Raw genomic sequence first — 140,708 nt, forward strand, 5'->3', positions numbered from 1 at the left:
ACTTGAGGCGTTGATTTCCCTGGGCGGGTGGAGCGGGATCCTTCCTTAGCTGTCTGTCCCTTGGCTACTAGTATTGCTGCTGCCTGCCCTCTTAGCCACTGTGGGGGTTCTAGCACTAGCTGTCACCAAGTGTCTATGTATGGGAAGCGGTCTAGGTATCCTTTCCCAGTTACCTTGTGCCACACTTGAGAAACAAGGGACCTGTCCAGGCGTCCTTCTGACGGCCAACCCACTTCTAATGTTGGGCAATCTATTTCCCATGAAGTTTGAAGTTCCCAGGTGGTCTGATGGTTAGGAGTCGGCGCTCTCACCGCCGCGGCCCAGGTTCCATTCCCGGTCATGTGAACCAAAAAGTGGAGCAGGACGAGCCGCGGACAAAACCCCTCAGACGCCGGATTCAAGAAGGAAGAGGTTCCTTTTAATTGGCCGGGGGTGTTGGCAGACTCGCGTCTTAAGAGCCGAGAGCCCCGAAGGAATACAGACTTCCTAGGCCTTTTCTCAGGGCTTACAACTCTAAGAGTTTCCACGTGAAAGGGTCCCGATGGATTCAGAGCACATGTGCTTAGAGTGGGGGGGGGGGGGTTCATCTTTTCACCTCAGGCCGGCTCATCAGTGGCAGCGGCTGGTCTTGCCACTGACTTCAATCTTCTTGGTTTTCAACTTTTACTTCCTCCTCCTCTTCAGAGACAGGAGACAGAAAGAGAAATGCCTTCTCTCCTCAGGGCCACAGGATGATATGACTCCCAATAATACTGTGAGGAAGGTGGCAATATTACTTATCAAAATTAATAATATCAATTATTAATTGATATTAATTATCAATATTAATAACTGATCATATAATTTTTAAAATCAATACCAATAATAATGATAATTAATATTCAAGAGTCGTACTGACGATAACAATAAATTATTAATATTAACTATTAATAACGCCTGATATTAATAACTGGGACTGATCATATTCATTAGAACACAGTAATATTAGCTCCTAATAATTAATATTAATAACCTGAAAACTTTTCATTAGCAATTATTTCTTAACATTAATATTGGTAATCCATATTAACGTGACTCGTAAATGAGTAACAAGTAATACTAATATGACTCCTAATACCGCAGTGGGAGTACCCCCACCTGCAATAGTGTTCCTAATGTCCAGGGACGAAGAGAGCATGGTATTACTTTCAATATCGCAATAGGTGTACACCCACCTGCCAATATTGATCCGAATAGAATCTCCAGGGAGTGGAGGACCCCCATCGCAGGGGGGCGAGGTGCCCCCCGCGAGGCGGGGCATAAGAGCCAGCCCCTCTGCCCCCCGAACTCTTAGGACCCCCATCACAGGAGGGCGAGGCGCTCCCCGCGAGGCGGGGCATAAGAGCCAGCCCCTCTGCCCCCAGGGTTCTTAGGACCCCCATCGCAGGGGGGCGAGGGGTAAGAGTCAGCCCCTCTGCCACCCTGGCTCTTAGGACCCGCGGTGGAGTCACAGCCTGTTTACCATATTGTGACTAATATCATCTACCCCTCTGGAAATTGTCAACTATTGCACAGACGGGTGTACACCGGCTTTGTACAGAGGACGTACACCTGTCTGTATTCGAGTAATATCATCTCCTTCCTCCCTGAAGATTAAGAACAGTATCACAAGGGTGTTTCTACTCCTTGAGATATTGGGTGTCACGTCCTCCTCTCCCAGGTTGCAATTAGAATGCTAACCCTAACCCTAACCCTAATCCAACCCTACCCTAACCATAACCCTAACCCTAACCCTTAACCCCAACCCCAACCCTTAACCCTAACCCTAGCCCTAACCCTAACCCCTAACCCCAACCCCAACCTAACCCTAACCCTACCCTAACCGTAATCCTAACCCTACCCCCTAACCCTAACCCCTAACCCTAACCCCTAACCCTAACCCCTAATCCTAACCCTAACCCAACCCAAACCCTAAGCCCTAACCCTAACCCGTAACGCTAACCCCAATCCCTAACCCCTAACCCTAACCCTAACGCTAACCCAACCCTAACCCCTAACCGCAACCCCAACCCCAGCCCCAACCCTAACCCTAACCTGGGCCCTAACGACAACTCTAATCCTAACCGTAGGTTCCTTACTAAGTTTGTATGTACTTTGTTAATGTGGATTATTACGATTACTGTGTGAGGACTGCACAGCAGCATGGGGATTGCCAATCTTACGTTAATTTTTTTTATTGAGGCAGTGCATTAGCATTACAGGTGCTTGTGACATGAGTAATGTGGGTGTCATATTTTGGGTGTCATGTCTGCATTAGCAGTGCTGCATTTGTGTTTCGAAGCTGCAGCGTGGACCTGGCACTGTGGCCCCTTGCCTTCGCTTGGGAGAACTTTGGTGGGCAGGATTCAGAGGGGCTTTTGGTTTCCCATTTTGCACACTGAACCCTTCTAACTGGTCTCTGAACTTGATTATTCAGGGCTGCAAACAGGAAGGATTTTACTCACCGTCGATGCTGCCCCGAGTTGTCCCAAAGCGAGGCAGCGCCCCCAACGTCTGTTCTGAGGAGAATGGTGCTCCGCCTTTGCGGTGTCCCCCAGGTCTGTGCTGAGCAGAACGCAGCTCCGCCCTCGCGGTGCCCCTGGCCCGCACGCCCAGGTCTGTGCTGAGAAGAACGCTGCTCCGCCTTCGCAGCACCCCGGAGTCTGTGCGGAGGAGAATGCAGCTCCGCCCTCGCGATGCCCTCTGGGTCTGTGCTGCGGCGAACGCAGCTCCGTCCTCGCAAAGGCACCGCGCCCGCGCAGGCGCACGAGAGGCGCACCGCGCCCGCGCAGGCGCACGAGAGGCGCACCGCGCCCGCGCAGGCGCACGAGAGGCGCACCGCGCCCGCGCAGGCGCACGAGAGGCGCACCGCGCCCGCGCAGGCGCACGAGAGGCGCACCGCGCCCGCGCAGGCGCACGAGAGGCGCACCGCGCCCGCGCAGGCGCACGAGAGGCGCACCGCGCCCGCGCAGGCGCGGAGAGGCGCAGCGGGCCGTCGCTGCGCGGCGCAGGCGCAGAGAGGCGCGGCGGGCCCGCGCCGGCGCAGAGAGGGGCGGCGCGCCGTCGCTCCGCGGCGCAGGTGCAGAGATGCGCGGCAGCGCAGCCCCCGTGGGGAGGGGTGGCGCACGGCAGAGATGCACAGCGGCGCGTCGCCGGTGGGGCGGGTGCGGCGCAGGCGCAGGCATGCACGCCGCCGGGCCGGGGTTTGGGGGGAGCGTTGCAGGCACACAGGTGCACATTCACACGCCGCCGGGCGGGGCGGCGGGGCTGGACGCGGTGCAGGCAGAGAGACGCACGTCGCCGGGGGTGCGGCGCAGAGACGGGTGGAACCTCAGTAATCTGAAAAGCCGGGCACTACAGGACCTGCTTGCTCACGTTGCTGTGCCTCTGCGCCTCCTGCTGGCGCCTAGGGCAACTGCAGCGCCCTCTTGCTTACACTGGTGGCCAGCGCCCCCTGCTGGTGCCGGGGCATGCAGGGCCCTTTTGCTCACAGTATAGTGGCAGCACGCCGCCTGCTGGCATCTAGGGACGTTGCAGGGCCCTCTTGCTCACAGTGTAGTGGCAGCATGCTCGCCTGCTGGCAGCTGTGGACACTGCTGAGCCCTCTTGCTCCAAGTGTAGTGGCGGCTGGCTCCCCTGCTGGCAGCTGGGGTCACTGCTGGGCCCTCTTGCTTTTAGTGTAGTGCGGGCAAGCCCTCTTCTGGCACCTGCGGACACTACAAGATCCTCTTGCTCCCAGTGTTGTGGCAGCACGCCCCCTGCTGGCAACCAGGGCACTGCAGGATCCTCTTGCTCATGTTGTGGTGCCCGTGTGCCACCTGCTGGCAGCTAAGGACACTGCAGGGCCCTCTTGCTCACAGTGTAGTCGTCGTATAGCCCTGCTGGCAGCTGGGGACACTGCTGGGCCCTCTTGCTTTTAGTGTAGTGGGGGCAAGCCCTCTTCTGGCACCTGCGGACACTACAAGATCCTCTTGCTCCCAGTGTCGTGACAGCACGCCCCCTGCTGGCAACCAGGGCACTGCAGGATCCTCTTGCTCACGTTGTGGTGCCCGTGTGCCACCTGCTGGCAGCTAAGGACACTGCAGGGCCCTCTTGCTCACAGTGTAGTCGTCGTATAGCCCTGCTGGCAGCTGGGGACACTGCTAGGCCCTCTTGCTGGCAGTGTTGTGGCAGCATGCCACCTGCAGGCAGATGGGGACTATGCAGGGCCCTCTTGCTCCCGGTGTGACGGCTGGGGTCCGCTACTGGCCACCTCCTGCACCACTTAAAGTCAGAGCGCCACTTATTTTTTTTTTTTTTTTTTTTTTTTTTTTTTGAGACAGAGTCTCGCTCCGTCACCCAGACTGGAGTGCAGTGGCGCAGTCTCGGCTCACTGCAAACTCCGCCTCCCGGGTTCACGCCATTCTCCTGCCTCAGCCTCTCCGAGTAGCTGGGACTACAGGCGCCCGCCAACACGCCCGGCTAATTTTTTGTATTTTTAGTAGAGACGGGGTTTCACCATGGTCTCGATCTCCTGACCTCGTGATCCGCCTGCCTCGGCCTCCCAAAGTGCTGGGATTACAAGCGTGAGCCACCGCGCCCGGCCTCCAGAGCGCCAGTTATTAAGCCCCATCAGTTCTGTAAATTCAAACTGAAATGGAGCTATTACTGGGGAGAGCTGATGTCCCAGTTCTTGTCTAACTTGGAAGAAAGATTTTCACCAAGAGGCAGTACGAAGATCGCAGATAACTTCATTCAAAAGAAATACAGTGTAAAGAGCTTATTGTAGAAAAATAGGGAGGAGTGGACTGATCGTGCATGAAAACAGCCTAAGAGTCCTGTGCAGGGAATTTTATTTTAGACTTCTTCACATTCCTGCCTCTGTCTCAAGTCTCCGCCTGTTTTCTTTGTCTGGTTTTCCTGCTACTGCCTTAGGTCCCCGACTTGCCCCACTTAGGCATGTGGGACCTCCTCACTGTTGGTTGAGGTACATGTGTGGTGATCAATCCAAATCCACTCTGGCACCAGCCTTTTTCCCGCCATCACAGGCCGGCTGACAGCGGTCACGTTTGTACCTACTGCACCTGCCCATCTCTTTTGAATGTCCTTCTCTGCCCTCATCTGTACTTATGGTGCCAGGTTTCTCTTAAGAATGTCCCCTTTGTTGTTCTTATCAGCATGTACCTAGCAATATTCTGACATTTTTATTGCAGAACGAATGATGATTGGGGCATCTTAAGAAGAGTTCTAGGGTGTTTCTTTCTGCATAGGTACCTCTTCTCCCTCCTACCTACAATTGACAAGTGCCCATCCACTCCAGCACTAGAGATGCTACTAACGTGAATTTTTGGTGGTCCCTCCAGGAGAGCCTTCCCAGGCTTTCCCTTTTTCAGGAGCTCCCCCTCCTGTTCATATCTAGCTATCTATTCTAACGGAGCCCACTATCCTGTGTCCTTCCCAAAAATAGTGAGGGAATGATTAATTGGAAGCCATAAGAAATGACATCCGTGTAGATGAAAACTTTACAACTTACACAAATAATCACTCAAAATCATCCTTACACTAAAAATCAAAAACTATACCATTTCTAGAAGAAACTATAGAAGAAGAGCTATGTGCCTTTGGGTTTGGTAATGAATTTTAACAACTGACAGAAAAGGTTGATATACACAGAAGAAATGATAATGTGGATTTCTTAATATGCAAAGTTTATACTCTGGAAGAGACCTTGTTAAGAGAACAAAAAGAAAAGCCACATATTGAAGAAAATATTTGCAAAATACAGATCTCAGAATTTGTATTCAAAATATATAAAAATTGTTAAAACTAAACAATAAGTTAAACAGCCCAATTAAAAATGCACACAGATCTGAACAGACACCTCACCAAAGAAGATCTACAGATGCCAAGTAAACATACAAAAAGATACTCAACATAATAGAGAACTGAAAAGCGCAATGAGATAGCACAGCTGCTCTATATGTCTTAGAACTGCTAAACTCTTTAAAAAATGACAAATCGCTGGAGGACAAACAAGAACTCTTTTCATTGCTGGTGGAACACAGTGTGTAAGACCAAAATATGCCACCCCAAAATATAATGGTAGGAAACCAGAATATGCAACCCCAATATATGTCCCTTTGGCTTAAGAATTATTCCAAGCTGATTATTTTGAAAAAAAAAATTCTAACGAAGTTCTGAAAACAAAGTAGAAGTTGCACTTGTGTAAGGAAAATTTACATCTATCAAGGAAATCCCCATTTAAAAGCTACCTCTCTTGACACCAAGAAGAGAAGGATAACTAAATCACTAAAGAGTCTTATCAATGGAGAATGCACGGACTTAACTCTGTATAACAAACCTTACCCTTGTCTACTGTGCTTTTGCTGGTTGACTACTGCACCTCAAATCTTCTTTCTTTAAGTTAAAGATAGTATTTCTGCTTGAATTGAAAGTCATCTGTGGGAGATTTACTCATTTTTCTGTGAGTATCTCCCACGTATCCATAAGGTATACATGTTTTTAAACTTTTCTGTTTTTCCATTTTAATCTGTCAGTTTTTACAGAGGGTCCCATCTAAGAATTCCAAAAACATAGGAAATTTTTTTCCTCCCCATTACAAGTTGGACAGTTTTTTCTAAAGCTAAACAAGTCTCACCTTACAATCCAAAAATCACATTCCTAAGTATTTTGACAACTACTTTGATGTTATTTCCAAACAAAAGCTACCACGCAATTACTTACAGAAGCCCTATTCATAATGACCAAAGGAAAAAAAAGGAATCAGAAAGTCTTACAATAGATCACTGTGTGGGAATCCACTCAGACATCAAAAGCTGTTATAAACATTATGTAAATGAAAACATTTGAGATACCGAAGATAAAGGAAGAAATCTTACCAGAACTTACTTTATCCAATTAAAGCAGAGCTCCCAGAAAAATACAACTGCCATTAACCCCATCCAAGGAGTTTCTTGCAAATTCAGCTGCCATGGAGACAGCACACTCTTTCCCATTAGCACTGACCAATGAAAATGAAATCCTAAGCTCCCAACTGACTGAACAGACCCACTCTTGGCTGAGGGGACCCCAGAGTAACTTTCAAAACTGAGTTCTCAGCTTTGCTAGGATGGGATGACGGGGGTCAGTTACACATCATTATACCCCCCCTTTGCTAACCATGATGAGGCTTTCTTCCCTAAGGATTTAGCAGAAACCAGCCCTTTCAAAGGCTCCACCACTGATGTCAGCCTCTCCTTTCTTGCCTGATAAGAGACCACCCATGACGGAGAGATTCTGGCCAGTGTACAGAGGATGCACAGAGCGAGTTTTCATGTCCTCTGCTTCACCTTTTAATGTCAGACAGCTGAAAACTCCACCCTGGGATCATGCTAACACTGCCATTTTTTGTACATGGGACCCATGAAGAAGCAAGAAACTCAATTGCGCATGCATGCATTTCTCCTTCCATAAATATTCATGACTCCTCCTAGAGCTTATTAAATAAATGTATTTGGCCATTCCACTCAGCATAAATTACTATTTCCTTTACCTCCTCCTTGAAGCATCTGTTTCTGGCTTCTGGCTGGAGGCTATGCTTCCCAGCCTGCCAGAAGGACAACCCTGCAGGCTGCAACCCTTTATAGGAAATACATCTCTCACTGGGTGCAGTGGCTCATGCCTGTAATCCCAGCACTTTGGGAGGCCGAGGCAGGTGGATCACCTGAGGTCAGGAGTTTCAGACCAGCCTGTCCAACATGATGAAACCCTGTCTCTACTAAAAATACAAAAAATTATCCTAAATTGACTAATTTAAAATTGACTAAATTCTCCATTCTCAAACCTCTGCTGACTATGCGTTCCACCAATATGGAATTACTTCTACTTCCTTCCCTGTTTGGATGACTTTACTAAGAATTATTTCAAACTTTAGTGGCTCCTTTGAGAAAATTTTTATCTTCAAAATTGCCTCCTTTTAGACCTTTCCTTTCCCAACTGAGTCTCTCAACTCCCTATAATCACTGAAATTTTAGGCACCCTGCTCCATGCCTTGGAGGCTCTCAATGTGCTGAAGAATCTGCAAAAGCAAACACCTGGGGCTGAAAAATAAAATAGAAAAAAAAATTATTTCTCACCCTCCATAAGATTATACGTCAAAACAAAAAAAAAAAACCTTAATCTCCAAAAATGCTGGTGAGAGAAAAGCTTTAGCCCTCATATGAAGAAGAAAAAAACTTGTTCCGTTTTCCAGATACAGAGTTATAATACAAATATAAAATGGGGCAAAGACAAAAACCAATTCTTCTATATAAACTAGTGAATTTTGTAGTTATTGTAATCACATTAGTCAGGGTTCTCCAGAAAGGCAGAATCAATAGGATATATGTAGATAGACAGATGAGAGAAGATTCATTAGGGGAATTCGTTCACATAATTATGGAGGCTGAGAAGTTCCACAATAGCCTGTCTCCGAGTTGGAGAACCAGGAAAGCTGGTAGCATGGCTCACTCCAGACACAAAAGACTCAGAATCAGGGAAGCCAGTGGTGTAACTCTGATTCTGAGGCCAAAGGTCTGAGACCCTGAAGTTCTGATGTCGAGGGCAGGAGAAGAAAGATGTTTCCATTTCAGAAGGAGATAATTCACCTTTCCTTTTCCTTGTTGTTCTATCTGGGCTCTCAACCAATTGGATGATGCCTGTATTCATCCATTTTTATACAGCTATGAAGAAATACCTGAGTCTGAGCAATCGATAAAGAACAAAGAGGTTTAATGGGCTGACAGTTCCACATGGCTGCAGGGGCCTCACAATCACGGCAGAAGGGGAAGCAAAGCCGTCCTTCTTCACATGGCAGCAACAAGGAGAAGTGCTGAGCCAAAGGGGAAAAACCCCTTATGAAACCATCAGATCATGAGAACTCACTCACTGTCATGGGAACAGCATGGCAGTAACCACCACCGTGATTCAATCACCTCCCACTGGGTCCCTCCCACGACATGTAGGGATTATAGGAACTACAATTCAAGATGAGATCTGGGTGGGGACACAGCCAAACCATATCAGTGCCCATCCACATTGGGTCATGGTTATCTCAGTGTCTTCCAGAAACACTCTCACAGATATGCCCAGAAATTGTGTTTTACCAACTATGTGTGTCTCTTAATCCAATTAAGTAGATGTCTAAAATTAACCATCAGAATATTTATGCCCGATTCATGGCTGAAATTTCAGGATGAAAGCTATGAAATCTCTATCTGTGTTTGTATATCTATTAATGTATGTTATGTATATGTAATATTTTCTTAATTCCAGATAGCATTGCAAAATTCACTTATAAAATCCTCTAAAAGTGCTCTATTCTAACTTGGCTTGGAAAAAAATAAGCATTTATAAATAAATATTCACCAAACCCTAGAAATATAGAAAATGATCAAATGTTTTTTAAGTTAACACAATTTGGATAAAACTTAGTTAAATAAGATTAATATAATATTTTTGGTGTAATAAAACAACTATGACTTCAAAGGTATCACTATTGAATATAAAACAAACATAAATTCCTATTCTGCTTGAGTTCCAGTCAAATAAGCTAATATTCTACTTACTAGAAATATAAAATCTTAAAGCTTATAGATTTGATTCTAATTAATTTGTCATTCTTATGAAAAATGTTATTTTCTTATGGTGAAAAGATACACAAATATTTAGAGTTAGCCAGCTGGACTCAGTTTAGATGATCCCAATTTTGTTGCGACATCCAAAACATCATAATCAGGAGCCAGTCGAACATATGCCTTCTTCTCTTTATCAGGACAAATGAGGGTGGTGACCTTGGCCACATCACTGTCATAGCGCTTCTTCACAGCCTGTTTGATCTGGAGCTTCTGGCTTTAACATCCACAATGAACACAAGCGTGTTGTTTTCTTCTATCTTCTTCACCGCCGACTCAGTGGTCAGAGGAAACTTGATGATAGCATAGTGGTCAAGCTTGTTTCTCCTGGGGGTGCTCTTCTGAGGATATTTGGGCTGCCTCTGGAGTCGCAGTGTCTTGGGCCGCCTGAAGGTGAGTGACATGCGGATCTTCTTTTTTGCGTGTGGCTGTGGACACCTTTCAACACTGCCTTCGTGGCCTTTAAAGCCTTCGCTTTGGCTTCGGCTTTAGGAGGGGCAGGAGCTTCCTTCGCTTTCGGCGCCATCTTATGAAAAGCGAAAAGCATTATTTCAAAAATAATCTGTTTACAGTAAATCTGCCTAATAGTAGTTTCCAAAGTACTTTTGGTAATTTTTAACCTTAAAGTTAAGCTAAGTAAAAGATTTGCCTTAAGCCGGGCGCGGTGGCTCACGCTTGTAATCCCAGCACTTTGGGAGGCCGAGGCGGGAGGATCACGAGGTCAGGAGATCGAGACCATGGTGAAACCCCGTCTCTACTAAAAATACAAAAAAATTAGCCGGGCGTGGTGGCGGGCGCCTGTAGTCCCAGCTACTCGGAGAGGCTGAGGCAGGAGAATGGCGTGAACCCGGGAGGCGGAGGTTGCAGTGAGCCGAGATCGTGCCACTGCACTCCAGCCTAGGGGACAGAGCGAGACTCCGTCTCAAAAAAAAAAAAAAAAAAAAAAAGATTTGCCTTAAATATCTAGACATTTATAAATAAGATACAATACTAAAACGTTAATTACTGAACATAAATAATTCAAGTTTATATACTTTTGGCTTCCTATTTTTACAGAGAGACTAAAGATATTTTGGCCCATTAATAAACATCTTTTCTGCCACACTGAGAAATTGTATTATGAGGAAACACATCCCTCTAGATGTTGGGAGATGGTATATTCCTACATTTTCTAACCTACTATAGAATGCTAATATACGACAGGTTATAACTGTCTACTTCCTAGTTTTCTCTGGAAAATAAGAGATTACTAAGTATTAAAATTATAATCAATGTATGTAAATAAAACTACTAGAAATAATAGAATAACTAGAAACAACTCTATGCAAAATATGCAAGAAAAGTAGGGCATGTTTCACAAGTAAAGTAGGTTGTATATTTTATAAGGAAAATGATACATAAGATACAAATAAAAAGAGATACCTAACCTTCCCTGTGTTATATTTGTGTGGGTAAAATGTTATGTTTTCAGAAATTATATAAAATTCCTGGAAATGTGTCAATGTCCTCCTTATCGATGCTATGTGCCAGTATAGAGTAATGAGTCAGATTTCCAATTATTATTTTAAATTTTGTGCCGGGCGCACTGGCTCATGCCTGTAATCCCAGCACTTTGGGAGGCTGAGGCGGGTGGACCACAAGGTCAGGAGATCCAGACAACCCTGGCTAACCCAGTGAATCCCCGTCTCTATTAAAAATACAAACATTAGCCAGGTGTGGTGGCAGGCATCCATAGTCCCAGCTACTTGGGAGGCTGAGGAAGGAGAATGGTGCGAACCCGGGAGACGGAGCTTGCAGTGAACCAAGATCGCGCCACTGCACTCCAGCCTGGGCGACAGAGCAAGACTCTGTCTATAAATAAATAAATATATGTTGTATGCCATAGAAAAAATCAAATATCCTTGTCAGTTGTGGTATAATGAACTCTCATCAGATCTTTCATCACAGCCATTTCATGCTCTTTGTCATTTAGATATTATTTCCCCCTGATGCTTTCCTGAAAGCTCCTGCCATCAGCTACAGGTCAGAATGTTCGTCTCCAACACAAGACTCCCTCTGAGACTCACGGAAAAGACTATGACAGGTACTCTGGTTACAGGCTTCTGATGATATTGCTTAAATAACTTTAAGACCATACACTTGACTCAGTGAAGATCTCCAGAACTCTGGTTGAGAAATTGATGGGTTCATGACCCAAGATCCAACAAGACTGGAATTGATTACATGGCACTGAATGAACTGATGAAAATTGATTATAATTTTATAGCTTTTTGGAGCATTGCTGGTTCTTTAATGTTCTAGTTTCTGGATTTAAGAAATCTCTTTCTCTTAATCTAACTGTAACTTACAACAATTTAGTAGATTATACCTTTGTAAACAGAAATGAAGCATTTATCTTTTTTCTCTGCCTGATTTTTCCAGAATTTTGAAATCCTTACTGAATACTTTTATTTTCAAGATGATATAGTTGTTAGCAAAAGTCCAGTAAGAATCTATTCACCTTATAACAGGACATAATTGGAAATTTTGGTTATATTATCAAGGTTTTTACTGGAATATCATATTTAGGACGTGTACCTAAGATCAGTTATGACCAGCAATTTTAAGGAAGTAAGGTTGACTTTTATGGAGACAATGCTTTCAAAGCACTGTGAGAAATGGGAAAGTTCTTCCTCAAAGATTATAAAGTCACAGCTATCCACTATTTGTGTGTGTGTGTGTATTCCAAATCACTTGTACTAGCTTGCTCTAGCATGCCTGGACAGAACTAGACAAGCCCCAGCCCGTAGTGCATGCCATTCCTTATTTGGAGATGCTTCCTTAACTATCCCTGGGCAACTTCCTTTTCTTTCTTTGTTCTATTCCCCTTACCTAATTAAGAAAGTTTTAAACTAACAGCCAATCAGGTAAAGTGTAAAATGTGAGGTCCTATTTCAGCCAACGGAAACTGGACACAGCTCTAGGGTAGACGTATCAGGTTATAAGTAACTCTGTCTCCTTTGTTTGGTGTGCTCTTGTGGCTGGACAGCTATTGAGTAGCACCTTTTATGCAGAAAGTAAAGCTTGCCTTGCTAACAGATCATTTGTTTCCACGTTAATTCTTTTTTTTTTTTTTTGGAACACCAAAAACTTCATTCACAACAGCACTCTGAGAAAAGCCAGCCTGATACCTAGATTACAGGGTTCGCAGCCTTACAGGTTAGTAAAGAAGGTAATTTCCTGGTAGGCCCAGGAATTTAGGGATATTTTGGGGGCCTCAAGAAGAGAGGAATCCACACAAAGCTATAAGGACTGCAGCTGAAATCTGATAGTATGTTCTTAGCTTGGCTTTTAGTCTGCATAAGGCCTTTAAAAGTCAAATGTGAGATTCTGTATGAAAACTTCCAGCAAGGAAACTTGAAAGCACCTATGTGCTCATCTCCTGTTCTTGCTGCACTTACGTAAATAATCAAGCAAAATCTAACAAAACTAGACCCATTTTTAAAATAAGAACAGTCTTACTTTGATTATGATCAAAAATGATGGTTACTACAGAGAGAAATTTTATGTTTCAATGGAAAACTATAACTTGGCCGGGCATGGTGGCACACCCCTATAATTCCAGCACTTTAGGAGGCCAGGAGTTCAAGACCAGCCTGGGCAACATGGTGAAACCCCATCACTACCAAAAATACAAAAATTAGATAGGCATGATGGCATGTGCCTGTAGTCCCAGCTAATCAGGAGGCTGAGGAGGGAGGATTGCTTGCACCCAGGAGGTAGAGGTTGCAGTGAGCTGAGATTGCACCTTTGCACTCCAGCCTGGGCGACAGAGCCAGACCCTGTCTCAAAAAAATATTTTTTTAAAGGAAAACTATAGCCATTGTGGGTTATGAGATTCTAGCCTCGTTTCTTGTTTCTGGGATATTTTTACCTCTTTGTAAACTAGATCCTGCCATCTGATGAATTTTGTCCCACAATGATACTTGGGGAACAAGAAGCCAAGTATTGTCTCTCCTACTAGTGTATCTACTGTCAGTTAATTTGAAGGTCTCCAACCCTGGAACAAAGTTAGAACAGGAAGGTTTTGCTCTCCAATTGGGAAAGAGCTCCCAATGGCCAAAGCAGAAACAAATTCAGCAACAAAACACTGCAACATTGAATAATAACCAAAGCTTAAAGTAACTGTCTATGTGTCCACATTTATACAAATAAGTGCATAAGCAAATAAAGTTGAATAGAATTCTCCTTTACAAAAGAATTCCAAATAATTGATATAGACACTCAGCCATCAAGGAGGTGGAGCTAACATCCCACGCCTTAAATGGGGGCTGTGCATAGTGACTTCCTCCAGAAGAATACATACAATATGGACAAGTAACTTCACAGTAGAGAAACTGGACAAACACTAGTTCAGCCGGGTGATCACAGTTAATACCAATGGTGATAATTCACCTCGACACCATGAAGTGACAAGAATAGCACTTCACCGCTGTGATCTGCTTCCCCGAAACCCATAACCCCAGTCAACTTATCAGAAAAGCACCAGGTAAATAAAAATGGGAGACATTCTACAAAACACCCGACCAGTCCTCCTTAACACCGTCAAGGTCATTGGAAGAGGGAAAGTCTGAGAAACCGTGACAGCCAAGAAGAGCCTAAGGAGACGTGACAACGAATGTTATGTGGGATCCCAGGTGCCACCGTGGAGTAGGGAAAGATAGAACTAAGTGTAAACAGTAAAGTAGAGGTTCCTCTTCAAAGACTTTCCTCCCCATCTAATTAGGAATAAATAGTAACTTCTCTTAGATGTAAAAATTATTCAAAGACCTGTGCTAACATTCTTAAATATCTGCTGGCCGTAATAAAGAACTCAATGTACTTTATGTTCTTAGCACCCACAATTTAGCCTAAATATTTGCCCTGGCATGCTTATACTGGTCCAAGAAAGCATTAGGACATAGCCTGTTTGTCTTCCTTATTTGAAGGTGTTTTTACCTTTCACAGCATTCCACAAGTTACTTCCTCCTTCCTTTGTTGTCCTCTGCCTTTGCCTCTTTTAAAAATTTCTAAGTTGCTAACCAATCAGGACAAATACAGAATGTGAGGTCCTGTTCCAGCCAATGGAAACTGGACACAGCAGTAGGGTGGACACGTCAGGTTATAAATGATCCTGTCTCCTTTGTTCGGTGTACTCTCGTGGTAAAACTGCTGGCGAATGTACCCTTTATGCAGAAAGTGAAAAAACGGCCTTGCTGAGGAAATTAAATTTCTGTTCAAGTGCTATTTCTTTACGGCACCGAGGAACAAGCATTTCTAACATAAGGAACTCCAAATAAAATATGGGCTTCAGTTAATAATAGCATATCAACATTTGTTCATTCACTGTGACAAATGATGTGAGACATACTGACAGAAGATGTTAATAAGAAAGGAAAGGCCGGGCGCGGTGGCTCACGCTTGTAATCCCAGCACTTTGGGAGGCCGAGGCGGGCGGATCACGAGGTCAGGAGATCGAGACCATCCTGGCTAACATGGTGAAACCCCGTCTCTACTAAAAATACAAAAAAAATTAGCCGGGCGTGGTGGCGGGCGCCTGTAGTCCCAGCTACTCGGAGAGGCTGAGGCAGGAGAATGGCGTGAACCCGGGAGGCGGAGCTTGCAGTGAGCCGAGATCGCGCCACTGCACTCCAGCCTGGGCGACAGAGCGAGACTCCGTCTCAAAAAAAAAAAAAAAAAAAAAAAAAAAAAAAAAAAAATAAGAAAGGAAACTGGGTTGAAGCTACGTGGGAAATCTGTGTTTTCTTTGCCATTTCTGTATAAATCTAAAATGACTCTAAAATAAAACTTAATTTAAAAGTTGTCTTTTTTCAAACACCTGCTTAATTATTTGTACTAGTAATTTACCCTGTTAACTATTCCTGTCTTTTAGTAAGAGCATTTATGACACAAAAATTAAAGCATACAGATTAATATCTAATTCCAAATAAATGCCTCTTTACATGTTTTATGTTAAAGTAATAACATAGGTGTATAAACTTACTTAACATAATTTCTTCTGGTACTGTGGCTGTGTCTTGGGTTCACTCTCTAAAAAGGTGGTCAGTCGCCTTTTAGACAACCAGGAAAAAAATTCATTTTAGAGACTCTATTTCAATTCATGGTTGAACATTGTCAAAAGAATGTTTTAAAAAGTTCCTTAGTATCCAAGATTTAAAAAAAAAAGTTTCAATGGCAAATCGATTCATCGTGACTGGATCACTTACTCGAAAATATCCCTGTCTTTGTTTTCCATGCAGGTTTTTTAGCAATAATACAATAGAACGCAATATTGGCCACTGGGGAAAAAATATTCAAAGACAGAATGTGAATAGAATTTGTAACCATGATAATTTAATGTTTCATTGTGATATTTTCTAAAACAGAAGAGTTTAAGAATATTCAAAGTCAATTTCCTCAATGATACTTTGCAAAAAGTGATGAAACTAGAGAAACAAAAATGGCAGGATATTCTGAGTGATTTTAGATGTTGCTAGGTTTTACGGGAAAAAAAAATTTACCTGTTAGAGGATCACAAATAATTATTGGAAGCCCAAACTCTGAAATGTTTCCAAATTTAGTTGAACTTGTAAGTAATTATAATGTCAATATAGCTAGTCATAAAGTTAATGATAAAAGAGGACCCATGCCTTATTTATGTAATAAAATATACAATGAATGATTAGTGCTCCTAGGAAAATACGCTGGACTTGAAATACAATTGAGAGTGTCAGAATCTGCCGGGCGCGGTGGCTCACGCTTGTAATCCCAGCACTTTGGGAGGCCGAGGCGGGCGGATCACGAAGTCAGGAGATCGAGACCACGGTGAAACCCCGTCTCTACTAAAAATACAAAAAATTAGCCGGGCGTGGTGGCGGGCGCCTGTAGTCCCAGCTACTCGGGAGGCTGAGGCAGGAGAATGGCGGGAACCCGGGAGGCGGAGCTTGCAGTGAGCGGAGATCGCGCCACTGCACTCCAGCCTGGGAGACAGAGCGAGATTCCGTCTCAAAAAAAAAAAAAAAAAAGAGTGTCAGAATCAAAAGATATTTGATTGTGTAACAGAAGTAGCCCATCATGAACAAATGTACCATCTCACAAAGTATGCTCACGTTAAACATACTGTCAAAACAATGGAAGAAAGCTGCTTTGCCTCTGTCGAAAGAAAGGAATAATGGAGACAGTCCAGCTTAGGGAATTATTAGGTTGGAAACACACAATGCTGTCATAAGAACGTCCTGGCCAGGGATGTAACAGTGAACAACTCTGGCAGGTGTAGGAAAGGGTCGCAGCCATCATATCCCGTCCCCAGACGCTCAAACTACATCTGCATATACGTATGTGTTAGTATTTGGTACATGTTATTTCGTGTGGGGAGGTATAAACAATGCATTTAAACTTTACGTTTCTAGTTATAATATGCCTGTTGTTAAATCTTTCTATACCGTTTCAACTGCTTCAATGCTGTGAGACAAATGAGCTATTAAAACACGAAAATGAAAGCGCCGGGGACTCCGCAGCGCCGGCCGGTCCGCAGCCACCACCCTCGCCGCCCTGATGGCGCCTCTCAGCGTTGCTCCTTTCTCCGCGCCAGGATCTCTCCCCAGAAACGCGCAGATCCGGAAGCCACGCTGTGCTGCGCTGTCAGGACGCGCAGCTCCCGCCTCGCTAAAGGGACACCGTTTCACAACGAGCCACGCAGACCGTGACAGGGAAGTAAGGCCCACGGCAGCGCTCCCTCCTCAGCACTCGCGGCCGCGGACAGGACGCCTTTTCCTCCTCCTCCTCTCACCTGGTGACCGGGTGTCCCGAACCGCGGCCGCTCCCGGGCGGGTCCTGAAGAGAACGCGGCTGCGCCTTCCCGGTCGACTCCCCGGGGCGACGAGTGCGGATCCGCGGCGGTTCCCGCGCGAGCTCCAGGTTGGGCGGGAGCCGGGCGCCCCCTCGCGGCAGTCCTGGGGAATCTCTGAAAATCAGCGTTCGGGTGGTTCCAGGCCGCGATTTTGGAAATGTCAACTGAAATCAAGGCCACCATCCCGTGCCTCGATCGGAACGGAGGGAGATTTTAAAAACTAAAAAAGATGGCCCAGGCGCGGTGGCTCATGCGTGTAATGCCACCACTTTGGGAGGCCGAGGCGGGCGGATCACCTGAGGTCGGGAGTTTGAGACCAGCCTGACCAACGTGGAGAAACCCTGTCTCTACTAAAAACACAAAATTAGCCGGGCGTGGTGGCGCATGCCTGTAATCCCAGCTACTCGGGAGGCTGAGGCAGGAGAATCACTTCAACCCAGGAGGCGGAGGTTTTGGCGAGCCGCACCACTGCACTCCAGCCTGGGCAACAAGAGTGAAACTCCGTCTCAAAAAAATAAAATAAATAAAATAAAAACTAAAAAAGATGTCCAGTAGGCAAAAGTCAGTTGAGTTTCTTCATATCAGCAGTAATGGATGGAAATAATTGGAACTAGAAATATTAAAATACCATTTACAACAGCACCCCTAAAGCCGAATCCATTACGTATCAACATAACAAAAGGTGTGCAAATATGCATTCAGAAAACCATGAATCACAGTTGACAGAAACCAAAAGAGGTATAAGTAAATGCAGAGATGTTCCTTATTTAGGAGAAGTACACTCATTATTGTGAAGGTGACAATTCTTTCCAAATTGATCTATAGATTCAGCCAAATCCCAGTCAAATTCCAGGCAAAGATACTGACAAACTGTTCCTAAACCCAGAACAGATGAAATAAGACTGAAGGAGAACAAAGTTAAAGACCTCACACATCTGGATCTGAACACTCACCCTAACGCCACAGTAATGAAGAGAGTGTGGCAGTGGTGAAGGGGTTAGACACATAGATAAGTGGGACAGAACAGAGAGCCCCCAAACAGACTCAAGCCAACTGACTTGTCAAAGGGACAAAGGCAACTCAATGGAGAAAGAGAAGTCTGTTCCACAAAAGATAACAGAACAATTGGAAACCACAAGGGAAAAAATGAATGGAGACAAAAACCTTGTATTGTATCCAAAAATTCACTCAAAATAGTCCATAGACTTAAATTTTCAAGTGCAAACTTGTGAAAGTTATAGAAGAAAGCCTGGAAAAATATCTACATGGCCTTGGTTTGGGTGATGAGTTTTTAGATGCAATACCAAAAGCCAACCCACGAAAGAAAACAAAGCAATAACCGGGACTTTATTAAAATTTAAAATGGCTGCTCTGGTTAAGAGAACAAAAAAACCATTCACAGACTGATAGAAAATATTTGGGGAACAGCCAGGCAAGGTGGCTCATACCCATAATCGCAGCACTTTGGGAGGCCAAAGTGGGTGGATCATTTGAGGTCAGGAGTTCGAGACTAGCCTGGCCAACATGGTGAAACCCTGTCTCTACTAAAAATACAAAACAAAATTTAAAAAATTAGCTGGATGTGGTGGCACACGCCTGTAATCTCAGTTACTAGGGAGGCTGAGGCAGCAGAGTTGCTTGAACCCAGGAGGCAGAGGTTGCAGTGAGCTGAGATCGCACCACTGCACTCCAGCCTGGGTGATGGAGTAAGACCCTGTCTCAAGAAAAAAAAAAAAGAAAATATTTTGGAAACACATCTGAAAAAGGACTTGTCTGCAAAAATATTTTTTAAAAAAAACCTCTAAAACTCAAAAAGAATTAGATGAACAACCCAATTGAAAATATGTGAAGATCTGAAAAGACACCTCAGCGAAGAAGATGCACAGATGCCAAATAAGCATCCAAATTAATTAATTAATACTCAACAAACTTGTCATGAGGGAAAAGCAGATTAAATGAGATAGTACTGTACATCTATTAAAATGGCTAAAATCTAAAGAACAGTAGCAGTTGCAATAGGAGGTCTCATTCATTGCTGGGGGAAGGCATAAGGGTACAGTCACTTCAGCAGTTTTTTCAAAAACTAAACAAGTCTCACCATATGATCCAACAATCTCCTTCTTAGGTATTTAGACAACTGCCTTGAAAAATTATGTCCGAGTAAAAACCAGCACACACATGTATAGAAGCACTATTCATAATAGCCAAAAATTAAAGGAATCATGACATTCTTCAGTAGCTGAATGCATAACCAAACTGAAGTACGCGGTGCAATGGAATACTATTCAGCAAAAGAAAGGCATGACCAATCCACCCATGTTACCTGGATGGACCTCACAGGCACACTGCTTCATGGGAGAGCCAGGATTCAGAAGCTGTATGTCCCCACTTATATGACATACTAGAAAGGCAAAACAACAGAGATAGCAAACCGATCAGTGGTGACACAGGGTTCATGGGGGCGGGGATTTGAAGTACTCCATGTGATACTTTAATTGTGGATACCTGTCCCTGTCCACTTGTGAAAAGTCATACAATTTTAAAGCCCACAGTAAATCATAATGTATGCAAGTGGAATTACATTATGTAACATGTGAGAATATCCCTGGATGGAACACAGAATGTGACCAAGAATCTAACTGTATCACAAAAGATTAAAACAAAATCCCTGCAGGGCAAAATGTACTGACCTGAAAGGTCTCTTTAGAATTTAGTGGAATCTGGGGGCAGGGCGCGGTGGCTCACGCCTGTAACCCCAGCACTCTGGAAGGCCAAGGCGGGCGGATCACGAGGTCAGGAGATTGAGACCATCCTGGCTAACACGGTGAAACCCCGTCTCTACTAAAAATACAAAAAATTAGCCGGGCGTGGTGGCGGGCAGCTGTGGTCCCAGCTACTCAGGAGGCTGAAGCAGGAGAATGGCCTGAACCCAGGAGGTGGTACCTGCAGTGAGCCGAGATGGCGCCACTGCACTCCAGCCTGGGCGACAGAGCAAGACTCCATCTGAAAAAAAAAAAAAAAGAATTTAGTGGAATCTGTAGACTAAAGACAAAGGAGCAATGCATAAAGCATCCTCTTTATCTTATAAAGTTCTTTCCCACAGAGGTAATTCACAATTCTTGAGGGCCAGGTGCAGTAGCTCATGCCTATAATCCCAGCACTTTGGGAGGCCAAGGTGGGTGGATCACGAGGTCAAGAGATCGAGACAATCCTGACCAACATGGTGAAACCCTGCCTCTACTAAAAATATAAAAATTAGCTGAGGGCCGGGCGCGGTGGCTCACGCTTGTAATCCCAGCACTTTGGGAGGCCGAGGCGGGTGGATCACGAGGTCAGGAGATCGAGACCACAGTGAAACCCCGTCTCTACTAAAAATACAAAAAAATTAGCCGGGCATGGTGGCGGGCGCCTGTAGTCCCAGCTACTCGGAGAGGCTGAGGCAGGAGAATGGCGTGAACCCGGGAGGCGGAGCTTGCAGTGAGCCGAGATCGGGCCACTGCACTCCAGCCTGGGTGATAGAGCAAGACTCCGTCTCAAAAAAAAAAAAAAAAAAAAAAAAAAAAAAAAAATTAGCTGAGCGTGGTGGCGCATGCCTGTAATCCCAGCTACTTGGGAGGCTGAGGCAGGAGAATCACTCCAACCCGGGAGGTGGAGGTTGCGGTGAGCCGAGATTGTGCCACTGCACTCCAGCCTGGCGACAGAGCGAGACTCCATCTCAAAACAAAAACAAAACAAAAACAATTATTGAACCATTGTATCTCCATCTAGAATGGAGCAGTGACTTACGTAAGTGGCAGATGGTGGGAAGCAGGTCTCTCACTGCTGAGGTGGGAGGATACAGATTACCAAAGGGAGGCTACAATGATCCATGTGATAATAAACCAGAGGGGCAACATCAGCATCAACTCATACTTAGCCTAATCCAGACACTGACAGCTCCACATAGAAATCTCGACGATCAGGTGGTCCACACAGGCTGGGTACACACAGGTATTTCCTGGCAGGTCCGCTGTAAGACCTAAAGGCATTGAGGCCGCAGGAGCAATGAGTGCATTAAGCTCCTAAATATAGTTTTTCATGCGATTCTACAATAAAAGGAACCAGGGCTCTTTGAAGAAAGGGCTTCACTAAAACTAAGGCAGTAAAAACATAAGCCTGGATGATCCTGAAGTATCAAAAAGTCAGGAGCTGCTCAGAACACACACACACACACACACACACCCCACACACATACACACATACACACAAGCACACACACACACAGATTATGACAAAGAAAAACCAGAGCCAACAAGAAAGAGCTCCCAGTGATACAAATGGGAATGAATAAAGCAACAACATCCTGTAGTACTGAATCGTAACCAAAACTTGAAATAACTCTCCAGGTGTCCTCACTGGCATAAGTCAGTGATTACACAGGTAAACAAAAGTGGGTGAGAGAAATCTCCTATGCAGAAAAATCCCAAATAATTGTAGTGGACACTCAGCCACTAAGGAAGTGGCATTAACTCCCTACTCAAGCATGACACCGTGCCGGGTGTGCAGTGAGCAGAGATGGCGCCACTGCACTCCAGCCTGGGCGACAGAGTAAGACTCCGTCTCAAAAAAAAAAAGAGAGAAGCAGTAAGCACTGATGTAGAAACTGCAGGCAGGTTATCCAGATCCAGCTAAGACGGTTGATGAAAGTGCCTACACTAAACAACATATTTTCTTTTCTTTTTTTCTTCTTTGAGATGGAGAGTCGCTGGTGAAGAAGCTGTGAACATTGTTGAAATAACAACAAACAATTTACATTATTACATAACATGGCCGGGCGCAGTGGCTCACACCTGTAATCTCGGCATTTTGGGACGCCCAGGTGGGAGGATCGCTGGAGCCCAGGAGTTCAAAACCAACCTGGGCAACATAGGGAGACCCTGTCTCTACAGAAAAGTTTTTTAAAGATTATCTGGGTGTGGTGGCTTGCACAGGTAGTTCCAGCTACTTGAGAGCCTGAGGCAGGAGGATGGCTTGAGCCAGGGAGGTCAAGGCTGCAGTGAGCTATAATCATGCCACTGCACTCCACCATGGGCAACACAGCAAGAACCTGTCTCAAAAAAAAGAAAGAAGAAGAAGAAGAATATTACATAAACTTAGCTGATAAGCAGCAGCAAGATTTGACAGGACAGACTCCAATTTTGAAAGAAGTTCTCCTGTGTGTAAAATGCCATCAAACAGTATCTCACGCTATAGAGAAATATTTTCTGGAAGAGTCAATCACATATGGCAAACTTCAAACTCCAGTGGGGACACTGCTGATTTCACATCCATTGGAAAGACTTCTTTTTTTGTTTATTTTTTTGAGACAGAGTCTCACTGTGTCACCCAGGCTGGAGTGCAGCGGTACCCACTGCAGCTCATTGCAGCCCCAAACTCCTGGCTCAAGCGATCCTCCTGCCTCAGCCCCCCAAAGCGCTGGGTTTACAGGCATGAGCCACCACACCTAGGAAGACTTCTTGCTTTTTTTTTTTTTTTTGAGATGGAGTCTCGCTCCAGGCTGGAGTGCAGTGGCGTGATCTCGGCTCACTGCAACCTCTGTCTCCTGGGTTCTAGCGATTCTCCTGTGGGGAAAAGAAAGAGAGATCAGATTGTTACTGTGTCTGTGCAGAAAGAAGTAGACATAGGAGACTCCATTTTGTTCTGTCCTAAGAGAAATTCTTCTGCCTTGAGATGCTGTTAATCTGTAACCTTACCCCCAACCCCGTGCTCTCTGAAACATGTGCTGTGTCAAATTCAGCGTTAAATGGATTAACGGCTGTGCTAGATGTGCTTTGTTAAACAGATGCTTGAAGGTAGCATGCTCGTTAAGAGTCATCACCACTCCCTAATCTCAAGTACCCAGGGACACAAACACTGCGGAAGGCCGCAGGGACCTCTGCCTAGGAAAGCCAGGTATTGTCCAAGGTTTCTCCCCATCTGATAGTCTGAAATATGGTCTCATGGGAAGGGAAAGACCTGACCGTCCCCCAGCCCGACACCCGTAAAGGGTCTATGCTGAGGAGGATTAGTATAAGAGGAAGGAATGCCTCTTTGCAGTTGAGACAAGAGGAAGGCATCTGTCTCCTGCCTGTCCCTGGGCAATGGAATGTCTCGGTGTAAAACCCGATTGTATGTTCCATCTACTGAGATGGGGAAAACCGCCTTAGGGCTGGAGGTGGGACATGCAGGCAGCAATACTGCTCTGTAAGGCATTGAGATGTTTATGTGTATGCGTATCTAAAGCACAGCACTTGACTCTTTACCTTGTCTATGATGCAGAGACCTTTGTTCACGTGTTTATTTGCTGACCTTCTCCCCACTATCATCCTATGACCCTGACACATCCCCCGCTCCGAGAAACACCCAAGAATGATCAATAAATCCTCCATATGCTGAACGCTGGTCCCCTGGGCCCCCCTTGTTTCTTTCTCTATACTTTGTCTCTGTGTCTTTTCCAAGTCTCTCGTTCCACCTAACGAGAAACACCCACAGGTGTGGAGGGGCAACCCACCCCTTCGTTCTCCTGCCTCAGCTTCCTGAGTAGCTGGAATTACAGGCACCCACCACCATGCCCTGCTAATTTTTGCATTTTTAGTAGAGACAGGGTTTTACTATGTTGGCCAGGCTGGTCTTGAAGTCCTGACCTCAGGTGATCCACCCGCCTCGGCCTTCCAAAGTGTTCTGATTACTGGTGTGAGCCACCGCACCTGGCCAAGATCTCTTTCTGGACACTCTCCATGGACATTTGCTTTTTCACTTCAGAGATGTGGAATTTCTTGTTCCAACAGTTTCTAGTCAGTAAACCCTGTGATTATCCCAGGCATGCCATGGCCAACCCCTTCCATGAAATGCTTCTCATGAAAATAGATCTGGGATCTGGGGGCCGCTTCTCTTCCCACAGGTAACTCTTCTGGATGACCCCAGCTCCCATGATGCCTCTTGTCCTCAGAATCTGTAATTTATTGGCCTTACTGATTACAACCATATCATCCTTACAAGGCCCACAAGAGCCCGGGTGGCAGGCACTGGTGTCCTTCTCTGGGGTTAAAGGTACATCTGCATGTGTCTCCTTGTGGATCAAGGCCTCCATTTCAACTAGTAGATGTGAGACATTTGCTCCAATGGAGGACAGGGCTCCAGGTCACCTCCTCCCTGCACATGGGCACTCGGGGCTAGCCCAGCCTCCTTTCCCAGTGGGCTACTTTCCAGTCTCACTCAGAATCGCTCTGAGTGACTCTGGAAAGAAGACAGTTATGGAACCTCTCCCTGTCCAAGTCATTCTGCTGATAGATCTGCATAACTCATCTCACTGAAGCATGGACTGCCTTGGGAAGAATACCTCTGCCTCGGTAATTCAGACAAAGAATATGAGGCGCAGAGGCTGTGACCAAGCAGGTGACCCAGCCCTGTCTGCAGTAGCTGGGATTGAAGCTAAGTTCTCACATTCACAGGGTGCCATGAGGGCCTCCTGATCTCAAGATCCAAAGTGTGGCTGCATTTCCATTAACATTGACATATATATGTATGAGTATTTTGATGTGTAAAATTTTGCCAAGTGTCTCACATATTATGTTTTATCATAGTCACAGAATTCTGTCTTCCTCAATATAAACACTTGTCTTTTCAGAGTTGAAAGTTGGGGGTGCACGTGATTTTCCATAGAGCTAGCAGCTAAAAGATTCCAAATGTGTTTTTCACCATGGTTGTTTCATTGTTGGAATTCATGTTCCATTACGTGGCAATGCATCTCAGCTGCACTCCCACCTGAGCGGCAGCCAGGCTAACAATACTGCCGGGAGCATGTCTCCTCGAAGGGGAAGAAAACACCCGGCAGGACGCGACATTCTGAACTGTGAGGACTTTTCGGGGGGACCAAAGTTTCTGAAGGTGGCAGTTTGTGTCTGTCTCCATGGGGTCCAGAATTGGCCACAGAGCAGAAGGCAACAGGGAGCCACTGGATTCATGGGGTAGCTTTAACGTTTGAGCTCCGACATAAGAAGTCATGCCCTCCCTGCGTTTCAATGTCCACAAATATCATAAACCACCTGCATAACTGTCTAGGAGTTTCAACTCATCGTCCAACGTCTAGAGGAAGGTGCCTGCAAATATTTATAATAGATAGGTCGGGATGTGGACTAGGATGTTTTATCAATTAATTGATTGATTACAAAAATGTAAGTCTTTTAATCTGAAATAGGGCTGGAGAATTTAGCAACGTATTATCAATTCCACATGAGCCTTCGAAGATCAGTTGTGCCATCTGCCTCTCAGTAAGCACTGGCATGTGACGTTTCCTTACTAACATGGAGTTTAATTTCATTTAGCTACTGTTCCATCCATTCATAATTTGAAAATCATTTTGTCTTTACAAAAACCATACTACTGGCCAGGTGCAGTGGCTCATGCTTGTAATTCCAGCACTCTGGGAGGCTGACAGGGGGATTGCTTCAGACCAGGAATTCGAGACCAGCCTGGGCAACATGGCAGAACCCCAGTCTCTATCAAAAAAATACAAAAATTAGCCGGGCGCGGTGGCATACATCTGTACTTCCAGCTACTCGCGAGTCTGAGGCGGGGGGATCGCTTGAGCCTGGGAGGTCGAGGCTGCAGTGAGCAGTGATTGTACCACTGCAGTCCTGCCTGGGCGACAGAGCCAGACCCTGTCTCAAAAAAGAAGAACACCCACCCCCCTCCAAAAGCATACTATTACCTTTTCTATTAGATATCTCAACTGCTGTACATATTGCTCAAAGTTATGACAAAAATCTCTCATGTTGTGTTGTGGATTCCCTGAGGTGCAGCCTGCAGTGTGGCCCTGGACCCAGGAAACCCCTACAGGGAAGCTGCGTTGCTTGTCCACGTGGGGGGTTTCCAGCTAGACAGGTGAACACCTGCAGCGACACCCTCCCGTCCACACCCACCCTGCCTGACCCCAGGCGAGGGCCGTGGCATCACAGGTAAGTCTTTACTCAGTCATCATCTATTCATTCACTGGGCTAATTCATTCATAAATTCCATTGCTGGAACCTAAAAATTCCAAATAACCTAAGCTTCCACCTGCTGTGCATTACCCTCACCACATGCCTTGCCTGGTCTGTTAATTCTTTCCGGAGATTTCCTGTCCTTGTAGTGCCATTAAAATGTCTAAACTAGGCTGCTTGCTTATAAAACAAGTAAAAACAAACAAAACTAGGCTTAGATCCAACAAATCACAACTGTTCAAAACGAGGCTAACAAAATGCCGCACGCAGCTCGTCATGTCTCAGAAATGGGAAGTCAACAGGCGAAGGAGGAGACCTGGGAGCTGTCCAGCTTCTGAAAATACGCGGCGGGAGACTGAAGAACAAAGATTCCCTGCATTGCAGACAATGTGCCTCTTCCTGTTGTAGGAGGTGGTCAGCAGCTGAGAGCACTGGGGGCAGACAATCAGGCTTGGGGCTCAACAAGCCTCCGGGAAAACGCCCAGACCACACTCCTGAACAACCCCTGGGGACTCACAGACCCCCAAATCCCCATCACCAACGCGGTCCAGAAGGCCGCAGGCCACACTGCTGAACCACCCCTGGGGGCTCGCAGACCCCAAATCCCCATCACCAACGCGGTCCAGAAGGCCGCAGGCCACACTGCTGAACCACCCCTGGGGACTCACAGACCCCCAAATCCCCATCACCAACGCGGTCCAGAAGGCCGCAGGCCACACTGCTGAACCACCCCTGGGGGCTCGCAGACCCCAAATCCCCATCACCAACGCGGTCCAGAAGGCCGCAGGCCACACCACTGCCGTGTGAAGTCAAGGAAACACTGCCTTCTTGCATCAGGTCCTAACAACTAACGTTAAAAGTTTAAATAATGTGGCCGGGCACACTGGCTCACATCTAAAGTCCCAGCACCTTGGGAGGCCGAGGCGGGTGGATCACCTGAGGTCAGGAGTTCGAGACCAGCCTGGCCAACATGGTGAAACTCCATCTCTACTAAAAATACAAAAATTAGTTGGGTGAGGTGGCGCATGCCTGTAGTCCCAGCTACTCAGGAGGCTGAGACAGGAGAATCGCTTGAACCCAGGAGGCGGAGGTTTCAGTGAGCCGAGATCGTGCCACTGCACTCCAGCCTGGACAACAGAGCGAGACTCCTTCTCAAAAATAAATAAATAAATAAATAAATAAATAAATAAATATTGTCCCACTAAAAGTAAAGGTAATGACATTTTGAACTTAGGCCAATTTTCTCAGGCAGAGTTTTCCTTTTTTGACTTAAGATAAACTTTTTCAGGCCAGGCGCAATGGCTCATGCCTGTAATCCCAGCACTTTGGGAGGCCGAGGCGGGCGGATCACCTGAGGTCCGGAGTTCGAGACCAGCCTGACCAACATAGAGAAACCCCATCTCTACTAAAAATACAAAATTAGCTGGGTGTGGTGGCGCATGCCTGTAATCCCAGCTACTCCGGAGGCTGAGGCAGGAGCCAATGGCTTGAACCTGGGAGGCGGAGGTTGCTGTGAGGCGAGATCGTGCCATTGCACTCCAGCCTGGGCAACAAGAGCGAAACCCCATCTCAAAAAAAAAAAAACATTTTTTTCAAAGAGTAGCATAGTGATACCCACATACACAGCACATAGGCTTAACAGCCACTAATATTTTGCCATGTTTGCTTCATGTTTTTGTGTTGTGAAATATTGTTAAGTTGCAGACATCACAAAATTTCACTCCTAAATACTTCAATATGCACCTATAAGAAAAGTAACCATGAAAGTGGGTGTGGTGGTGGCGCCTGTAGTTGCAGCTACTCAGGAGGCTGAGGCGGGAGAACCACTTGAGCCTGGGAGGTCGAGGCTGCAGTGAGCAGTAACTACACCACTGCACTCCAGCCTGGGCAACAGAATGAGACCCCGTGTCTACAAAACAAAGTACATGGCCGGGCACAGTGGCTCACGCCTGTAATCTCAGCACTTTGGGAGGCCAAGGCGGGTGGATCACGAGGTCAGGAGATCGAGACCATCCTGGCAAACACGGTGAAACCCCGTCTCTACTAAAAATACAAAAAATTAGCCGGGCGTGGTGGCGGGCGCCTGTAGTCCCAGCTACTCAGGAGGCTGAGGCAGGAGAATGCCGTGAACCCGGGAGGCGGAGCTTGCGGTGAGCCGAGATCGCACCACTGCACTCCAGCCTGGGTGACAGAGCGAGACTCCGTCTCAAAAAAAAAAAAAAAAAAAAGTACGTATGATTTCCTACAAAACCACAATAACATATTGTAGCTAACAAGCTCAAAAAAATTTCTGCCTCTCATCAAATACTCAGGAGTTTTTAAAAAACCAATTAGCCTCGGAAGGTGGGAGAAATGCCGGCCAGGAGTACCGCGCCATGGGAAATGATATTTACATGGCTAAGAATCTGAGTTTCCTGTGAGAAACAACAGAAAAAATGCCCTCCTTGTACAATGAGAGAAAATACTATTTTTTCCATAAAACCATAAGGGTGTGGGCAGCATAAACCTAAAATTATGCACGAGAGCTTCCCCATTGCTCCATGTGGGTAGAGAAATGTGTCCTAACTCCCAGCGTTGTCTGCTCTCGTGGTGCTGGGAATCTGTGAGAATTCCTGAGCCCGACACACAGCGTCTCGGCTTTTCTCATCAGAGGCAGACCAGTGCATGCACAGTCCAGCTGGGCAGCACGGAAACAGCGAGAGGCCACTGGCTCCCAAACCAAAGCTGGGCCCTTCTGGCTTTGGAGGACCCTCTGGGGATGGCTGTGGTCAGCACAGCTCTTTCCTTCTCTGCTCTCACAGCTGTGGTGCCAGTGGTCTTTGTGAAGCACGGAGACTCCCCTAGTAAAGGCCAACAGCTGGACTCAGCTGCGTCATCTCTCTCACCCCGAGCTTCCTCTGCTCCTTACTCTTCACTGGCCATCCCAACACGGCCACCTGCCCCCCAGCAAACCACACGAGTCGTGTGCACTGTAGCTGCGTCCACAGACTTGCCCTCAACCCTCACTGTGGTCCTGGCTTTCAAGGCCACTGCACCTGGGAGGAGACTGAGTTGTTGGCTGGTGTCAGGGCCTCTGCGTCTTTCTCATTTGCTCCTGATCCAAGTGACTCTGTCTGCTGGGTCTGGCTGGGAGCCTCTCCCCCATCCACTGCCAGAGGCTCACATTCTGAGCCCAGATACATCCTGGTAGTCTGCGTCCTGGGATACCTGAGCTCCTTGGCCCTGGGAAGCTTCAGTGTGACTTTCTTGGCCAAGAACCTGTCTGACACCTGCATGGAGCCAAGTCCCTGACGTTCAGGGACAGTTCTGCAGTGTCTGGGTCACCTTCCTTCCCATCCGCCAAGGGCAGGTCTCCTCCATCTTGGCCCCTAGGGTGGGGCTCCCAGGCTGCATCTTGGCCCCTGCCCTCCCCACCCAGTGGTACACTACCCTCCCCGTAGGCTAAGGCCTGACACGAACACCCTGCAGGGGCCGGGGAATAAGATATTTAAGTTACCCACTGTAAAAAAACAAATTTACCCTTTACTCTCCGTTGAAAAAGTAAGCTCTGTATGTTCTGTAATCACTTCAGGGAAACCAGCCCCTGAATTACCCGTTTCAGAAGTGTGGCCCCCAGGTGCACAGGGGTTGACACGAGCAGAGGGGAGGGGTTCGGGCCAGAGGGACCAGCTTTGGGCCTAAAGGACACAGGGACTGGACGAACCTTCAGAAGGGGGCTGAAGCGTCGGCTCCAGGCTAAAATCCTGTGTGTGATCCTTCAGGCCTGACAACAGGCTCTACCCGGCGGACCTCCCAGGGATGCTGCCCTCCCCACCCGGACTCAGGCCCTGGGGGCATCCAGCCACGTGCTCACTCACACCGTGCTCTTAGCCCAAGGGCCTCTGTTCAGAAGCCTCTACTAGGAACCTGGGGCAGAGGCCTCCCCGAGGGAGGCTGGTCCTTCAACCTGCAGCAGCCTTTTGTTTAGGCCCCCCTCAGCAGTGAAATGACCCTCGTGCGTGCCGATCCACCTGACCCTTGACCCCAGCACTGTGTGGGAGAAACGCCAAGGGGTGGGCTTGGCTTCTGGCTTCTACCATCACAGCAGGTGAGTCTGCTTGACACCTGAGCTGCGCTGAGCCCAGCAGGGGAGCCCTCTGACGTGAGAAACACAGTCCCAGAGCGGCCGTAAGGAACAGAGGCACTGAGCCCGCTTGTCAAACAGACGCCCTATTTTACTAAAAACCACACATACATTTTACAAAACAGCAACTATCTGATCTCTCGGTCCCTTCCTTAACCCCATAAAACGAGGGGATACTTGGGGACCGGCGGGAACAGGTTCCCCTCCAAATGCTGAGGGCGACCCAGGCATCTCCAGACCCCTGGTCCAGTGCAGGGCAGGGGGCAGCGGAGCCAGCTCACTGCTCCCATCAGCCCAGGGTTCCCGGAGCCCGTCCAGAGCCCTCAGTGCCTAAACAGGGCCAGAGGGAGCACCTGGGTGGGCCTCAGCTGGACTCACAGCTGCTCCCTGCCTGGGCGGGTCCAGCCTCAGGAGGAGGAGTGCGGGTATCCATAGTGGTTGTGGTCAGCCTCGCTCAGGGTCAACGTCAGTGACAGGCTGGGCTTCCGTTCCAGCTCCTCCTCCTTCGGACAGTGCTGCGGGGGTCGGGCTTTGAAGAAGTCTGAGATGTAGCGGACCTGGTAGAGCGGAGGGAGGTGAGAATGGGCAAGGGGCCGGCCAGGTACCAGGGACATGGGCGGGAGCAGGAGGGGGATGAACAGGGTCCCAGGCGGGAGCAAGGGGCCTAGGTGGGCAATGAGAGGAAAAGTGCCTGGGGTAGGAAGAGAGCGCTCTTAGTGGAGGACCAGTGGGGAGCACTGAGGAGCTGACAGGCCCAGGGAAGAACTACAGCAGGGCCAGGGGTCCAGAGAAGGACTGGGGTGCATGGAAAGGAGTCCTGTGCACTGGGGTGCAGGGGAGGAACGGGGGGATGGAGGGCGGTCCAGAGAAGGGCTGGGGTTGGGGGGAAGGGGTCCCAGGGGAGGACTTTGGGGGTAATGAGGAGGGTCCAGGTAAGGACTGGGACTGGGGGGAAGTGGTCCAGGGGAGGACTGGGGGGAAGGAGGGGGTAAAGGGACGGACTGGGGCTGGGGGGAAGGGGTCCCAGGGGAGAAATGGGGGGAAGGGAAGGGTCCAGGGATGGACTGGGGTTTGGGGAAGGAGTCCCAGGGGAGAAATGGGGGGAAGGAGGGGGTAAAGGGAAGGACTGGGGTTGGGGGGAAGGGGTCCCAGGGGAGAAATGGGGGGAAGGGAAGGGTCCAGGGATGGACTGGGGTTTGGGGAAGGAGTCCCAGGGGAGAAATGGGGGGAAGGACGGGGTAAAGGAAAGCACTGGGGTTTGGGGAAGGAGTCCCAGGGGAGAAATGGGGGGAAGGAGGGGGTAAAGGGAAGGACTGGGGTTGGGGGGAAGGGGTCCCAGGGGAGGACCAGGGGTGGAAGGAAGGAGCCCAGGGATGGACTGGGGTTGGGGGAAGGGTGCCTAGGGCAGCACTGGGGTTGGCTGGGGAGTGGTCTCTGGACAACACGGGGGATGGAGTTAGGGTTAGAAGCTCACAGTGAGGCCAGCCACCAGTGCGCCCTGCAGGAGGCCAACAAGGACATCGCTCCAGTGGTGTTTGTAATCAGACACGCGGGTGTAGCCCACATAGAGGGCAAAGGCCACCAGGAAGAACTGGACTGTGGGTCGCAGCAGCCGCGCCCACTTCCAACAGAGCCGTGCCTGCACATACAGCTGGAGTGGGGAGAGGACGTGTTAGCCTGTGCACCTGCCGGGTGCTCCCCCTCCCACTGCACAAATGGCAGCACTGAGGCCGGAGGCAAATACCAGTCAGCCCAGGGCCTCCCGTTTTTAGAAAAAAATCAGCCCCCACCACCACCACTACCCACCCATTTTACAGCTGGAAAAACTGAGGTCCAGGGAAGGGAGTGACTTAGCCACGGTTCCCCCGACAAGCAAGCCCCGGAGAAACAGACTCACCGCCAAGAACATCATGCAGTACATCCCAAAGGAAGAGTGTCCCGAGTAGAAAGACAACCTGGAGAAGGAGAAGGAGCAGTGTGGCTCACTCAGCATCTTCCAACCTCCCCCTTGTGCCCGCCCCGCCCACAGAAGGGAGGGTTTGACAAGGAGGCTGCTGCTGTTAGATGCAGTCAAATCCCAGTAGCAGAAACTGTTCCCCTTTTCCGTTCCAGTTATCTGACAATGGAATAAGAATCTCTGATTGGGGCTGTGGCATGAGATGCCTCATCCGTGAAGATTCGGAGGCCTGAACCCAAAACCCAGAGCAGACAATCGTGTCTGGCAAGCAGGCAACACCACAGTTTCGTTTTCACCGTGTTTCTTTTCAGGATTTTCTCCCATCTGCGGAACTGAGGGAAGACTTATTTTTATATAAATTCAAGATTCAGTGAAGGACATCAAGAAAGACAGAAAATAGCAGAGCAAGAAACTTCAAAAGCAATTTTTAAAAATGGCAAATAAGTCACAATCAACTTTTCTGGAACTAATCAAAAGCTTGCAGCCACCGGAAGACTTGAGCAAGATAAACCAGCTAAATCTCAGAACAAACGGCCTTGTGGCATTTTAACTCATCCTGTCCCTCTCCCACTGCCTAGACTGTGGTGGCCTGAGGATTCCAAGAACAGACTTTATTTGCAACTGTGGACGGGAGTATGGCTCAAGGGCTGGCCTTGATCTCACCTGACTGGACGTTCTCCCAGTGCGGAGGGGCTACCCGGGGGACATTTGTAGGAAACATTCACAACACATTTATTATTCTCTGCTGCCTGGGGCCATAGACAGCAGATGAGGCAAACAACAGACTAACCAAACAGAGCGGGGGGGGGGGGGGGGAAAGGCCAGGGAATACAATGCTCTGGGCGATGAGAGCTTGGACCGCAGACAGAGCAGTGCAGGAGTTCAGGAGAGGCCTGCAGTGCCCGAAGCTAAGCGCTCAGTCTGGCCGCCTTCAGGCTCCACACACACAGTAAGCAAAAGCTAAGGCAGAGTTGAAAACGTGCTTAACCGTGGAAGGGCTGACCCCACATGCACACAGACCCTTCTACAAACTCTGGGAGGGTTTTATGGGTGTTTTTGATTCCAGATGTTTAAGGAAATCTCTGAACTGTCACTGACCACTGGGCTAAAAGAACAGGAAGAAACGGCCACACGTGACAAAAAATACAGACTTTACAACCAGAAAAGTCATTAAACAAATAACTACTGCAACAAACAGCAAGAACAAACCCGGGGGAGGGCGTGGGATCATATTTCCAGAGTTGCTACATTATAATATTCTAAACACCCAGTTTAAAACAAAACAAAACAGGCCGGGGGTGTGGTGGTTCACTCCTGTAATCCCAGCACTTTAGGAGGCCGAGGCGGGCAGATCACGAGGTCAAGAGATCGAGACCATCCTGGCTAACATGGTGAAACCCCGTCTGTACCAAAAATACAAAAATTAGCTGGGTGTGGTGGCGCATGCCTGTAATCCCAGCTACTCCGGAGGCTGAGACGAGATTTGCTTGAACCCGGGAGGCAGAGGTTGCAGTGAGCTGAGATCGCACCACTGCACTCCAGCCTGGGTGACAGAGCAAGACTCCAACTCAAAAAAAAAAAAAAACAAAGAAAATAGGTCAATTAACAACAACAAAAAAAAAAGACAGAAAGAAAGAAAATAGGTCAATTAAGATTATTTGGCCGGGCGCGGTGGCTCAGCCTGTAATCCCAGCACTATGGGAGGCCGAGGAGGGTGGATCACCTGAGGTCAAGAGTTCGAGACCAGCCTAGCCAACTTGGTGAAACCCCGTCTCTACTTAAAATACAAAAAAAGTAGCTGGGCATGGTGGTATGCACTTGTAATCCCAGCTACTCGGGAGGCTGAGGCAGGAGAATCTCTTGAACCCGGGAGGCAGAGGTTGCAGTGAGCCAAGATCACACCACTGCACACTGCACTCCAGTCTGGGTGACAGAGCAAGATTCTGTCTCAAAAAATAAAATTAATAAAAATAAATGAAAACACAAAAATTAGCCGGGCATGGTGGCACACACCTGTAATCCCAGCTACTGGGGAGGCTGAAGTAGAAGCACTTGAACCCAGGAGGTGGAGCTTGCAGTGAGCCGAGATTGCACCACTGCACTCCAGCCTGGGCCCAGACTCTGTCTCAAAAAAAAAAGAAAAAAAAAAGATTATTTAGCCTGAACGGGCTTGGTGGCTCACACCTCTAATCCCAGCACTTTGGGAGGCTGAGGCGAGAGGATTGCTTGAGCCCAGGCATTCGAGACCAGCCTCGGCAATATGGTGAGACCCTATTTCTACAAAAAAAATTTAAAAACAAGCCGGATGTGGTGGTGTATGCCTGAAGTCCCAGCTACCTGGAAGGCAGAGGTGGGAGGATGGTTTGAGCCCAGGAGTTCAAGTCCTGGGCAAGAGGGCAAGACCCCCATCTCTAAAAGAAAAAAAAAATTAAAAGCAAAACAAACAAACAAAAAGACAGTAATGAGGAACTGAAAAAAGAAGATATAACCTAAGCGAATCTAAACAAAATGACAGAGGTCCTTCCTTATCAGTAATTACATTGAATATAAATACACACTCCAATTAAAAGTCAAAGTTTCATTAAATGCCTTGATTCAATAAAAAGATTAATATATAATGAAAAAACACACACAAAAAATAAAAAGTCAGAGATCTGGCTGGGTGTGGTGGCACACACCTGTAATCCCAGCACTTTAGGAGGCCAAAGTGGGCGGATCACTTGAGCTCAGGAGTTCAAGACCAGCCTGGGCAACATGGCAAAACCCTGTTTCTACCAAAAAACGAAAAATAAACAGTAGCTGGATGTGGTGGCACCTGCCTGTAGTCCTAGCTACTTGGGACACTCAGGTGGGAACACGGCTTGAGCCTGGGAGTCCGAAGCTGCAGTGAGCTCAGATCATTGCACTCCAGCCTGGGTGACAGAGCGAGCCTCTGTCTCAAAGAAAATCAGAGATTGGACAATACATTAAAGGACATGGCCCAATTTCATGCTAGGTATAAGACACCTACTTTACAGTCAGAGACATAAACAGCTTGAAAGTTCAAGAACGGAAAAAAAAATATTCCATGCAAACAGTAACAAAAAGAGAACCAGAATAGCTATATTAATATCAGACAAAATAGACATCAAGACAAAAATTGTTGAGACAAAACTCATATCTCATTCTATGATGATGAAATGGTCAATCTTTCAAAACTATGTAACAAAGGTAAATGCACTAAACAACAGAACCCCAAAATACTTAAAGCAAAAGCTGACAGAATGTTACAACATGGATGAACTTCAAAAACATACAAGAATGCACTAACATATACAACAAATAGCTGGGCGTGGTGGCGCACGCCTGTAGTCTCAGCTACTCAGGAGGCCGAGGCAGGAGAACGGCATGAACCCGGGAGGTGGAGGAACCCGGGAGGCGGAGGTTGCAGTGAGCGAAGATCGCACTCCAGCCTGGGCGACAGAGCGAGACTCCGTCTCAAAAAAAAAAAAAAAAAGAAAAGAAAAAGAGAAGGCAGACACACAAAAGACCACATAGTGTATGATTCCATTTATATGAAACATTAAGAACAGACAAATCCGCAGACAGAAAATAGGACACTGGTGGTTGCCTGGGGCTGGGGGAGGAGCGACAGCTGACAGATACAAGGGTTCTTTTTTTTTTTTTTTTGAGACGGAGTCTCACTCTGTCACCCAGGCTGGAGTGCAGTGGCGCGATCTCTGCTCACTGCAAGCTCCGCCTCCCGGGTTCACGCCATTCTCCTGCCTCAGCCTCCCGAGTAGCTGGGACTACAGGCGCCCGCCACCACGCCCGGCTAATTTTTTGTATTTTTAATAGAGACGGGGTTTCACCGTGTTAGCCAGGATGGTCTCGATCTCCTGACCTCGTGATCTGCCCACCTCGGCCTCCCAAAGTGCTGGGATTACAGGCGTGAGCCACCGCGCCCGGCCACAAGGGTTCTTTTTCTTTTCTTTTCTTTTCTCTTTCTTTTTTTTTGGAGACAGGGTCTCGCTGTGTCGCCCAGTCTGGAATACAGTGGCACCATCTTGGCTCACTGCAACCTCTGCCTCCCGAGTTCAGGGGATCCTCCTGCCTCAGCCTCCACAGTAGCTGGGAATGCAGGTGTACCCCATCGTGGCTGCTGGGAGTGAAGGTGCACCATCATCGTGGCTGCTAACATTTTGATTTGTTGTAGAGATGGGGTTTTGCCATGTTCCCCAGGCTGAGGGGTTTCTTTCTGATGTGATGAAAATATTCTGGAACTAGGTCAAGGAGATGGCTGCACAACATTGTGAATGTACTAAAAATGAACTGGACACATTAAAATGGAAAAAATTGTGACTTTTATCTTACACAAATTTTATTTCAATTTTTTAAAAAGGTCAACAATTAGGTGAAAAGTTTAAGGACGTATCAGTAGAGATGGTAAGACGATAGTGCAGAAGGCCGGGCACCGTGGCTCACACCTGTAATCCCAGCACTTTGTGAGGCCGAGGTGGGTGGATCACCTGAGGTCAGGAGTTCGGGACCGGCCTGGCCAACATGGCGAAACCCCATCTCTACTAACAATACAAAAATTAGCCGAGTGTGGTGGCAGGTGCCTGTAATCCCAGCTACTCGGGGAGCTGAGGCAGGAGGATCTCTTGAACCTGGGAGGCAGAGGTTGCAGTGAGCCGAGATCGCGCCACTGCACTCCAGCCTGGGCAACAGAGCGAGACTCTGTCTCAAAAAAAAAAAAAAAAGATAGTGCAGAAGAAGGCAGGGTGTGAAATTCAGGGGAGACGGAGACAGGGCATGCTCCCCTCGGCCTCCCAGTGTCTGCGGGGCCCACGGAACCCTGAGGTCTGGCTCCTGCCTGGCCAGCTGCCTGCTGGCTCTTCATGATTTGGCTCCTGGGCCTTCTTCAGCTCCCATTTCCCCCAAGAGTGAAGGCTGCTAGTCCACACCCACCTGGCCTCGGTGACGTCCGCAGGGTTTCCCCTGCACACTTTCTCCAGCTGCACATAGACCGAGCAGTTGATCCGGCTCCAGTCGGGGTCGCAGACGGCTAGGAAGTTGGGCCTCAGACGCCCAATCATGTACTTGGCCAGGTCTGTCAGAGACTGGCTCCCGGCCGCCCCGAACAGGAAGGTCCCTAGTACCTTGTATACAGCAGCCACGTAGTTGTTGAAGTCAGAGCGAGAATAGAGCCGGTCTGTGTACACCAGGTAGGCTTCCCCGGCAGAGACCTGCAAGTGGGGCAGCCGCAGGAACCAGTGTGGGTCTCGGTCAGCCCAGGGGCCTCACTCCTCCCCACGGGCCTCCTCAAGGCTGCTGGAGAGCTGGGGACTCTAAAGGGGGCCCTATTACCCACAGGTACCACTCAGGGCAAGGCTGTGTCCCCCAGCCCCACGCGGACCTCCAGGGCGGGGCTGTGCCCCACCCCATCCGCTCCCCAGTCCCTCTGAGCCCCTCCTGCCTTACGAGGACGATGGTGGCCGTGATGGTGACTCCAGCCATGAGCCCGTGGGTGATGGTGTCTGGACGGTAGGGGTACCGGATGGAGTCATCCCCGCAGTAAAATCCTCGCTTATACGGGGCGTTCACCAGCGTCAGGATAGCGAAGGGCAGGGAGGCTGGTGGGGAAGGACAGCCTGGGAGCTGTGAGGTTCTCTCACCAGCTGGTCCTTGGGGCCCCACACACCTGCCTTGGCCTGGAGGCCTCCCACCTCTACTCCCACCAGACAGCAAGGAAGAGCTTTTTTCACAGCCCAAGTAACACTCCCTTTCCCATCCCCCTCAGACACACACAAACTCCCAGGCCCTCTGCCCCTCACACCCTTGCAGCCTCCTTTCTGCTCCTTGAACAAACTCAGCAAACACCCACTTTTGCACAGCCACTTCTCTCTGCCCAAAATATCTTTTTTTTTTTTTTTTATTTTTAAAAGTAGAGACAGGGGTCTCATGTTGACCAGGCTGGTCACAAACTCCTGGGCTGGAGCGATCCTCCAGCATCAGCCTCCCCAAGTTCTTGAGACTCTGTCTCAAGAAAAAAAAAAAAAAAAAACAGGCAGCGCCAGGGCCTGGAGGCACGGCAGGACTGCGGAGAGGGTGGGTTGTAAGCACCTGCCTTCTGCTCCCACACAGGAGGGGTTGGAGCCGCTGTGAGTGAGGGGAGAGGCCTGGGAGGAGGCGAAAGTCAGGGCAGCCCTACCCACAGCTCTCCGCCGGCAGAGGCTCACACAGGTTGGCCTCCGTGTCCCACCTCCCTGCCCCAGCAACTCCAACTAGAGACTCAGGTACCCCCATGACGGCAGGCGCCGGGCTTCCCTCGGCCTGGAAAGCTCTCCCTGGGGTCCCCAAAACAGACACCTTCTCTTCTTTTAGCCCCCCGGGAGCCTTCCCGCCCTCACACTGCCCTCAAGCCAGCATCTGGAACCTCAGGGTTGACTGAACTGTGATGTGCTCAAGCTTCCAGCATGAAGGTGCACTCGGCCTGGCCGCCACCCCCGGCACACAGCAGCAACAGCCAACCCCATCTCGGCTGTACCTCCCACAGCTGTGTGACCTCCGGCAGGTGACTCAGTGCCTGGCATACAGAAAGTGTCACCTAAATGTTTAAATAAATAACACCATAGGTGCTCAGGAAATGGTACCCAGGGCTGGCAGACACCCGCGGGGACTTCTTGCTGTCACCTGGCCCACCCTAAAAAAGGGTCTCCTTCGGGAGGTAAGAGGACGTGGCCTCTGCTGTGAGATGGCAGAGAAGCAGGAAACACGCTGGGGAGGAGGGCACCCCCCAGAGATAGAACTCCGGGGCCACTGTCCGTTCAGCCACAGAGCAAACACTCGGCCTTTGTTCCCGGCACCCTGCGGGAGGGGGCCTCGGGATGCCCCTTCCCCCAGTCTGGCCCGCAAACCCGCCGGACAGGTTTGGTTCTCCTGGCCTCCCGGCCCCTCGCCACCCCGTTCACCCGAAGCCTGGGACCCAGCCTTTATCTCCAATGTCTCCCCCGCCCGAGCCAGGAGGGCGGCTGTACCTGCCCGCACGTGCAGGGGTTCGAATCCCGCCGACACACTGGGTGCCAGGACCGAGGGTCAGCCCTCTCCGCGCGCACCGGGAGCGCCCACCCCAGGGGCGGAGGCGCGGACGTCCTGCCGGGGTAACCGCGGCCGCGCCCACCTCCCGGGCCCGCCCGGGCCGCCGCCCGCGTGAATCACCTCCCAGGACAGGCGGGGCGGGAGGGGAGGCGCGCCCGCGGCCCCTCCGTAGCGACTTCCTGCTGCCGGGGCGGGGGATGCTGGCCCCGGGCTCCCCGGGCCTTTCGCGACCCCCATCCCCCAGGGCCTGGGACGCCGGGACCCCAGGGCCTGGGAGGGCGCGCGCAGTGGGGGGCGCGGAGGGAGGTCTGGTCCTCACGCGAGGTCCCCACCTCCAGGGTCCTCGGAGGGACGCGGGCGTGCAGCCTCCCCGTTCCCCTGCAAACTTGCGCGGAGCCGGGGGCGTGTCCGTCCCGGGAGGGTCCCCCCCACACCCGGGTCCCCGCGGCTCTTACCGACCAGTAAGCACAGCACGTCGAGCAGCACGAAGACCCACCTCCGCTGCATGGTCCCCGGGACCCCCGACGCCGGTCCCAGCGCGTCCCGTCGCGTCCCGGCCCGGCCGCGGGGTCACGTGGGCGCGGAGCCCGCCCCGCGCGGCGGGGAGGGGAGGGGAGGGGAGGGGAGGGGAGGGGAGGGGAGGGGACAGCAGCGGTGGTGAGGGCAGGGGAGCGGCGGGTAGGGGAGGGGAGGGGAGGGGAGGGGAGGGGAGGGCAGGGGAGCGGCGGGTAGGGGAGGGGAGGGGAGCGGCGGGTAGGGGAGGGGAGGGGAGGGGAGGGGAGGGCAGGGGAGCGGCGGGTAGGGGAGGGGAGGGGAGCGGCGGGTAGGGGAGGGGAGGGGAGCGGCGGGCGGGGCGCGGCAGCCCCGGGACCTCGCGGACTCTGCCCCCAGCCGCCCGCGGCACCGAAAGGAGCGGATGGGGCGAGCGTGCGGGCGCCACGGGGACCTCGTCCGCCTGGAGTCCCGGCCCTGACCCGGGGTGTGCGGGTCTCCGAGCGGCGTGAGGTCGTCAGAGGCTGGAGGGTCCCCGCGGGTCGGGCCGGCGGAGCCCCGGGCGGGGACATGGAGAAGGAAGACGAGCGAGCGGGGGGACCGACAGGGCCGCGGGGAGGATGGGCTCCGGCCCCGCAGGACGGTTCCCCCACTTTCCTCCTCAGGAAGTGGCAGCCGCGCTGTGCACCTTGAACCCTCCGAAAGCAGGAAGCACCTTGAAGTTGAAGGGGCGACGTGGCTTAATTTCAAAGGAGTTTCTTTTCTCCTAATACTCAAAATCCTGGCGCGTCCTTCGATCCCTGGCACGTTAGAAGCTCGAGTTCCTCGGCACCCACCTCGCGACGGTGTACGGTGTCCCAGGCGCACCCGTGCCCAGGCACCGTTCCTATCGCGCACTTGCTAACCCATTTCACAGAAGAGCACGGGGGCGCCAGGAGCTGGGAACCCCATGACATGGCGCCGGGGTCTGTGCCCCGACCAGGTCCTGGGGAGCCCTGAGCTGAGGGTGCCGGGGATTGAGGGTACCTGAGCCAGGGAAACCGAGGCCCAAGGGACCCACACTGGGTCTTTTCGGCTGGGACCATCCGGGAGGCCTCAGGAGTGTGAGACCCACGTTTCCGGAGTCCAGCCTTGACCTCTGCCACTCACGGTCACTTAAATGGGAAGTGGCAGGGCTGGGATCAGAAACAAGGCTGCTGGGCCCCAGGTCCGCTGCCACCCTGAACCTCCTCTAAAACCTGTTCAGCACCCCATCAGCCCCTGCCCCAGCAACACCAACACAGGGTGCGTCTCAGCAACTGGCCTTCAACTGGGAGCTCCTCCACCCCGCTTCCTGGACAGTCAGACACCTGCACGTGGGGCAGGGATTGGCATGAGGGAATTCCAAGGGCAAGGGGCTCTTGGGAGACAGCAAAGGCACCAGTGTGGTGCTGGGTGGGAAGACGGCGCAAGCTGACCTGTGGCCCTCCAAGGACAGGGTTGAGGTGCAGGAGGTTTCAGGCTCCCCTGCTGCACTCACGGTGGGGTGGGGGGGCTCTAGCTCCCGTCGGAGTTAGGATCGTGAGGGTTCCGGGGCCTGGCATAAATGCTACATAAACGTAGGGTTCAGCATCACTACTGCGCTTTCCCCCACACTTCGACCTGTCTGCAAATGAGTGCCCACTGCTGTCAGTGCAGTCTTGGCAGCCCACCCACATTTTCTGCTAAGATGGAGAGGGTGCAACATCTACTGCAGTCAAGGAAAGGCAGGGTTCTTTGTTGTGCACCTACTGTGTGCTGGGGAGCAAGGGAGAGGTCACTTGGAGGGACTTGCCAAAGTGGGAGGGGGAAGACAGTGGGGGCTGTGGGATTGGGCCAAGCCAGGAGGGAGAGACCCAGGAGAGGGGTGGAGGTAGACCTGGGAGGATAGAGGGCGGAGGTGAGGCTGGAGGCTGTTCCGCCTTCCATCCTTCCCCTTGGGTCGGGATTTGGGTCAGCCCTTAAAATCCCTGGGCAGGATAAGGATTAAAATCTGGTGGGGGAAGCAAGAATTAGGATTAGGGTCAGGATTGGGGTCGTCTCCTACATGTGCTGACTGCGGTCCACCACACTTCAAGGAGCTCGTCAGGGCTCTCACAGCTGGATCTACTGCTGCCCCCAGCTGCCTGGGGGTTCCTCCCTTACAGGAAGAACCTGAGGCCAGTGCAGTTCCCAGCAGGGACAGAGCCTGGCCTGGAGGCCGGGCCTCAGTGGCTTTCTCCTTCACCTGCAGATGGCAGAGCTGGAAGCGGGTGGTAGTACATGTCCCCAAGCTGGGTCCCCTAGAGACAAGACAACCCCTGGGGGCCAGGTCGCCACCCCCAGGCAAGCAAGCTCACGGGTTCAGCAGCTGCAGCTCCCGCCTCTTGCCCAGCACCGGCTCTGCCACCTTGGTGCCTCGTCGCAACCTGGATGGCTCTAGGCCTGTTTCCAGATGGACTCTGTGGAGACTGAGACACCTGTGAAGTGGGCAGAAGGGGGCTTGGCACACAGTAGGTGCCACCTAAGTGCAGCCAGCCACTACACCTGCCCTTGCTTTCTGTGCTTCTCTGGGACTTGAGAGGTGAAGTACCTTGCCCAAGGTCAAAACGGGAGTTGTCTCCCAGGTTTCTGGCACAGGGCTCTTGGAGTCGAACAGGTGCCCGTCAGTGGGTGTGACGTGCAGGCAGTGGGCAGGGAAGGCTGAGGGGGTGGATGGTGTGGAAAGACATCTAAGGTGTCCCTCAGTCTCTGCATAAAGGCAGCAAGACAGTAGCTACCACCTGGGATTGTAGAGAATATTAAATAGTTTGTGAAATGCTTGACCCAGGGCCAAACATTAGTAAACATTATTTGAGGGTTAATTGAACAAAATACAGTGTGGGTAGGTATCGTGTTTGCTGGGTCAAGATGTAAAAGGTACTTCTTCCTGGGGTCAAGATTTAAAAGGGTTGGAAACTGCTGCCTTCAAATTCACAATCCAGGACCCATGAATTCAAAATCCCACTCAGACTTTGCAATCCTTGGAGTGCCTCTTAATTTAGTGTAACCTTACAGTCAGGGACAGGGTAACCCTCCGGTTTTCAGCACCGCGCGTCTGGTGTGCTCTGTCTGTAAGGAAGTCTTCACTGGGTCACAGCAAAGAAAAACACACAGCAGTAGTGCGGGATGCCGTCCCCAGAGCCCCTCGCGCAGAAAACCCGGGATGCGGCCGCCAGAGCCCCTCGCGGACAACCCGGAACGCACAGCCCCTCCCACCATCTCAGTCTGTGCGTTTGTTCACTGTCTCCTCCCACAAGCTCCAGGAAGGTGGGAGCTGGCACACGGTGGGTGCGCAGGCCGTGCTTACTGGGATGCCCGGAGCCTGAGGTCACCAGGGACCTGACAGCTGCAGGGAGCTCTCACTGGGGCACAGCAAAAGGCAAGACACACAAGCAACAGTGGAGGGCAACAGTGTGTTCTCGAAGGGAGAGTTGGTTTCCGCCTGCTTCTTGTACAAAACGAGGGGCGGAAATGGCAGGGGTCACCCTGTGAAACACTCGATTAAATCCCCATTCACAAACCTTCCTGATGCATGAAAGCTCTATCCCTGGCCCCCAAACCACGATCCGGTGAAGGCAAAGAGAGTCACCTGGAAGACCTCAAATCGTCTGCAAAGCTGCTGAGCACCCACAGACCCCAAGGACCTGGTTCTGACTCAAGGAAGAACAAGGACGGTGGTGGTGGAAGGGTCCAGAGAACTCGTGATGCCCCCGGGGAGGCCACCGCCGTCCTGTATCTCTTGATGTGACTGGTGACAGCCCACCAGGGCGGGGAACAGTTCACTTCCCAAGTGCTCACCAGGGGCCGTGTTTTCCACTCCCCCTGCACAGGCCGTGGGTCGTGGCTCTGGGTGAGTGGAAACACCAGCCCTGCCTCCCCGACCTCGAGCCACAGGACCAGGGGACGGGGCTGGGCTGCGCTCTGGGCTCCGCGATGCCTTCGGGAGGCACGGGCGCCCCCTGCTGGACACGCGGAGGAGGCGCTCGACGCCAGGCCCAGCAACGAGGCTGATGGAGCCAATACACGCCAAGGACCCCCAGCTGAGTCCTGATACCCGTGAAACAAACAGGACACCCAGCTACATTTGAATCCCAGAGGAGCAACAAACCGGTTTTCAGTATGTGTCCCAAATACTGCATGGGACATACACATTCGTTTATCTGTAATTCGAATCTAACTGGGCATCGTGTATTTTATCTGGCCGTCCTACCCAGGAACTACAAACCGAGGAAACGAGGACCACCAGGGAGAGAGAAACAGCTGGGTCAGGGTAGTAGGGGCCCAGACAGTGCCAGTCCAGAGCCCGGACATCGCCAACAAAGCCTGGGCCTCGGTGGCTGAAGCTCTGGGGACAGTGGCCAGTCCAGGACCATCAGCTCTGAGCAACTTTCTCCCTCCCCCACTTCCGCCCCCACCGAAATTGTCTCTAGAGGGCCGATCTCCAGGCAGGCCCCTGGCTAAGGCCTGCCTCCTGGCATGGCCATGGACTCTGTCCAGAACAGATTTCCAGATGTGGTTGGCAGGTAGGTCATCAAAGACCTTCACTTCACTGTAAAACGAAAGCATTAAATAAACTAACACAAATGACTTTCATTTATGGCTGCCGAAAAGCTGAGGACGGTAAGTTTGTTCCTGAGAGGTATGAGCCCTCCTGAGGTTAGTCAAGACCAACTCTGGTGGAGGCCTCATTAGTCCTAGGAGCCTGGTGTCAGATGAATCCGGAAGAGCCCCAAGGCAGAGCGGGCCCTCCAGGTCCTCCTGCCTAGGTCTGGGCTGCAGGAAGGGCAGGATTCCACCATCCCACAGCTAACCCAGAGGCAAAGCTATGCCACACAAGCGGTGAGCAGGCCAGCCCAGCTCCTCCAGACCAGCACATCAACCCAGCTGCTGACAGGGGAGGGACAAGCCCTTCCTGGGGCAAAACAGTATCCCCTCTGCTTCTTAACTGTCTTACCCACATCTAGTGCACCCTCAGAAACACAAGACACCATGGACAAGAACAGAACATTAGTAGTCAACAAATGGCATCCCATGGTCTCTCCCAGCTCCAACCTATCTTAGATATTCCAATAAAATCCAGTCTCCCTTGGGCCGGGTGCGGTGGCTCACGCTTGTAATCCCAGCACTGTGGGAGGCCAAGGCGGACGGATCACGAGGTCAGGAGATCGAGACCACAGTGAAACCCCGTCTCTACTAAAAATACAAAAAAAATTAGCCGGGCATGGTGGCGGGCGCCTGTAGTCCCAGCTACTCGGAGAGGCTGAGGCAGGAGAATGGCGTGAACCCGGGAGGCGGAGCTTGCAGTGAGCCGAGATCGCACCACTGCACTCCAGCCTGGGTGACAGAGCGAGACTCCGTCTCAAAACAAAAAAATAAAAAATAAATAAATAAATAAACAAATAAATCCTGTCTCCCTAAAGCATGACTCTACTTCAGCTAAAAAAACACTAAGGCTCCCGACTGCCTTCCCACAGTTTCAGATGCCTTGGCCTAAGAGGGAAGTTGTTCCTGCACTGCCCTCCTGACCTTTGTGCTCACCCCACACAAATGGGACGCTCATGCCTCTGGGTGGCTGCGCCCGGCCTGCCCATGTGCTCCTCCCTCTTACTATTCCTTCTCCATGGGGCCTGCCCTGCTACTGAAGGGGAACAAGGAACCCTGTCCTGGCCAACCAGGACACCCCTTTTGCTCGGCAGTTCCTGATTCAATTATGGGCACAAGACCCAAAAACAAATTTTACCCAGGAGTTTTATTGGAACAGTTGGGCAAGACACAGGCTTCCCACAGAAATCACAGATGTAAGGTTGTGTGCCTGGCGCTTCTGGTGCCATCTCAGTCGCCACGAAGGGCACTGCCCCTGAGAAGAAGGTCAGTTCAGGCAGCAGAGAAACAGAAGCACCGAAACATCCTCATGTGGATGGTGACTCCTGATTCCTGTTTCTGAAGGCCCTGGCATCCCCAGACTGGGTCTTAAGAGTATAGCTTCCGGGCCGGGCGCAGTGGCTCACGCCTGTCATCCCAGCACTTTGGGAGGCCGAGGCGGGCGGATCACAAGGTCAAGAGTTTGAGACCAGCCTGGCCAACATGGTGAAAGCCCATCTCTACTAAGAATATAAAAATTAGCCGGACATGGCAGCGTGTGTGGCGTGGTGGTGTGCGCCTGTAATCCCAGCTACTCCAGAGGCTGAGGCAGGAGAATCACTTAAACCTGGGAGGCAGGGGTTGCAGTGAACCGAGATCACGCCACCACATTCCACCCTGGGCAACAGAGCGAGACTCCATCCCCCCCAAAAAAAAAGGGCTGAGCTCAGTGGCTCACGCCTGTAATCCCAGCACTTTGGGAGGCTGAGGCGGGTGGATCACCTGAGGTCAGGAGTTCGAGACCATCCTGGCCAACATGGTGAAACCGCATCTCTACTAAAAATACAAAAAATTAGCCGGGCGTGGTGGTCTGTGCCTGTAATCCCAGCTACTCAGGAGGCTGAGGCAGGAGAATCGCTTGAGCCTGGGAGGTAGAGGTTACAGTGAGCCGAGATCGTGCCACTGCATTCCAGCCTGGGCGACAGAGCAAGAACGCATCTCAAAAAAAAAAAAAAAAAAAAAAAAAAAAAGGCAAAGGAAAGAATGACAATGATTTAAAGTAACTATTATTAAAAGGTTAAAGATTGGAGAAAAGATGGGGGGAAGTGAGAAAATGGAGAATTTCGGCAGAAAAGTTAAAACCACGTAAGAGCAACTATTAAAATATACAGTATGGGAAATAAAAATTTTGTGAAACAGACTAAATAGCAATCTGGAATATCAGAAAAGAGGATTGGTAACATCAAAGACATGTCGATAGAAATTATCCAGAGGCCAGGCACACTGGCTCACGCCTGTAATCCCAGCACTTTGGGAGGCCGAGGCGGGCAGCTCACGAGGTCAGGAGTTCGAGACCAGCCTGGCCAATATGGTGAAACCCCGTGTCTACTAAAAATACAACAAAAATTAGCCGGGCGTGGTGGCGCACACCTGTAATCCCAGCTACTGGGAAGGCTGAGGCAGGAGAATCGCTTGAACCCAGGAGATGGAGGTTGCAGTGAGCCACCATCATGCCACTGCACTCCAGCCTGGGCGACAGAGCAAGCCTCCATCTCCGAAAAAGAAAAAAAGCAAAGAAAGAAATTATTCAAACAGAAGCACAGAGAGAGAAAAAAATAAAACAGAGAGAGAGCTGTGAGGCAACACCCAGGGTTGTAACATGAGTGACTGGAGAGACTGTGGGACAACACCCACGGCTGTCACACCAGTGACTGGAGACACTGTGGGTCACCACGGCCGTAATACCTATGACTGGAGACACCTGTGGGACAGCACCCAGGACAGGGCATGTGTACCAAAGACCCAAAAGACAGAGAGTGGACATCAGAAAAATTTGAGAAATACTCTTTCAGAAATGGAACTCTAAGAAAGAAAAAGAAAACAGAAATATCTGCAGAAATAACGGTCAAGACTTCAAAATCTATCAAAATGCACCCACCCTCAGGTCGAAGTAGCTCAGTTTAGAAAACTAGACCCAGGTGTATCACAAACGGCTGAAGTCCAAAAATAAAAGAAAATCATGTATATTAGTCAGAGGTAAGAGATTTCTTAGTAAGGAAAACAGAAGAAAGAGAAAATTCCTCATCAGAAACAACGGAAAGCAGGCATGAATAGAACAACTTTAACACGCCCAGAGAAAAACACAGTCCACTCAGAATCATATATCCTGTAAAAATGCACTTCAAAAAAGGAGGAGGAATTAGGGTCTTTTGATCCATGTAAGGGCTAAGCCTAGGCAGAATGTCACTGCAGAGGATCTACAAGACAATACATATTAAATACGGCACTTCAGACTCAAAGAAAATTATCCCTCTTGGCAACACGGAGTCTGAATGAAGAACTTGAGAGCACCAGAAAGGTACAGAAATATACACATCTTCAAAGGCTATGGAAAACAAGATCCACTACACACCTATTCGAATGACCAAACACAAAATACTGACACCACCAAACACTGGGGAGGATGTGGGCCTCGGGAACTCTTACTCATTGCTGGTGGGAGTGAAACGGTAGCTTCTCATTAAACATGGTCTCATGACACGGTCTGGCCATCAGGCTTCTTTATTCACCCAAACGGGCTGAAAAGTTGTGTCAAGCCGGGCGCGGTGGCTCACGCCTGTAATCCCAGCACTTTGGGAGGCTGAGGCGGGTGGATCACGAGGTCAGAAGATCGAGACCACGGTGAAACCCCGTCTCTACTAAAAATACAAAAAAATTAGCCGGGCGTGGTGGCGGGCGCCTGTAGTCCCAGCTACGCGGAGAGGCTGAGGCAGGAGAATGGCGTGAACCCGGGAGGCGGAGCTTGCAGTGAGCCGAGATTGCGCCACTGCACTCCAGCCTGGGTGACAGAGCAAGACTCCGTCTCAAAAAAAAAAAAAAAAAAAAAAAGAAAAGTTGTGTCAAAACAAAAACCCGCACATGGGAGTTTACAGCAGCTTTATGGGTAACTGCCGAAGCCTGGAAGCTGCTAAGATGTTCTTCAATAGGTATGTAGATAAACAAGCTGCAGCACACACCCAGGATGGAGTATCATTCAGCGCTAAAAAGAAATGAGCTGTCAAGCCACAAAAAGACATGGTGAAGCCTTCAATGAATATGAAAGAAGCCAATCTCAAAGGCTACATACTGTCCGTGTACACCAAAGCACATCCTCATCAGACTCCTCAATACACCAAAGCACAGCCTCATCAGACTCCTCAATACACCAAAGCACATCCTCATCAGACTCCTCAATACACCAAAGCACATCATCATCCGACTCAATACACCAAAGCACATCCTCATCAGACTCAATACACCAAAGCACAGCCTCATCCAACTCAATACACCAAAGCACAGCCTCATCCAACTCCTCAATACACCAAAGCACAGCCTCATCAGACTCCTCAATACACCAAAGCACAGCCTCATCCAACTCCTCAATACACCAAAGCACAGCCTCATCAAACTCCTCAATACACCAAAGCACATCCTCATCAGACTCAATACACCAAAGCACAGCCTCATCCAACTCCTCAATACACCAAAGCACATCCTCATCAGACTCCTCAATACACCAAAGCACAGCCTCATCAGACTCAATACACCAAAGCACAGCCTCATCAGACTCAATACACCAAAGCACAGCCTCATCAGACTCCTCAATACACCAAAGCACAGCCTCATCAGACTCAATACACCAAAGCACATCCTCATCAGACTCAATACACCAAAGCACAGCCTCATCAGACTCAATACACCAAAGCACATCCTCATCAGACTCAATACACCAAAGCACAGCCTCATCAGACTCCTCAATACACCAAAGCACAGCCTCATCAGACTCCTCAATACACCAAAGCACAGCCTCATCAGACTCAATACACCAAAGCACAGCCTCATCAGACTCCTCAATACACCAAAGCACAGCCTCATCAGACTCAATACACCAAAGCACAGCCTCATCAGACTCAATACACCAAAGCACATCCTCATCAGACTCAATACACCAAAGCACATCCTCATCAGACTCAATACACCAAAGCACAGCCTCATCAGACTCCTCAATACACCAAAGCACAGCCTCATCAAACTCCTCAATACACCAAAGCACAGCCTCATCAGACTCCTCAATACACCAAAGCACAGCCTCATCAGACTCAATACACCAAAGCACAGCCTCATCAGACTCAATACACCAAAGCACAGCCTCATCAGACTCCTCAATACACCAAAGCACATCCTCATCAGACTCAATACACCAAAGCACATCCTCATCAGACTCCTCAATACACCAAAGCACAGCCTCATCAGACTCAATACACCAAAGCACATCCTCATCAGACTCCTCAATACACCAAAGCACAGCCTCATCAAACTCCTCAATACACCAAAGCACAGCCTCATCAGACTCCTCAATACACCAAAGCACAGCCTCATCAAACTGCTCAAAACCAGTGGTACTGAAAAATCTTCAAAGCAGTTGGAGGAAAAAAACCGAGAGAGGTCTGAGGACTTCCTGCTGGAGGCTGGGCAAGCTGGAAGACAGAAGACCTTGTACGTCTGAAGAAAACGTCAGCAGGCTGTGGCGCTCAACGAAAACTGCTCTATGCCCATCCCCAAAAACCCAGGTTGCCCAGTGGCTGGCCCTGGTTCTCACAGCTCCTGGCACGGGCTCACCAGCAAGACCCCTGACTCTCCCACACCCATCATGCGAGTGGTCCTGGTCCTTCACCTGTAGTCCCTGAGGCCGGGCCACAGTCACCTCCCAGCTAGGGGCCTGCCCCCCTCACATCCCATCACCATGCATGCCCACATTTCCCTCACTGATGTGGACACTATGCAACCCAGCCAGCCTGCACTGTCCCTGCAGGGCGCTATTAAAAATGCAGACCTCAGCCGGGCACAGTGGCTCGCGCCTGTAATCCCAGCACCTTGGGAGGCCAAGACAGGAGGACAAGAGGTCAAGAGATGGAGATCATCCTGGCCAATAAGGGGAAACCCCATCTCTACAAAAAATACAAAAATCAGCTGGACGTGGTGGCGGGCGCCTGTAATCCCAGCTACTCGGGAGGCTGAGGCAGGAGAATCACGTGAACTCGGGAGGCGGAGCCTGCAGTGAGCCGAGATCATGCCGCTGCACTCCAGCCTGGCGACAGTGTGAGACTCCGTCTAACATAAAAAAAAAGCAAAACAAACAAAAAAATGCAGACCTCAAGTGGCTTCCACACCAAGAACAAAACTCGGCCTCATGACCTACTGTCCCCACCCCGCCCAGCCTCTGCCCTCTGTGCCCTCAGCTTCTCCTGGAGACCCAGGCCTCTGTCCTCTGCATCTGCTGTCACGCCTGCCAGGCCTCTCGGCAAACTTTCAGCAAAGGAGGCCCATTCTCCTTCATGTTTCAGCTTAAATGTCACTTCTAGGAGGCTGCCCCAACCAACTCTACCCAGACGTGGGTCCTCCTCACATCCCGTCATCGTGGCCACAATTCCCTTACTGACATGAACAATACGTAGGCCACCAGGTCATGCCCCCAGTGCAACCCCTGACGAGGACACCTGCCGCCCCAGCCCCCACCCGATCCACCACAAGGCACCCAGGCTTCAAATCGTTTAATAAATAAAACAGCAAAGGGGGGTTCAAGGCAGTTATCACTTCACAGTGTGGTCCTTGGTGGGGTGAGGGATGGTCGAGTCCCACTCGGAAAGGCGCTCGAACACAAGAGGCTGGACGGCACCCGGGGCAGGGCGCGCCGCCGCCCACGGAGGACCCCACTCCAACGTGTAAACAGAAACAGAAACGAACGAGGGGGCCGGGGAGGAGGGGGACCAGGACTCCGAGCCCTCTCCCTGGGAAGCTTCCCACAGAAGGAAGACCTGCAGGGCTGGGGAAACAGGCTGGAGTCTGGCCCCCACGTGGCCAGCAGGGCCGGCTCCTCCGGAGGCTCCCTGCCTTGGTACCGGGGTAGGACAGCAAAGGGGGGTGTAAATCACCTGTCTCCTCAAACCCACACCTGGGGTTGCTGAGGGACCCCACCCCAACCACTCAGGATCGGGGAGCAGGGATGGAGGGGGAAGAGGCAGGTGGGGGTGTAAAGTGCGGCTTTTCCTGAAGTGGAGACAGTGGGGTGGGACGGCGAGGCTGGGTGGGGGCCGGACAGCGAGGTATATGGCTCTGTGCCCCACGGGGTTGGCACTGAGTAGCAGCTGCCCACGACGACCCCAGGGCTCGGGCGCCCTAACCCTGCCGGGTGCGGAGAGACGGAGCCAAGCAGGGAGTGAGGGCGCCCCGGCGGAGGCTGCTGGTGCGGGGCGGGGCGTGCTGCCCGTCTCCCCGCCGGGACAGTGACGCCTTCCCTCGCCTCTGCTGGCTGGAAGGGACCAGGTGGCCGGCTCTGCCCTGCGTCCCAAGGGCCGGGTCTTTACTGTGCCCGGCTGCCCGATGGATCCCACGTGCAGGCAGCAGCCTGGACCCGGGTGGCAGTGCCGGGCGGTGACGGCGTGGGATGTGGCCATGGGTCCAGTCTGTGTGGACAGGGGCAAGGGCTCACGGCCCAGCCACCTCACCCCAGTCCTGACGTGTTCTGAAGCAGAAGGAGGTGCTACCCCAAGGCCCAGGGGGTGGGGAAGGGGTCAGGAAGACTGAGAGGCGGGCCCAGCGGCAGCACTAAGTCCAGTCTGGGCCGCATACGCCGCCCGCGGCCAGGAGTCAGCAGGTCATCACGTTACAGCTGCAGGGGAGAGACCAAGAGAGACGCAAAGAGTGTCAGTGCGGCCCCACGTGCCTGCACAGCCCAGTGCTGAGTGCTGGACTCGAGACTCCCAGCCTTGCCTCCCCCACGACCTATGGCAGCAGGGCCCGGGGTGCCCTGGGGGGAGCCGGTGGCTGGAGCAGGGGTGGGATAGCCTGGCACCTGCCCCCATTTGTGAAGAATGTGGACCACATGAATGTATTCTCTAGTCAAAAAATACGTAAAAGTAAAGAATAAACCTAAAGAAACACTGAGAGCCTGCTTGTGGAGCCACACTGTCCTTGGGTCCTTAGGGCAAATGCCTCCCACTCTCTTCAGCTCAGCCTGAGGGCTGCGGGGACCTCAGGTGGAGTGTTGCGGAGGCTCTGGGCATGGGGTGGCACTCACTGTGACAGGGGCTCCGAGTGTAGCCCGGGGGCCGGGCACGTGGGGTGGGCGGCCAGGAAGGGGTTCACATCCCCAATGCCGATGAGTCCAAACTCGGTGACCGACAAAGCCACCTGTGCAGGGGCCACATTCTCCTCCGGATCCCCGCTCAGGTCCACATGGCCGGAGATGAGGGGCAGCTCCTTGGGCAGGGCGAAGTCCACGGCCAGCCTTGGGCTGGCGTCTGGCTCCGGAGCAGTGACGGCCGGCGGGTATGAGGCTGGGTCGGCCAGGGCTGGGGGCCGACGGGACAGGGGTACAGCGGGGGGCTCATCCAGCTGCTGGAAGGAACACGGCCCTGGCTCCGAGGATGGGAGTCCATCAGAGGCCACTCCAGGCTCATCGAGACCACCGGCCGTGCCATCCACGCTCAGTGAGTCTGTGACAGAGAATGCAACAGAGGGTGGGGCCTGCCCACAGCCGCGGCTCCTGTGCAGGCTCCTGCCTAACCTTGCTGGGTCCAGCAAAGCCTGTGGATCCCTCCCCAGGAAAGCCTCCACACAAATACAAAAGAAACCAGTTACACTGAAATCTGTGAGCCCCCAGGTTAAGGGCCTCGGCTTTAGAAGTTGATTTTAGTTCATAAAATCAACTGAGTGGGTCACAACCCACATCTTTAAGAAGAGCAGAATACAACAGACACAGGTGTAAACAATGCCGGGGGCACTGCGAGGGTTAATACAGGGTCTGTGAAATATACAGACTTCAGTGTAAACAATGCCGGGGGCACTGCGAGGGTTAATACAGGGTCTGTGGAAGTTTTGTTCCCACAGGCAGCGCACGGGGCCTCACCACAATTCTAGGAAGTAGCTGAGGTGGACACCCTTTGGCAAACAAACCATGGAAACAACCAGATTCTGGAAAGGGGGACCCTCCCAGACTCAACCATCTAAACACAGAGCCAGAAAGCAAAGGATCCTCGTTTGCACCCTCCCTGTGTGGGTCTCCACCATCGGACACCATGTCAGACACCACCATCAGACACGGTCCCACCCGAGGCCCTGCTGTGCTCCGTCATGGCCTCAGGTGCAAGATCCTGGCAACGGCTCCGGACACCCTGTCCTTCCTCAGTGTCCTGGTGACGGACTAAGTCCCCACCCGGGGGCAGGCAGGCCTTCCCCGGAGACTGAGGCCTGGTAAATACCCAACCTCACCATATGGGGCTCCCCAGCGGTGGGGCCACATGCACCCCTCCGGCAAGCCCAGAGGGTAAGCGTCATCCCTGCCCTCCCCTCTCCCAGCCAGGTGCACAGAGCAGCATCCACATCAGGTGGCTGCCCTCCATTACCCAGACGCCCACGCCTCCTGGCAAGGCTGGCCCAGCACAGGGCGCCAGGCAGGAGAGGCTCCACCGGGCCTCACTCTCGGCTCCAGACCCGTGGCCGCCCCCAGGGCAGGGGATACCCCCCAAGCCTCACCTGTGCGCATCCCAGTCAGGGTGTCCTGCTCCGGGCGCGGACGGCCGGGGCCATCGGGGTCGCTGCCATCCAGGTCCTGGTCTGTGTCCCTGTGGGGAGAGGGCGCCATGAGGGGCAGCAGACAGGACGGACGCCCCCACCCAGGAGGTGCCACCCAGGTGCCCACGTGCCCACCCCCGGCGGGGTGGCCGCCCGTCGTTACTGCTGGGGAGCGCTGCACGCACGTGGTTCCGGATGGGACGTACTTCCTCCGGCCCAGCCGCGTCTGCTGGGCGAAGTAGTCGTAGCGTTCCGACTTCTTCCACAGGTAGTAGTACTCGACACACTCGCCCACTGACCGTGTGCGCACCTGCGGGGAGGGGTCAGGAGCCATCTCTGTCCCCGGCTGCCCAGCCCCGGCACCTGCACCACCATCCCAGGACGTCCTGGGACCCCAGCACAGCACAGAAGGAGCACAGCACCCACCACTCTCGGATAACGCAAGACCCCCCAACCCATGACCCTAACAGGCCCACAGGCTATGCCCACCACGGGGAACGGGGGCTTGGAGCACTGCGGCACTGCCTCCTGTTTCAAGCCCCCTCAGAGCCCCCCAGCTCCTGGCTTGAGACCCCTCTTTCCCTTCTGTAGCATCAGCCAGACAAACAGACCCTCCAGGCCCCTGTCTACTGCTCACCCACCCTATCCCAGACCATGAGCCATGGGCCAATCGCGTCTACCTCATCTGCCTGCTTCTCACAGGCCCGGGGTGGGAGTGGGAGTGACAACCCCGGGTCCACAGACTCCTGGACTGAGCCCCTGCCCCGGGATGAAGAGGCACAAGCCCGCGGCGCCTGCTTTCCCACCAAACACATCCCTCCAGGGCCCAGCGAATGCTTCCCAAGTGCACACAGGACACCATGGAAGACACAGGGGTTCTGTGAACCCGACTCAAAATTCACAACGTAGCACATAAAGGCCAAACACACATGCACATAAGGCTTCAGGGAGACAAGAAGGGACACACAGCAAGTGCGTTCCACGTGGCACCTGGCACAGAGCTGGGCGCACACCTGGCAACACCTCCAGGGTCTCCACCCGGGGGGCCCATCCCACAGACAGCTTGAGGCTGTGGCCACTGCTGGTGATGGCGGAAAAGACCCCCGCCACCCAGAACGAGGATGCCCAGTGCTCACCGCTGCGAGAACAACGTGGGGTCCTGCCTGGGGGTGAGACCGAGACAACCTCTCCGCAGGGCAAACCTCAAACGCACATCATGAGGGAGCTCTTCGGTGAAGGGCCAGGCTGAAATACGCACTGGCTCCCTGTCCCATTCCAGACAGCAGGCTGACCAACGTGTGCTGGCTACACACAGCCCTTCCTGGCTAGGCCAGGACCCACCCGGGGCTCCAGAAACACGCGGGGAGTTACAAAAACACAGCCTGGAGCTGTAGAAACACGGCCCGGAGCTCCAGAAACACAGCCAGGAGCTCCAGAAACACGGCCCGGAGCTGTAGAAACATGGCCCGGAGTCCAGAAACACAGCTCGGAGCTGTAGAAACACGGCCCAGAGTCCAGAAACACAGCCCGGAGCTGTAGAAACACGGCCCGGAGCTCCAGAAACACAGCCCGGAGCTGTAGAAACACGGCCCGGAGCTCCAGAAACACAGCCCGGAGCTGTAGAAACACGGCCTGGAGCTGTAGAAACACGGCCCGGAGCTGTAGAAACACGGCCGGGAGCTCCAGAAACACAGCCCGGAGCTGTAGAAACACGGCCCGGAGCTCCAGAAACACAGCCCGGAGCTGTAGAAACACGGCCTGGAGCTCCAGAAACACGGCCCGGAGCTGTAGAAAGGGTCTGGAGCTATAGAAACTTGACGGGCTCCAAGTGTAGCCCAGGAGTACCACACTGCAGCCACACCTCCCCCAGCCGTCTCCAATCAAAACACCACGTGGCGCTGGAGTCTGACAAGGACAGTCCACGGCTCCTGCGCACGGCATCGCGCAGTCACCTGAGCAACGTCCTGGGCCGTACAACCAGCCCCAGGCAGGCGCCTCCTCACCCAAGCCCTTCAGTGGAAGACGTCGGGCCCCAAATGGAGCACCGTCCCAGGACATGAGGCAGAAGCAAGGCTCAGCAACAAGAAGGCCACAGGCCGCTGGTCCTGAAGGGACTCAGTGCCCAACTGCGGCGTGGACAGAGACGGAGAAGCCACCGGTCAGAGCCACGGGAAGGTTTCCAGCCAGACATGTCTGACTGCCAAAAGGCTGGCTTGGAAGTTACCACTCAAGAAGCCACAGGGCAGAGGGCACTGCTGCAGACATGCAGAGACCCACAGACGACGTGGGGAAGGTCTAAGGAAGGGCAGAAGGCTCCGGCACTTGGCAGCACCTGCCTGTCGTGAGGGTTTGTCCCAGGTGGCAGAAGGACCTGGGTCCCTGGAGGAGGGAACCAGGAGACCCCTGGTCCCCAGGTGTAAGGGGTTCTGCTGTGGGGCCAATGCTGGACACTGAGCCAGTGGGCTCTGCTCAGAGGACACAGACATGAAGATGAGGTGCCCAGGGGCCTGGGGTGGAATGTGAGGCAGAAACAACTACTAGAATTCAGCTTTTGGCACATTCTTTCCCAAAACCAGAGCCTTCTTCTTGTGGGGACAGGAAAGGGGCCCACAGAAGTCAGTAGCAGAAACTGCAGAAGCCAGCAATGGGCACACGGTGAGGAGGCGGACACGGGACACGGGGCTTCAGGCCTCCCGCCGGCCGTGTGCTGTGTGCCTGCTGACCCTGAGCCCCTCCCCAGATCGAGAAGCCCCCGGTAGAGCCCGGCAGTGGATCCGCACCTTGTTGGCCTGGATCAGGTGAAAGTTCTTCCCATGCACACGGAAGCCGTGCTCAAAGTTCCTGCACTCCTCTTCACTCCACGCACAGAGCCCATCTGCAAAAATGGCCGGGGAGACTGGTCAGCGGTGCCCAGGGTGGGGCCACAGCGGAAGAAAGGCCCGGGCCGCTGCTCACCTCGGATCACCTTCACGTTGAACCGCAGCCTTCGCAGGGCCTCCTCCACATTGAAGTTGCATTTCACCAACTCGTACAGCGCCTGGGGAGAGGACGTGTTGGTTCTTCCCATGGGCTCAGCCTGGGAGCCGACAGCAAGAACTGTCTATACCATCCAGGCAGTGGCATCAAGGGCCGTCCACACCACCCTCCTGGGCGAGGTCAGGGCCACCTACACCTCTATCCAGGGAGTGACATCAGGGGTGTCTACATCCCCTTGCAGATACCCGGAGGCGTCTACACCTCCTCCCTGATACGTGGTTTTAATTGGCCCCCTTCTGACCTGAGTAGCTGTTCCAGTGCCCAGGCCCCCGCACACGTGACCCCTGCCCTCCCGTCTGCTCTGCCTGGCCCCTGGAGGCACTGGGGTGTGAGATCTGGCCCACGCCGCTGCAGCCCTCAGCCCCTCTGTCCCCGGCACGGCAGCCCCCACCTGCTCACTGTCTTTCACGGCTTCTCCCTCTGGGAGCTGAGGCCCGGCCATCTCGTGCCAACGCCGCTTCACCGCCCTGTACAGGAACTCCTCCACCTCCCTCTCAGGGAGGACGCCGGGGTCCCAGAGCAGCTGGTCTTCGTTCTCGTAGACTGCACAAGCAGAAGGCAAAGGTCACGCTGCAGGAACCCAATCTGCACCCACACACGCCAGGACAAGCAGAGCAGCCATCTCAGCCCGACAGGGAGGAGGCACTGTCCGCCCTCCCTTTCCCAAGCCCTGGGCCGCCATCGCTGCCCTCCTCCTGGGCTTAGTGCTGCTGTGCTCAGTTCAACGACCAAGGGGGTCCAGAGCAGGCTCTGGGCACCAGACACAGGCCTGTATCCCAATGACCAAGTGCAGGGAGCCACAAGCGATTAGCAAGGGCGCCTGATCCAGCCAAGAGGTCGGAGGAAGCTGTGGGCAGCCTAGATCTGGGGCAGGGGAATTCTGAGCAAGGACTCTGCAGAGGGGGTTCTAAGTAGTGAGCCCTGTGAGGTGAGGCTGGCTTCAGGCTGCACAGCTACAAGAGCACCTGAAATGCAGAGGCCTGAGGGAGCAGCAAGGAAGCCCCCGACTCTGGATAGAGGCAGCTGAGACTTGGGCTCCATGGACAGGCAGGAGCCCCCACAGGCACCGTCGCGCTCTAACCCTGGGATCTGAAGAGCCACGGCCAGAAGGTGCATCACCGCTGGGGACACATCCTGCCCCCGGGAGCTGGTGTGGGTGACGGATGTGCTCATAGAGGGGGGAAAGTCCACGACCTCAGATGCAATGGGCTTTCGGCAGAGGGACGCAGCCTCCAGCTGTGGGGAGGGACATGACTGGGGACAAGGCAGGGGAGAGTTCAGGGCCAGGTCTGGCAAGGCTCAAGTGCCAGCACCTCTCGATTATCCAGGAAAACAAAGCAAACCAACAAGTAAAACACAAAACCAGCGCACGGGAAGAAAAGTGAAAAACGCCCTGGGGAAAACAGCTCCACACGGAGTCACCACTGCCGGGGGCTGACGCGGTCACAAGCTCCCAGGCTGGTGCTGGGCCCCACCGAGCGGGGGCCTCTCCTGGTCCTCATGGCCGTGAGGAAAACAGGCAGACACCACAGCCACCTTTCTCCATCTCCACAGGCGACACCTGAGCCCTGCGTGGACCGAGGTGGTCTCCAAGAAAAGAGCAGACCATCTCCGGAGAAAAAGAACACCACGTACGGCCTAGCGTGTGAAGAACACCACGAACGGCCTAGCGTGTGAAGAGTGGGAAAACACGAGGGAAAAACGTTAACCAGATGTGAGAGCTCACTCCTGTCATCCCAGCACTTTGGGAGGCTGAGGCAGGAGGATCACCTGAGGTCAGGAGTTCGAGACCAGCCTGGCAAACATGGTGAAACCCCAGCTCTACTAAAAATACAAAAATTAGCCGGACGTGGTGGTGGGCGCCTGTAATCTCAGCTACTCGGGAGGCTGAGGGAGGAGAATCACTTGAACCCTAGAGGCAGAGGTTGCAGTGAGCCAAAATCGTGCCACTGCACTCCAGCCTGGGCGACAAGAGCAAGACTCCGTCTCAAACAAATAAACAAACAAGAAAACATCAGACAGCAAAGCAGGTCTACACACAGCCGATGTTAAGAGTCAGCAGACGAAGACTTCAATCCAACTAGGATTAATACGTTAAGGAAATGGACAAAAAGCCGGAGAGTCTCAGCAGAGACCTGAAATTTATAGAAAAGAATCTCAAGGACCTTCCAGGATCGGAAAATACAATACCCAAATGGACCCACTCAACAGCTTTTTTACCAGCAGCCTGAACACAGCACAAAACACAATTAGTGGAATCAAAAGGAAACCAATGTTTAAAAGACCAAAACTAAAGTCTACAAAGAAAGAACACAGTTTAGGGTAGGTACAAGACAGTGAAGCAACCTCTAAGATACGTGTAAATGAGTCACAGAAAAAGCAAAGAAGGAGGCAGCACAAAATCTGAAGAGATAACAGCCAAGAATTCTTCAAAACTGATGACTGATACCAACCCACAGAGCTAGGAAACTCAGGATAAATACAAGGACACACAAAGATGTGTGCACAGGCACATCAGAGTCAAACTGGTTCAAAAAAATAAATAAAGGAAAGGAAACAGATCTTAGGAGAGAAAAGGGCACGATGATTTCCGTCCTCTGACTTCTCAACAGATACGACGACAGCCAAAACGCAATGGAATCAAACTGTTCAAGTGTGGAAAAACATGCCATGAAAATATGCTTTAAAGAACGAAAGCAAAAATCCAGGCTTTTCAGACAAAAAAATGCTGAAAGAAAGCACAAGGCCTGTTACGAAGGAAGTTCTTCAGGCTGAAGGGAATGATCCCAAATGGAAGTTGGAGGAAATATGTGGATAAATACAAAGTATGTTCACTGTTTAAAACAACGTTATAATCTTGTCATATGTAGTTTTTTTCTTTTGGAGATGGAGTCTTGCTCTGTCCCCCAGGCTGGAGTACAGTGGTGCGATCTCGGCTCACTGCAACCTCCATCTCCCGCATTCAAGTGATTCTCCTGCCTCAGCCTCCCGAGTAGCTGGGGCTACAGGCGCCCACCACCACGCCTGGCTAATTTTTGTATTTTTAGTAGAGACGGGGTTTCACCATGTTGGCCAGGCTGGTCTCAAATTCCTGACCTCAGGCAATCTGCCTGCCTCGGGCCTCCCAAAGTGTTGGGATTATAGGCGTGAGCCACTGCGCATGGTCAATATGTAGAATTAAAGATAACACAAAAGGCAGGGGACAGGTAAATTGAGTTAAACTGTTTCTGGCATTGTAGGGGAACTAGAATGTACTTATTTCAAGCTGTGAGGCCCAGTGTGGTGGCTCACTCCTGTAACGTCAGCACTTTGGGAGGCTGAGGTCACTGGAGGTCAGGAGTTCAAGACCAGCATGGCTAACACAGTGAAACCTCATCTCTACTAAAAACACAAAAATTAGCTGGGGATAGTGGCATGTGCCCGTAGTCCCAGCTACTTGGGAGGCTGAGGCAGGAGAATCGCTTGAGCCCAGGAGGTGGAGGTTGCAGTGAGCCGAGATCACACCACAGTACTTCAGCCTGGGCAACAGAGCAAGACTCTGTCTCAAAAAAAAAATGTAGACTGTGATAAGTCAATAATTCATGTTGTAATCTCTAAAGCACTAAAGCTAAAACTTATAAGCTGAAACAGGAGGACGAAATAAACCTATTTAATTAATCCAAAGGAACATATAAAAAAATTAAAAAACAAAGAACAGGCCAGGTCCAGTGGCTCACACCTGTAATCCCAGCACTTTGGGAGGCCAAGGTGGGTGGATCACAAGGTCAGGAGATCGAGACCATCCTGACCAACATGGAGACACCCTGTCTCTACTAAAAATACAAAATTAAGTCAGGTGCGGTGGCTCACGCCTGTAATCCCAGCACTTTGGGAGGCTGAGGCAGGCGGATCACAAGGTTAGGAGATCGAGACCATCCTGGCTAACATGGTGAAACCTCGTCTCTACTAAAAATACAAAACATTAGCCAGGCGTCATGGCGGGCACCTGCAGTCCCAGCTACTCAGGAGGCTGAGGCAGGAGAATGGCATGAACCCAGGAGGCGGAGCTTGCAGTGAGCTGAGATCACGCCACTGCACTCCAGCCTGGGCAACAGAGCGAGACACTGCCTCAGAAAAAGTAAGTAAGTAAATAAATAAATGAATAAAATAAAAATACAAAATTAGCCAGGCGTAGTGGCAGATGCCTGTAATCCCAGCTACTTGGGAGGCTAAGGTAGGAGAATCACTTGAACCCAGGAGGTGGAGGCTGCAGTGAAGTAAGATCACATCACTGCACTCCAGCCTGGGCAACAAGAGTGAGACTCTGTCTCAAAAAATGAAAACAAAAACAAACACACAAAAAACAACAGATGGAACACACAGAAAGCAAAGAGCAAGACAGTGGCATTACACAATTGTTTTATAATTACATGACATACAAGTGATCTAAAAAATGTAAATGGACTAAAAAGTCTATTAAAAGACAATGATTTTCTCAGACAATTAAAAATAAGATCTAGGTCGGACACAGTGGCTCACACCTATAATCCCAGGACATTGGGAGGCCGAAGTGGACAGGTCACTTGAGGTCTAGAGATTGAGACCAGCCTGGCCAACACGGTGAAACCCCATCTCTACTAAAAATACAAAAATTAGCTGGGCATGGCCGCGGACGCCTATAATTGCAGCTACTTGGGAGGCTGAGGGGGAAGAATTGCTTGAACCTGGGAGACGGAGGCTGCCGTGAGTAGAGATTATGCCATTGCACTCCAGAGAGTCCGTCTCAAAAATCAAGATTTAAACATGTGCCATTTAAACAAATACACTTCAAATACAGGAATCTAGAACGGTAAAAAGAATGGGAAAAAAACATGCAAACACTAAACAAATCAACAAAAAGCTGCCGTGGTCACACTGATGGTAGATGAAGTACTTATTTACGGTAAGAAGAATCACTACAAAGAGACATGCCATGATGGTAAAACAAACAACTCAACACAAAGACAAAGCAATCTTAATGTGTATGCACTTAATGATAAAGCTGCAATGTGAAGTAAAAATGGACAGAATTAGAAAGGGGAAATAGACAATCCACAATCAGAGGGGTCATTAACAATTCAGTAAATATAACAAGCAGCCAAACAATTTAAGTGAGAATATAGATGATGTGAACAACAATTACCCAACAGATCCAAGGGAATACACGGAAAATTCCACCCAACAATGGCACAACACACTCTTTTCAAACACGTACAACATTTACCAAAACAGATCAAATACTGGTCATAAAGTGAGGTGCAACTAATTACAAAGAACTGAAATCACAGAGTATGTTTTCTGACAATAGTGTAATTCAATTAAAAATCAGTAAAAGGAGGCCGGGCGCGGTGGCTCACGCCTGTAATCCCAGCACTTTGGGAGGCCAAGGCGTGCACATCACGAGGTCAAGAGATCGAGACCATCCTGGTTAACACGGTGAAACCCCGTCTCTACTAAAAAATACAAAAAACTAGCCAGATGTGGTGGCGGGCGCCTGTAGTCCCAGCTACTCGGGAGGCTGAGGCAGAACAACAGCGTGAACCCAGGAGGCGGAACTTGCAGTGTGCCGAGATCACGCCATGCACTCCAACCTGGGCCACAGGCGAGACTCCGTCTCAAAAAAAAAAAAAAAAATCAGTAAAAAGGCTGGGCACTGGCTCATGCCTGTAATCCCAGCTCTTTGGGAGGCCAAGGTGGGCGGATCACCTGAGGCCAGGAGTTCGAGACCAGCCTGGCCAACACGGTGAAACCCCGTCTCTACTAAAAATACAAAAATTAGCCGGGCGTGGTGGCGGGTGCCTGTAGTCCCAGCTACTCAGGAGGCTGCGGCAGGAGAACCGTTTGAACCTTGGAGGCGGAGTTTCCAGTGAGTCAATATTGCACCACTGAACTCCAGCCTGGGCAATAGAGCGAGACTCTGTCACACACACACAAAAAAAGTAAAAAACAGAAATCCAGCAACAGACAGACATGAACAAGGCTAAAGTTAGTCCTTTGTAAAGAGTAATACAGTTGATGAAACTTTTTGTTTTCGTTTTTGTTTCTTGACATAGAGTCTCGCTCTGTCACCCAGGCTGCAGTACAATGGCGAAATCTCGGCTCACTGTAAGCTCGGCCTCCCGGGTTCAAGTGATTCTCCTGCCTCAGTCTCCTTAGTAGCTGGGACTACAGTTGCGCGCCACCATGCTCAGCTAATTTTTGTATTTTTAGTAGAGACAGGGTTTCACCATGTTGGTCAGGCTGGTCTCAAACTCCTGACCTCGTGATCCGCCCACCTCAGCCTCCCAAAGTGCTGGGATTAAAGGCATAAGCCCCCACTCCTGGCCTCTTACATCTTAAAGAATAATTCCTCCAGAAGTTAGGAAAAAGGCACACTTCCAAACACATTCAGGAAAGCATCATAACCAAAACCAGACATGGACAAATAAAAATAAAAGGACAGGCCAGTACCTCCATGAACACACACGCAAAAATCATAAATGTGAGCACATCAAACTGAGGAGGGAAGGGATTAAATACATATGTGTTGATTTTCATTAATCCAGGTGCTCACGGCGAGCATGTAATCACTGCAGCAGGGGATATACAGCATTTTCATCAACCAATCAATACATCAACTTGTTTCAGATGTCCACTTAAAGACACCTTACTGCAGGCGGGGTGCAGTGGCTCATGAATGTAATCCCAGCACTCTGGGGGGCTGAGGCGGACAAATCACTTGAGGCCAGGAGTTTGAGACCAGTCTGGGCAACAAGATGAAGCCTGGTCTCTACAAAATATACAAAAAAAAAAAAAATTAGCCGGTGTGTGGTGGCGCACATCTGTAGTCCCAGCTACTCGGGAGACTGCAGCATGAGAATCACTTGAGCCCGGGAGCAGAGGGAGCAGTGAGCCAAGATCGCGCCATGGCACTCCAGCCTGAGCTACAGAGCAAGACTTTGTCCGAAAAACTAAATAGATAGATAAATAAATAAAATTTAAATTTAAAAAATAGATACATAAAATTTAAATTAAAAAATAAATAAAATTTAAATTTAAAAAAATGTGTCATTGCAGGGGTTCCCACTACTGGTCCGTGGCCTGTTAGGAACTGGCCACACAGCGGGAGGTGAGTGGCAGGCGGGCCAGCATCACTGCCTGAGCTCCACCTCCTGTCAGATCAGTGGTGGCATTAGATCCTCACAGGAGCGCAAATCCCACCGTGAACTGCACACACCAGGGATGCAGGCTGCACACTCCTCATGAGAATCTAATGCCTGATGATCTGAGGTGGAACGGTCTCCTCCTGAAACCACGCCCCCTACTCCAACATCCGTGGAAAAACTGTCTTCCACGAAACCAGTCCCTGGTGCCAAAAAAGGTTGGGAACCACCGTCTCACTGGATCTGCCTTGTAGATTCATTAACACTGAACTCACGGCCAGCAACACCAGGGCTCACACCTGAGTGGAGTTTCTCGAATTTTCTCTGAAAGGCACATCATAGCCTTCTTCCACTTAAGAACACTAGACAGAACGTCAGCATTACATTTAGGGGCCACTTTAAACTGTCAAGTAGCCAACACAACGCACAACGGTGTGAAAAATGGCATTAAGTACAAGGTAGGAAAGGCACTTGCTCACAATAAAAGATCTGAGAGACAAGACAGAGCAGCATCTTGTCCCACCTCGGCTGGAACTGCACATCAGGTCATTCACCTTCACTGACACTCTACACACATGTGCTGGCGCCTGACCATAAAGGTGTTGCGAGTTTTGATTTGGGGTTTCAAATAAATTTTAGCAAGTAGGCAATTCACCAGTACAGAACTCACACATAATGAGGACTGAGTTCATGTGATACACAAACACAAGACAGAACACTTCACGGCCAGGAAGCGCATTTATTCCACCGTGCACAGTTAATTTAACGTTTGAAAATCAATTTATGGGCCGGGCGCAGTGGCTCACGCCTGTAATCCCAGCACTTTGGGAGGCCAAGGCAGGCGGATCACCTGAGGTCGGGAGTTCGAGATCAGCCTGGCCAACATGGTGAAACCCCGTCTCTGCTAAAAATACAAAAATTAGCCGGGCGTGGTGGCGGGCGCCTGTAGTCCCAGCTACTCGGGAGGCTGAGGCAGGAGAATGGCGTGAACCCGGGACGCGGAGCTTGCAGTGAGCCGAGATTATGCTACCGCACTCCAGCCTGGGCAACAGAGCAAGACTCCATCTCAAAAAAAAAAAAAAAGATTAAAACTTGTCAGTTGCCAAAAAAATAAGTTTTAATCTTAAAACTTATATAGATATGCAATGAAAACTTACAAAGTTAGAAGACTTGCACCACCTCAGACTTCCTTGTAACCTGTAACAACTGAGACAGTGGCAATGACTCAGGGTGAGACAAGACACACCTCACAGGCACCTGATTTATCACAAAGGCACCACTGCAACTCAGTGGAGGAGACAACGGACTTTTGTTGTTTTTATTTTTATTTTTTATCTTTTTTGAGACAGTCTCGCTCTGTCGCCCAGGCTGGAGTGCAGTGGTGGGATCTCGGCTCACTGCAAGCTCCGCCTCCCGGGTTCACGCCATTCTCCTGCCTCAGCCTCCCGAGTAGCTGGGACTACAGGCACCCGCCACCACGCCCGGCTAATTTTTTTGTATTTTTAGTAGAGACGGGGTTTCACCATGTTGGCCAGGATGGTCTCAATCTCCTGACCTCAAGTAATCCTCCCACTTCGGTCTCCCAAAGTGCTGGGATTACAGGTGTGAGCCACCGCGCCTGGCCACCATACACCAAAATGTAAACTAAGTTGGATCACAGCCTTAAATGTGAAAGGAAAAACAATAAATCTTCTAGAAAGAAACGTGGAAGAATATCTCCAAGAGCCTGAGGTAAGCAGAACACACACACACATTATTATTCAAATAAAGATTGGTAAGTTGGACTTTATTAAAATTAAAGACATCACTAAGAGAGTCAACGGGCAAATCACAAACTGGAGAAAACAGCAGCAGTGCACAAAGCCCACAAGGACTTGTTTCCAGAACATGTAAATGACTACAAATCAGAAAGGGAAAGATAACAAAACGGGGGAAAGCTTGGAGCACGCAAAGAGAGAATATCTAAATGGCCAATACACCTGCAAAAGGTGCTCACCGGGGAAATGCCAATTAAAACCACAATGGGACAGGAGTCCATATCTACCAGGAGGGCTAAAATTCAGGCAAATTCACCCTCAGTGGCAAACACCGAGAATGTGGAGCAACTCCCACAAATCATTAGTGAGAAACTCAAGCAGTATGCGTCACCCTAAGCACACGCCTCCCACACGACTCCCCGCTGTCCATCAAGTGCTGAGTGCCTACGTCCACTAACGACACACACGAGGGCATTCACAGCCCACAGCTGAACCAACCATGACCGCAGCCCATGGCAGAAAGGGTGGGCAAATGTGGCATCCAAACCAAGGACCACAATGGAACACACACGACACACACAACCACACAGATGACTCAAATGACAGATGTCATCATAATGCAATACACACGACACACACAACCATGCAGACGACTCAAATGACACAGATGTCATCACAATGCAATACCCACAACCACACAGACGACTCGAATGACACAGGTGTCATCACAATGCAATACATAAGACACACACAACCACACAGATGACTCAAATGACAGATGTCATCACAATGCAATACACAAGACACACACACAACCACAGCATCCAAACCAAGGACCACAATGGAACACACAGGACTCAAAAACCACGGCATCCAAACCAAGGACCACAATGCAATACACAAGACACACAACCACGCAGACGACTCAAATGACACAGACGTCATCACAATGCAATAAAGACACACACAACTACACAGACGACTCAAATGACAGACGTCATCACAATGCAATACACAAGACACAACCACGCAGATGACTCGAATGACACAGGCACCATGCAATACGCAAGACACACACAACCACGCAGACGACTCGAATGACACAGGCGTCATCACAATGCAATACATAAGACACACACAACCACAAAGACGACTCGAATGATACAGGCGTCATATAAATGCAATACGCAAGACACACACAACCACGGAGACAACTCGAATGACACAGGCGTCATACCAAGTGGGAGGGGCCAGCTGGCATCCCATGGGATGAAGAAGTCCTGGCTGCTCTGGACAGGACACCCTCATGGGGGGTGAGTCAGGGTGGGGAAAGGGCCCTGATGACAGACTCCAGGCCAGGGTTTCTGGGTGAGGGTCCCATGTGTCCCCTCTGACCCTGCCTTCTGGATGTCCCAGCAGCTTGGCTGCACCTTCCTGGCTCCGTCCTCTTCTCACATGTGGCACCTCCCACCAGCCCCAGGAGGATGACTTCTCTTCACGGAGGGTCTGTCTCCCTGGACTCAGTACTTCTGCTGCACCTGTCCCTTCCCACCACCCATCTCAGCCACTGAATCACCTTGGAGAAGGCTCCCGAGCTAGGAGCACTGGCCCAGGGCCTGCGAGGGCTCCAGGGCAAGATAAATGAGACCCAAGTCAACGGGCACGTGACTCCATGCCTCGAAGGGGCAAGAGAGGCTCGATTCTGAACTCTAGTGGGAAAGAGACAAAGGTCAAGCCCAGGAAAGGGAGCACCCTGAAGAGGAGCGGAGCAAGGCAGGGGGTGCAGCGCAGCACCCGGCAGGTCTCTCTGGAGAACGTCTAACCCGGCACAGAGCCATCGAATGCAGCGGCCCTGGCTGTGGGAAGGCGGCTGGAGTCAAGGGCAGGGCAGGGCTGGGTCAGGGGAAGGATGGGCTGCTAAGGGTCTGGCTGCACAGGCTGACGGGACCAGACCCCGATGGAGGGACAGAGCTGGGCAGGGGCAGGCAGCAACAGGCCCACTGCAGGCACGACAGCCTCCCACCTCCTCCAGCCACAGGCTCAGCTGCCCCAGTGAGCGACGCGGGGTGGGGACCTGACCAGACTGTCCAAGGATCTGACGTCCAGCCAGGCCGCTCCCCTGCAGAAGTGGGTTCCGCCTCCTCTCCCCAGGCCCTACTCACTCTTCTCACAGTGCCGGTTCAAGTGCAGGTTGCTGAGGTCAGCTTGGAACTGAGGTCCCACCATGATGTCCTGCAAAGCAAAGGCCTGGGAATCAGGACACTGAGGAGCATCTAGGCCGGGCGGGAGGCTGGCTGCAGCGTGCTGTGGCAGGCTTACGTGGAGGGGCCACTGTCTAGACCCCAGACCCATCTGTGCCGTCTACCTGCTGATGCCCAGTTCTGGGGTCTGAGGGTGGGAGGCAGAGGCCTGGGTGTGTGAGGGGTGAGGCCGTGTCCTGACGCCCGGCCTGTCAGAGGCCCAGACAGGATGTCGGAGGACAAACACTCTGGGTCAGCAGCAGGGGCCCAGGCTCCGGTCCAAAGCACCTGTGGCTGGTCCCAGGCCACCCTGCGGTCAAGCAGCACGTCTCTCCTCTAAGAAGGGGCACAAACCCAGGGAGAGGGCTCAGCAGGACCCAGCTGCGGTTACTGCGGCTGAGATACCAGGTTGGGGAGACGGCTGAGCCACAGTCGGGATGCCAGGTTGGGGAGACGGCTGAGCCACAGTCGGGATGCCAGGTTGGGGAGATGGCAGAACCACGCACCTTCTTACATTTGTTGGCAGGAAGAGAGTCCTCCTCGGTGTCAGAGGAGGCAGAAGAGCCAGGCTCTCTGTCTTCATCAGCCAGGAAACGAGCTTTGGGAAAACAGAGGCAGGTCCCCCAGGGTCTCCACTGCCTGCAGCCTATACAACCCCTTCTCTCCACTCCCACTCTCCATCCACCTGATCCCCAGGCCGTGACCCTCTCTCTGGCCAGACACTGGGTACACAGATGGGCATAGGACCCAGGACCAGGGATGCACCTTTGAAGAAAGAGGCCTTCCCTTCTATGCGGCTGCTGCACCTCTGGGCCCCGAGACCTCAGTTCCCAGGAAAGCCAGCACAGAGGCTTGTGAAGGAGGCCGGTTCTGGGGATGCTGTCCCTGGATCTGCTAGGGGAACCAACATGTTCCCTACTTGTTTAAACCAAATCGCTCTGAGAGTCCAGTCTCACTGGCCAGCGTAGGGGAGAACAAAGCACCCCCAGGGCTACTGACACTTCCCGCCAGGCAGACACCCTCATCTGTGATGAGTTCTTGGCCTGCATCAGCCCAAGGACCCTTCATCAAGCATCACGGCTGCCTGGCAGGGGGCCTAGCTGCAGTGGAGTACGGGGACAGTCACCTACATCCACTCCGGTTAGGGAAGAGGTCGGAGGCCTCGTGGGAGGTCACGGACGGGGTGAGGTCGTCAGCAGATGACTGCGTCTCTTCCTCTTCTTCCCCTGAAAGCAAATCCTTCGCTATTTGTTCCTTTAAAAAAAAAAAAAAGTACAGAACATTTTACAGTTTAACAATCTCTCAATGCCACTAACGATAACAACAGTAAAGACACTGGCAGCGCCCTGAGGCTCACATGGGGCTGCTATTCTCATTCTGCAGAGGGTGCACAGTGTGGGGGGAGCAGGGATGGCACGGAGACACGTGGGAGCCCACACCCAGCCACCAGAGCCGGAGACAGTTAGAGCTGCCACTGGGCACACGCCCAGAGTGCATGGCTCTTGCTCTGCCTGTGCATTTGGTTTTAACCGTCTACAATGCAGCCCTCCCCTGCTCCCAACACCCAAGCCTCAACCTGTGACCTCTGGGTACAGAATGGCAGAGAGACCAGTCGTGGGGAGGCCCCGATGTGCCCCTCCACCCACCCAAGCCAGAATGACATGTGGCCCGGGGTTAAGGCTAGGGTCCAGCCCCATGCCCATGGCCATTCCAACCCCAGGGAAGTGGTCACAGGTACATTCTGCTTATTCTGGGGAGTTTTGTGCCTCCTCTCACTGAACACTACCCCCGCAGAGAGGCAGCCCCAGGCCCCCCCACCTTCAGCTGCGAGCCAGTTCCAGGAAGGGCCCTTACTCACCTTGTCCAGGGTCATGTCTGGGAGGTTCGGGTCCACGTCACCACCCTCACTCTCCCGGTCTGAAATGGGGTCTGATGCCTCGTAGCCATAGAGCGCAAGCAGCTCATCGAAGGGCATGTCGTTGCTCTGAGTTGGGGAAGGGAACAAGGCCCCATCAGGAGAGACTGCTCTGGGGGTTCCTGTCCCTGTCCCTTTACCTGAGCCTCATTGGCCACAACCAGGGCCACTCTGTCACACCCACAGCAACTCCCCACATGGCAGCACTCCCCAGCCAGACCTCAGGCCCAGTCCTTCATCCAAGAGCTCCTTCACAATCCCTCAGAGAGGCACCAGAGCCTAGGGGTCACCGGCCAGGGAAGAGGGCACCACCCTGCCCACAGTGCCTTCTTGCACAGGGTGAATTACAGGAATACAAGGATGGTGCGACACAGGGTGAATTACAGGAATACAAGGATGGTGCGACACCTGGCAATTTACTATTGTAACTCAACATCAATATATTAAAGGGGAAAAAAGTTATCTGAAAAAGGCACTTGGTAAAATCCGGCATCTATTCCTGATTTAAAAAAAAAAAAAAAAAAGAACCCTCAGAAAACTACATAAACAGGCCAGACACAGTGGTTCACATCTGTAACCCTAGCATTTTGGAAGGCTACAGTAGGCAGATCACTTGAGGCCAGGAGTTCGAGACCAGCCTGGGCAACACAGCGAAATCCCGTCTCCACTAAAAATACAAAAATTAGCTGCGCTTGGTGGCACCCGCCTGTAGTCTCAGCTACTCAGGAGCTGAAGCACAAGAACCACTTGTACTCGGGAGGCGGAGGTTGCGATGAGCCAAGATCACACCACTGCACTCCAGCCTGGGTGGTAGAGTGAGAATCTGTCTTAAAATAAAAAATAAAAAAGAAGAAGAAAACTACGTAAACAGATGGATGCCTCACTGATATAATGGAGAAGCTGTCAATTCACGCTGGATCAAAAATGAGTAACCAGAGAAGCCCCCATCACGATCTGGAACAAGAGCACTGTGATTAATGAACACTGTTTTGATGCTCTGAGCCAATGCAATATGACAAGAAGTAGAAATAAGGCATGTAATTCCTGAGAAGGAAGAGATGCGAACTATCAACGTTGTGCTCTCCAGTGCTGCTTTCAAATCCTTCTGTCCTCCCTTGTGTGAGCCTCTATTCCACGGAGGCTAGTCCTGCCTGCTCAGACTCCACCCTGACCCCTGTGGGTCACTTTTAGCTTCCAACTTCCGGAACACTCCCTCTCATTCTCTCAAGATGTCAGCACTGGCCTCCCCTCCACCCCAGCTCCTGCCCAGACTCATCCTGGGGGCTTCAAGTCCACATAGAAACCTCCCAGCCTAGTCCCAGCCCTTCCCCAGGCAGAACATCTACACTGAGTCCCCCTTTTGTTCTCTCACAGGACCCCATGGACAGAACAGATTCTGTATGCCCATTACCTTCAGGATTATGCAGGCGGGAAGGTTGACACAGTGGTCCAGAGGCTCTTGGGTTGCCTGGACCTCTCCAGAGTAGCCCAAGGTGAAGCCCCTTTCCTAAGAGCACTTAGCCGTGATTTCCGTTTTGGGCTTCATTGATGCTTGCACTGATGGTGCAGCATTGGCAGCCGGCAAGAGCCCAGTGCCCGTGGAAGCTGCAGCCAGTGCATCCCTGCCCACAAGTCACTGCTGTCACATTCCTCACAGATCAAAAGCAAACACCCCAGCTTCGCTTCAGAAGATGCTGGACAGCCAGGCATGGTGGCTCACGCCTGTAATCCCAGCGCTTTGGGAGGCTGAGGCAGGTGGATCACGAGATCAGGAGTTTGAGACCAGCCTAACTAACATGGAGAAACCCCGTCTCTACTAAAATACAAAAATTAGCTGGGGATGGTGGTAGGTTCCTGTAATCCCAGGGAGAATCGCTTGAACCTAGGAGGCAGAGATTGCAGTGAGCCAAGATCGTGCTACTGCACTCCAGCCTGGGTGTCGAGAGCAAGACTCCGTCTCAAAAAAAAAAAAAAAAAAAAAAAAAAAAGAAAAAAAAGGTGCTGGACAAAGTGAGCATTTTGTTAAGTCTCACCCTGCGCAGATGTTTCCATGTGCTGTGAGGGCATGGGAAGCATGCAGAATGCACCTGCTGCATACCAAAGTGAGGTGGTTCCCTCAAGGAACCACATGCATGGAACAAGTGGTGAGATGAAGAGGCTGTTCCTGGTCGTTTCACCTGAAAGAATGCTGGCCAACTATAGCCGCTCAGACAGGCACCTGGCAGGCGCTGCCCTGTATGCAAGCCAGGGGGGCTGTTACTTCAAACAGCTGACCATAACTGCTGCAATGGTAAAACTCAAGATTTTGAAAAACTTGGGTTTGACAACATGAACTTGCCAAATTTCTAATATTCAAAAAACTTATAGGCCGGGTGCAGTGGCTCACGCCTGTAATCCCAGCACTTTGGAAGGTCGAGGCGGGTGGATTACAAGGTCAGGAGATCGAGACCATCCTGGCTAACACGATGAAACCCCATCTCTACTAAAAAAAAACAAAAAATTAGCCAGGCGAAGTGGCAGGCGCCTGTAGTCCCAGCTACTCGGGAGGCTGAGGCAGGAGAATGGAATGAACCTGGGAGGCAGAGCTTGCAGTGAGCTGAGATCGTGCCACTGCACTCCAGCCTGGGCAACAGCAAGACTCTGTCTCAAAAAAAAAAAAAAAACTTATGATGAGGCTGGTAGTGATATTAACTGTTAGAGTCAACCCTAACCCCCAACATGACTATATTTGGAGATGGGGCCTTTACAGAGGTAATTAAGGTTCAAGGAGGCCATGAGGGTGGGGCCCTGATCCAACAAGATTAGTGTCCTTTTAAGAAAAACAACAGAAGGCTCCCTCTTGTTCTCTGTCCACCATGTGAGGACACAGCAAGCCAAGAAGAGAGGTGGCACCAGAACCCACTCTGCTGGACCTTGATCATGGACCTTTCTGCCTCTTGACCTGTGAGGTTCACTGATATGGTCTCAGATTCCACTCCACAACTACTCTCTACAAAACTATCACTTGATGGGTTTTGCTGTAGCATCAAAGAAGAATACCCACAATTATCTGAAAAGCTGTGAAATACTCCTACCTTTTTCAACAACAGATCTGGCTGAGGCTATATTTGTACTTCAACCATAAGAGCCTATCACAACAGATTAATGTCTCCCTTAAAAGACAGAAACTGGCCAGGCGTGGCTCATGCTTGTAATCCAAGCATTTTGGGAGGCCGAGGTGGCAGAATCACGTTGAGGTCAGAAGTTCGAGACCAGCCTGGCCAACATGGTAAAACCTCATCTCTACTAAAAATACAAGTTAGCCAGGCATGGTGGTGGGCGCCTGTAGTCCCAGCTACTCAGGAGGCTAAGGCAGAAGAATCACTTGAACCCGAGAGGTAGAGGTTGCAGTGAGCCCAGATTGCACCACTGCACTCCAGTCTTGGCAACAGAGCGAGACTCTGTCTCCAGAAAAAAAAAAAAAAAGAAACTGGGTCAGGTACAGTGGCTCACACCTATACTCCCAGCACTTTGGGAGGCCTAGGTAGAAAAATTGCTTGAGGCCAACAGTTTGAGACCAACCCTAGCAACATAGCAAGAACTCTACAAAAAAATAAAATAAAAAAGTTAGTGAGGCGTGGTGGTGTGAGACTATAGTTCCAGTTACTCAGGAGGCTGAGGCAGGAGGATCCCGTGAGCCCAGGAGTTTGAGGCTGCAGTAAACTATGATTGCACCACTGCACTCCAGCCTAGGCAAGAGTGAGATCCAGTCTCAAAAAAAAATAAATAAATGTTTTAAAGACAGAACCTTAGCCAGGCGCGGTGGCTCACGCCTATAATCCAGCACTTTGGGAGGCCGAGGTGGGCGGATCACAAGGTCAAGAGTTTGAGACCAGCTTGGCCAACATGGTGAAACCCCATCTCTGCTAAAAATACAAAAATTTGCCGAGCGTGATGGCACGCATCTGTGGTCCCAGCTACTCGGGAGGCTGAGGCAGGAGAATTGCTTGAGCCCAGGAGGCGGAGGATGCAGTGAGCCGAGATCGCACCACTGCACTCCAGCCTGGGAAACAAAGCAAGACTCCATCTCAAAAAAATAAAAAGACAGAAGCTGGATTTTCATATTTCCTTCTACATTCAAAGAGACATGGAAAACTAAAAATTCATTCTTCTAATTTTTTTTCTTTTGGAACAGTTTTCATTTTCATAAAAATATTTATATTAACATGTAACTGACTTATTCAGCCTCCTGGGTAGCTGGGACTACAGACATGCACCACCACGCCTGGCTAATTTTGTATTTTTTTTTTTTGAGACGGAGTCTCGCTGTGTCAGTCAGGCTGGACTGCAGTGGCGCGATCTCACCTCATTTTAAAATGAGTTAGCAAATAAGTATTTTTACATGTCAATTTTTTTTTTTTTTTGAGACACAGTCTTGCTCTGTCCCCCAGGCTGGAGTGCGATGGCCCGATCTCGGCTCACTGCAACCTCCGCCTCTTGGGTTCAAGCGATTCTCCTGCCTCAGTCCTTTGAGTGCTGGGATTATAGGCGCCTGCCACCACGCCCGGCTAATTTTTGTATTTTTAGTAGAGACGGGGTTTCAACATGTTGGCCAGCCTGATCTAGAACTCCTGACCTCAGGTGATCCGCCTACCTTGGCCTCCCAAAGTGCTGGGATTACAGGTGTGAGCCACTGCATCCGGCCAATTTAAATGTCAGTTTTAACTTTTCATGTAATAAAAAAGCAATAGATAAAGCACATTAACAAAGCTCCTTGAAACTCTCGATAATTTTTTTTTTTTTTTTTGAGACGGAGTCTCGCTGTGTCACCCAGGCTGGACTGCAGTGGCAGGATCTCAGCTCACTGCAAGCTCCACTTCCTGGGTTCACGTCATTCTCCCGCTTCAGCCTCCCGGGTAGCTGGGACTACAGGCACCCGCCACCACGCCCGGCTAATTTTGTTTTTGTATTTTTAGTAGAGACAGGGTTTCACCATGTTAGCCAGGATGGTCTCGATCTCCTGACCTCGTGATCCGCCCACCTCGGCCTCCCAAAGTGCTGGGATTACAGGTGTGAGGCACCGCGCCAGGCAATTTTGTATTCTCAGTAGAGATGGGGTTTCAGCACATTGGCCAGGCTGGTCTCGAACTCCTGATCTCAGGTGATCCGCCCGCCTCAGCCTCCCAAAGTGCTAGGATTACAAGCGTGAGCCACTGCGCCCAGCCCGAAACTCTCAATAATTTTTAAGAGTACAAAGCAGGTCCTGAGACCAGAAGATTTCAGAACAGCTGGCTTAATCCTTGACCACCGTGCTGCTCAGAGAGCCCCATGAAAGACCTGGTCTCCACTGAATTTCAGCTCCTAGGACAGCATCTGGCACTTTGCAAAAAGATGTGCAATTCAGCACTTACCAATGTGGAATCTGAGCTGCACAAAAATCATGAGGCTTACCCCGGAGGGCTCCACTCAACACAGGGGCAGGATCACCTTGGCCAAGTACCTGGGAGATGAAGTCCTTCTCCAGCTCCTCCTTGGGCTTGTCTGGGCACCTCGAGGCCTCCTCGCACTCCCCCCGAACACTGTAGTTCTGTGACAGGATCTCTGCGAGGTTGAACTGATGGTCTCCAGAGCCCACGGACACCACTGCGGAGAAGACAGCAGGCCAGGTGAGCACCTTGCCTCGCCTGTCCCAACCATCCTGCCGAGACTACTGACGCCTGGAGAAGCCCTAGGGATGAGGCCCTCTGCATGCTGCCAGGATCAGCCTCATGAGGGAACCCAACAGGACACCCCACGACTAATGCACACAGAAGCACGGCTGGTGAGCTGCACATACAAATTCCAAGGATTTTTTGGGGGGGTGTGTCTCTTTCTGAGAGACCGCTTGTCTTCCTGAACACAGAGAGGCCTGCGAGGATTTGGGGAGCACGTGGACTAGAAAGAGACCAACACCCATCTCGTTAGGGTGGAAGGAGAAGCAGGACTCAGTGGAGCTGGGTTCACACTGGGCTCCATGACTCTCGAAACGGGGGTGACGCTGAACCCTCACCTGCACAGGTCAGTACAGCATCAAGGAGCATGCAGGGACCACACCAGTGGGGGCTCGACAACGCCAGTCCGTTAAGCTCCGTCTGCAGCGCCACATAAAGAAGCCACGCAATGTACGTGGCCCTATAGTTGGCGGCTGTCATCAGATCCAGGGTTTCCCCAAAAGAACTGGGATGTGTCACCATTCCTTTCATGTTTACTCTCCAGTTGGTCAAGTTTTTAAACAAACAAAGGACATAGCTAGGGCTCAATCAATCCAGACAGCAGTGTAGCCCAAGGTTGGGGGCCTGAGGGCCTGGGAGTCCGGGGCAGGAGGCCTCTAGGGCAGCCACACAGCCTGTATGGCTGGGCACACAGGTGTGCACCACACACAGCCCATGCACAGAACATGCAGCTGCAGGGCACAGAGGACCCCGGGCGGCAGGCACCTCATTAGAGTGAGGGAATGACCTGGAGCTGCCTGGGTGCGCCCGGACCCTCAGTGACCACCGTATCCTCGGAGGAGCCACGTGAGGGAAAAGCCCGGACCCTCAGTGACCACCGTATCCTCGGAGGAGCCACGTGAGGGAAAAGCCCGGACCCTCAGTGACCACCGTATCCTCGGAGGAGCCACGTGAGGGAAAACAGGGATGGCACTGCCTTCTCTGGGGACTAGTTTGACACCGGAAAGAGATGCAGCCCCACACCTGGCCCGCGGAAGGAGCCCAGCCAAGGGAAGAAAGAACAGTCATAGAGACCCTTGCCCTACAGGGTCAGCTCCTCCCCTTGGGCCCAACACAGGTGGCTGGCAGGCGGGCATGGGACCTTGATGCCCACCGGGCGAGCAGCAGCGCAGGGAGGTGCAGGGAACCCGGGGTGCTGCCTGCCTCGCCACCCTCCACCTTCTCAGCCCCGGCTCCCTCAGCAAGCCACCCCTTCCCAACATCCTGGCAAGATGAGGCAGCCCTCAGCTCGGTGCAGGCATGTGCCCAGGTCCTCTGCTGGGGGTGCTGGGCTCTGAGGATGGTCTTGGGTCACCTGGGCTCCCTGCCCCTGCTAAAGAACATGAAGATGGAGTCCTGACCACTCTGCCCCACAGCTCCATCTGAACGGGTGGGAGCTGGGACACCCTGGACTCTGGAAGCCAGTGTGCCAGTCCACAGCTCAGCCAGGCCCAGCAGGCATTCTGTCTCTCACAGCTACAAAGGCCTTGGCGGACCTGAGCAGGGGGAGGAGGGAGGAAGGTACCTGCTGTTGTCTGCAAGCCCGGCTCCCCGGGGCACAGGCTGTGCTCGAGGCAGGAGGCCACGCGAGGACTCTGCCTCCCCAGCGAGGAGGCCTGCGAAGGAAGAGAGGCAGGGTTAGCTCAGCCGGCCCAAAACCTTCTTCTGGACATCACAGTGTGGCAGCCAAGAGCAAGCGCTGGTCAGAGCCCAGTCCCCGGTGACCGGGGAAGGGGCTTTGTCTCCGCCTCTGAGGGCTGGGGGGCACTAGAAGCAGCACACGCATGTGGCCGCCACTCGCCCCGCCTCCCACCAAGGACCACTCACGGGGTGGAGGCGTTCTCGCCCAGGGCAGGACATGCATCATGTGACACTGAAAACTGCCCACACACAGGCCTACAATCCTGACCCACACTGCAACCTGGATGAAGCTCAAGAATGGCATGCGCTGGGAGGGAAGCCAGACACCAACGGCCACAGCGTAGGGTCCACTGATACCAAAAGTCCAGAACAGGCCAGTCCACAGACAGAATGGGGGCTCGTGCAGAACAGGCCAATCCACAGACAGAATGGGGGTTCGTGGGGGCCAGGAGCCTGGGAGAGAGACAGTGGGAGAGTGACTGCTAACGGGGATAGGGCTTCTTTCGGGAATGACAGAATGTTTTAGAATCAGATAGAGGTGATGATTGCATGGCCGTGAATACACTAAAAATCAATGAATTATAAACTTTAAAATGGGCATATTTTATGGTTTGTCAATTACCTCAATTTTTTTTATAAAAAGGCAAACAATTGGGAGGCCGAGGTGGGCGGATCACAAGGTCAGGAGATCGAGACCATGGTGAAACCCCATCTCTACTAAAAATACAAAAAATTAGCCGGGCGTGCTGGCGGGCGCCTGTAGTCCCAGCTACTCGGAGAGGCTGAGGCAGGAGAATGGCGTGAACCCGGGAGGCGGAGCTTGCATTGAGCCGAGATAGCGCCACTGCACTCCAGCCTGGGTGACAGAGCGAGACTCCGTCTCAAAAAAAAAAAAGGCAAACAAAACCGTTATAAGTTACCATTATCACAATGTTCAATATCTCTCTTTTTTTTTTTTTTTTTTTTTTTTCAGACAGAGCCTTGCTCTGTTGCCCAGGCTGGAGTGCAGTGAAGCAATCTTGGCTCACTGCAACCTCTGCTGCCCAGGTTCAAGTGATTCTCCTGCCTTAGCCTCCCGAGTAGCTAGGACTACAGGTGCACACCACCACGCCCAGCTAATTTCTGTATTTTTACTAGAGATGGGGTTTCACCATGTTGCCCAGGCTGGTGTCGAACTCCTGACCTCAAGTGATCCACCCACCTCGGCCTCCCAAAGTGCTGGCATTACGGGTGTGAGACACCACAAGAAGCCACGACATCTCTCATGTACATAAACACAAAAACCTCAACAAAATACTAGCAAACTGAATCCAGCAACATATAAAGATGATTATAAGCCATGACCAAGTAAGATTTACCGCAGGGATGCAAGGTCTATTTAACATTCAAAAGTCAATTAATATAATACATCACATCACTAAAATAAACAACAAAACACAAGATCATCTCAACATACCCAATCCAACAAAATCCAACATACTTTCTTTTTTTTTTTTTTTTTGAGACGGAGTCTCGCTCTCTCACCCAGGCTGGAGTGCAGTGGCGCGATCTCTGCTCACTGCAAGCTCCGCCTCCCGGGTTCACGCCATTCTCCTGCCTCAGCCTCTCCGAGTAGCTGGGACTACAGGCGCCCGCCACCACGCCCGGCTAATTTTTTGTATTTTTAGTAGAGACGGGGTTTCACCGTGGTCTCGATCTCCTGACCTCATGATCCGCCCGCCTCGGCCTCCCAAAGTGCTGGGATTACAAGCGTGAGCCACCGCGCCCGGCCTCCAACATACTTTCATAATGAAAAATACCCAACAAACTCAGAACAGAAGGGAGCTTCCTTCTCAAGCTGACAACATCTCGGAAAAACCCTTATTTCTCATTGCCCTCAATGGGGAAAGGCTGCTTTCTCCTTCACACCATGAGCACAACAACGTGTACTCTCGCCTCTCATGCTAAATGGATGGTGTAGTCAGCGTAAAAGCATCAAATAAAAAGAATCAAGATCGGTAAGGAAGCCGGGCACGGTGGCTCACACCTGTAATCCCAGCACTTTGGGAGGCCCAGGTGGGCGGATCACTTGAGGTCAGGAGTTCAAGACCAGCCTGGCCAACATGGTGAAACCCTGTCTCTACCAAAAATACAAAAAAATTAGCCAGGCATTGTGGCATGTGCCTGTAATCCCAGCTACTCAGGAGGCTGAAGCAGGAGAATTGCTTGAACCAGGGAGGCGGAGGTTGCAGTAAGCTGAGATCGTGCCACTGCACTCCAGCCTGGGCAACAGAGCAAGACTCCATCTCACCAAAAAAAAAAAAAAAAAAAAAAAAAAAAAAAAAAAAAAAAAAAGGCTGAGCGAGGTGGCTCATGCCTGTAATCCCAGCACTTTGGGAGGCCAAGGCGGGCAGATCACGAGGTCAACAGATGGAGATCATCCTGGCCAACAAGGTGAAACCCTGTCTCTACTAAAAATGTAAAAATTAGCTAGGTGTGGTGGCGGGCACCTGTTGTCCCAGTTACTCGGGAGGCTGAGGCAGGAGGATCGCTTGAACCCAGGAGGCAGAGACTGCAGTGAGCTGAGATCGTGCCACTGGCCTGGCGATACAGCAAGACTCCATCTCAAAAAAAAAAACAAAACAAAACAAAAAAAAAGATTGGTAAGGAAGAAGTAAAACTATCTCTGTGCTGGTGCCAGTGACATGATCTAAAAAACTATTCAAACTAAAGTGAGTTCAGCAAGGTTGCAGTACACAAAATCAATACATAAAAATCAATTTTATTTCTATGTAAAAGCAACAAATACAAAAAGAACAATTCCATTTACAATAGCATCAAGGGAAGTGTGAAATGTGTACAGTACTCTGGGTGAACAAAGCAGTGTTGGAAGGAAGATCCAAGGGAATGAAAAGGCATCCCACGTTCATGGCTGAGAAGACAACATTAAGACGGCAACACCCTCCACTGATTGACAGATTCAACACCGTCTCTATCTGAACCCCAGTTGGCTTCTTTGTAGAAACCCACGAGCCAATTTCAAAAAGCATATGGAAGCTCAAGGTACCCAAAACAGCCCAAACAATCTTGAAACAATACTTCCTAATTTCAAAATTCACCACAGAGCCACAGCAATCAAAACAGTGTGGTACTGCCATAAGGACAGCACAAAGATCAATGAACTAGAACTGAGAATCCAGAAATACACTCACACATTCACAGTCAATTGGATTTCAACAAAGGTATCAAAACAGTTCCATGGGGGAATGAACAGTCTTTAACAAACGGTACTGGGACAGTTGAATATCCATGTGCAAAAGAATGAAGTTGGACCTCTATCTCACACCATATGCAAAAATTACTTCAAAAGGGATCAAAGGCCTTAAATATAAGAGCTAAAACCATACAACTTTTCGGAGAAAATATATGGATAAATATTTGTAATCTTTTGATTGAGTCTAAAAATGTGGCGGAAAAAAAGTTTGTGACCTTGGATTTGGCAATGGTTTCTTAGATAAGACACCAAAATCACAAGTGACAAAAAAAAAAAAAAAACCCAAATGGATAAACAACTTCACCAAAATTAAAAACTTTTGTGCTTCAAAGGATGCTACAAAGAAAGTGAAGGGACAACTGAGAGAATAGGAGAAAATATCTGAAAAATCATCTATCTGATAAAGAACTTGTTCTCAGTATAAAGAACTTTTAAAACTCAATAAGGAAGAGATAATCCCATTGAAAAATGGGCAAAGGATCTGAACAGACATTTCTCCAAAGAGGACAGACAAATGGCCAATAAGCACAGGAAAAGATGCTCCATGTAATATCAGGGAAAAGCAAGCAAAGTCCACACTACGATACCACTTCCTAATCAGAGAATAAAAACTGTGTTCAAAAAGACAGATAGTAATAAGTGTTGGCAAGAACGTGGACAAACTGGAACTCTCCTGTGCCCCGCTGGTGGGAATGTTAAAATAGTGCAGCCATTTTGGAAAACAGTCCAGCAGTTCCTCCAAAAGTTAAATAGTATTTAACCATGTGACCCAGGTCAGGGTCCTAATATCCATCAGCTGACAAAAACAAAACAAAGGACTGGCAATCGGGCAAAGGACGGACGCACTGACACGCTACCACATGGACGTACCTCGAAAGACTCATGCTCCTGAAAACAGCCAGACATGAAAGGCCACGCATTGTATGACTCATTTAATCTCAAATGTCTAGAGCAGGCAAATCCGTAGAGACAGAAAATGGATTCCTAGTGGAAAGGGGCTGGGGGTTGATCTGGGGTTTGGGGAGTGACCACCAAGGTGTGTGGGGTTCCTTTTGGGGTGATGAAAATGTCCTAAAATTGACTGTGATGGTGACTGCACAACTCGGTGAATATACTAACAGCCACTGAACTGGACACATTAAAATGGTGAACTGCATGGTAAATGAATTATACCTCAGTAAAGCTGTTGCCAAAAAGAGTAGATTAAAGTATGTAATGAAGTTTAAAAACTTGTGTAGTAAGAATTTCAATACTTCTTCACAGGTCCTCAAGAAAAAACCTCAGGCCGGGCGTGGTGGCTCACACTTGTAATCCCAGCACTTTGGGAGGCCGAGGCAGGCGGATCATGAGGTCAGGAGATTGAGACCACGGTGAAACCCCGTCTCTACTAAAAAAAAAAAAAAAAAAATACAAAAAATTAGCTGGGCGTGGTGGCGGGCGCCTGTAGTCCCAGCTACTTGGAGAGGCTGAGGCAGGAGAATGGCGTGAACCCGGGAGGCGGAACTTGCAGTGAGCTGAGATTGCACCACTGCACTCCAGCCTGGGCGACAGAGCGAGACTCCGTCTCAAAAAAAAAAAGAAAAAACCTCACAGGTGGTATAATCATTCCCCTCATAAGAAAAACAAGGAAACAAGCTCAAAGAGACAGTCGGTTACCCAAACTCACACAGCAGGTTAAGTGGTGCAGTTACAAAGTGGAGCTCACGCCAGCGGCTTGCAAACCCTTTCTGGCCCGTCACGCTACTGGGGAGCACAACAGCTAGTACAGTTGACCTTTGAACAACACGGGGTTACGGGTGCCAACCCTCCACACAGGTGAAAACCCATGCATGACTTCTGACTCCCCGAAACTTGACTAATAGCCTCCTGTTGGTCAGGAGCATTACTGATAACATCAACAGTTGATAAACACATATTTTATATATTGTATTATGTACTGTATTCTCACATAAAAAGCAAATTACAGAAAAAGTTATTAAGAAAACTGTAAGAAAGAGAAAGTGTATTTACTATTCGTTAAGTGGAAGTGGATCACCCTAAAGGTCTTCGTCCTCATCATCTTCACGTTGAGTAGGCTGAGGAGGAAGAGGAGGGGTTGGTCTTGCTGTCTCGGGGTGGCAGAGATGGAAGGAAATCCATGTATAAGTGACCCATGCAGTTTAAACCCGTGAGGTTCAAGGGCCAACTGTACAGCAATGTACAGCAAAGCCATGGAAGGGAGCTGGGGCAGCCACTGGCCCTGGAGTGACTCCAGCAACAAGGTGCCAAGGACCAAGGAGCACCTCAAGCTCTAAGTGGAGAGTGACACGACCCATCCAGCTTTAGAAAGTTTAGCTCCGTGGTGGCAGAGGGCAAACAGAAGACAGAGGGAAGAGCCAGCAGGGCCCCCAGTAGGAAGGGGCCTTAGGGACCGGAAGCAAGCGGCACAGAGTGCATGGCAGCTGCAGGGGCATCTCACGCCTCCCGCCCTGGGTTTGGCCTGGGTCCGACAGAGATGGCCTCACGTCTTTCCAGGACACAGCAGGTGGCCACCAGCCCACAACCACTCTGCACAGCCACACGCGGTGTGAAGCCACAGGGAAAGCACCCTAAGTGACCTCTGAAATCACCCTCGGCCCCTCTAGGACCCTCTGGCTAGGGGGGGAGGATAGGCTCTCTGGGAAACGGTTCCTGCTCAGTCAGGGGCTGGCTTTCTACTCCCGCAACCAGGAGCCGGACTAACAAGGGGAGGGCAGGCGACCACATCGAGTGAGGCCCCAGTCTGGACGGCGAGTGGACAACAGCCCCGCAGGCTTGAGATCCACATCGAGTAACAGGGAGTAACATACGGCCCCAGGAGAGGCAGTCTGCAGGGTCTGAGGAGGATCTGACCCTTATGTGACTTGCCATTTAACAGGAGAGCTAAGGCAGAGGGGGGCACAGAGGGAAGTAGCTGGGAACGGCAGAAAGGGCCACCAACAGAGAGGCCCTGAGCAGCCTGGGATCCCCAAGTTCATTTCCAGGCGACTCTGAGTTCCTGGAACTTACCACGGAATACAGACTTCACGGATCTTCTTCCTCCTGCTGCCCCTGCCTGGTGTCCAGGTGCAAATCTACTCTCAAAGCAGGTTCCCAGGGACTCTGCTTCACTCACTGAGAACACTGCATGTTTCCCTCTGAGTTCACTCCCAGGAAAGACAAAGTCCTCTGTTTTGTCAAAGTGGAAGCAGGAAAAAGAGGGGGAGCAGGCCAAGGGTATTCCAGGCAACAAAAAAAGCGAAGGAAGCGCAAACAGCGTTCTAGAAACAAGGTCCAGAGGACAACAGGCCACAGACCCAGGCGTCCACCAGGGTCTTCAGGCAGCAGAAGCGGCAGCCAGTTACTCAGCATAAAGACTGCACCAGAGGCCTGAGTGCAGAGCACAGACCAGCCCTTCTCCCAGGGCAGCCCCCAAAGGTGTAGAGTGCACCAGAAAGCACAAGGGGCCACCCTTCAAAGCTTAACCCAAAATGACAGGGTGGCAGGTTCCATTCGCCAAGACGGCTGCACCTACCTCTCCCATGCCCCAAGCCCTCTCCCCAGTGTCACTGGAACAACCTCCTCCCACCCACACCAACTCAAGTGCCAGGAGCTTGTTGGACCGCCCAGCACCCCACTCCTCTGTCTGACCAATGTTCCCCGGGCGCCCACTCTGGGCTCAGCAAGGCAGTGGAGTGGTGGTTAACCCGAGAAACAAGTTCCACCTGCCTCCACCCACATGGAGTTGCTAGTTTTGGAGACAGATAACAAACAAGTGGACACGTATGGTACCGAGAGGAGAAAACAGGGCGCATGGGCTCTGCAACTGCGGGTCAGGGAAGGCCTGGGGGGCCTGAGTCGAGGTGGAATCACTCGTTGGCAGCCCCTAAAGGGGTAGAGTGCACCAGCAAACAGGAGCCCAGGGCCCTAGAGTAGGCAGCAGATCCGTGGGGACCACCTCACAGGGCTGTGCGACTCAGCAAGGAGGAGCATTTTATCCAGGGACCATGAAAAGCCATGGAGGGTTTTAGGCAGGAGCAAAAGATGGTGCTCTTAGGTTTTTAAAAGATTAATCTAGTATCCTTGAGAAAAGTATGAAGCATTCCCGTCTGCCACTGTGGTGCTCATAATTATCCTGGGATACTGATACATAATAAAGTAGCTAGTACTGATCACGTGCTATAAAGTTACAAATTGCCACTTTTACGGGTTAAAAACAGCGCAATATCGTCAACTTCACAAGATTCAACTTCTGTGTACAAGCCATTGTGGCAGGACCTCATCAGACCTCCTAGCTCTGAAGGTTGACCATTAAGCTTCCCATTCCAGAAATGAGGAAAAGGGCAGCCTGCCCAAGACCACACAGAACAAGTCCGGTGGTCAGAGAGCCCGCCATGGGTCCTCACGCTCAGCACCTCATACTTGTTGGTCCTAACCCACCCACGTCTCTCTCTGACCAGACTCTGCATCCCTATAGGACAGGCCCTGTCTGCTCCATTCACTCCCAGATCCTCAGGCCGAGGACAGAGCGGGACCTCCCTAGAAAATCAAATCAAATTCACTCAACAGGGCACCACCCCAAACTGTAAAACAGGGTTACCAGGAGCAGCCGGACCACGAGCTGCTGTGTACATTAAGGAGCTCAGCCTAGGGCAGGACAGAACAGCCACATGGCAGCTCTGGGGGAGGCTGGCTTGGGAGTCTGACTTGTGCCATCCCAGACACAGAGCTACCTGTCAGGCCATGTGTGTTGCCCAGATGCCAGGAGCACAACTCATTCGACCACCACGTCGCTGCAGGGCCACTGGGAGACGCGGCTTCTGCCTCCGACCCTGGAGGCCAGTCCCCATCCGCATGGGGACTCAGTCTCCCTAACGTCTCAAGAAGAACTAACTCTCGATGAAGGAACTGGCTGGTGAGGTCTGGCCTAGCATCGAGACACCTACGCCGTCTTTGGCATAAACACAAGGCCTGTTACTGCCCCTAAGGTCGTCACCAGGGGGAGAGAATGGCCAGTCCTGCCTTCCACAACGCCCACTCGTGTGGTGCCAAGACATAAACACGCAACGTGGCACCACGGCCAGGCCGCAGGTCGAATCCCGGCTTCCCACGAGGCGGCTGTGCCTGGCTGGGTGGGCACCTTTTCCTATGGGCTCTATCCCAGAGATAGGATCAGCTCTTGAGTCTGCCCGCCTGTCGTAACTTCTGCGCACAGAAGTCATGCACTGAGTCCCACTGACTGAGCACCTCGCAGCCGCCGCACCTTCACCTACATTATCTCTTTCCATCTTCACCAAGGCCCTCTAAGGTGAAAGCAAGTCCACACAGGCTCATCCACCACTCCAAAATCAAAAAAAGCTCCAAAAACGAAAGTTTCTTCCTTCCTGGTTTGACCTGACACGAAGCTATCTGGTGTCTTATCCTAGACAGTCCTAGATGGGTTTGATCAAACATCACAGTCCAAAATCCCACAGATCCTCAAATCGGAAAAATTCTGGATTCCAAAATATAGCTGTCCCCAAAGATTTCAGATAAAGGGTCCCGGGCTCCTTTCCTGGACGAGGGAGGCGGCTCCAGAAGTAACTTCGTGCCGGGGAGAGGCTGGTCCAACTCTTCTTAGATCAGCCCCGACGCTCTCTAGGCCCCAGCAGACCCACCCACCCTGCGCCCAGTTTGCGCCAGGCGGGTCCGCGTCAGGAGTTCAAATCCCGCCCGGGGTCTGACCCAGCCCCGCCGGGGGGCTCGCGGGCGGCGGAGGCGCGGTGGGTCCACCGGGATCCCGACGGGGAGCGCGGGGCGCCTGGCGGCCCCAGCTCTCCGCAAAGTTGGCAAAGGCCCGGGAGGGGAGGCCTGCGTGCCGCGGGGCCGGGGCCGGGAACCGGAGCCGGACCCTGGAACGCGGCCGCGCGCCCACCGGACCCCCGACACCAGCCCCGCCCCGCGTCCCTCCCCTCCCCCACCCCGGCCCCCGCCCGCCCCGCGCCGCCGCGCATGCGCACTGCAGCCCGCGATGTGGCAGCCGGGGGAGTTGGGGGGGGGCCGGGCCGGGGGCGGCCGCCGACGGAGCCCCGCGCCCCTCCGGCCCCGGATAGGCCAGGCGCCCCGGCCGACATCAGAGCTCCAGAGCGGGGCTCTCCGTCCCTGGGGCCCACGGCGAGGCCGAGCCACGGTGGCGGGGGGCGCGGACGCGCGGGGGCGGGGGGCCGGCTCCCCCGGCCCGCTCACTCACCTCCGCCATGGCCGTGTGTGCGCGGGAGGCGGTGGCCGCGCCGGGATCCCCGGATGAGGAGCCGCGCACTCATTGGCTGTGGATCCTGGAGGGCGGGGCAGGGGCGGAGCCTGGAGGGGATGGAGAGCGAGCCGGGCGCGTAGTAGGTGCGCGGGCGCGGGCGCGTAGCCGAGCGTGGCCGGCGGCTTCTGGCGAGCTTGCGGTGTCTTCCCGGCCGTCTCTGCTGGACCCTGACTTTGGCCTTGGCCTTGGCGGAGGAGACTGCATTCCATAAAAATACGAATTCCTGATAATCACACCTGCGTGGGGACCACGTGGTCCCGTGTGACCTCTCCAATCTCTCGGCTGCTCGCTGTTAACACCCCACGTTGCACACTAGGAAACTGAGGCCCAGGGCGACGGGCCACCCAGAGTGTCAGTAATAGAGCCAGAATTGGTGTCCGGGCGGCGTGGTTCTGGAACTTTCTGCACTTTGGCACCCGTGATGAGCAAACTAGCGCGCGGAAGAACCAATTGGGGAGCTTGCGAACGCGCACCAGTCGGAGAGGTTTTAGAAACGGCGGCCCCGCGCCGGAGAGCCCAAGGCGGGAGGCAGGGAGGTGGGCTTGACCCCAGGGCCATTTGGCTCTGCAGTCCGTCGTTGTTTCGCAGATTGAACATTTGTGGAACACGTGCACGTTCTGATCCTGTGCTAGGCTCCCGGGGAGGGTTTGAAGAAGACAGCCCTAACGCCTGTCTTCAGGGCGTTTAGAGTGGAGGATGGGAAGGCAAGGACTCGCCACACTTTAAATTTGAGACGGATAAGTGCGTGAATCTTCGGGGCGCACGATGCAGAGAGAGGATAGGAAGCAGGGGTGGGGCGTGAAGAGGCAGGGGCCAGGTGGGAGCTGTGGGGCCTGGACCAGAGTGCAGAGAGACTTGGGAAGGTGAACACCACAAGACTCGCTGATGGAGGGAAGCTGGAGAGAGTGAAGGATGGCCTCCAGATGTGTGGCTTGCGCAAATGAGTGGAGACCAGGAAGAAGGGAATTGGAGACCAGGAAGAAGGGAATTGGGGACCAGAAAGAAGGGAATTGGGGACCAGGAAGAAAGGAATGAGCCTCGTTCCTGTTTCCCAGTGATCAGCCAATGAATAGTGAGAACTTGACATGCACCAGCCTTGATTCCTGATGCAAAAGCATTACTCAGTTCTCTGAGAATTCACCAACCAAGAGATAGAAGAACCACTCTGGAGGGGTCTACCCTCACTCCTTTTTTGGTTTACATCATTGAGATTGAGGGTTCTGGCCCTCGTGTTGAAGAGTCCTCACTGATTTGTTCAACAGTTGGTTCCTTCCTTTATTATTCGTTTATTATTATTCATTCAGTCATTCAGTGAACTAAACACATATCTCATGCAGTCTTCAACTGGGTGCTGGGTAGCCAGAGGTCCTGTGAAGCAGGGAGAAGCATAAACAGATAAGAGAGTGAGGTGCTGTGCTGTAGCAGGTGGAGGGGCCCGAAGACGAGGGCTTGAGTCCGCCTGGCACAACCAGGGAAGACTCTTACGAGAGGGCTTGGCAAGAATCATCACATAGATGTCAAATGAGGACTTCGGTGAAGAGAAGGGTATTGTGGCCTGGTACGGTGACTCACACCTGTAATCCTAACACTTGCGGAGGTGGAGACAGGAGAATCACTTGAGGTCAGGAGTTTGAGACCAGCCTGGGCAACATGGTGAAACCCTGTCTCTACTAAAAATACAAAAATTATCCGGGCGTGGTGGCGAGTGCCCATAATCCCAGCTATTCTGTGGAGCCTAAGGCAAGAGAATCACTTGAACCTGGGAAGGCAGAGGTTGCAGTGAGCTAAGATCACTGCCCTCCAGCCTGGGAAACAGAGTGAGACACTGTCTCAAAAAAAGAAAAAAAAAAAAAAACTTTAAACATTAGAGGGCATGACGATAATGTGCCTGTAGTCCCAGCTACTCCGGAGGCCGAAGTGGGAGGATCTCTTGAGCCCAGGAGGTCGAGGCTGTGGTGAGCAGTGATTGTGCCACTGCACCCCAGCCTGGGCAACAGAGTGAGACCTGTCTCAAAAAAAAAAAAAAAAAGTGAAGGATATTTTAAGATCTGAAAGTCTGTCTCCATAGACTGTTAGTCGCAGTGGAGAAATGAGGCCACTTGTTGGGCGGGTGATAAAACTCAGCATCCCTGGTAAAGGGCAGGTGCACACCATGTGCACCTGGATGTGGTGTCCAGGGCAGGACATGGCATCACTGAATCCAGTCAGGAATGCACAACCCATATCTACATATGAGGAAATTTCAGAAAAACCCAAATAAGGAATATTCTGTTAAACAAAAGAGGGACTGTATTCTTCAGAAATGTTAATGCCACAGTGGGGTGTGGTGGCGGGCGCCTGTAATCCCAGCTGCTCAGGAGGCTGAGACAGGAGAATCACTTGAACCTGGGAGGCGGAGGTTGCAGTGAGCTGAGATCGCGCCACTACACTCCAGCCTGGGCAACAGAGCAAAACTCCATCTCAAAACAAAACAGGCCGGGCGCGGTGGCTCACACCTGTAATCCCAGCACTTTGGGAGGCCGAAGCAGGCAGATCACGAGGTCAGGAGTTCAAGACCAGCCTGGCTAGCATGGTGAAACCTGATCTTTACTAAAATAATACAAAAAATTAGCCGGGCGTGGTGGTGCACACCTATAGTCCCAACTACTCGGGAGGCTGAGGCAAGAGAATTGCTTGAACCCGGGAGGCGGAGGTTGCAGTGAGCCAAGATGGCGCCATTGCATTCCAGCCTGGGCGATAGAGCAAGACTCCGTCTCAAAAAAAAAAACCACAACGACAACAACAAAAAAAAGTTAATGCCAGAAAAGATAAACCTGTGTAAATTTTTTTTTTTTTTTTGATACGGAGTCTCACTCTGTCACCCAGGCTGGAGTGCAGTGGCACAATCTTGGCTCACTGCAAGCTCCACCTCCCGGGTTCACGCCATTCTCCTGGCTCAGCCTCCGGAGTAGCTGGGACTGCAGGCATGTGCCGCACCCGGCTAATGTTTGTATTTTTAGTAGAGACGGGGTTTCACCATGTTGGCCAGGATGGTCTCGATCTGTTGACCTCGTGATCCGCCCACCTCGGCCGCCCAAAGTGCTGGGATTACAGGCGTGAGCCACCGCACCAGGCTGGTATGGAGGCTTTCTACTATACTCATTCTTGCAATTATTCCATGAGCATAAAAGGAAGTAAAACTCAGAAAATAAAGAGCAGTGAATCTTGAACAGAGAGCTTAAGGGGAGAGGCTGGAGAGGGTGCCCCTGGCCGTGGCACAGTGGTTTGAGCGGACACCTCACGTTGGAGGAGATATGCCTGCATGTGCCTCCACTACAGGCTCCCTGTTTCTTCTCTGCCTGGTTTTCATGGTCACCGGGCAGCTCTCAAGTTTGACAGAGGCATGGTGTCCCGGCATGAGGGTCCAGGTCACCACATCGCTACGCCTCTTGGAGCAGATGGAGACTGCGTGGTGGAGCTGGGGGTGATGAATCCATTGCAGCCCCGAGGCGGGGAGGCGGGGGGCGCTGTAGTTCACCCAAGCAATGTCCTTCTTGCAAATTTTCGCTAGAAAAAGAGGCCTCACAGGATACTGGAGGAGCTGTGAGTAGTGCATGTGGCGGCCTGTAGTGGATGCTGGGTGCGTCATCAAACCCTCCCCTACACAAGCACTAACGTCCCCCTCTGCTCAGGGTCAGTTATCCCTCTGAGGGGCGGCCCACATCAGCGACTGGTTGGTACAGATCTATAAAGACCCAGGCACCTGCGACCAACTGGGGTCAACCATGAGGCTGCAGAGCTCCTGTAGGACTGGAGGAGGCTTGGTTATCTCAGCTCGCTCCTCCCTCCCTCCAGCCCTGCCTCCTTCACTCTCTGACAGGTGTTGACCCCAAGGGTAACCCCCACAATATTTCTGCACATCATCTCTGTCTCGAAGTCTATTTCCTGGAGACCTAACCTGTGCCACAAAACATGAGTCACGTTTTGAAAGGTTTAAAAAAACAAACAAGGCCGGGCGCGGTGGCTCACGCCTGTAATCCCAGCACTTTGGGCGGCCGAGGTGGGTGGATCACGAGGTCAAGAGATCGAGACCAGCCTGGCCAACCCGGTGAAACCCCATCTCTACTAAAAATACAAAAATTAGCCGGGTGTGGTAGCGGATGCCTGTAGTTCCAGCTACTCAGGAGGCTGAGGCCAGAGAATGGCGTGAACCCGGGAGGCGGAGGTTGCAGTGAGCCGAGATCACGCCACTGCACTCCAGCCAGGGCGACAAAGCGAGACTCCGTCTCAAAAAAAAAAAAAACCATCTTAGTCTATTCATGCCAGTATAATAAAGCACCATGGATGAGGTAGTTTATATATATGTTTTAAAAACACATTTATTTATCACAGTTCTGGAGGGTGGAAAGCCTTGATCAAGGCACCAGCAGTTTTGGTGTCTGGTGAGAGCCTGGTCTCTGCTCCCAAGATGGTGCCTTGGTACAGCATCCTCCAAAGGGAGGAACACTGAACCCTCACATGGCAGAGGGGATGGGCAGAGAGTGCTCCCTTTGACCTCGAGCCCTTTTTTTTTTTTTTTGAGACGGAGTTTTGCCTTTGTCACCCAGGCTGTGCAATGGCGTCATCTTGGCTCACTGCAACCTCCACCTCCCAGGTTCAAGCAATTCTCTTGATTCACTCTCCCAAGTAGCTGGGGTTACAGACATGCACCACGACGCCAAGCTAGTTTTTATATTTTTAGTAGAGATGGGGTTTCACCATGTTAGCCAGGCTGATCTCGAACTCCTGACCTCAGGTGATCTGCCCCCCACCCCCGGCCTCCCAAGGTGCTGGGATTACAGGTGTGAGCCACCGTGCCCGGCCGACCTTCAGCCCTTTTATAAGGGTGCTAATCAACTCCTGAGGGCAGAGCCCTGATGTCTTAATCACCTGCCAAAGGTCCCACCTTTTAATACAGTTGCATTGGGGATTAAGTTTCAACGTGAATTTTGGAGGGACACGGTCATTCAAACCATAGCAAGAAGCAATACAAATAGAAAGTGTAACGTAATGAGAGAGAAGATGGCCATAAAAGAAAATGAATAGAAAAAAAAAAATAGGGCCGGGTATGGTGGCTCATACCTGTAATCCCAGCACTTTGGGAGACTGAGGCGGGAGGATCGCTTGAGCCTAGGAGTTCAAGACCAGCCTGGGCAACATAATGAGACCCCATCTCTACCGAAAAACACCACCAACAAGAATAACAAATATACACACACACACACAGACACATATACACACACACACACATATTCACACACACAAATATATATACACACACAAATATATATACACACACAAATATACACAAACACAAATATATATACACACATATATACCCACAAATATATATACACACACATATATACACACAAATATATATACACACACATATATACACACAAATATATATACACACACATATATACACACAAATATATATACACATATATACACACAAATATATATACACACAAATGTGTATATACACACACATATATACACACATGTATATATATATATATATAAAAAGAAAAAGAAGAAATATAAAACAAAAGAAAACAAAACAAAATAGAAAGTGTAACAAATATGATGAAAAACAAAGATGAAGCATTTATCCTATCAAGAGACTTAAATAGGCTAAACTCAGAAAGGATCACAGGACAAATCCCAACCTTATGAGCAAACGTAGGAGTAAACCTAAGACACAGTGAGTCACACGGCGTTCCCGTCCACAAGGCACGGGTGCCTCACCACCAGCATGCTGGTGGGTGATCTGGCTCCCAAATCCAACTTTAGAATCTACTTTCTCAAACTCCTTTTGCAGGTCAGATTCTCTAGGAAGTGAATGCTGAGGTAGAGATTTGTATTGCAGGAAATTCTGACAGGAGGGCCCTCGGGATTGGCATCTGTGGGGAAGTGAAGGCAGCAGGGCAGAGAGAGAAGGATCTGCCGCACAGTTACCAGGGAGGCTTCGGCTGTGGAGCTGGGCTGGCCCCTCAGAGCTGTCTCCTACGGGGGCACGGGACAAAGGCTTTGTACCTATGCATTGACCAGTCACTGGGGAGGGAGAGAAGGTGACCATGGGGACAGGTTGTCTTCAGGCAAGGACAATTCCCAGAGGCTGGAGGACGAGTGCTGAGTTCTAGGGGGGATCTTCTGGCTGGTGTGCCACAGCTCCACTACATCTTGTTCTGAGAATTTAAATGGCTTGTTTTTTTCTTCTAGTGATCACCTTTATAATTACAATTTCATATAATCTACTTAATTCCATTCCTTCAGACCAACACTGTCTAACACGAATGTGATACAATTTAAAATTTTCTAGTAACCACATGAAAAATGTAAAAAGACACAAGTAAAATTAATTGTAATATGTTATTTAATACAAATATCTGTAAAATATTATCTTTCCCATGTGTAATCAATATAAAATTATTGAGATATTTACGCTCTGTTTTCCATCTCTGGTGTGTGTTTTACACTTATAGGACGTACAATTCAAATTAGCCACATTTTACTTGCCCGAGAACCACATGTGGCTACAAGACTGCACAGCGCAGCTTTAGATGCTGACACTGTTTCTAGCTATTGACTCTAGTGTTTAAAAAAATGATATTAGAATACTTCTGCTTTGCCCTATTCCCCCTCTCCTAAATTACAGAATCCTAGTTAATTACCTTGATTTTCTTCCTGTTTAACATTATGCTCTTACATATACTTACATTTCTATTAATGGAATAATCCATTTAAAATAATTTTTTGATAGGGAATGTATATAACTGTACCACTTCCTATTATCTCTGCTCCCCTCACTTTTTGTTAACCATACCCTTTCTAGTTTCAAGATTTATAACATCTACATTTGTAGCCACTCTTCTTAGATTTTATTTAATGCCAGTCCTCAAGGTGGATGGACTCAGCTCTCAGCATCAGTTCTCTTGCTGTGGCTTCTCCATTTTCTCTCAGTTGGCTGAAAGTCATTCTAAATAGTTTCTTCAGAAAGTTCCTTCAATTCTTGCATGCTCTAAGACATTTGTCTGATGTCTTTATTTTATTTTATTTTATTTTATTTTGAGACAGAGTCTCACTCTGTCACCCAGGCTGGAGTGCAGTGGCGCAATCTTGGCTCACTGCAACCTCCGCCTCCTGGGTTCAAGCAATTCTCCTGCCTCAGCCTCCCGAGTAGCTGGGATTACAGGCACCCACCACCATGCCCGGCTAATTTTTGTTTTTGTTTTTTTTTTTTTTGAGACGGAGTCTTGCTCTGTCACCCAGGTTGGAGTGCAGTGGCGCAATCTTGGCTCACTGCAAGCTCCGCCTCCCGGGTTCACCCCATTCTCCTGCCTCAGCCTCTCCGAGTAGCTGGGACTACAGGCGCCCGCCACCACGCCCGGCTAATTTTTTTTTTTTGTATTTTTAGTAGAGACAGGGTTTCACCGTGGTCTCGATCTCCTGACCTCGTGATCCGCCCGCCTCGGCCTCCCAAAGTGCTGGGATTACAAGCGTGAGCCACCGCGCCCGGCCTAATTTTTGTATTTTTAATAGAAACGGGGTTTCACCATGTTGGCCAAGCTGGTCTCAAACTCCTGACCTCAGGTGATCCACCCACCTCAGCCTCCCAAAGTGCTGGGATTACAGGCATGAGCTGCTACACCTGGCTGATGTCTTTATTTTTTAACGACAGTTTGGCTGGGTATAAAATTATTTCTCCAGACCATCTTACTTCAAAATTAAGTCCTCCAGAACTTTGTAGACGTTTTTCTATTGACTTCTAGCAATGAATATTGCTGAAATAAAGTCTGGAGTGAGGCTTTTCCCTTTTAAGTCACTTGGTCTTATTATGTTGATGCACTCAGGTGTAAGCCATTTAGTATCATTTTTCTTGGGACATGGTGAGTTATTCCAATGTATAGACGAAAATCTTGTATTTCTGGGAAGTTTTCTTAAATCATAAATTTAAGGCCAGGCGCGGTGGCTCACGCTTGTAATCCCAGCACTTTGGGAGGCCGAGGCGGGCGGATCACGAGATCAGGAGATCGAGACCATGGTGAAACCCCGTCTCTACTAAAAATACAAAAAAAATTAGCCGGGCGTGGTGGCGGGCGCCTGTAGTCCCAGCTACTCGGAGAGGCTGAGGCAGGAGAATGGCGTGAACCCGGGAGGCGGAGTTTGCAGTGAGCCGAGACTGCGCCACTGCACTCCAGTCTGGGTGACGGAGCGAGACTCCATCTCAAAAAAAAAAAAAAAAAAAAAAAAAAAAAATCATAAATTTAAATATTTGCTGCGTTCCGTTATTTTGTATCTCTTCTTCGAGAACGTAATTTTTATATATGTAGTATAGCCTTTTTCTAGCTTCCAAACCTATTATCTTCTCTCTGACCCTTCATGATGATCTGTTATTTTCATATATTGTGTTAGCTTTTGTCAATCCTGTTTTCCATGTCCTTTTACTATTATATGTTCTGCAACATCTGGTCTCCTTAAGGCAATTTAGACTTCATTTTAACTAATTTGGACTTTCATTTTTTCTTCCATTTCTTTCCTAAATTCTGCAACCTCATGTTAATCTCCTTCTGTTTCCTTTCCGTATCTTCTATGAACTGAATTCCTGCTTTGTGATAATTTACTTAAATATTTGGTGGTTTGTTTTTTTTTGTTTTTTTGGTTTTTTTTGAGAGAGGGTTTCACTCTGTCGCCCAGGCTGGAGTGCCATGGCGCAATCTTGGCTCACTGCAACCTCCACCTCTCAGGTTCAAGTGATTCTCCTGCCTCAGCCTCCCAAGTAGCTGGGATTACAGGCACCCACCAACTCTCCAGGCTAATTTCTATATTTTTAGTAGAGATGGGGTTTCACCATGTTGGCCAGGCTGGTCTTGAATTCCTAACTTCAAGTGATCTGCCTGCCTCAGCCTCCCAAAGTGCTGGGATTACAGGCATGAGCTACCGCACCTGGCCTGTATTTGGTGATTTTTAAACAACACTTATTTTCTCTGTGACATCTTTATTTCAATCCTATCCTTTTCTTTGTCTTTCTTTCTTTTTTTGAGAGATGGAGTTTCACTCTTGTTGCCCAAGTTGAAGTGCAATGATGTGATCTCGCCTCACCACAACCTCTGCCTCCCAGGTTCAAGCAATTCTCCTTCCTTAGCCTCCCAAGTAGCTGGGATCACAGGCATGCGCTACCACGCCTGGCTATTTTTTGTATTTTTGTAGAGACGGGGGTTTCTCCATGTTGGTCAGGCTGATCTTGAACTCCCGACCTCAGGTGATCCACCTGCCTTGGCCTCCCAAAGTGCTGAGATTACAAGCATGACCCACCATGCCTGGCCTTAATCCCATCCTTTATTTTCTCATGTTTGAATAAGGGTGATCTCCCTAAACCAGACTTTATTAGGAGGTTATATGATGATCAAGCCAGGACTCTGCTCCTGTTAGTAGGAATCCTTCTGTGACACAGTATGTGTGACAGTGAGTTATTTTAGCCTTTGTTGTTCTCTGACTCAGCAACGCTGGCACAGCAGGGTTGTTTAGAAGGCAACCCCACGCCAGCACCCAGTTTACGGGAAGATTCCTTCCTCCTGCAAATATGATTTCCCATGGCAGTTACTCATTCAACCTGCATTCCCTTCTTCCTGAAGTTTCATGCCAAACTGAATCTACAAAAACTCCTACTGCCAGCTTGTTCCTAATATTATTATTATTATTTTGAGACAGAATTTCACTCTTATTGGGCAATAAGATCTCAGCTCACCACAACCTCTGCCTCCCAGGTTCAAGCAATTCTCCTGCCTCACCCTCCCGAGTAGCTGGGATCACAGGCATGAGCCACCACGCCCGGCTAATTTTGTATTTTTAGTAGAGATGGGATTTCTCCATGTTGGCCAGGCTGTTCTTGAACTCCTAACCTCAAGTAATCTGCCCGCCTCAGCCTCCCAAAGTGCTGGGATTACAGGTATGAGCCACCACGCTCGGCCCGGCAATGATGAGTTTTAAAGAATATACAGGTTATTTTCTTTTTATTTTTATTTATTTATTTATTTATTTGAGACCGAGTCTCGCTCTGTCGCCAGGCTGGAGTGCAGTGGCGCAATCTCCGCTCACCACAAGCTCTGCCTGCCGGGTTCAAGTGATTCTCCTGCCTCAGCCTCCCGAGTAGCTGAGACTACAGGCATCTGCCACCACGCCTGGTGAATTTTTTGTATTTTTAGCAGAGACGGGGTTTCACCATGTTGGCCAGGCTGGTCTTGAACTCCTGACCTCGTGATCCACCCACCTTGGTCTCCCAAAGTGCTGGGATTACAGGCCTGAGCCGCCGCGCCCCGCCGGTTTTGGTGGGCATCACCTATCCTTCGCTCTAATGGAGAGAATGTTGCAGAAATCGTGTAGGTGCAGGTTTAGGTGCAGGCACAGGTTTAGGTGTAGCACAGTTGTAGATATAGGCAGAGGTGTAGGTATAGCACAGGTTTAGATGTAGGCACAGGTGTAGGTGCATTGTAGGATTAGGTGCAGGTGTAAGCACAAGTGTAAGTATAGGCAGAGGTGCAGGTGCAGGCACAGATATAGTTGCAGGTACAGATGTAGGTGCAGATGTAGGTGTATATTTTCTCTTGGAAATAGCAAAGCACTGGCCAGGCATGGTGGCTCGCGCCTGTAATCCTAGCACTTTGAGAGGCCGAGGTGGCCAGATCACCTGAGGTCAGGAGTTCGAGACCAGCCTGGCCAACATGGTGAAACCCCGTCTCTACTAAAAATACAAAAATTAGCCAGACATGGTGGTGCACGCCTGTAATCCCAGCTACCCTGGAGGCTGAGGCAGGAGAATCACTGGAACCTGGGAGTCGGAGGCTGCAGTGAGCTGAGACCACACCACTGCACTCCAGCCTGGGTAACAAAGCGAGACTCTGTCTCAAAAAAAAAAAAAAAAAAAAAAAAAATCAAAGCACCTTGAAACTCTACAGTTTCAATCCCAGAATTCATTACCCACTGTCATATTTAGAAGGAAGCTCCTCTCCCAGTGTTCCCTATCTTGGTAAATGGTGATACCCACCCCATGAGAAACAGGGTACTCTCTGCTTCTTTCACAAACGCCATAGTCTGATTATTTATTTTTTTATTTTGAGACAGAGTCTCGCTCTGACACCCAGGCTGGAGTGCAGTGGTGTGATCTTGGCTCACTGCAACCTCCGCCTCCCGGGTTCAAGTGATTATCCTGCCTCAGCCTCCCGAGTAGCTGGGACTACAGCTGTCCACTACCACGCCTGGCTAATTTTTATATTTTTAGTAGAGATGGGATTTCGCCATGTTGGCCAGGCTGGTCTGGTGCTTCTGACCTCTGGTGACCCCCCAACCTTGGCCTCCCAAAATGCTGAGATTAAGGCGTGAGCCACCGCGGCCGGCCCTGGCCATTTTATTTCACCCAGTTCTGACATTGTACTTCCTGAAACTCTTTCCCATCCAGCCATGTCACCCACTTCCAGGCTACAGAGAAATTGAGAGTGCCAAGGAAGCCGCCACTGTCTGTGGTTGGCAGAATAGCACCTCAAGGACATTCCCAGCCCCGTCCCCAGGCCTGTGAATGGGTCACCTTAAATGATCAAGGACGTTCCCAGCCCAGTCCCCAGGCTTGCGAGTGGGTCACCCTAAATGACAAGAGATTCGCGGATGGGATTAAGGATGCTGAGATGAGAGATTATCCTGATGACTCAGGTGGCCCAAGGTCATTACAGTGTCCTCAAGAGAGGAGGCAGGAGGGTGAGAGTCAGAGAGAAGAGGCTGTGCTGCTGGATGTGAAGATGAAAGGCCTCAGCCCGCAACCCTACACCAGGGATGCAAGCGCCTCCAGATGCCAGAAAAGGCGGCAAACAGACTCTCCCCTGGGGCCTCTGCAAGCAGCAGCCCTGCTGATACTTGGACTTTAGCCCAAGTGAGATCGACTTTGGACCCCAGCCTCCAGAAGGATAAGAGAATAAATGTGATTTTTGTTGTCGTTGTTGTTTTTGAGACAGAGTCTTACAGTCTCTCTCTGTCGCCCAGGCTAGAGTGTAGTGGTGCAATCTCGGCTCACTGCAGCCTCGACCTCCCAGGTTCAGAAGCGTCTCCTGTCTCAGCCTTCTGAGTAGCTGGGATTACGTGCATGCGCCACCACACCCAATTAATTTTTTTTTTTTTTTTTTGAGACAGAGTCTCGCTGTCGCCCAGGCTGGAGTGCAGTGGCGCGATCTCGGCTCACTGCAGGCTCCGCCCCCCGGGGTTCACGCCATTCTCCTGCCTCAGCCTCCCGAGTAGCTGGGACTACAGGCGCCCGCCATGTCGCCTGGCTAATTTTTTGTATCTTTAGTAGAGACGGGGTTTCACTGTGTTAGCCAGGATGGTCTCGATCTCTTGCCCTTGTGATCCGCCCGCCTCGGCCTCCCAAAGTGCTGGGATTACAGGCGTGAGCCACTGCACCCGGCCAACCCAATTAATTTTTGCATTTTCAGTAGAGATGGGGTTTTGCCATGTTGGCCAGGTCTCGAACTCCTGACCTCAAGTGATCCGCCCGCCTCAGGCTCCCAAAGTGCTGGGATTACAAGCGTGAGCCACCACGCCCGGCCTGAATGTGTAGTGTTTTAAGTCACCCCATTTGTGGGCGTTTGTTACAGCAGTGAACAGATGCTAAGATGGGAACTGTCTTTGTCCATTTGCCCTGCTGTAACAAAGTACCATAGACTGGTGGGTTAGAAACAATAGAAGGTTATTTCACACAGTCCTAGGGGCTGCAAGTCTGCGATCAGGGTGCCAGCATGATCAGGTGCTGGTGACGGGGGTCCTCCTGGTTGCACACCGCCTGCTTCTCAGTGTCCTCACATGGCAGACAGGTATCTCTTGGTCCTCTTTTATAAGGACACCAACGCCATGCATGACAGCTCTGTGCCATAACCTCATCGCCTCCCCGAGGCCTCACTTCCTAATACCATCACCTTGAGGGTGGGAATTACGACATATGAATTTGGGGGAGACACAGGCGTTCAGGCCATAGCAGAGACTGGGGGTGTTTTCCTAACCTATTTGAGCCTCAATCTCCACGTCTGTGGAATGGGGACAATGATAATCCCTCCATCATTAGGTCACTCTAAAGATCCATAAGTTGTGTAACAGGTGTCAGCTGGTTTGACTGTGGTTGTCGTTCCGACTCTGACGGTCCCGTGGGCCCTCAGGAGGAGCGTCGGCTGCTTTGATTGTGGCTGTCGTTCCGACTCTGACGGTCCCGTGGGCCCTCAGGAGGAGTGGATGAACAAGTCTGGACTGAAGAGATTCAGAAGGCGCTAGAGATGGTCAATGAAAGTGACTCGGAAAATAAACAGCTGGACAAATCGCACGTTGGATGCAAAAATAAGTATTATTGTCCTCCTCATCCTTCTTTTGGCCTTCCAGCCTGCCCTCCCTTCTCCAGGCCAAAAAGCTCAGAATAATCACATACACAGGGTTAGGGTGCCTGAGGGTGTTTACTGGGAGCGGAGGTCTTAGGGGCCAGGCCTGGGTTGATCACATTTTTCTGGTGATGCTTTTGGGGGTGGCAAGCTCATAGAGGCGAGGGGAGGCCTGGGCCACCAGGGAGGCCGGGGAGATGTGATAGGGGTTGTAGCCCTCGTTGAGGCCCTTGCGCACTTTGGGCTTGGCCAGGGAGATGATTCGGGGGCTGGCCACCACCTTCTTGGTGACATCCAGCACCTCCCAGCGAGGATCTCGGTCAGGAACGCACTTGTCCGACTGAGCTTTGGGCCCTAGTGGGGGCAGAAGAGAAGGACAGCACTGAAGCTCAAACCCCAAAGCTCCACATTCAGGCTGGGCATGGGAGCTCACACCTGGAATCCCAGCACTGTGGAAGGCTGAGGCAGGCGGATCACCTGAGGTCAGGAGTTCAAGACCAGCCTGGCCAACATGATGAAACCTCGTCTCTACTAGAAATACAAAAATTAGCCGAGTGTGGTGGTGCGTCTCTGTAGTCCCAGCTACTCGGGAGGTTGAGGCATGAGGATGGCTTGAACTTGGGAGGCAGAGGTTGCAGTGAGCCCAGATCACGCCACTGCACTCCAGCCTGGGCAACAGAGCAAGACTCCATCTAAAAAAAAAAAAAAAAAAAGCTCCCACATTCAAATGGCCTCCTCATCAGCAGAGAAATGGAGGATGAAAATGTAGTCCACTCAGAGTGGAATATGACCCAGCCAAGAAAAGGAACGAGGCTCCAGCACCGGCTACAGCGTGGCTGAGCCTTGAGGATAGCACGTTCTGCGAGAGGCCAGAGACACGAAAGGACACACAGTGTGTGATCCCATTTATACGAATGTCCAGGACAGGCCAATCCAGAGTCCGGAAGTGAACGTGTGGGTGCCAGGGGCTGGGGGACGGGAATGGGGAGTGACAGCTGATGGGGACGAGGCTGCCCTCTGAAGGCATAGGAAGGTTCTGAAATTGACCGTGGTGGTGGTTGCATAACCCTGTGACTGTACTAAAAGCCACTGAAACATATTTTTTATTTTATTTATTTATTTATTTATTTTGAGACAGAGTCTTGCTCTGTCGCCCAGGCTGGAGTGCAGTGGCGTGATCTCGGCTCACTGCAACCTCCGCCTCCCAGGTTCAAGCAATTCTCCTGCCTCAGCCTCCTGAGTGGCTGGGACTACAGACGTGCACCACCACAGCCAGCTAATCTTTCAATTTTTAGTAGAGACGAGGTTTCACCATGTTGGCCAGACTGGTCTTGAACTCCTGACCTCAGGCAATCTGCCCGCCTCAGCCTCCGAAAGGGCTGGGATTACAGGCGTGAGCCACTGCGCCTGGCCTATTTTTTATTTCATTTTATCATTTTATTTTACTTTATTATTTTATTTTGAGACAGAATCTTGCTCTGTCGCCCAGGCTGGAGTGCAGTGGCATGACCTTGGCTCACTGTAACCTCTGCTCCCCGGGTTCAAGCGATTCTCCTGCCTCAGCCTCCGAGTAGCTGGGGCTACAGGCGCCCGCCACCACGCCCGACTCATTTTTTGTATTTTTAGTAGAGACAGGGTTTCACCATGTTGGCCAGGCTGGTCTCGAACTCCTGACTTCAGGCAATCCGCCCGCCTCGGCCTCTCAAAGTACTGGGATTACAGGCGTGAGCCACCACGCCCGGCCCCATTTTATTTTATTTTGAGGCACGGTCTTGCTGTGTCTCCCAGGCTGGAGAACGATCATAGCTCACTGCAGCCTCCACCTGACTTGAACTTCTGAGTTCCAGCAATCCTCCTGCCTCAGCCTCCCAAGTAGCTGGGGCTATAGTCATGCACTGCCACATCGAGCTATGAAATCTACACTTAAAAACAGGGTGAATTATAAAGAAAAAAATATTTCGGCCGGGCGCAGTGACTCATGCCTGTAATCCCAGCACTTTGGGAGGTCAAGGCGGGCAGATCAGGAAGTCAGGAGATCAAGACCATCCTGGCTAACGCAGTGAAACCCCATCTCTACTAAAAATACAAAAAAAAATTAGCCAGGCGTGGTGGCGGGCGCCTGTAGTCCCAGCTACTCAAGCCGCTGAGGCAGGAGAATGGCGTGAACCTGGGAGGCGGAGATTGCAGTGAGCTGAGATCGCGCCACTGCACTCCAGCCTGAGTGACAGAGCAAGACTCTGTCTCAAAAAAAAAAAAAAAAGAAGAAAGAAAAAAAAAGAAAAAATATTTCAAATGGCCACAGGCAGCCAGGCTCAATGGCACATGCCCGTCATTCCAGCACTTTTGGAGGCAGAGGCAGGAGGATCACTTAAGCCCTAGAGTTTTGAGGCCAGACTGAGCAACACAGCAAGACCCTATCTCTTAAAAAAAAAAAAAAATGGCCACAGGTACCTGAAAGGGGGACTCAGGGGGCCACAGCCAAGAGAGCTGAAGTCTCCTGACTCTGCTGCCAACCCAGGTGACCCTGGTTCACCCCCCTCTCCACCTGCTCATGTCATGGTGGTAAGTGGGTCGGGGCAGGAGGCATCTCCTCCCCCTGGCTGGTGTCATGTCTTGCCCCCTGGTGGCTGTCCCTCAGGCACTCGTGGCCCCCTCCTCCTGGTACCCCCTTCTCACCATCTCTCCCCCACCCCTTCCTTTATAGCAGCAGACTGCTTGGAGACTAGGAAGAAAGGTGGCCACCAAGTCTGCCATAGCAGCTGGGCTGTCCTCTACCTTGCCTCTCAGGGATGCAGGGCCTCTGATTTCTGGGGAAGCTCCCACCTTCCTTCCAGATCCCTCTTTGCGTGGAACCTCTGTGCAAACGAATAAGCGCTACCCACTTCTTGGCAGACCAGCCCTGGCTCTGTGAAGAGGCTCCTGGGGAAAAGAGCGTGGAGTCTCTTCCACGAGGCAGGCAGAACCCCACGTGGCACGTGGCTGGGCAAGGTCATCTGAATGGAAACTGCAGATGCAGCACTGCCTTAGACCGTCCTGCACGCACCCACGCTCACCACACACACACGTGAATCCCGCACGCACCCGCGCTCACCACGCACACACGTCGTGAACATAAACATCCATTCACTGGTACAGGTGTGAGTGCTTCTCTGGCCCCTGCTCCGCACACTAATTGTCTCTTCTGCACCTTCTGGGTGGATGAGAGCTCTGCCTGGCAGATGCCCTTGTGCAGGGTAATGGGGTCAAGCAGTGGGGCCTTGGTGACCCTGAGGGGGCTGGAAGAATTGTGCCCAGAGACTAGCCTTCTTTGAACTCCTCTGTGAGAATTTAGTAGGCATCTGGGCTTTGAAACTCTGTTGAGTTTCCAGCACTCCGTAGCAGCAGCAACTGAGTCCACATAGCAAGTGTGAGCACACACAGAGAAACAGCCACACACTCGCTCTTATCCCCACCACATAGCAAGTGTGAGCACACACAGAGAAACAGCCACACACTCGCTCTTATCCCCACCACATAGCAAGTGTGAGCACACACAGAGAAACAGCCACACGTTCGCTCTACCCCCACCACATAGCAAGTGTGAGCACACACAGAGAAACAGCCACACGTTCGCTCTACCCCCACCACATAGCAAGTGTGAGCACACACAGAGAAACAGCCACACGTTCGCTCTACCCCCACCACATAGCAAGTGTGAGCACACACAGAGAAACAGCCACACACTCGCTCTTATCCCCACCACATAGCAAGTGTGAGCACACACAGAGAAACAGCCACACACTCGCTCTTATCCCCACCACATAGCAAGTGTGAGCACACACAGAGAAACAGCCACACGTTCGCTCTACCCCCACCACATAGCAAGTGTGAGCACACACGGAGAAACAGCCACACTCTTGCTCTAACCCCACATAGTTCAGTGCACTTCATTTGCTCGTCTGCTTCACGTTTTAAAAATGCTGCTTCCTGGCCAGGCGCAGTGGCTCACGCCTGTAATCCCAGCAATTTGGGAGGCCGAGGTGGGCGGATCATGAGGTCAGGAATTCAAGACCAGCCTGGCCAACATGATGAAACCCTGTCTCTACTAAAAATACAAAAAGTAGCCAGGAGTGATGGCAGGCTCCTGTAGTCCCAGCTACTTGGGTGGCTGGGGCAGGAGAATTGCTTGAACCCGGGAGGCAGAGGTTGCAGTGAGCCAAGATCTCGCCACTGCACTCCAGCCTGGGCGACAGAGCAAGACTCCATCTCAAAAAAAAAGGTGGTCCCAACTATGGGTGGAAGCCTCAACCCTCCGTCATTCTCTCACACACGCATGCACATGCACAAACACAGGCACATGCACACACGGATATATATTTATATGTACATTTGAAACATGGACGGATGTATACATGCGTGCGTGTACCAGTGTATGGATGTTTATACTCACCACTTGTGTGTGTGGTGAGCGTGTGTGCGTGCGTGTACCAGTGTATCGATGTTTATACTCACCGTGTGTGTGTGGTGAGCATAAGTGCGTGCGTGTACCAGTGTATCAATGTTTATATTCACTGTGTGTGTGTGTGTGTGTGGTGAGCATGAGTGTGTGCAGGACGGTGTAAGGCAGTGCTGCATCAGCACTCATCTGTTTCCATTCATTCCACTCATCATTTCACAGATATCAAGGGAATGGATGAAAGAATGAATGAATAAACAAAGAAAGTCCCCATAAGCGAAGATAAAAGACAAGACACAGACTGGGAAGAAGTTACCGTGCAATGTGTTCAACAAGGGATTAATAACCATCTTACATAAAGAGCTGCTCTCAAGCTACAACCCCAAAACACCAGACAGCAGGAACCTGGGAAAGCGATATAGAAGAGTAAACCTAAATGGCCAAGCAACTTCTCTGGCAATTCGCACACATTACCCTTGTCGTTGAGGAAAATGGTTATTCAATTTGTTTTAAAGGACAGGAATGGAGTCAGGCCAACACCCATGTTAAAGCTGCCTTTGTCCTTTAGCGTGGCTCTCTGGCCCCTGCTCTGCACCCTGATTTTCTCTTCTACATCTTTTTTTCCTGCTAGAAAACCCTCTCAGACAACACCCTCTGCTTCCGGACCACACGTCCCTGTGATTCCTGCTTCTCTTTCATGGGGGAGAGCTTCCCTCTGCCCGCTCTAGGCGGAGGTATAAGGTGTCCCCTGGGATTTGGACAGGACATCAGGAAATGCCTCGCCTGAGGCACCTACTTACTGGCCAAGTGAAGGAGGCGGTTATAGTCTGACACACGTGGCTTGGGTTTTGGCATGGGGTCCCACTCTTCCAACAGGGTGGCTGGGGCCTTCGGCTTTGACAACTGGAGTGTCCGTGAGCTGGGGACTGCCATTTGGGCTGCCCTGGACACCTGGGACACCTGGAAAGAGAAATAGAAGGATTACGTAAAACAGTCCATGATGCCTCATGGGTCCTGGAGCAAAAGGACCCCAGGAGCAACACTAAAAGACACAAGACAGACTGGGAAGAAGTTGGTTTGTAATGTATTCATGAAAGGATTAGTAACTATCATGTATAAAGAGCTCCTCCACATCAATAACCAAAAAAAACCCAAAAGGGATGAGCAAATGATACAGGAGACGAACCCCAAATGGTCAATAATCCTGTCTTTTGACCAATGTAATGTCAACAATTGGTAAATTAAAACAACAAAATATCACTCCACGCTCACAAATTTGGCAACAATGAAAAAGTCTGACATTATCAAGCCCTGGTGAGAGACTCTCATGCATGACTGGAAGGAGAGTAAATTAGTACAGGCAGCTCAGGGAGCAATTCGTCCACCAGGTTCAGCTGAACACGCTCAGGCTTGGTTACTGCCACATACAGGGACTCCTGCACCTGACCCGCGGAAATAGGTGCAGGGATGTTCCCTGCAGCTTTGTTACCACGCACACACCCCGGAAGGAGCCGGGCGCCTGGCCGCTGGGAGCTGCACAAGCTGACTGCAGCATATTCTCAAGAGAGGGCAACCCAGCAGTTAGACCATTTTTTTCCTCCATAAATCGGCACAAATTGCTGTAGAAAATGGTAATGAGGGAAAGCAAGACAGAGTCATTTATGTTCACGAAAACCACAAAACACGACCTAGGGGACAGGGTATGAAAACGATGACAGTGGGGCAGGGCTGGCCGAGGTGGGAGACCTTGCAGACGTTTCACCCAGAAACGTGGCACCCTTGCTCCCCAAATCAATTCTCAGCAGTGGCTGGCACAGTGGCAGCACTTTGGGGGGGTCAAGGTGGCGGGATCACGTGAGTTCAAGACCAGCCTGGGCAACATAGCAAGACCCCATCTACACACACATTCTTGGCATTTTCCAGAAAACCCATGGTCCACTGAAAGTGTGTTTTTGATACTCTGCACCAGCCTACGCAGAGACTGAGTACTGGGCGGCGCTCAGACACCCTTAAACTGGAGCGGGCTTCCCTCCCCTCGCCTCATAGGCACTTTGTTCCCCTTCACCAGGCTGGCTCCCGTACACGTGTGTAGGAGTCCGCCTGCAAAATAACTAAGGAGTAGGCAAAGGACCGCTTCACACGTCTCCCACTTATGCTTTGCTGGAAGAGGAACTGGCCATTCCCGATGCCTCTGGGGAGGGAGGGAGGACAGCTGCTGAAATGTTTTCTTCCTTTAAAGGGAAGTGGAGGTGTCCGACCCACGCCTAACTACATGCTCCTGTCCATCCATTCTTGGAGCGTTACCTGAGAGTCTGTGACTGTTGGCTGGTCCTAACTCTGTCTGGAGCCTGCGTGGAGGCAGAGAATGAAATGAAACCATCCTCAAAGGTCACTGTGAAATTTCAGTCCCTTTCTTCTTGAAATTGCTCCCCCATAAAAATCACAGACACATCTCTCAGCAAAGATATTGTGGTGTTTACAATTTAAGCACCCACTCAATGATCTGTCTTCTCCCTCCCTGGCTCCCTCCGGCCTCCTCTCTTCCCACCAGCCCTGAAGCCTCCATTCACACAGCTCAGGCCGGGCTGCTGAGGTGGCGAGACTCCATTTCAGTCCTGCTTTCAAGGAGCTCCGGTCCTGGAGGGGCAGGCCCTGATTCATCCAAACCAACCGCAGAAAGCCGTTCTTCAGACAAGTGGGAAAGGGAACATGGACTGCGCATGTTGGTATCACGGAACCATTGTTCACTTTTTAGTGTGATCAGTGCTACTGGGATCGTGTTTTAAAATGTCCTTGTCTGTTAGAAATTCCTACTGAGGTTTCATGGGAGAGATGGTGTCACTTTAAACTTCCCAAATGGGGTCTGAGAAACCACCACGGAGAAGATGCGACCACACACAGTGAGGGAAATGGAAGTTAATGCCACGCGAGAAGCGGCCAAAACGTTTAGGAATAATCAGATGAACAAACCAACAAGCAGGCAAGCGGGCACCACCACCGAATGCTGGCCACAATGGGGAGCGCCTGAACCTCCACTCCCCGCTCAGAGAATGCAAGATAGCGGCCAGGATGGGGCACGCCTCGGCTCATTCCCCGCTTGGAGAACACAAGATGGCGGCAAGGATGGGGAGCACCTGAGCTCACTCCCCACCTGAAGAACACAAGATGGTGGCCAGGATAGGGCACGCCAGAGCTCACTCCCCCCCCCCGCAAGAGAATGCAAGATGGCAACCAGGAAGGGGATCACCTCAGCTCATTCCCAGCTTGGAGAATGCAAGATGGCGGCCCAAATGGGGAGCACCTAGCTTCCACTCCCTGCTCAGAGAATGCAAAATGGCGGCCAGGATGGGGAGCACCTGAGCTCACTCCCTGCTCGGAGAATGCAAGATGGCGGCCAGGATGGGGCACACCTGAGCTCACTCCCCACCTGAAGAACACAAGATGGTGGCCAGGATGGGGCACGCCTCAGCTCATTCCCCGCTTGGAGAACACAAGATGGCGGCCAAGATGGGGAGCACCTGAGCTTCCCCTCCCCACTCCGAGAATGCAAGATGGCGGCCAAGATGGGGCACACCAGAGCTCACTCCCCTCCCAAAGAATGCAAGATGGCAACCAGAAAGGGGATCATCTCAGCTCATTCTCCACTTGGAGAATGCAAGATGGTGGCCAAGATGGGGAGAGCCTGAGCTCCCACTCCCCGCCAAAAGAACGCAAGATGGCAGCCAGGATGGGGCGCCTGACCTCCCACTCCCCACTCGGAGAATGCAGGATGGTGGCCAGAGTGGGGAGCACCTGAGCTCCCACTCCCCGCCTACAGAATGCAATATGGCGGCCAGGATGGAGAGCGCCTGTGCTCCCACTCCCCACAGGGAGAATGCAAGATGATGGCCAGGATGGGTTTCATGCAGGTCCGTGTGAAGAGACCATTAAACAGGCTTTGTGTGAGCAATAAAAGCTTTTAATCACCTGGGTGCAGGCGGGCTGAGTCTGAAAAGAGAGTCAGCAAAGGGTGGTGGATTATCATTAGTTCTTATAGATTTTGGGATAGGTGGTGAAAAGCAATGTTTTGCAGGCAGGGGTGGATCTCACAAAGTACATTCTTAAGGGTGGGGAGAATTACAAAGAAACTTCTTAAGGGTAGGGGAGATTTACAAAGTACCTTCTTTAGGATAGGGGAGATTACAAAGTACATTGATCAGTTAGGGTGGGGCAAAAACAAATCACAATGGTGGAATGTCATCAGTTAAGGCTATTTTTACTTGTTTTGCGGATCTTCAGTTACTTCAGGCCATCTGGGTGTATATGTGCAAGTCACAGGGGACGCGATGGCTTGGCTTGGGCTCAGAGGCCTGACAATGGGGAGAGCCTGAGCTCCCACTTCCAGCCCAAAGAACGCAAGATGGCGGCCAGGATAGGGCGCACCTGGGCTCCCACTCCTGGCCCGGAGAATGCAAGATGGCAACCAGGAAGGGGATTGCCTCACCTCATTCCCCGTTTGGAGAATGCAAGATGGTGGCCAGGACGGGAGAATCTGAGCTCAATCCCCCACACCCAGGTTGGGCGTGGGCATGTGCAGGGACCACAGCGCAGGGAGGCCGGGAGCCGAGTCCCAGAGGTATGTAGAGAATGCAAGATGGCGCCGTCACTTTGGACAACCGTTGGTCAGTTTCTTAAAAATTAGATATACCTAGTAACTGAGAAATTCCAATTCTGGGTATTACCCTGGAGATATGGAAACTTACACCTCCACAAAAAGCTGTATACAGATATTCACAGCAGTTTTGTTATAACGGTCCTAAACTGGAAGCCACCCAAATACCCTTCAGTGGGTGCCTGGATCGGCGAATTGTGGAAGTGAACCGGCGATGACAAGGAATAAACTACTGACGCACGCGAGAGTCTCACATGCAGAGCGCGGGGGGGCGGCAGAAGCCGGGTCAAGTCCGCAGGCTGCGCGGTTCAGAGTTTCGGAAGAGCGAAAGCTACAGGCTTAGAGCGAGGTCAGTGGTTGCCAGCGGCCTGGTGTCCGGCCTGAGCTGGGCGAGAGATGAGAGCTTTCTGAACACCTGAGATAAGACTGTTCTAATTCCTGAGTGTGAGCTGGAAGCTTTGGGATCCACCCCGGGCTGAAGTGCCCGGAAGGATGACCCCTGGGCGGCTCTGAAGACAGTGAGAGATCGAAACAAAGCTGCTCCCGGACAAAGGCAGCCGCCCTGTGCCGCATCTCCTCCTCCCCTGACTCCCAAAGGCAAAGCCTCTTTCACTCTCTGCCGGGTCCCAGCCCGCCTGGCGGGGGTGAGTCGCGGGGGGCACGGGGCACCCACCTCAGACATGGGCATGCTCCAGAAGTTACTACGAATCTTCGGGGCGGCCAGTTCCTTCAGGCGACTCGACGCTCTGTATTCCAGGGAGGACCGAGGAATGGGCCAGACAGGAGTCGTCCTGGGGGAGGTCCCAATTTTAGACCAGCAGCTCGGCGGGGAGAGGTGTGTGTGTGTGTGTCTGTCTGTCTTTCCCAGCTCCTCTGTTTCTGGGGTTAAGAGAGCCTGGGAGAGTGGTGGGTTTTGAAAGCGCCTCCAAACAGGGATTCATAAAGAATTTCTAAGAGTTCTCAAGTACAGAGCTACCATCTCCCTGGGTTGTCTCTGCTCAATGTGCAACGTCCACCCTCAGGTCCAGGCCTTCTCCGTTCCCTTCTGGGATGGCAGCTCCTCCCAGGCCTTCTCTACACACCCCCATCGTCAAGAGCCTGGGGTGAGCACTTGGACCCAAGGGATGAAAGTGTTTGGCCTGAGGTTGCCATGCAAAGCTGGGGAAAGCGAAGGACAGCTGAGCTCCCGGGCTGTGCCTTCTAAAATCAGGTCTCAGCTACGCCTCTGCCCGGAAATAAAGCCGCATTTCATTGATTCTAAGGCAGGGTCTCCACAGTGAACAGGTCTGAGGTTGGGATGCAGCTTACGAGTGCTGCCAGCCAGATGGCGGAAGTGTCATGGCTACATCTGGCTGCATCTGTGTGTGTGCTCAGATGTAGCTGTTCACGTGATCTGCACTGCTGCTTCTACAGGAGTTGTTTAATTGCAGTTTAAATTGTGTTCAGGTTACGATATGATTTGGCGTTAAAAAGTGCACACAGGCGTGAGAACAGTGTGTGCAACACCCACATCAACGGCTCTGTGTGAGAAGTGGTTCAAAACAGTTGGACACACTTCCGCTGTCGACTTCAGCTGTGCCTTCCTTCATACCCTGCATAAAGATGGGTAATAATATGTTTTGTCTAAATAACTAAAGGTCACTTTTAACAAGCACAGGGGCTCTAAGTGGTAAGAAAGAATTTTGTACGTAAAATACTAATGTGTCTTACAATTTCTACCTTTTCTGAGTAAACAAGATACAGTCACAATGGTGATAACATCTGAGCACGAACTGTCGGGCACTGTGCAAACCCCCTTTCATGGGTGCCCTCCACCACCAGCATTCCACAGCCGGCAATGCGGTTGCAAGGGGCCAAGCAGCCTGCTGGGGATGTGGGCTGGGAAGCAGGCCAGCCCCGTCTGAACACAGGCCGTCTAGGGCTAGGACCTGGACCCTTTCCCACGCCGCATCCTGTCGGGAGAATAAGGCATTTCTGCCAAACTCGCCCTCTGAGTACCCACCCAGCCCTCCTTCCCCCACCTGTTGTTGTTGTAATATTCCAGGTAGAATCTCTTGGGCCGAGACAGTTCCTCCACTCGGCGGGACACCGCTATGCAAAATGGGAACCGGAGTCAGTGAACCCCAGCGTAAACACCCTGCAGTTCCCAGGGGCTTCTGCATGTGGAATTCAGCTTTTCATGGGCTTGGGCAGGAGGCTGAATTGCAAGAACTGTGGGCAGAGACCACTGGGGGCCAGACACCCTGCAGAGAGAAGACTTGCTGTCCCTGATTTAGGGACAATGGGGCTCAGAGGCTTGAAGCTCCTTCCTCAGACACCGGATGGGAGTGGCAGGGCTGGAACAGCAGCTCAGCACCATGGCTCCTCAACGGGGCTCAATACAGATCCAGGGACCCACAGGCTGGGAAAATGGGTTTTGTTCTGAAGTTAGTACAAGTCTGGGGTTTGATGACAGTGGGTCCAAAGTGAGAACAGCACAGGAGAGAACTGGACTGTTATTCTCTATGGGGAACTCTCGGAGTGTCAAATTTGAAGGTATCTATGATATCCCAATACCAAATTCCTCTCAAGAAAAGCATGGAAATCCTCGTGGAAAGGAAAGCAAAGGGTCTTTTTGTAAATTCTTGCCCCGATTTGGCCCTATCCTGGGGAGTGTTCCCCACACCCCTCACCCCTAGGACCAGTCTCAGCTCTGGCTCCTCAGGGGACAGACTCCAGTGGGGAGGACAGAGGCTCTGAGGAGATGGGGGAAGGGAGGCTGGAAGCATCTGGATGGGGCGGGGCAGGTTCCCCGGAGGCCGGCAGCCTGGGGCAGGGGCCTCAGCAGGCATGGGCGCCACCTACCGGGCACTGTGATGGAGAGGGTGGTGTCCTCAAGGAACCGCTCGGTCCAGTACACAGAGGGCCTGGAATAAGCGGGCAGCTCAGGGCAAGGGAGGCAGAGAACCCTGGCCCTGCCCGGAAACAAGCCTGGGTCTCTGCCGGGAGGGTGGCCAAGGGGGGAGTGTGGAGTTGCTGGGAGAGGCGGTAAGCCAGAGAAGGACAGTGAGGGGCCACCAGGGCGTGTGGATTATTGTTAGCAAGGCTGATGTCCAGAGAAGGAGGTAGCTGGGGGAGAAGCATAGCTAAGAAGAGGGCCCAGGGCCATCTCCTGGGAGCAGACCCAGGTCACCAGGGTGGAGAGCCCCACATCTGAGGGGCTGAGGAGCCCTCGCTGATCCTCCTCCCTGGAGAGAGGAGGGTGGCTGGAGTGAAGGGGTCCCCTGGAACCTGACACGTGTCCCCCAGCATAGGCAGATGGAGGAGACAGCCCTGGACTTACCAGTAGAGACAGAAGTGCAAGCTCATCTTGCATGGGGAAATCCAGGCATACCCCTTACCACAGCATCCCTTCCTGCGAGGAGACAGGGTCCGAGCCCCACTGCCTTTTGCCCTGGGTCTCCCGTTTGCTGCCAAACTCCTCACTCTCCTTTGGCCACCGCCCACGAGGGCCGCAGTTCCCTAGCCAGTCCCAGTGTCTGGCCGCCTGCTTAACTGGCCAACCCCACCTACCCTGTTTGTTGGATGTGGTGGCAGCTGGGGGAGGGCAGCCGAGCAGTGGGGACAGGAGGAGCCCGGGAAGGGTGCCGAGAAGGCCCCCAGCGCTGCCCCCACGAGGCCGTGGTCTGGCGTGTCCTCACCTGTCTTTCAGGACTCGCCAGTTTATCTTGGGCTCTGCCAGCTCCATGAGCCTCCTCCGCCTCCTCTTCTTCCTTGCTTTGGCCATGGTGGTGCTGGGGAGCTTCTGGCTGATGGACAGCCGGCTTTGGGAGAATTCCACATTGAAGTTGGAGCTGCTTTCCCACCCCGATGCGTTTGGGAGCCCAGAGAAGCGTGGGTCTTGCTCAAGCACCTTTCGTCTGCACTCACCCCGCCCACCCACCTCTCCTTTCCCGCGAGGGGTCCCTGAGGGAGGACTTTGGCACCACGAAGGCCTGGACCAACCGCAGCTCCACTGCTCGCTGGAAGACCTGTCCAGGTCACCTGTCTCCCCTGGTCCTCAGCTTCCTCCTCTGTGAATTGGAGGTGAGACCAGCTCCCACCTGGTGGGGCTGTTTTGGTGAGTACTAAGGTAATGTTTACTCATCTCACAGACATTTATCAAGTACCTACTGTATGCCAGACCCCAAAGGGGCAACCACCCTCTAAAGAGAGCGGCTCCTGCCTCCCAGAAAGCTCACAGACTGTGGGAGGGAAACAGGCAGCAGGCGAAGATGCCAAATGCCAGGACATCCGCCCTGTCCTTGCCTGACGCAGCTCTTGGCTCCCATGTTCTCCCCGGAAGCCCCTCACACCCCTGCTGTTTTCTCTGCAGGTTGGCACAGTCCTGTGAGGGCAGGGCTGCCGCTTTGTTCTTGGGCGGCCAACCTCCCTGGGCGGCACGGAGACCACGGTGAGAAGGGGGCAGGTTGGGCGTGGGCATGTGCAGGGACCACAGCGCAGGGAGGATGGGAGCCGAGTCCCAGAGGTATGTAGGGTGCACGCCTTGCTGGGGACACTCCGGCAACTTGCCCAAAATGACTGCCCCCAGCGCTGATTCGCTGAAGCGTTAGTTCACCCAAAACGTGTTCCTCCCGACCATTTAAAACCTTTTAGCCATGTGTGGTGCTTAGAACGGCTTCAACTTTTGAGTTGGGAGGTTTTTTTTCCCATTTCTTTTTCTCTCTGTCTGACTTGAGGCCATCACTTGCTAAACTCGGAACTCTGGGCACCTGAACTCAGTCTGCCTAACTCCAAAGTCAGCGCTGTTTACTCCACCTCCTGCCACCGGATTGGGGAGTGTTTGCTGGTGTCTGCCTCAGGGCCCAGTGAGGGGTGCTGGCCGCCAACTGACCAGCCCACGCCTGGGCTGACTCGGCAGGGCCGGGCCCCTCGGGAGCAGCGAGCCAGGCCAGTGGCCGGGAACGACCCTTTCGCATGCCCAGGGGCCTGCGCCCAGGGGGCTGAGCCCTACCCCACTGCGCCCAGGCAGGCCCGTTCCCGGTGCCCACCTGATTTCAGGAATGTCCTCTCCTAAGTCCTTGTCCAGGACTCTCTCCAACTCAGAAAGTGCCTCTTTGGGATCCAGGGTCTCCGGGAACTCCTCCCCGGCCACCTCCTCGGGGGGAAGCTCCTCTTCTGGGTCTCCTGGTCCCAGCTCTGCATTGTCCAGGTCCTGGCGTTCGGGGCCTGTGACCCGCCGGCTCTTGTACACAGAGCTCTGGAGGCCATGGGGGTCGCCGTCCGGCTCCCTTTCCAACCTGCCCGCGGCCTCAGAGCTGGGCTGGTTCCCGAGTGACCTTCGCCTGCTGTCCCCCATGCACCGGTCCCTTCCCAGCCCCCGCGGCCTCACTCCCTCAGCACCCAAATGTGTCTGTGGTGGCCGCGGCAACAGCAGAGTGTCCGCCACAGTCCACATTCTAACCCGTGCGCTGTCTCCAATGCTGGTCACCTGGGCCTGCACCGGGATCAGGACTCAGTCCTGGTGGTCACGGCTCACTCAGGACCTCCCAGGATTGGTTTAGGAAGGAGACCTGAGGGGAACCTGCAGGGACATCTAGCTATGGCTTCCCTCTCTTAAAAGGAGACACAAGGAAGAGACCTCGTCTCCTGTTCCTGTCCCTGTTGGGCCCGTCTGTAATGTCCAGAGCCCAAGCAGCCTTCTTGTGACCGTGAGGCCTGCCATCTGAGGGCAGATGAACTGAAAGGTGGGCCTTTGATGCGGTTGTCCAGCCTCTGAACTTAGTAGCCTTGGAATCCACCCTGTGCCCAGGCTTCTTGTTACTTGGAACAGTAAGTTTCCTTAGTACTAAGTCATTTTGGCTTGGTTTCCAATTCCTGGCAGCTAAAACTACACCCTAAGTGATACAGACCCTTCCAGCCCTAACCTCTCATGAGAAATAACTTCAAAATAGGCTGCTCCGATCCTCACCACAAAGTAATGCTTATAACTGGAGTATTCCCAAGGCTGCAGCCTTCAGGAATTCCTCGTAGGTCGCCAAAGGAGCTGAATTTCCTGCCTCTCCCCCTCTGTGCCCCACCCAGCCTCTCCCACTCTGTGCTGTGCCCCCACCCAGCCTTTGCCCCTGTGTGCCCCACCCAGCTTTTCCCCCTCTGTGCTGTGCCCCCACCCAGCTTTTCCCCCTCTGTGCTGTGCCCCCACCCAGCCTCTCCCCCTCTGTGCCCCCACCCAGCCTCTCCCCCTCTGTGCCCCCACCCAGCCTCTCCCCCTCTGTGCCCCACCCAGCCTCTCCCCCTCTGTGCTGTGCCCCCACCCAGCCTTTCTCTCTTCTGTGCTTGGTGGTTTTCTACTCATCATTGAAGACTCAAGCCTGTCGGTCCCCCATGCAGGGAGAGTCCCTGACCATCCCTCCCCTTTCTGGGCTCCCAGGCCTAGGACCCCCACCCCCACCCCCACCCAGTGCTAGCCCACCTGAGGACTGCTGTGTCCCTCACCCCTGCCACCAGCGTGGGGCCGGTCCTCCGGGCGTGGTGACCACTCGGCACGCAAGAGACCCAGTTCATCGACACACGCAAAGCCCTCTCCAGCTCCCATCCCATCTCCCTGATGCTCTGCTCCCAGACGCAGCCTCGCCATCACCTCTGTCGGGAAAGGGGTCTCTCAGAGGACTCCAGGCAGAAAGGCCCCGGGGAGGGTCTGGTCCCATCCAGGAGGCCATAGGAAAATCCCCTTTCTTGGCCTGAAGTCTCCTAAATCCTCACCTTGCACTCAATGGTTTCTTTTTCTCTCTTAAGTTAAACCTGATCAAGATCTGCGCATGCCTTTCACAAAGAGATGAGTTAGGCATTGTTGCCGCTGGAGGGCATGTGGCCGCTGCAGTGTTTCCAGGAGACCTCATTCAGAGCAGGGCGCCGCACCTCAAGGCCGCTCCCTAAGCCTACTCCAGTGAGGCGCCCACAGTTCAGGATCTGGCAATCTCCAGCTGGGCAGCACCCAGGCCGCTCCCTAAGCCTACTCCAGTGAGGCGCGGTTGGGGATCTGGCAACCTCCAGCTCACAGCACGCGGGCAGCACCCAGGCTGCAGCGCGTTTAGCCCTCACGGCAGCCCGTTGTGGGGAGGAGAGGCAGACGAGCGCTCCAGGGTGACGGGGAAGCTCCCAGGGCCACGCGGCTGGAGGGGCTGCACCCAGCACCTTCTCGGTGGAGTCAGGGCTGGATGTCTCTACAGAAGGAGCCAGAGGAACTCAGGAGCGGACCGGGACAGGGACAGCAGAACTCTTCCCGCCCTCGGGGGAGAGTTGGAGGGTCCGTGTCTGCTCCAACATCCTGTGGAAAAGCAAGACACTCACAGCCGAGGAAGTGCATGATTTCTGAATGTCGTGTGACGTTGCTGTGAGCAGAAAATAGAGGGGGACGGGGACCGAGCTGTGGGATGTGTGGGGTTCTGACTGCCCAGACCTGGGGCGTCTGCCTGGCAGAAAATAAACCAGGTCCCGACTGTGTTCCTCTCTGCTGTGGCCACCTTAACACATATCACAAGCAGAGGCTCCAGCAACGCTGAGCGATTACCTGGCCGTCCTGGGCTCAGAAGCCCAACATGGATCTCACTGGACTCAAGCCACGGTGTGGGCAGGGCTGGCTCCCGGAGCCCTCAGGGGAAGGCTCGTCTACTGCTCATTTGGTGGCTACAGAATTCAGTGCCTTGTGGTCGTAGGACTGAGATCTGTGTTCTTGCCGTGTGTGTGTAAGCTGGGGGCCCTTCCCAGCACTGCCGTGTGTGTAAGCTGGGGGTCCTTCCCAGCACTGCCGTGTGTGTAAGCTGGGGGCCCTTCCCAGCACTGCCGTGTGTGTAACCTGGGGACCCTTCCCAGCACTGCCGTGTGTGTAACCTGGGGGCCCTTCCCAGCACTGCCGTGTGTGTAACCTGGGGGTCTTTCCCAGCACCCAGAGGCCACCACTCTTCTCGGTCCTGGCCCCTCCATTTTCAAAGCCAGCAATGGCCAGTCAAGCCCCCTCACATGTGGATGCTCCACTGGCATTCATCTCTGAGCAGGGCTGGGAAACCCGCTTGGTTATTACGGAAACAGGTGATTGAAGGTCAGTGTGGATTAGCAGGGTGCACTGACCCTCCAGGTCTGCAACCCCAGTCCCACCTGCAAAGTCCATTTTGCCACATAAAATAACGTGCTCCCAGTGTCAAACTCGAACGAGCACGTAGAGATGCATTTTTACGTAAGATGTTTTGTTTGGGAAAATACGTAAAATCAGAATTGCAATTTGGGGCACGCCCAGACCGGGAGGTCTTCAGTGTATCTGCAGCGCAAACAGGAGGTTGGGGCTTTTACTAGAAGGAGCAATGTTGCAAATCATTTCGAAAGAAAGCTCGCAAGAACTGGAAGTTTTGGGAGCTGGTGAGCTGTGACTGGGAGGGAGGTGGGGGCAGAAGGCGTCTGGTGAGCTGTGAGTGGGAGGGAGGTGGGGGCAGAAGGCGTCTGGTGAGCTGTGAGTGGGAGGGAGGTGGGGACAGAAGGCGTCTGGTGAGCTGTGAGTGGGAGGGAGGTGGGGGCAGAAGGTGTCTTCATTTCGCTGAGGTCACTTCCACAGCTCCCAGGTCAAATTGGCTTTAGGGTCATGGCAGGCCGTTTCGGGCGCTGGCCTGTGATGCCATACTGGGCAGGCACATGCATCCGAATGCTTTTTCCCTGGTCTCTCGACTGTCGCGTTGGGTAACTCCCATCCATATCATCACTTTCACACCAGGTTCTAGGGACGAGGATGTGGACACCGTTGGGGATCACTGTTCCTTCTATCACACCTACCTCATACCACACACAACATCAGCCCTCAGTGGATATGGATGTGAAAGCTGAAACACAACTTTAAAACTTACAGAAAAAAATGAATGTGACCATGCTTTTGCCCTCCAGGTAGGGAGTAATTTTTTTAACAAGACATGTAGAGTGCTAATCATACATGACCAACAAGTCGGCCATATTTAACTTAAGCCTGATGTTCAGGACTCCTCAAAAAAGGGGAAACAGAAACCACAAATGGCAATGCAGCATTTGTCACGTCTATAATTGATTAGTACCCACCATAAATAAATAGCTCCTATAAATCAGTAAGAAAATAGAAGAGTGCTGGCCGGGCATGGTGACTCACGCCTGTAATCCCAGCACTCTGGGAGGCCAAGGCAGGCGGATCACAACGCCAAGAGATCGAGACCATCCTGGCCAACATGGTGAACCCCATCTCTACTAAAAATACAAAAACTTAGCTGGGCGTGGTGGCGCACACCTGTAAACTCAGCTACTTAGGAGGCTGAGGAAGGAGAATCACTTGAACCCAGGAGGTGGAGTTTGCAGTGAGCCAAGATCCTGCCACTGCACTGCAGCCTGGGTGACTGAGTGAGATTCCTCACAAAAAAAAAGAAAAAAGAAAGAAAAGAGCAGAACTGTAGTGATGGGCAGATGTAGGAGGTGGACCAGAACCGTGGTGATTGATAAGCAGATGTAGGAGGTGGACCAGAACCGTGGTGATAAGCAGATGTAGGAGGTGGAGCAGAACCTTAGTGATTGATAAGCAGATGTAGGAGGTGGAGCAGAACCGTGGTGATTGATGAGCAGATGTAGGAGGTGGAGCAGAACCATGGTGATGAGCAGATGTAGGAGGTGGAGCAGAACCTTAGTGATTGATGAGCAGATGTAGGAGGTGGAGCAGAACCTTAGTGATTGATAAGCAGATGTAGGAGGTGGAGCAGAACCGTGGTGATTGATGAGCAGATTGTAGGAGGTGGAGCAGAACCTTAGTGATTGATGAGCAGATGTAGGAGGTGGAGCAGAACCGTGGTGATTGATGAGCAGATGTAGGAGGTGGACCAGAACCTTAGTGATTGATGAGCAGATGTAGGAGGTGGAGCAGAACCGTGGTGATTGATGAGCAGATGTAGGAGGTGGAGCAGAACCATGGTGATGAGCAGATGTAGGAGGTGGAGCAGAACCTTAGTGATTGATGAGCAGATGTAGGAGGTGGAGCAGAACCTTAGTGATTGATAAGCAGATGTAGGAGGTGGAGCAGAACCGTGGTGATTGATGAGCAGATTGTAGGAGGTGGAGCAGAACCTTAGTGATTGATGAGCAGATGTAGGAGGTGGAGCAGAACCGTGGTGATTGATGAGCAGATGTAGGAGGTGGACCAGAACCGTGGTGATTGATAAGCAGATGTAGGAGGTGGAGCAGAACCGTGGTGATTGATGAGCAGATGTAGGAGGTGGAGCAGAACCGTGGTGATTGATAAGCAGATGTAGGAGGTGGAGCAGAACCGTGGTGATTGATGAGCAGATGTAGGAGGTGGACCAGAACCGTGGTGATTGATGAGCAGATGTAGGAGGTGGAGCAGAACCTTAGTGATTGATAAGCAGATGTAGGAGGTGGAGCAGAACCGTGGTGATGAGCAGATGTAGGAGGTGGAGCAGAACCTTAGTGATTGATAAGCAGATGTAGGAGGTGGAGCAGAACCGTGGTGATTGATGAGCAGATGTAGGAGGTGGAGCAGAACCGTGGTGATTGATGAGCAGATGTAGGAGGTGGAGCAGAACCGTGGTGATTGATGAGCAGATGTAGGAGGTGGAGCAGAACCGTGGTGATTGATGAGCAGATGTAGGAGGTGGAGCAGAACCGTGGTGATTGATGAGCAGATGTAGGAGGTGGAGCAGAACCGTGGTGATTGATGAGCAGATGTAGGAGGTGGAGCAGAACCGTGGTGATTGATGAGCAGATGTAGGAGGTGGAGCAGAACCGTGGTGATTGATGAGCAGATGTAGGAGGTGGAGCAGAACCGTGGTGATGAGCAGATGTAGGAGGTGGAGCAGAACCATGGTGATTGATAAGCAGATGTAGGAGGTGGAGCAGAACCGTGGTGATTGATGAGCAGATGTAGGAGGTGGAGCAGAACCGTGGTGATTGATAAGCAGATGTAGGAGGTGGAGCAGAACCGTGGTGATTGATGAGCAGATGTAGGAGGTGGACCAGAACCGTGGTGATTGATGAGCAGATGTAGGAGGTGGAGCAGAACCTTAGTGATTGATAAGCAGATGTAGGAGGTGGAGCAGAACCGTGGTGATGAGCAGATGTAGGAGGTGGAGCAGAACCTTAGTGATTGATAAGCAGATGTAGGAGGTGGAGCAGAACCGTGGTGATTGATGAGCAGATGTAGGAGGTGGAGCAGAACCGTGGTGATTGATGAGCAGATGTAGGAGGTGGAGCAGAACCGTGGTGATTGATGAGCAGATGTAGGAGGTGGAGCAGAACCGTGGTGATTGATGAGCAGATGTAGGAGGTGGAGCAGAACCGTGGTGATTGATGAGCAGATGTAGGAGGTGGAGCAGAACCGTGGTGATTGATGAGCAGATGTAGGAGGTGGAGCAGAACCGTGGTGATTGATGAGCAGATGTAGGAGGTGGAGCAGAACCGTGGTGATTGATGAGCAGATGTAGGAGGTGGAGCAGAACCGTGGTGATGAGCAGATGTAGGAGGTGGAGCAGAACCATGGTGATTGATAAGCAGATGTAGGAGGTGGAGCAGAACCGTGGTGATTGATGAGCAGATGTAGGAGGTGGAGTAGAACCATGGTGATGAGCAGATGTAGGAGGTGGAGCAGAACCTTAGTGATTGATAAGCAGATGTAGGAGGTGGAGCAGAACCGTGGTGATTGATGAGCAGGTGTAGGAGGTGGAGCAGAACCATGGTGATTGATGAGCAGATGTAGGAGGTGGAGTAGAACCGTGGTGATTGAAAAGCAGATGTAGGAGGTGTTGCTACTGCTGGGGCTGTGGCAGGAAGTGGTTGATCACATTCTTATTCTCTGGTTGGGTAATGAGCTCATGGTTGAATCGTGAATGGGTAAATGAATGGGTGGATGGAAATAATTATTGTTCACCTAATTTTATGCCCCTAAGGTCCTTGCAAAAGAAAACGGACGGAGGAGAGAGAGGAGAAAGGGGAAGAAGTCACAGTCAAATTCACTCTTGCCAGTCTCTAAAATGGCAGATTCATTTTGAAACAACTCCAAATTAAGCCTACAGAGGGAAGGCCTGGCTGAGTCTGCTGAGCACCTATTACAGCTTCGGCAGCATAGCACATTTCGGTCCACAACAGTTGTGTAAGATTGTGATGGAGCTGGAAATTTCCTATTGCCTAGTGAGATCATGTCCTAATGCAGAACGCAGAATCACGAAGAGTGACAAATGCCTGCCGTCAGCTGCTGGCCGGGCTGCCTGTCATGCAGCAGCGCACAACAGAAGCACACCTTTCTCCTGTTCCCAGTGGTCAGAGCCACCCAAGTGGGGCTGTGGGCCCCCAGCACTTCTACTTCAGCATGGAGACCCCCTGCTGCCTGGCTCCCTCCCCAGGCCCACCAGGCTAGTCCCCTCCCCTGTCCCTCTCTCACACCTGCTCTCATAGCCACGCGGGCCTTTCTGGTGCACACAGCAACTCAGTTCAGGGCTCAGTAACCCCCTCCCAATTCAGGGGCATGACTCCTTCCAGATTCTCCTTAAATGTCACCTCCTCCAAAAAGCCTTCTTCAATCACCTCTTCTAAAGTAGGGCCTCCTCATTTTTCTACCTAAATCTATGGGGAGTTTGTTTGCTTAGTTGCATGTATCATGATCTTGCTCTGTGTTGCCTTTTTACTTATTTATTGTCTTTTCTGTCATTAGCATATATGCTCCAATGGGGTGGAGACTGTGATTATCTTGTTCATGCCTGGACTTCCAGCAGCATCCAGAACAGAACTTCTTTTTTTTTTTTTTTTTTTTTTTGAGATAGGGTTTTGCTCTTGTTGCCCAGGCTGGAGTGCAGTGGTGCGACCTCAGCTCGCCGCAACCTCTGCCTCTCGGGTTCAAGCATTTCTCCCACTTCAGCCTCCGGAGTAGCTGGGATTACAGGCGCACGCCACCATGCCTGGCTAATTCTGTATTTTTAGTAGAGATGGGGTTTCTCCATGTTGGTCAGGCTGGTCTCGAACTCCTGGGCCTCCCAAAGTGCAGAAGAGAATTTCAGTAAGCGTCCTGAGTGAGTGACGGGGCGGAGGCACCCGGCGAGGAGGCAGCAATACCACGTGTGACCACCAGATGCCGCCGCAGTCAAGGGCAGTTGGTCGGCCTCGCCGGGATTAACACTGGACCCAGGGCTGAACGGCAGCTCCTGAACCCAATCATCCCCCACAGTCTGTCCTGGGAGGCGGCTTTCCCCATGACCACCCTCGTTTCACCAAGGAGAAAACGAGCTCAGAGAGGCAGTGCATTGGCCCGGGATTGCACCGGGCGCGAACCCAGGTCAGCTCCTGCAGAACCTAAACCATCCGCTGCCACCTCCCTCTGGGCCTGCTCTCGCAGTGTTCATTGGGGAGGAACAGCACAGCCTTGGTCATGGCTGAGGAGAAATCCCACAAATGTCACTGGACGAGGGTGACGGGTGGGGCCAGGCTTTCCCCTGGGTGCAGGCACAACTGTGCTCTTCCCTCACACAGTGACCCACGTTCACAGCCTGTTTCCCAGAGGAGGGACTCAGAGCGGCGTCTTCCAGGTGCCTTTAAGCGACACAAGGCCCAGACTACAGAACACCAAATACTGTGATGAGAAATTACTGCCCTTTTTCTTCAGGGCCAGTCCTGGCTACCTCAAGGGGAAAGTCGCAGCTTGGTGCTAATGGAAGTTCAACGTCCCCAGCAGTGTCAATGGTTTTTAACAAAGAGAGAGCAGGCCCAAGGCTGGGGCAGAGCCTAGAAGCTGGTTAGTAAACTTGTTCTGTTCTCACTGCTGTTTGTTTGCACACCTTTCTTTCAAGAAAAGTAGTATCATTTTGAAAGAAAGCTCGCTGCAACTGATGAAGTGGGAGGGAGGTGGGAGCAGAAGGCGTCTGGCGAGCTGTGACTGGGAGGGAGGTGGGGGCAGAAGGCGTCTGGTGAGCTGTGAGTGGGAGGGAGGTGGGGACAGAAGGCATCTGGTGAGCTGTGAGTGGGAGGGAGGTGGGGGCAGAAGGCGTCTGGTGAGCTGTGAGTGGGAGGGAGGTGGGGGCAGAAGGCATCTGGTGAGCTGTGAGTGGGAGGGAGGTGGGGGCAGAAGGCGTCTGGTGAGCTGTGAGTGGGAGGGAGGTGGGGGCAGAAGGCGTCTGGTGAGCTGTGAGTGGGAGGGAGGTGGGGGCAGAAGGCGTCTGGTGAGCTGTGAGTGGGAGGGAGGTGGGGGCAGAAGGCATCTGGTGAGCTGTGAGTGGGAGGGAGGTGGGGGCAGAAGGCGTCTGGTGAGCTGTGAGTGGGAGGGAGGTGAGGGCAGGTGTCTGGTGAGCTGTGAGTGGGAGGGAGGTGGTGGCAGAAGGTGTCTGGTGAGCTGTGAGTGGGAGGGAGGTGGGGGCAGAAGGTTTCTTTGTGTCACTGAGGTCACCTCAGCAGCTCCCAGGTCAAACTGGCTTTAAGGTCCCACTAAGAACTCTGTCTGTCCTTCACCTGGTCACCCACTGTGAATGACCTGCCGCCGTGTTACCATCTTGTCAGTTTTTTCCTGAACATTTGAAGCTAAGTTGTAGATGTCATGTCCCTCCACCCCTAAAAATTTCAGTATTTATGTATTTATTTTTGAGGCAGTGTCTTGCTCTGTCACCCAGGCTGGAGTGCAACAGTGTAATCTCCACACACTGCTGCCTCAACTTCCTGAGGTCAAGTGATCTTCCCACCTCAGACTCCTGAGTAGCTGGGACCACAGGTGCTCTGACTCTCAGCCTCGGCCAGGTGTCTGCAAGTACACAGCATGTGAGTACACAGCAGGGTCTCAGCCTCGGCCGCGTGTACATGTGAGTACACAGCAGGGTCTCAGCCTCGGCCGCGTGTACATGTGAGTACACAGCAGGGTCTCAGCCTCGGCCGTGTGTACATGTGAGTACACAGCAGGATCTGGGCCTCGGCCGTGTGTACACGTGAGTACACAGCAGGATCTGGGCCTCGGCCGTGTGTACACGTGAGTACACAGCAGGATCTGGGCCTCGGCCGTGTGTACACGTGAGTACACAGCAGGATCTGGGCCTCGGCCGTGTGTACATGTGAGTACACAGCAGGATCTGGGCCTCGGCCGTGTGTACATGTGAGTACACAGCAGGGTCTCGGCCTCGGCCATGTGTACACGTGAGTACACAGCAGGATCTGGGCCTCGGCCGTGTGCCTGAGTATATAACAGTCTCAGCCCCGGCCTTGATCATGTATCCTTGTTATATAATAAGCTCACATAAATTAGTAACAGGTCAAAACCCCAACAGGATGAGTGAGAACTTGGATGAGCAAGTTACAAATGGAAGAAATATGGTGGCCAAGATCTTAGGAACACACATCCAGCCTTAAGAAATTCAAGTTAGGCGGGGCGCGGTGGCTCACGCTTGTAATCCCAGCACTTTGGGAGGCCGAGGCGGGTGGATCACGAGGTCAGGAGATCGAGACCACGGTGAAACCCCGTCTCTACTAAAAATACAAAAAATTAGCCGGGCGTGGTGGCGGGCGCCTGTAGTCCCAGCTACTCGGAGAGGCTGAGGCAGGAGAATGGCGTGAACCCGGGAGGCGGAGCTTGCAGTGAGCTAGATGGCGCCACTGCACTCCAGCCTGGGCGACAGAGCCAGACTCTTGTCTCCAAAAAAAACAACAACAACAACAACAACAAATCAGCTGGGCGTGGTGGTGCATGCCTGTAATCTCAGCTACTCGGGAGGCTGAGGGAGAAGAATCACTTGAACCTGGGAGGCGGAGGTTGCATTGGGCCGAGAGAGAGAGAGAGAGAGAGAGAGAGAGACGTGCAGGGTTGACAAGGAGGATGGGCTGGCGTGGGAGCAGGCCCCACACCCTCAGCCCTGCATGGGCGCAGCCCTCAGAAGGGAACCGGGCGGCAGGTACCTGCATCACGGATGCTCCGTCCTTGGGCCCAGGATCTTCACCCCCAGTCATCTGTCTTACGGAGTGTGTCAGCCTGTTGTTGTGTCGCTATAAAGAGGCTGGGTCGTTTATAACGAAGAGGGTTCGTTTGCTCAGGGTTCTGCGGGCTGTACAGGAAGTGTGACACCGGCGTCTGGGCCGCCTCTGGGGAGGCCAGGAAAGTTTACTCCTCAAGGAAGGTGAAGAGGGAGCTGGTGCATCACGGGTGAGAGGGAGCAAGGGGGAAGGTACCGCCCTCCCTAAAGGGCTCTCAGGTGAGGGAGAGGCAGCAAGGGGGAAGGTGCCGCCCTCCCTAAAGGGCTCTCAGGTGAGGGAGAATTCAACTCACGTGTCACCAAGGGCATGGGCTAAGCCCTGCAGGCGGGATCTGCCCCATGAGCCAGCACCTCCCACCAGGCCCCACACCAACTCTGGGGATCACATTTCAGCATGAGAGTGGAGGGACACACGTCCAAACATGGCACAGAGCACGCAGTCACTGACGTTCACACATAAATACTCATCCCAGATTTACTCATAATGAGACCCTAAACACAACAGCAGAGTTTGGGTGTGTTCCTAAGAGCGGGTGGTTTGCAAATGTTCGTCTCATCCAAAAACATCCTCACAGACATGCCCAGAATGATGTTTGACCACACTTCAGGGGATCCTGCGACCCAGTCGAGTTCACACAAAAAATTCACCACCACACACAGCATTCCGGGGGAAGCTGGGGACGCGTGAGGGGCCACCAGGGTGGCTGCAGAAACAGTGTCTGAGCTGTGAGGTCTATTTTCAGTCTAAAGAGCCGGCTTCTGGGGAACAGCCCAAGATGCACTTGGAGGAGAGGCTGGGACGAGTCCCCCAGTCCCTCTGCAGCCCCAACCCCCAACCCAGCCCTTCACAAGCCCCTCCCCTCCAGACACAGGGCGATGCCCCTGTCTCTCTCTCTCGCCTCCCTCTTTCTCTCTCCTCTGTGTGTCTGCCTGTCCTCTGAGTCCACCACTGGCCTCTTGCACATGCCCTGCCCATGCCTCCTGCACTTGCGTCTCTACTTGCTCCCATATCCCCCATGAGCTGGTTCTGGGAGGCTGCGGTCTGGCTTGTGGGGACCCATCCATGTCTCTCCTGGGGCCTGAGCTGGGGTTGGGGTTCTAGAGCAGCTCAGGCCAAGACCCCATGGTAACGGCAGACAGGTGGGCAGAGCGTGGCCTCAAAGACATGATTCTGAACAATGCAGACCCATGGCTCTAACATGCAGCCCATGTAGCCTGAGAGTAGGGTCACTGTAAAACCACAGACACCATCAACAAAACTGCATGTAGCAACATCCTCCCACTCAGTCCTCAAGCAGCCCTGAAGGCGCGGCCACCATTGTTCCTTGTCACAGATGGGAACACCGAGACGGCCACCATTGCTCCCTGTCACAGATGGGAACACCGAGACGGCCACCATTGCTCCCTGTCACAGATGGGAACGCTGAGACGGCCACCATTGCTCCCTGTCACAGATGGGAACGCTGAGACGGCCACCATTGCTCCCTGTCACAGATGGGAACGCCGAGACGGCCACCATTGCTCCCTGTCACAGATGGGAACGCTGAGACGGCCACCATTGCTCCCTGTCACAGATGGGAACGCTGAGACGGCCACCATTGCTCCCTGTCACAGGAACACACAGCACACGGGGACCACGCCATGCCTGGCCTGAGGCAGACATCAGCAGCCGATTGCCGAGGGCCACACTGTTTCCCTCTGGGCCCTGGCAAGGCCTCAGAACCCTTCGCAACCCTTAGCCAAGGCCAAGTGGTCTGAGAGGCCCAGGAGCTTCACTCTGTGTGGTCCTCAGGGTGCCATTAACCCGACCCCAGGGCCAGCAGCACCTCCAGGCCTGGCCCCCCAGCCCCCGCCCCGGCTGGCTCCCAGCCCAGGCTGCTCCCCTGCAGGCCCAGCCAGCAGCATCTGTTGCCATGGTACCTGCTGGGGTAGCAAGGCCCCCCCACCCACAGTGGCACATCACCACAGCAGCCGGTGAGATTTAAATGCAGGCAGCGGATTAGATCTGAGCATTGTGTGGATGTGGAATTTCCCGACATTGACAACAGCCCCGGGGTTGTAAAAGAGAATCCTGGTTTTTAGAAAAGATACGCTGGTATGTTTAGGAGGAAGTGGGCATTGCACCTCCAGCATAGTCTTAAGTGGTTCTGAAAATGCGTAAAAATATGAATATTGTACAGTACGTAGATAACACGTGGCTGTAGATACAGATAGAGGTGCAGACGCCGAAGATGACACAGCAAATGGGGAAAATCCAGCCTGCTGGTGACTCTGCGTGGAGTCAGGGGGAGTTTCTGCTGTATGACAAGTAATCTTGCCATTTTCCTGTAAGATCAAAATGATATCAAAACTGAAAGATGTGAAAACAATATCCAAAGCATAGAGTCTTGGGCCAGCCCCCCACCTTACCTCCTACAGAGACCCCAACTCTGCATGTCCAGATGCGATCAGACTTTGATTTAATCAGCATCAAGGAGAGTATGATGGGTTGAGTTGTGTCTCCCCCCAAAATACGGCCCATCCCTGGAACCCACGAGTATCTCCCCCCAAAATACGGCCCGTCCCTGGAACCCATGAGTATCTCCCCCCAAAATACGGCCCGTCTCTGGAACCCATGAGTGTCTCCCCCCAAAATACGGCCCGTCCCTGGAACCCATGAGTATCTCCCCCCAAAATACGGCCCGTCCCTGGAACCCATGAGTATCTCCCCCCAAAATACGGCCCGTCCCTGGAACCCATGAGTATCTCCCCCCAAAATACGGCCCGTCCCTGGAACCCATGAGTGTCTCCCCTCAAAATACAGCCCATCCCTGGAACCCATGAGTGTCTGCCCCCAAAATATGGCCCATCCCTGGAACCCATGAGTAGGACCTTATTTGGAAATAAGGTCTTTGCAGATGTGATGAGTTAAGATGAGGTCACCCTGGAGTCAGGTGGACCCTCAATCTGATGACCGGCGTCTCTCTAAGATGAGGAGTGGGCTCACAACACACTCAGGGGCAACGGCCGTGCAAGGACAGAGGCAGAGACTGGACTGAGGCATCTACAGGCCGAGGGCCACCGGCCACCACCACCAGCTGGAGAAGGGCACAGACGCAGTCTCCCTCTGAGCCTCTGGGAGGAGCCAGCCCTGCCGACACCTGGATGGCAAAGCTCTGGCATTCAGAACGGGGGAGACACATCTCTGCTGTGGGAACACCCAGGCCGTGTGCCTTCACTATGGCAGCCCCAGGTGGTGGCTGCTCAGTCCGCAGGGAGGGGCAGCACTGGCCACGTCCAAACGCTTCCGGAAGAGCTGTCAAGGTCCTGCACAGCCGTTCATTGATTCACAAGTACCTCAAGCATACACTGCGCACTGACTGTGTGCCATGCCCGTCCCGGCAGAGGCCCTGGGGACCCAGCTGTGAACAAAATCGGCAAAATCCCTGCCCTCCTGGAGCTGGTGTCTTAGTGGGGAAGACAGGCAAGAAACACGATGGTGAATCAGAGTCTGTTAGCCGGGAGAACGCGGCAGGGAGGAGATGGCAGAGTCGTGGGGAAAGCAGGAAGGTAGGGAGTTCGGGGAGGCCTTCCCAGGAAGGGACTTTGGGCAAAGACAGAAGTGAAGGAGGTGAGGAAGGGACTGGGAGGTGATCAGGGGAGAGTGCACCAGGAGGAAAGGGCTGGAGGTGGGATGGGGCCAGAGCCTGCAGGGACAGCAGGGAGATACCAAACCACAATGGAGTGAGTGCGGCTGGGAGGAGGGCATCGGCCTGGTCCCCGTTCCATGGGGCCCGTGGCTCTACAGGACCAGCCATCCCTGAGTTTGGATAGACATCTATGCAGCCCTGTGCCAGGCAGGCACCTCCCTCTCTGCAGCAGCTTTCTCTGGGCCTGCAGGCTCCTCAGAACACGCATGCCTTGAAGGTCTTCCCTCACCTTAGGGGCAGGGTGTGTGAGGGTCTCCACGTGAGGGACCATGAGGGCAGGCAGTGCCAGCAGCCCTGCCCCATGTGTTGGTGTAATCTGAGGTTTGCTCTCCCGTCGCCCACCCTTATTATTGTGCAATTAAACACTTGAGGCGGAGGATGACGTGGTTAAAAATAGCCCTTCTTTTCAGCCAGAGAGAGCCCGTGAGTTTGAGTGGGTGTGAGGAGGGCCTGGGGGCCAGTGGAGGTGGTGTCTGCAGCTGCCTATGAAGGTGGGAAGAGGCCCCAGGCCCCCATCCTGTTGATTTCTCAGAAAAAATCTTAGCACCTTGGCCATCACACACATTTATTCAGCTAAAACTTGAACACTTGCTATGTGCCAAGCACAGTTTTGGGCCTGGGAAGAGGCTGGGAGGTGGTCCTGGCCCCCACAGAGTGCCAAGAAGAAAGTAAAGAAGAGTTGGGGGAGGGTGGGAGGCAGGGAAGGCCACTGAGGTGAAGGCCGTGAGGGTATCTAGGAAGAGTACAGCATGAGCAAAGACTCTGAGACCAACGTGCCTGCTGTGCAGATGGAAGCAAAAGGAGGCCCATGTGGCTGCAGCAGACTGAGCAAGGGAGAGAAAGGGAGGAGGTGAGAGCAAGGAGGTGGCCAGGCAGGTCATGCAGGGCCTGGTGGGAATGGGAAGGACTTGGGTTTTTACCGTGAGAGAGATGGGAGAGATGGAGGGTGGTGTACAGAGTCGGCAGGTGGCAGGCCTGGTGCTCACAGTCGAGAGACCAGGGTGGAGGAAACAGAGCTGGTCTAGGGACAAACAATGGAACAGATGATAAGGAAGGATGGTGGGGTGGGTGATGATGGGGAAGGATGACAGTGAAGGATGATGGGAAAGGTTATGGGGAAAGATGGCAGGATGGGTGATGGGAAGGATGATAATGAAAAGGATAACGAGAAGGACAATGGGGAAAGATGATGGGGAAGGATAACTGGAAAGACAATGGGAGAGATGGGGAAGGAGGATGGGAAGAATGACAGGGAAGGATGATGGGAGGATGACTGGAGAGGATTTAATGGAAGAGATGATGGAGAAGGATGATGGGAAGGATGATGGGGAAGGATGATGGAAAAGGATAATTGAGAAGAATGATGGGAAGGATGATGGAGAAGGGTGATGGAGAAGGATAATGGAAAGATGATGGGAAGCATGATGGGGAAGGATGATGGGAAGGATGATGAGAAGGATGATGGAGAATGATGATGAAGGATGATGGAGAAGGATGATGGGAAGGATGATGGGGAAGGATGATGGGGAAGGATGATGGGAAGGTTGATGAGAAGGATGATGGGAAGGATGACGGGGAGGGATGATGGGAAGGATGGTGAGAAGGATGATGGGAAGGATGATGGGAAAGATGATGGAGAAGGATGAAGAAGGATGATGGGAAGGTTGATGGGAAGGATGATGGGAAGGATGATGGGAAGGATGATGGGAAGGACGATGGGGAAGGACGATGGAGAAGGATGATAGAGAAGGATGATGGGAAGGATGATGGGAAGGTTGATGGGAAGGATGATGGAGAAGGACGATGGGGAAGGATGATGGGAAGGATGATGGGAAGGATGATGGAGGATGATGGAGAACGGTGATGGGGAAGGATGATAGGGAAGAATGATGGGAGGGATGATGGGAAGGATGATGGGAAGGACGATGGGGAAGGATGATGGGAAGGATGATGGAGAAGGATGATGGGAAGGATGACGGGGAAGGAAAATGGAGGATGATGGAGAACGGTGATGGGGAAGGATGATAGGGAAGAATGATTGGAGGGATGATGGGAAGGATTATGGAGAAGGACGATGGGAAGGATGAATGGAATGGGTGATGAAAGGGATCATAGGATGGATGATTGGGCACCAAGTGAGAGCATTCTGTGACACTTTTTTTTTTTTTTTGAGACAGAGCCTCGCTCTGTCACCCAGGCTGGAGTGCAGTGGTGAGATCTCAGCTCACTGCAAGCTCCGCCTCCTGGGTTCACACCATTCTCCTGCCTCAGCCTCCCACGTAGCTGAGATTACAGTCATGTGCCACCACATCCGGCTAATTTTTTGTGTGTTTTTAGTAGAGACAGGGTATCACCATGTTGGCCAGTCTGGTCTCAAACTCCTGACCTCAGGTGATCCACCAGCCTCGGCCTCCCAAAATGCTAGGATTACAGGTGTGAGCCACTGCACCTTAAGTAATATTAACCACTTTAACACAATCAATTCAGTGTCTTTTAGTACCTTCACAATGTTGTGCAACTATAACTTCTATTAAGCTCCAAAACATTTTTTTAAAATAAATTGTTGGGCCGGACGCAGTGGCTCATGCCTGTAATCTCACCACTTTGGGAGGCTGAGGCGGGCGGATCACGAAGTCAGGAGATTGAGACCATCCTGGCTAACACGGTGAAACCCCGCCTCTACTAAAAATACAAAAAAAATTAGCCGGGAGTGGTGGCGGGCGCCTGTAGTCCCAGCTACTGGGGAGGCTGAGGCAGAAGAATGGCATCAACCCAGGAGGCGGAGCTTGCAGTGAGCCGAGATCGTGCCACTGCACTCCAGCCTGGGGGATAGAGCCAGACTCAGTCTCAAAAATAAATAAATAAATAAATAAATAAATAGTTGGCGTCTTGCTTTTTGGCCCAGGCTGGAGTGCAGTGGCATATTCACAGCTCACTGCAGCCTCCAATTCCTGGGCTCAAGGGATCCTCCTGCCTCAGCCTCTCACGTTGCTAGGATTGTAGGTACAAGCCACCATGTCTAGCCTCCCAAAACATTCTTCTTATCTCAAAAAGAAATCGACTGGATTTACCTATATTTGACATCTCATGTAAATATAAGCAGATAATATGCATCCTTTTGGCCTGAGTTTTTTCACTGAGTGTCATGTTTCAAGGCCGTGCTCCATTTTTTTTGTGATTGAGTACTATTTCAGTGTACGAATATGCCACATGGTGGTTCATCTCTCTCTGCCGATGGACATTTGGGCTGTTTCTACGTTTTGAATGATGTAATTAGAGCCGTTATGAACGTTAACACTCCAGTGCTTGTTTGAGTGACAGTTTTCAATTCTTTCGGATGCACTCAGGAGTTGAACTGCTGGGCCGCGTGGAACTTCTGCGTTTACCTTTTTGAGGAACTGGCAGACTGTTTGCCATGGTGGCCACACCACGTTACAGCCCCGTCAGCAGTGTGTAGGGGTCCTGTTTCTCCACAGCCTCACCGACACTAGTTATTTTCCATATTCTTGATTACAGCTCTCCCAGTAGGTGGGAAGTGGTATCATTATAGTTTCGATTTGCATTTCGGTCATGACGAAAGATGCCTAGCATGTTTTCATGTGCTTGTTGGCCACTTCTGTGTCTTCTTCAGTAAATGCCCATTGAAGTCTTTTGCCCATTTCTTAATGGGGTTGTTGGTCATTTTGCTGCTGAGTTGTCTGAATAGTTTGTGTTCTGCATATTTGGTCCTGATGAGCTCAGTGGACATTTATAAACAAACTCACCATAGCAGCCCCCACTCCGATGAAAACACCACCTGTGACAGCCCCCAGAGGCCCCTCATCCCTCCTGGTCCCTGCCCCGGGGGCCCCATCCTGACTTCCATTGCTGGCAGCAGGTAGGCTCGTGTTGGCTGCTCTTGAATTCCTCCTGCCTTGGCTGCCCCGTGTGTTCCACCAAGTGTGGCTGAGAGGCGTTGTGCTGCTGCGTTCAGCGGCTCCACCTGCTTGCTGAGAAGGTTCCCGGTGCGTTTGGAAGGCAGAGGCTCCTGGGCTTGCAGGTAGGTGAACGCGCTGACAGGACTCGGCAGGCTCCCCCGCATCCACCATCCTGAACACCTAGTCCTCGCACATCCTGGAAGCTTTGCAGCCTCAGTCTCTTCCAAATGTGTCTTGCTCCTCTCTGCTCACCCTGGTGCCAGGCATCCGCCTCGCCCATCCAGACTCGGCACCAGTGCCCTGCCCTCCCCTTGGCTTCTGTGCTGCCCAGCCGTGCCCCTTCCTTCCAGACACTTCGGGTCATCCTAAAACATTCATCCAAGCCCTTTGCCCACAGGACAAAATCCACACTCCTAACAGTCCCCCTCTGTGACCCACAGGCCTCCTTAAAGTTTTGGGGCTGAGTCCTTTCTGCTCTGGGGCTTCACAACCCTTTTGTCCTCTGGCCTCCTCTTCCAGGAAGTCCTCCAAGGGCAAGGCTTGCAGGACTCGGACTAGGCATCCACCCCAACGCTTGTTGATGAGAAACAGCCTCAGTCAGGAAGGAACTCGGGCAGACCAAGGACGGTGCCCCTGCTCCATGACATCTGGGAGTGTGCTCTAAGACCAGGAGGCTGGGGCCTGCGAGGGCTGCCAGCTGCGCCTGCCTCCCTGGGCCACCTCCTTTTCATGGCCTGGGCTGCACCTGCCTCCTTTTCATGGCCTGGGTTTGGAAGCTGCCCACTTTCACTTTCTATTGCTCGGAGCAGGCTGGAGGGGACAGGCCCAGAGGCCACTGCTCCATGGGGAGAGTCCCAGCTCTGGAGAGCGCAGGGGGCCGGGAACATTATGTCAGGGACACCCTGGAGCTGTGGTATCCCCGACACGAGGATGAGGCACAGCAGCACTCAGTCCACATTTGCCAAAGGAAAGGGGAACAGCCAACACATATGACTGCTCACGGTGTGCCACCAACATGTATGACCCCTCACTGTGTGCAAACATGTGTGACCCCTCACCGTGTGCAGCCAACACGTGTGACCCCTCACCACGTGCAGCCAACACGTGTGACCGCTCACTGTGTGTAGACAACACGTGACCCCTCGCCGTGTGCAGCCAACACGTGTGACCCCTCACCATGTACAGACAACACGTGTGACCCCTCACTGTGTGCTCTCAACACGTATGGCCACTCACCGTGTGCAGTCACCTTGCTAGGCAGCTTATGCGCCTTCTCTCGTTTCATCCTCAGGTTTGGGAAAATTATCCAGAACTTGGAAAGGGGTAAAAATATCATTGCCTGCTCTTTCGATCCTGGACCCTAGGCACTGTGGGCATCAGAGCAGATCATTCTCTGGGGTGGGGCCGTCCTGGGCACTGCTGGGTGCTGAGCAGTGTCCCTGGCCTCCGCACACTCCACTCCAGGAGCTCCCCTAGTCGTGACAATCACAGAAGCCCCAGATGTTGCCCCATGTCTCCGAGGGGCCGAATCGCCCAGAGGATCAGTTCTATTCCAGAGCCTCGACCAGCCCAGCCACCCAGGGGTCACTCTGTGGACGCTTCCCTCCACTCTTGCCAGTGTCCCGGCTCTGGGTTCAGAAGCTGCTTGGGATTGACAAATGCGGATGAGTTTTGTCCCTGAGCGGCAGGTGCCTCCTTCCTCCTGCTGCGTATAAAACTCAGTCCCGCCCTGCTCCTCAGTAAACACTTGGACACACCTTTGACCTACGGTGGCCCATGGTCTGAATGAGGTTTATGAAATGGGTGCTTTGAAAGCTCAATTTTGCCATCGCCGGAAGCCTAGAGGGTAGTGTGCACTGGGCACCTCACTTACACAGGGGGAAACTGAGGCTCAGAGGGGGGAGGGGCTGGCCCAGGGTGCTCGGTGGGGAGTGTGGGAGCTGCAGGCCCTGATCTGAGCTGTCCCCGTGACTTTGGGAGATGAGGAAGGAGCATTCTGTGGCTTGGCCGGGGGAGCCCAGGTGGGAGGGGAGGGTGGGGACACAGTGGCTGGTGGGCGGGCGGGTGCCTCTGAGCCGCCTGGGCCACGGGCAAAGGGGTTAGGGAGGTGAGAGGGGAGCTTGGGGGCAAGGGTCACGTGTCTCCATGGCCGGGCAGGCGCACACTCCCAGGGAGGCCACGAGGACTCTGTGGCCCGGGGGTTGGATGAGCCAGGCTGAAGGGTCAGAGGGCAGTGGCCCAAAAATAGTGCTCCCATTCCAGCCCCAACAGCCACCCAGGGGTTCCCAGGCCCACCCTCCCTCTTCCAGGGGTTCCCACACCCACCCTCTCTCTTCCCGGGGTTCCCAGCCCACCCTTCCTCTTCCAGGGGTTCCCAGCCCACCCTCCCTCTTCCCGGGGTTCCCAGGCCCACCCTCTCTCTTCCCGGGGTTCCCAGGCCCACCCTCACTCTTCCAGGTGTTCCCAGGCCCACCCTCCCTCTTCCTGGGGTTCCCAGGCCCACCCTCCCTCTTCCAGGGGTTCCCAGGCCCACCCTCACTCTTCCCGGGGTTCCCACACCCACCCTCACTCTTCCCGGGGTTCCCAGGCCCACCCTCCCTCTTCCGGGGGTTACCACGCCCACCCTCACCCTTCGGGGGTTCCCAGGCCCACCCTCACCCTTCGGGGGTTCCCACACCCACCCTCACTCTTCCCAGGGTTCCCAGGCCCACCCTCCCTCTTCCGGGGTTTACCACGCCCACCCTCACCCTTCGGGGGTTCCCAAGCCCACCCTCTCACTTCCCGGGGTTCCCACACCCACCCTCACTCTTCCCAGGGTTCCCAGGCCCACCCTCCCTCTTCCGGGGGTTACCACGCCCACCCTCACCCTTCGGGGGTTCCCAAGCCCACCCTCTCACTTCCCGGGGTTCCCACACCCACCCTCACTCTTCCGGGGGTTCCCAAGCCCACTCTCAGTCTTGCTGATTTGTGACGACGCACGGAACTCCCAGCAAGCTGTCCTCGTCACAGGGTTTGTCACAGTGCCGGGGTGCAGGTGCCATGGGCCGGGGAACAGCACACGAAGCAGCGTCCAGGAGAAGCCCCGTGGTCCTGTCCCGGGAAGCCGAGAACTGCACACTCAGAGGGCGCACGGACCACCAGGAAAGGGCACGGCAGCCTGGGCGTCCAGGGCTCTACGAGGACTCCCTCGTGGGGGCTTGATTGATTGACTGCTTGCCACGGGGTTGCCCTCAAGCTCCAAGGAGGTCTGACGCTGTGGGACCAAGGCGCTCCCGAGTCCCACGGTGGGTCTTGCTGGTGTGGCCCTCCCTACCCTAGACCAAGACACTCACTCCTCTCAGGCGGGGCAGAAATCACCTCCCAAAGCCAAGGCAAAGCCCAGACCTTACCCCGCACAAGAGGGTTCCTCACCACACGGGGGAAGGTGCGGGTCTCATCCGTGGCGCTGCAGCAGGGCTCAGCCGGTGACCGGGACTGGGTGCCACGGGTGCTGGGTCAGTGCTCACCCCAGCCCCACCAGCAGGCAGGGAGGGTACAGGGCGCTGCAGAGGAAACTGAGTCACAGAGAACGGAGGGACTTGTCAGGATTCTGACCCACGGCTGGCAGAGCACAGCTCCGCATAGCATGTTGGGCCACGGCGGCCCTGGGGCCCTCTCAGCCGGAGGGCAGGGGCCGACCATGCACGCAGGTGTCCAGTCCCACCCAGGAAGGGCAGCGTGGGTCCAGCCCTGGTCCGAATTCCTGTCCTGTCAGCTGGGAGGTGTGCGCAGGCCCCTTTGCCTTCTGTGCCTCGGTTTTCCCATCCGTGGATGGCAGTCGGCAGCGTCTTGCTGAGGGTTCAGCGGGTCCCCCCGCCCCCCCACCCACGATAGGGTTAATCAACAGGCCCTGCCCTGCGTGTGACCCTGGAGGGAGGCTCTGGGACCACGTCGCTGTACGGTAGGGTAAACTGAGGCTCGGGCGCCGGTCGCCTGCCTGTGGTCCCCGTGGAGCCAGGCCTCAGTGCCGCCCGCGGGAATCGCCCACCCTCGTGGGGAGGAGCGTGTGCGCGGGTCGGCGCCGCCTCCTCCTTTTTATTGAAGTCGTTTTTCTCCTCCTGTCAGCGGAACTGGCCGTGGGCAGCCCCTCCCTCCCACCCCCAGGAGCTGAGAAGAAAACAAAAGCTTAATTGAATCCGGGACTGGGGCGGTGGGTGCAGCAGAGAGAGGCGGAGGGAGGCCCCGCCTGGGTGGGTCTGAGGCCGCCTGTAATTATGGCCCTGATGTGATTCTATTAATTATCGTCGCTCTTTTGTACCGGCTTCCGCCCAGTGAGCCTGTGGATTGAGCTCTCCTGCACACAAGCGGCCAGGGCTCATCAGAGAGCCTTTCGTGGGGAGCCTGAGACCCAGAGAAGCCACGCGCTGGTCCGGGCCACACCCCAAGTGGAAGGTGGGGCCTGAAACTCGCCCCGCAGGCTCCCCACACACGCCAGCGTTAGAGTTTCAAGGCCCCAGAAAGGATTTGCCACAAGGCAGGGGCCCTGGGAAGGTGTTACACCTACCTCCTCCTGGGATGGGAGACCCGCTGGATCAGTGTTCTGTCAACTTAAAAAATGAATCAGCCAGGCGTGGTGGCGGGCGCCTGTAATCCCAGCACTTTGGGAGGCTGAGGCAGGTGGGTCACTTGAGGTCAGGAGTTCGAGACTAGCCTGGCCAAGTTGGTGAAACCCCATCTCTACTAAAAATACAAAAAAACTAGCCGGGCGTGGTGGCGGGCGCCTGTAATCTCAGCTACTTGGTAGGCTGGGGCAGGAGAATCGCTTGAACCCTGGAAGCAGGGGCTACAGTGAGCCGAGACTGCACCTCCGTACTCCAGCCTGGGCGACAGAGCAAGACTCCGTCTCCAAAAAACAAACAAACAAAACCAAACAAAACAAAAAAACTGAAACAAGCTGGCTCGAGCAAAGAAGGCACTTTACTAGCCCACCCTCTGAGCTGAAATGGTGTGCAGTTATGGACCTCAGGCATAGCTGGATCCAGGTGTCCACAATGTCTCCAGGCTTCTGACTCCTCATCTCTTGGCTCTGTTGTTCCCTACGATGGCTCCACTCTGAAGAAGGGGCATCTTTTTTGTAATTTGCACCAGAGTGCCCCCTGCTTGTGCCCATGGCCTTCCTGAGGGTCAGGAGACTCAGGAAGGGTCGGGAGACCCACTGGGGCCAAGCGCTCGGTGGTGCCACGGATGCTGGAGTTGCAAAGAGTAGATTCACTCCGCTCAGGGTCAATGTCACAAGGCAGCCAACGGCCACAGCCAGGAGTGAACGAGGGCATCTGACTCCCCTGGGGTGGGGGCTGACCTGAAGGGCAGTGGGCCAAGTTGAGGCAGGGCGAGACGCCACACAGTGCAGCATCCCTGGATGACGCCCACTTGGGAGTGGGGGGGGGGGGAGGGCATGCACAGCCGCAGTGCCCAGACACGAGCACACACAAACGCACACACAAGTGCACACCAGCAGTGACACAGGCACACACAAGCGCATACAGGGTTACACATGGATTCACAGCTCACATGCTTACACATGCACACGCCAGCACACACACGGTGACACAGTCACACACAAGCGCACACAGGTTTACACAGGCATTCACAGCTTACACATGCACACACCAGCACACACGCAGTGACACAGTCACACACAAGGGCAGTTACACATGCATAGGCAGCTCACGTGCTTACACGTGCACACGCCAGCACACAGGCAGCTATACTCGAGTGCTTGCAGGCCCTCACCTGGCCACAGGGGCACTGTTATATACGGCGAACATATGAACACAGTAACGTGGGCACACACGCAGTCACACTGCACACACATGCAGAAGCACGTGGCTACATATGTGCACCTACCTGGCATGCACACCCCCACACCCACACAACCTAGGGATGAGTGGCTGGGGTCAAAGAGGCTACAAGGCGCCCGTAGCCCTGTCAACCCATCCCAGGCCCTGACTGGGGCTCATCAGGCCACTGTCAGGAGGCCGGGCTGCGCCGAACCCCAATTCCCAAAAGCTCCTGGTGGATTTGAGATGGCAGAGATATCTGGACCCCATGGGCAGCAGGACAGACAGAGCAGCCCAGCCTGGGCTGAGAGCACAGGGATGGGTCCTGTCCTCAGGGGTGTGAGGGAGGACGGGGTCCTGCCCTGAGGGGTCTGAGGGGGGATGGGGTCCTGCCCTGAGGGGTCTGAGGGGTGACGTGGTCCTGCCCTGAGGGGCGTGAGGGGGGACAGGCTCCTGCCCTGAGGGGCGTGAGGGGGGACGGGGTCCTGCCCTGAGGGGTCTGAGGGGGGCTGGGGTCCTGCCCTGAGGGGTCTGAGGGGTGACGGGGTCCTGCCCTGAGGGGCGTGAGTGGGATACGGGGCCATGTCTGGAGGGGGTCTGTGGAGACGGGGTCCTGTCTGAAGGTTCTGAGGGGAGACAGGACCCACGCTGTAGGCACTGTGTGGGGTCAGAGTCCTGTTTCCTGACATCCATGCAGTCACAGAGCTGGAATCGCGAAGCAGCACCCAGACCTGCTGCTCCAAGGGAGGTGGATTATCAGGGGCTGGGCTCCTGCCCCCTGCCTGCCTCCACCCAGGGCAGGAGAATGCGGAGGGCATTCTGAAAGTCAGTGAGAAGGACCTTGCTATCTGGAATCCTCTCCCCCTTCCTCCCTGGAGTTCACGGCAGAACTCTCTGTTATTAAACAGCCAGGGAAGCCAACCTCCACCCCCGTATTCCCGAAACACCTTTATTGCACTATAAACAGCATTTATAAACAAACACAGTTGGGGAGTGTCTTAAAGATTTACCCACAGTCAACCTCAGACACTAAGATATCAAACAGAGCAGGGGGCTATGAAACAGGGGACCCCAGGGAGAACGGGGCCTGGGAGGGGTGAGCATCAGAGAAGGCGGGGAGTGCCGGCGTCTCTCTCCATGCAGGGCACCCTCTCCGCCTCCCCGGCCTGAGGAGCCTCCGCCCTGGGTGCCCTGGCTTCCAGAGAGAGCAGAGCACCTGCAACACCAGGCTCAGAAGGGGCCTGCACTCTCCCTCTGGAGGGCTCACAGGTGTGTCCCACCGGACGTGCAGCAGAGGCCCAGCTGCTCCTCCAGTCCTGGGAAGCAGCTCCTCCACCCTTCCCTGG

The 140,708-nt window shown here is 52.2% G+C and overlaps 5 protein-coding genes and 1 long non-coding RNA gene across 21 annotated transcripts in view; 1 reads left to right on the forward strand and 5 right to left on the reverse strand.

Annotated features, from left to right (window-relative positions):
- Positions 1-30,727: 30,727 nt before the first annotated feature.
- PLPP2 (phospholipid phosphatase 2) lies at positions 30,728-40,268 on the reverse strand. 4 transcript variants are annotated; one of them, XM_055247593.1, is made up of 6 exons: positions 40,191-40,268; positions 38,078-38,229; positions 37,565-37,842; positions 32,555-32,612; positions 32,132-32,308; positions 30,728-31,214 (listed from the first exon to the last, which is right to left on the reverse strand). In XM_055247593.1, the coding sequence occupies exons 2-6, from the start codon at positions 38,111-38,113 to the stop codon at positions 31,065-31,067; spliced, it is 699 nt and encodes a 232-aa protein (XP_055103568.1). In that variant the 5' UTR covers positions 38,114-38,229; positions 40,191-40,268; the 3' UTR covers positions 30,728-31,064. The 4 variants fall into 4 exon arrangements, with proteins under 4 accessions (XP_055103568.1, XP_055103566.1, XP_055103569.1 ...); XM_055247591.1 differs by having other exon boundaries at positions 40,150-40,268; XM_055247594.2 differs by lacking the exon at positions 40,191-40,268 and adding an exon at positions 39,815-40,143.
- Positions 40,269-44,816: 4,548 nt separating this feature from the next.
- On the reverse strand, positions 44,817-52,299 carry LOC129466805 (uncharacterized). The gene is made up of 3 exons (XM_055250808.2): positions 51,821-52,299; positions 51,440-51,736; positions 44,817-50,256 (listed from the first exon to the last, which is right to left on the reverse strand). The coding sequence occupies exons 1-3, from the start codon at positions 52,297-52,299 to the stop codon at positions 48,918-48,920; spliced, it is 2,115 nt and encodes a 704-aa protein (XP_055106783.1). The 3' UTR covers positions 44,817-48,917.
- On the reverse strand, positions 51,382-87,440 carry MIER2 (MIER family member 2). Of its 9 annotated transcripts, none has more exons than XM_055247642.2 (14): positions 87,376-87,440; positions 77,781-77,871; positions 76,006-76,148; positions 70,470-70,595; positions 69,742-69,865; positions 69,118-69,209; positions 68,534-68,603; positions 57,846-57,997; positions 57,374-57,455; positions 57,199-57,293; positions 54,604-54,728; positions 54,380-54,468; positions 52,923-53,340; positions 51,382-52,514 (listed from the first exon to the last, which is right to left on the reverse strand). In XM_055247642.2, the coding sequence occupies exons 1-14, from the start codon at positions 87,382-87,384 to the stop codon at positions 52,493-52,495; spliced, it is 1,638 nt and encodes a 545-aa protein (XP_055103617.2). In that variant the 5' UTR covers positions 87,385-87,440; the 3' UTR covers positions 51,382-52,492. The 9 variants fall into 9 exon arrangements, with proteins under 9 accessions (XP_055103617.2, XP_055103619.2, XP_055103616.2 ...); XM_055247644.2 differs by having other exon boundaries at positions 54,625-54,728; positions 87,376-87,420; XM_055247641.2 differs by lacking the exon at positions 87,376-87,440 and adding an exon at positions 86,420-87,079.
- A 13,378-nt stretch (positions 87,441-100,818) lies between these two features.
- On the reverse strand, positions 100,819-115,387 carry SPMAP2 (sperm microtubule associated protein 2). Of its 5 annotated transcripts, XM_055247585.2 has the most exons (9): positions 114,985-115,387; positions 113,635-113,757; positions 113,277-113,348; positions 112,799-112,860; positions 111,976-112,045; positions 110,628-110,745; positions 106,104-106,263; positions 101,078-101,222; positions 100,819-101,043 (listed from the first exon to the last, which is right to left on the reverse strand). In XM_055247585.2, the coding sequence occupies exons 1-9, from the start codon at positions 115,290-115,292 to the stop codon at positions 100,962-100,964; spliced, it is 1,140 nt and encodes a 379-aa protein (XP_055103560.1). In that variant the 5' UTR covers positions 115,293-115,387; the 3' UTR covers positions 100,819-100,961. The 5 variants fall into 5 exon arrangements, with proteins under 5 accessions (XP_055103560.1, XP_055103561.1, XP_063476054.1 ...); XM_055247586.2 differs by lacking the exon at positions 113,277-113,348 and having other exon boundaries at positions 114,985-115,383; XM_063619984.1 differs by having other exon boundaries at positions 100,819-101,222; positions 114,985-115,352.
- Positions 115,177-122,535, forward strand: LOC129465532 (uncharacterized). Its single transcript, XR_008651972.2, has 3 exons — positions 115,177-115,765; positions 118,695-118,861; positions 121,891-122,535. It is a non-coding gene; the product is annotated as an uncharacterized lncRNA (long non-coding RNA).
- A 17,750-nt stretch (positions 122,536-140,285) lies between these two features.
- The window catches only part of C2CD4C (C2 calcium dependent domain containing 4C), a 3,663-nt gene continuing 3,240 nt past the window's right edge, over positions 140,286-140,708 (reverse strand). The window contains exon 2 of the mRNA XM_063619979.1: positions 140,286-140,708. This exon is cut by the window's right edge and continues 2,506 nt beyond it. The gene's annotated coding sequence lies outside the window, so the exon portion shown is untranslated.

The sequence above is a fragment of the Symphalangus syndactylus genome, chromosome 17 (assembly GCF_028878055.3).
Source record: "Symphalangus syndactylus isolate Jambi chromosome 17, NHGRI_mSymSyn1-v2.1_pri, whole genome shotgun sequence".
Taxonomy (NCBI): Eukaryota; Metazoa; Chordata; class Mammalia; order Primates; family Hylobatidae; genus Symphalangus; species Symphalangus syndactylus.

Bases quoted from the DNA above. Each gene is read 5' to 3' on its own strand.
- SPMAP2 (XM_063619984.1), bottom strand. From the start codon at position 115,292: ATGGGGGACAGCAGGCGAAGGTCACTCGGGAACCAGCCCAGCTCTGAG. The intron at 113,349-113,634 runs GTGAGGACACGC...GTCTCCTCGCAG, and splicing joins TGGCGAGTCCTGAAAGACAG to GAAGGGATGCTGTGGTAAGG. The intron at 101,223-106,103 runs GTAAGTAGGTGC...TGCCCCCACTAG, and splicing joins CCGCCTCCTTCACTTGGCCA to GGCCCAAAGCTCAGTCGGAC.
- LOC129466805 (XM_055250808.2), bottom strand. From the start codon at position 52,299: ATGGCCACATCCCACGCCGTCACCGCCCGGCACTGCCACCCGGGTCCA. The intron at 51,737-51,820 runs GTGGGGTCCCTC...CCCGGTACCAAG, and splicing joins CCCGATCCTGAGTGGTTGGG to GCAGGGAGCCTCCGGAGGAG. The intron at 50,257-51,439 runs GTGATAACTGCC...ACTGCTTTGAAG, and splicing joins ACCAAGGACCACACTGTGAA to ATTTTTCAGTACCACTGGTT.
- PLPP2 (XM_055247591.1), bottom strand. From the start codon at position 40,201: ATGCAGCGGAGGTGGGTCTTCGTGCTGCTCGACGTGCTGTGCTTACTG. The intron at 38,230-40,149 runs GTAAGAGCCGCG...CTTCCCCACCAG, and splicing joins CGTGCTGTGCTTACTGGTCG to CCTCCCTGCCCTTCGCTATC. The intron at 32,613-37,564 runs GTGGGTGTGGAC...CTCCTTCTCCAG, and splicing joins GCGGACGTCACCGAGGCCAG to GTTGTCTTTCTACTCGGGAC.
- MIER2 (XM_055247641.2), bottom strand. The intron at 69,210-69,741 runs GTAGGTGACTGT...GTTTTCCCAAAG, and splicing joins CTTCCCTAACCGGAGTGGAT to CTCGTTTCCTGGCTGATGAA. The intron at 52,515-52,922 runs GTGAGTGCCACC...TCTCCCCTGCAG, and splicing joins CACTCGGAGCCCCTGTCACA to CTGTAACGTGATGACCTGCT.